This window comes from Haliotis rufescens, unplaced genomic scaffold (assembly GCF_023055435.1).
Source record: "Haliotis rufescens isolate VD_foot unplaced genomic scaffold, xgHalRufe1.0.p SCAF_2, whole genome shotgun sequence".
NCBI lineage: Eukaryota > Metazoa > Mollusca > Gastropoda > Lepetellida > Haliotidae > Haliotis > Haliotis rufescens.
Genome location: NW_025963890.1, coordinates 30,547,319 through 30,691,497, shown reverse-complemented (window position 1 = coordinate 30,691,497; position 144,179 = coordinate 30,547,319). Strand labels below are relative to the sequence as shown.

The 144,179-nt window shown below is 39.7% G+C and overlaps 2 protein-coding genes across 5 annotated transcripts; both read right to left on the bottom strand.

Annotated features, from left to right (window-relative positions):
* Positions 1-25,588: 25,588 nt before the first annotated feature.
* On the bottom strand, positions 25,589-26,479 carry LOC125381917. The gene has a single exon (XM_048399275.1). The coding sequence runs from the start codon at positions 26,477-26,479 to the stop codon at positions 25,589-25,591; it is 891 nt and encodes a 296-aa protein (XP_048255232.1).
* A 16,147-nt stretch (positions 26,480-42,626) lies between these two features.
* LOC124118581 (plasminogen receptor (KT)-like) lies at positions 42,627-137,513 on the bottom strand. Of its 4 annotated transcripts, XM_046480766.2 has the most exons (7): positions 137,382-137,510; positions 121,836-121,927; positions 111,912-112,046; positions 105,002-105,132; positions 55,063-55,172; positions 54,345-54,485; positions 42,627-43,342 (listed from the first exon to the last, which is right to left on the bottom strand). In XM_046480766.2, exons 3-7 carry the CDS (start codon positions 111,990-111,992, stop codon positions 43,221-43,223), a joined length of 585 nt encoding a protein of 194 aa, XP_046336722.1. In that variant the 5' UTR covers positions 111,993-112,046; positions 121,836-121,927; positions 137,382-137,510; the 3' UTR covers positions 42,627-43,220. The 4 variants fall into 4 exon arrangements, with proteins under 4 accessions (XP_046336722.1, XP_046336721.1, XP_046336724.1 ...); XM_046480765.2 differs by lacking the exon at positions 121,836-121,927 and having other exon boundaries at positions 137,382-137,513; XM_046480768.2 differs by lacking the exons at positions 54,345-54,485; positions 121,836-121,927 and having other exon boundaries at positions 137,382-137,513.
* Positions 137,514-144,179: the final 6,666 nt, after the last annotated feature.

The following is a 144,179-nucleotide window of genomic DNA, read 5'->3' as shown; positions in this document are numbered from 1 at the left end:
GACTCTAGGCAAAATATATATTAGCATCAATAATGATATCATATTTCACGATAAACAAGTTTTTAATATGATATTTCTGAGATAGGTTTTCCATGCACAGGGCATGGCATGACCAGCCGATTGATAGAATCCGGCCAATTCTATCACCCGTCTAGGTGAAGTAAGGGTCGAAGTGGTGTGTTGGGCAAAAGGAACACCGGTTCCTGGCTCCATTGCCCTCAACCACCAGAATCCCGTCCTCCACCGACACAGGGGCGCAACCCACGGCAAACAGGTTGCCCAATTCGGTCGCCTCGTACGACCATCAATGGGGTGCTGTGGAATTATTCTGCCCCGGTTCCACACGGGGGAAGAGCGATTAGCATTACCCAGCACTCACCACGAGGAGGTTGCTCTTCACGAGTGCCTTATTACATTTGATGATAAGGCTAGTGCTCCATTAATAATGGTGCAACGTTAGTTAAATTTAGTCATGGTATGGGCCGGAATTCATCACGGTGGTAGGACGCCTCTCGTGCATGTGGCAGGTGCATTGACAGGTGTGCGTTACAGAGACTTGATCCTACAGCCTTACGTTCTTCCTCACGTCATCGTTCATGGCGGACAGTTCCAGCAGGACAACGCTCGACCGCATATTTCACGTGTTTGTCAGGACTTCTTACACCACAACAACATCCAGACATTACCGTGGCCAGCCCGGTCACCAGATTTGTCCCCGATTGAGCATCTGTGGGACGAGTTGGATGGTTAAATCCTATAAGGAAGAATAACAATTACGAGGGGTGTTCATTAAAGATTTCCTCTGACCCACTGCCGATGGACCTAGTGGAATGAAACTTGGCATAGGTATTAGTCTTTCTCCACATAGGAACCACCAAGAGTTACACACTTCTCCCATCGTTTTATGCAACTATGGAGACCTCGCTTGTAAAAGCCCTCATTTTGCGTCTTAAACCAGGACTTGACTTCAGGAATCAGTGTTTCATCATCTGTGAAACGTTTTCCCTTCAAAAATGACTTCATGGTTGGAAAGAGGTGGAAGTCAGATGGTGCAAGGTCAGGAGAGTAAGGAGGATGTGGAATGATTTCATAGCCACAGGACCGCGCTTCTGTCTGGGCAACATGAGAGTTGTGTACTGGAGCATTGTCTTACAGGAGACGGACACCCTTGGTCAGCATGCCACGCCTCTTAAGCTTGATAGCGTCCCGCAATTTCCGCAGCAGTGAAGCATAATAAACTCCTGTAATTGTGGTGCCCTTTGCCAAGAAATCAATCATCACTACTCCGTGCTGGTCCCAAAACACCGTGAGCATGACCTTGCCTGCAGAGGGTTGGACACGTGCCTTCTTTGGGGGTTGTGACTCCACATCGACTGAACTTTAGTCTCAGGATCATAGTGATGGACCCATGTTTCATCCTGTGTGATAAGTCTGTCAAAAATGTTTGCCTGTTTTTTTGGCACATGTCCAAAAGATCCTTTCCTGCTTTTGGAAAGGTGTGAGCAACCTGGGAATCCATCGTGCAGACATCTTATGCATGTTCAAATTGTCATGGGTGATTTTTTCCCACAGACCCTACACTGATCTTGACATCTTGTGCTAACTGGCGAACAGTTATACGTCGGTCTGCCAAAATGGCGGTCTCCACTTGATGGATAGTGTCCTCATCAATGGCTGAATGGGGGCGACCAGGAATGGCAGCTGTTTCCACAGATGTCCGACCACACTTGAACTGTTTTTAACAACGTCATATGATGGGGCATCTTCCCCATAAGTTGCTTTCATTTCATCGAAAGTTTTTTTTGGTGTGCGACCTTTCAAATATAAAAACCTAATCACTGCTCGGTATTCTACCGGCTACATTGTCACACCCTACTCGATCATAACACCTGTAAAAGAGGTAAGATTAATAGTTCGGTGCTGCAAATTCAGACATAACCCATAGATACATGTATCATTACACATGTGAAATTTCAACCAAATATGATAACCCTAAGTGGTTTAGGGGAAATCTTTAATGAACCCCCCCTCGTACTTATGGATCAGAAGTGCACTATTTACAATGCAAGTTGAAATTTTCTTCTTTTATACATAGCAGTAACAACTGCGGCTAGGGGAATAGCTAAACTATCATTCTGCATGACATATATAAATTGGTCTTCTGGGGTTAAACTTCTTAGACAAGTTTGTATTGGAGGAAACAAATGAGAATAGTCATGTCGTAGATCAGAGCTGTATTCACATTCTGTGAGGAAATGTACTTCGTGTTCGACACACTGGCTGTCACATAACCTACATAAACGGAAGTGTAGTGGTGTCTTTGGACGGGAGTACCGACCAACTTCAACCTCCAAAGGGAGAGAACTGCAGCGTAGTTTTGCCAAGGTACTACGTTGCTGTCTGTCTAAAACAGAGCGGACGTAGGTCGACGTATTTAGAGTTTTCTTAAAGAGTCTAAATGTCCTCAACTTATTCCCATGTTCATGACCAGTGTAATTCCATAAATCACGTGACCAACAATCGGCGTCATTACTTCTCAAAGTGCGTGTGATTAGATGGAATTCACTAATAGAGAAATTAAACAAATCCATAGATGGAAGTTGTAGTGTAGGAAACTGTAGTGATATAAACATTGCATTAACTGTCTTATCCCATGATTTGCGGAAGGTAAGAGACCAATTTCGAATCTGTGAAACAAGTCTAGATGGCTGAACAGAGTTTATCTTTCTCCAAAATCGGAAAACTTCTATTTTCTGTTAAGTGAGCTGAGCAAGCCAACCCATCTCGCCCCGAACAGCAATATAACTTGCCGTTGAGGGAGAGCAAACTACATTGGGGGGGAACCTCTCAGAACCATAAATTGAATATTATGTTGGTCTTATCTTCCTGGTTGATTCCTATAACTATAACCCACCATGTAGCCGTGGAGTATATTTACCCACCCCGAGAAAGAAACGGCAAGCTTTTATTTTGAACTGCGTTTATACAACTGAATTCTCGATTGCCAAAAATAACTGAGCCATATGATAAAGTTGGTTGAACAAGATTATTAAATGACGTATTATACGTCATATGACATTCCTCGATATAGTTTAAATTTACTTATAATTACACCAAGAGCTCTACTCGCGGATTTGGCGATTTCTTTGGCTGTAGAATTCAAATTTAAGTCTTCTTCTAGCCATACATCAAGAAATTTGTATGATGAGCATATGTCAATGTTGTCATTGCCACACTGAAACTCAATTGATGTTCGTTTCACCGATGGTGGCCGATAATGGACTACTTTAGTTTTGCTGGTATTAACTTGAATTCGCCATCTCTTACACCATTCAGCAACACAGTGAAGCATTGATTGTAATGAACGTTCAATTGGCGCAATTAATGCTATGTCATCAGAATACAACAAAAGACTGAGGAGACTACCACCAATGTCTACACCGCATTTTAGATTGTTCATATATGATTGTATCTACATGTGTAACTCTTTCTTGTATATGGGCCGGTGGCCTTTTGTACAATAAACTTCTTTGACTTGACTTTATCTCATGGGCTAGGTCATTAATGAATACTGAGAATAGTGATGGAGACAAGACACATCCCTGCCTGACACCGCTCTGTATATCAAACCCTTCAGTAAGCCGATCATTTACCGATACACGGGATACACTGTTGTCATATAAAGACTTTACAGCAGAATAAAATTTACCATTAATTCCTTACTTCATCAGTTTGTACCATAAGCAGTCTCGATTAACACGATCAAAGGCCTTCATGGCATCGATAGAACAGACAAATGTAGAGGACTTTGAAGATTTCCTGTTATTAATTACTGAAAACAAAGTGTATATGTGCTCAATAGTATTACGCTTACTTCGAAATGCATTTTGCTCCTCAGCCAATATGTCATTATCTTCTAGCCAACTTGTGAAACGAGAGTTTAGTATATCTGAACGTATCTTACAGGGAATGGAAAGTAGTGATATACCACGATAACCAAGGGGATCTCTGGGGTCACTACCCGGTTTCTTAATAGGCGTTATTATACTTTCATGCCAAATATCTGGAGAAACCTTATTCTCGAAGCAGTAAGTAAACATCCGGTGCAGAATGTCATTCTTAAGTGCCTCTGCAGGTATAAGGTCACAGCCTACGGCCTTACCACACTTAATGCGGCTAACAGAGCGTACTACCTCATCGCGTGATATAGGGGCCTGCAGACTGTTTACATCTACCTGAGGGAGGTCAACAACCATGTTGCTTAACTCGTCCTTGATCTGATCATAGAAAGATTTATCAAATACACCCACTGGGTCGGCGTTAAACAACGAGCTATACTCACATTTCCATGCATCTAAAACCCGCGACTTATCGGTGACAACCGTGTCTCCCATGGAATGACAGAATCCCGATCGGAAGCTAAGCCAATTAGTTTCCAAAAATCTCTGCTATTACTATCTTTGTATTTATGGGGGCGGTCGGGTAGCCTAGTGGTTAAAGCGTTCGCTCGTCACGCCGAAGACCCGGGTTCGATTCCCGACATGGGTACAATGTGTGAAGCCCATTTCTGTTGTCCCCCGCCGTGATATTGCTGGAATATTGCTAAAAGCGGCGTAAAACCATACTCACTCACTCACTTTGTATTTATGCAACAGTTGCTGCTGACGTTCTAACTGAAAGGAGCGTTTGAATTTTCTATGCAGCTTATCAAAAGATTTACGATAAGAGACAAAGACGTGTTTTAGTGCCCGTTTCTGAGAGACATTCTTACATCTGAACCATAGACGTTCACTATCAACTACTAGGTCCCAGGCAGACTGAAGCTCTGCACACCAATAAGGTTTACGGGGGGATTTCTTGTTAGACGTTTTCGTTTTATTTTCATACGTACCAACTTTACTGTCTCGCTCAGAGTATAAACAAGTTAAGAACTCATATGCAGCATTAACATCTTGTTGTACTGATAAATTAAACTCAATTCTACGGATAGTATCAGAGACAAGTGTTGTACTCGTATCGTCAAAAAGATTGTCATCAATCCCACTTTGTTTATATCTCTTACGGCTATAGTAATCAGGTAAAGGTTCATCACACCGAGGACTACTGACCTCACTAGGAATAGAGGACAGGAGAAGAAAACTGTATCCAGTCAGGCGCGAAGCAGTGCGGTCAGGAGACAAGGCTCGGTTAGTAGTGGACAAGTTGTACATAGAAGACAAATTATACACACTGGGAAAGGCAGTGCCACAGTCCAGGGGTGATGTTCTGAGGAAGCCTCATAATGTTGACGAACTGAGAGCTAAACCGAGCGCAACGACATCGTCGACGGGGAGCTAGGAAGACGCGGAGTGTACGTCAACAGAACCCTCCCCTTTTACAGATCCCTTGTATATGTTGAAAGTTAAATGTGTTATCCCTTAATGTATGTGGACTATTAAACCCTGATTTCATGAACAAAGTATTACAGTATGACATTCTGTGTTTCATCGAGACCAAAACATGCGATGCTGACGATATAAATATACCCGGATTTTCTATCTTTATGAATATGAATAACAGAAAGAATGATTATTACTGTAGGACATCTGGCGGCATCATAGTCGCTGTTCGTCAGTCTATTGAGAAACATGTGCATGTATTAGACAAATCAAACGACATAATAACATGGTGTCTGCTCTCAAAAGACCTACTCCCTGTAGATAATGACGTATATCTTGGATGTGTCTACATACCCCCTGAAAACATACCCCCTGAGAACAGTCGATACGCCTCACCTGACCACTTTGTTACACTTGAGGATGATAAAATCAACTTCTCTACTCATTCTGACTATATTTACGTAGCGGGTGACTTTAATGCAAGAACTAAGAATGTTCATGATTTTGTAAAATCTGAGGAGTTTTTCGTGACGAAAGACAATTTTGACTGATATATTATACTCGAGTATTCAAGTACTTGAAAATAAAAATATCTCACGTGACCGTGCTGCAACGGACAAATCGTCAAACAACTACGGGAGGAAGCTGTTAGACTTATGTAAGAACACTGGAATTTATATCGTTAATGGCCGTCTCGGCTGTGATAAGGAACACGGGAAGTTAACCTGTAAGGACCCCAGTACAGTGGACTATTGTATTGCTTCAGCAAAAACCTTTCACCTTATAGACACGTTTTATATCAGTGATTTTGACCCTATTTTCTCTGATGTACATTGTGGTGTGTCCTTTTCACTAAAATATATCCCCGTCAGCCTTGTAAGTAAAAATAAATGTGTCAGTTCTGTGATGATACCACGTACAACTGTAGATAAATTTGACAATGCTCTATGTGATACATTTGTAAATAATACTGACAAACTTGTTTTAGTTGATCTGTGTAAAAAAACTGAAAATGATGTTGAAAATGCAAATGCTTGTGTAATCTCACTATGTACAGGATTAAGTAACATCCTAGTGAAAGCAGCGGGAAACACCTTTGGAAGTAGAAAAGCCCATTTAAAACCGAGAGGTAATAGTAAGCACAAACCCTGGTTTAATTTAGAGTAGAGCTATGAGACGTAATTATCACAAGTCTAAACGTACTTATGGGCGTAATAAATTCACGAAAATCGATCAAAATTTCTGAAAGCCAGTAAAACGTACAGTAAAACTTTAAAACAATCGTTCAACTCCTTTAGACTGAATTGTGTTGAAAAGTTACGTACTGCACAAGATAAAGATAAAAAATCATTCTGGAATGTACTAAAATCATTTGATAATAGAACTAAAAATGATGAAGTTACTCACTCATGTTAGAGACCTAAATGAGGGACAAGCTGAAAATTACGATAGTCTGTCCTGGGTGACTTGTTACCTAATGATGATTTAGATTGTGCAATTACTCGTGACGAAACCCTTTCTGCGGTCAATAGTCTTTAAACTAACAAAGCTTGTGGATTAGATAACATATGTAATGAGTATATCAAAGCTTCTATTTACCTCATGTTGCCTGTTTATGTAATATTGTTTAACTTAAACTTTGACAGTGGTGTTTTACCTGAAACTTGGCTTGTTGGCATGATTAGGCCCATTTACAAAAACAAGAATGATCCTTGGGATCCAGACAGCTATAGGGGCATATCAATTATAAGTTGCTTGGGTAAAGTTTCACCTCCATTTTCAATAACCGACTACAAGCTTAGTTTGACCACGTTGACCTAATTGGCAAAGCCCAAGCCGGGTTCAGGAAAAACTACTCAACTACTGATAATATATATATATATATTTTAAAAGCACTCGTAGATGTGTAGCAGTTTAGTGAAGGTCTTTTTAGAGCGAACAAACACATGCTACGGGGTTGAGGTCTTTATTGCGATGCGTTGAGTGTGATCAAGGATCTATATATCATACACCCTGAAACACATAATTACACAATAAATACTAAGTAAAACATTATCATTAATGCTAGATACATAGTATAGGCTTATTACAAGTAAGTATTTACATATCTCAGTCATCCATTAGACACAAGATAGACTGAACCTTAAACGATTATACTAGAACATATACAGTAATATACATGATCCACAATACTGACATTCAAGGGAGATAACTCCTTGACTTTCATTTGACTATAATATATACCTAATATAAATGCATAACGCTTACACATTCTGCATCAACATATACAATACTTTAAGACAGAAATTAATGATATGATCTTACATTAAATGTGGTCATCACAATTAGATTACATTGTAAGTCTTAGACAAATATAAAAAACACAATGCATACCCTGTGGGTTATACAAGGGTGTGGGTCCCAACTGCCACACGTATGGCAACACCATAGATTATCTGAATAAACAATACATAGACTAAAACACTATTTAATATATTGAACAAAGTAATACACACATTTTATTTACAATGATTTGCATTGTATCACATCTGAATCTCTACATTACAAAGCTTATTAAAACACTCTTGAAGTAAAACACTTTCACACATATTTCATTGAAGTGATAGAATACATTTTACGGATAAAGTATGGGTGTTTATCTTATCTTATGCAGATTTAAATATTTAGACATAATCAACATTTATGTTAGATTACATACATTTAGTTTACTTCATATGTTACAGCTGGTTTGACGCCAAGATATGACTCCCTGATGGGTTGTGATCGGTTTTTATTCAGATGAATAAACGTTGCAATGACGGAATGGAGAAAGGGAGAAAATGGAGAAAATGGCCCTGAAACAATTACAACAGAATAGAAACGGCCATACATTATATCAGTTATACATTCATATCACAAGTAGCTTATATAAAGAATATATTAATACTATGGTATCTCATAATACATTGTAAATTGTTACAAATTAATCCATTAGTGATGACACATGTTATCACGCCAAGGGAGACAATTTCCCGCCAAATACAACATTTTGCCCACATACTCAAAATTAAAACAATATTTACACATATTTGTGGAATATTTGTGGAATGAGCCATGAACGTGGTGACTCACGTCCGATGACCATAGATTGCCTGTAATTCACAAACACAATCATACAACATTGTGACAATACATTCACCATCACTCAGGGTCTCCGCTTACACAATTCAAACAAAACCATTTTTATATATATACACACAACCAACTGCCAAAAGCAGACGTTTAATAACTACTTTTAACTCTAATCAGAACATTTGTTGCAACTTTCTACACAACCACATGGACTTTAGGTTTGACTTAGTTGACAAAACATCAGATACTTTAGATACATAAATACATTTTTTTAACCTTATCAGTTTTAACAAGATACAAAATGACATTTATTTCTAAGAAACAACATACTTAATGAACATGTAAAAGACATAATAAAACCTGTTGAATCCTACTGCCACCTTGTTGCCTGTGCGGTGCTGTGATTGTGACTTGGTTAGATTGGTGCAAAGAAGACTATCTTAGTTTTTTAAATTAGCCAATGAGAAGTTAAGAATTAGGGTCAGGTGATAAACAACTTTCATCCTGAATCCAGAATGAGGCAATACTCTTGATCCAGCATTATACTTTACATAACTCTGACGTCATAACCATTCAGATGAATGAAATTCATAGGAACTAATGGATAAACAAAATCAAATGTCAATCTAATTGACATTTGCTTAAAACCACAAACATTAGAATACTGCCACCAACCATCAATATTTTTAACAACCTTTTTATGACTTATACATTATTTTTATTCATATTGTACCTTTAAACCATAAAATATAAAACACCATGTTACATCCAATACTTGTAAAATAGATATATACAGAGAAACCTAATTATGACATTAAAATACCCTCAAAATGTCACTGCTACAATATAACACTTTGAACATACTGTATTATTTAAATACAACACAAGATAGAGATTATAACCATTTAACTCACCTGATTTAATATTGTCTCTTTATCCTTTGCTGGTCTGAGCAGTTCTGTCAGTTTATGTGCTGAGAGAGTATGCAGTGTAATCAAAGCATGCAGTTAAACAATAGGTGTTAGCTTGGCCAATCAGCAAATGAAGCTTCTGGCCATGGGGCAGTTAGTAGGTAAGACAGGTCAGATACACTTTGTTATAGCTGACTGTAACGGACAACTAGTTATATATAATAAATATACGTAAAAACCTAAAATGAAATTAAAACAAATATATACAAAAACTACATCGGCCACAGATGTATACTTAAACCATAATAAGAGGCTGTATTGTGTTTTTGTTGATTTTAGTAAGGCCTTCGATACGGTTTGGCGTTGTGGCCTATGGTACAAAATGATTCAAAGTAATATCACTGGTAAATGCTTAATTGTTACCCATATGGGCTCAAATATGCAGTGTAATAACTTTTTGATATTTCCACAGTGTGCAATTAGTGATTCTCGAACCTGATTGGTCAGAGGAACGAAGATCAATTTTCATTGGACAACGGAACTATTTTTTTCTCATCCCATTCATTCACAAATCCACGCCTTTCCCTTCAGATGTTTTACGTGCTACAATCTCACTGATTCGAGACTTTTAAGACAAGACACATAGTTTCTTATTAACGACATGATTTCACATTATCATTTTTTTCATTTATTTCACATGATTTTCATTTTACAGTAAAACCCCAAAATACGTCCCCGTTTGTAAACAAACATGGCTGGCCATTTGAGACCTGTCAGACATGAAAAGTTATTCGTATAATTCAACCTCTGAACACATTTAATGTCTTTGTTGTCAAAACTGCATATGGCCAGATTGAAGTTCCAAGATTCAGATTGTGATGTTGCCAGAAACTGTTTCTAGGGTGCCAAGATCCACTCTCCTACCCAGAGTTCCATGCGGCCGGCAGCCAGCTATCATAGTACCTCTGCCACAGGCCAGCGCCATGTGACGATTCGTCACATCTTTCACAGTCCATTCAAGATATTGTATATGCTTTTCATCCATTTCATGTTTGACAAGTCTACACATTTTCATAAACAAATGTCAAAGAATGGTTAACTTTCATTGAGAAAGTATGCAAATACGTAAAAATCTACTTGTTTTTGCGTAGTTATCCTATGTTTACATTGGTTGTACGGCTCCACGTGCTGTCATCGAAGCCCAACAGAGAGCTAGCGACACGGTCACTTTGATGCATAAATATATATTGTCATGCAACTCACTGTCGCAGTTGTAGTAGCATATATATATAGTTATGCGAAACAATATGTAAAGCGCCCCCAAATACTTGCATTAGTCCGATCTATACTGATTTCTGAAAAAGCACGTTTGTTAACAAACAAGAGAAAAGTCCGGTCACGTGATATGCAAATTAGCCTGTGACAGTGGTGTTATGCTGAGTCACCACTGCGACGGAGTGTGGCCAAGATCATCACCACCAAGTCCTGGTTTGCGTCTGTGTTAGAGGGCTTGCTGTTTGATGAATTTTCGACCACCCGAATCCAAAAACCGGACTTTGTATAGACAGGTTTGCCTTTGAGAACGATGATGACATCGATAACTGCCAAAGAAAATGAAAAAGACTAAACTTGACAAGTAGACATGAAGGTAAGAAAAACACGAAAAATATTACTACTCACACTTTCAACGATGGCATGAGAATAAAAACAAATTCATTTTGCAACAACATTTAGACTTTCCGAAAGACATCATAAAGATACACTATTTCGTACAATTTTGTAACGTTGTGTGAAGAAATAAGAACGTGACACTTTTTAAATACAATGTATACGTTTTTCGTAACAGCGACGTCTGCAAAGGACGGCACTGAGCGGAATGCAGGCTGACTGACGTCCGGGGACCATATGACTATGAGGGTTAATGACACAGGAAAGGTGCAACTAAACATTATTATTTGCAAATTTATCATTTCGACATGCACATCAGACAGTTCAGAATTCGAAATGTCAACTTTGAAGGAGATCAAGGGTAGCATAGAGTGTTACCTTAGCGACATGGTAACCAGCATCTGGTTGCGAAATCGATGCACTTTGCTGAACTCGGAGAGATTTTGAAATCAAAACAAAAATAATTATAAATACAAGGAAAAGAAAACTTACCCCAGCGAGCTGATCCCGTGTCCGATATTGAACTAAATGAACTCCGTGAATGCGGACAGCTTAGCACCAAGTCTCCAGATACCGTGTTTGTCTATCAACAGGTATTCGACCATTATGAATCACATCAAAATATCAACAAACTCCCGTCATCTGACTGTCCACTCCGCGTTTGACAAATCCTCCTGAAATCCGACATGCACATGTTTCCCATCAGTGACACTTGTCTCAAATCACACACGATGTTCATTAAACTTGTTGTCCGGATTAAACTGTAACGCCGATTCTCTTGTCATTCCTGGTTTCGGCTGTCTCATATCTGGGTCAAGTCGGGTCATTCTGGCATTCCGACACTGTGACAGCAATCGTACTTTTCAAAGTTTACCTTCTTTTCGTAACTTTTCTCTAACAAACAAGACTTCTGTACATTCCGTCTATGTTGTTGTTATAGGTTTTGGCATTTTTGCCAAGTGACGCATAAAAAATTTTGACAGGTTTTCCGTGTTTCCTCTTCTCAATGTGAAATGCAATGTATCTGCCGATGCACGACGGGGGCTGTCTGTCAGCGACGAGATCTTGTCAAAACAAGCTTTGATTAAAACACCTGATGAACCTTTTTGGAAACCTGCCTTCTTGATCAATGCTAGATAGTGTACGCTGTGTAAATCGGACAGAAATATAACTGCAATAATGTGATCTTTACAATTTTGTAACAGAACTATATTTTTCACGCGTAACAACATGTTAATTGAGTAATGCGGTTGGAATGAGTGGACTGTGTTTTTTCACACGCGGATTGATACATAACAGCTAATTCTTGATCGGCGACAGTTGATTGTTTTTTTCTTGAAACATGTCTTAATATGAATATGGGTAATAAATAGAATAACCCACTTGGTACGAGTGATAACGGAAAATATGTCACTCGTGAAAATAATGTTTTAAGTTCCGAGCTTAAAGCGAGGAACTTAAAACATTAATTTGACATATTTTCCGTAATCACTTGTACCGAGTTGGTTATTCTATAAATGTTATCAATAACATGTACAAACACATAAAATCATGTGTTTGTCATAATGGTAGTGTCACGGAATTCCTTCCTTGTAACATAGGAGTCAGGCAAGGCGAAAACTTATCGCCATTTCTCTTTGCCCTTTATCTAAATGACCTTGAGTCTTTTTTGTCAGATAACGACGTTATTGGTCTTGAAAAAGTAAATGATTATGTTCTAAAAGGAATTGGAAGTTTTATCAAGCTATTGGTAATTCATTACGCGGATGATACAGTCCTAATGTCCGAGACGCCTTCCGACCTAAAACTATTTTTAAAGGTATTTGCAAATTATTGTAATCACTGGAAACTCAAGGTAAACACTACTAAAACAAAAATTGTAGCTTTTGCTAAACGATCTTTTAAAATTGCCTGTACATTTAGACTTCAAGATACGATTCTCCTTATTGAAAAACAAAATGTCTTTCTGTGCATTTTATTTTCAAGCAACGATCGATTTTGTAAAGCCATTAAACGGTTATCTGACCAATCTTCTAGAGCAATCTTTGCTATTTTTAGAAAGTACCAATTGACTGTCAACTTAAACTGTTTGACTATCTTGTTCAACCTAAACTGGTGTCCAAAAGAAACGATACCACATGTTTGCAACGACATAAAAGAAAAACTAAACAATGCAGAAGTTTAGGATTGGTGTTATGCTTTTGAGAAATCCTTTCACAACATCTGTACAAAAATTTCATTTCAATAAAATCTGTACAACCAATATGACAATCCTTTAAAGATTGGTGGGGTCGAAAAATGAACATTTCGTTAGAGCACTGATCACAGAAACAACGGGAAATGTCACACCACACGTCTCAAAGTCAAGTCAGTAGCGGGTATGTCCACCGTGAGCATCAATACATGCCAGAACACGCCTACGGACTGATGACGTCAAAGGTCTGATGACGTTGGGAGTGATGCGTTGCCATTCCTCGAGGAGACATCGTCCTGGACGTTGACTGGAGGCACACGGCGACGTCGGATTTGCCGATCGAGGTGGTCCCATAAGAGCTCGATGGGATTCATGTCCGGTGAACATGCGGGCCATGGCAAAACCTGTACGTTGGCGTTGGCAAGGAAGTTCTGTGTCAATCTTGCTGTGTGTGGCCTTGCATTGTCATGTTGGAAAAGGAGTCCACGAGGCTGTTGCTGAATAAAGGGCACCACAACAGGCCGTAGGATGTCATCAAGATAACGCTGTGCATTCAGGTTTCCACGAATTACAACAAGCATCGTTTTGACGTCACCACATATGCCACCCCAAACCATTAACCCTCCACCTCCAAACGGCCGGACCTGTTGGATACAGTTAGGCGCCAAACGTTCACCAAATCGTCGGTATACAAGCTGCCGTCCATCGTTTCTGAAGATGAGGAATCTGCTCTCATCAGAGAACATAACACGTGCCCAGTCCCGCCGTTGCCAACGTCGAACTCGCCTGGCCCAGATCAGCCTGTTGTTCCGGTGTCGAGGCGTCAGGAGCGGTCCGCGGTAGGGATGACGTGGCCGGATACCATACCGCCGTAGTCTCCTGTAGACGGTCTGTCGACTGATCCTGTGTCCCAGTGCTGTAGCCGCCGTGGACGTCGCTGTTACGGTGCGGTTCCTCAGGTGTAATACCCGGATGTAACGATCTTCACGGGGCGTGGTTACTCGTGGTCTTCCACTCCTGGGCCTGTCTGACGTAACCGCTGCATCAACCTGGTGATAGTGATGCGTGCGCAGCCCAACCTTCTGGCGACGTCGACGTGTGACGCTCCTTGTTGGACCATTCCAACGGCTCTCTCTCCCTCGATGGCTGTCAAACGTGGCATATCTTGTGTTCTTTTTGTTGCTGTGATATCAACGTGTCTGATCAGCCGTTTTATACAGTTTTTCTGCACGTGCAGAACATGCTAGAGAGGGAAATGTCACTTTCACGAAATTGACGTTTTTCCCGGAAGTGATCACGTGTTCCCGGTATTTTTTATCGACTATGCTGTGTTTGGGATGTGCAATACGAATTGGCATGTTTTCATACTTGACAATTCACTCAGTAAAAAACAATTTTGAAAATAAGTTGGTATCGTTTCTTTTGGACACTAGTTTATATTGTTGTATGGATCCGAAGTTTGGGGCTTAGAAAATACTGTTATACTGGAACGTGTTCACTTAAGATATTGTAAATATATTTTGAAGGTTAAGCAAACTACCCCTGATTTCATGGTGTACGGGGAATTAGGGAGATACCCATTAAATATCCATGTTAAGTTAAGAATGGTATCACATTGGTGCAAATTAGTTCTGCCAGAAACCAAATTATCAGGTATAATCTACAAACGTATGTCCAAACTCCAAATTGCAAACCCAGAGTTTAAGTTCCCACTTGTAAATGAAATACAACGTATTTTACAAAGTACAGGTCTGAATCACATTTGGCTGTCTCAAGAATTTCCCAGTGTACAATGGATAAAGGCTAACGTCAAAACTGTCCTTAAAGATCAATTTTTACAAAGCTGGAGGAGTAGTAAAGTAAATTCCTCAAAAGGACACTATTATAATCTTTATAAAGATATCCTCTCAATAGAAGACTACATAATTTACGCATCTGGTTTACTAAAATCAGAACCACCAACCACCGACTCCCAAATGAAACTGGCCGATGGTATAACCTCAATAGGGAAGATAGGCTTTGATCTTTTTATAAAAATAAAATTGGGGATGAATTCCATTTTATACTAGAATGCCATGAATTGGATCATTTAAGAAATAAATGTCTCCCATTATATTATTGTAAATATCCAAATACTGAAAAAGATGTTTCACATATGACTTGTTCTTATAAACCTCTCCTCTTACGACTAGCCCAGTATGTAAAATATGGACTGCGTATGCTCCACTAACTATTGTCTCATTTCTTTGTATATCTCTCTCTCTTGTCAACTTATTTATGTCACTTAGGTGATTCACGAGAAATAAACATCTTCTTCTTCAAAGATATTTGTGTACCGATTACATAAGTCTTACTGACAGGGTAGGGTGGTAGTTCACGCGAAACCGACGACACTGTGTATATCGGGCGGCGCCTTTGATATCGCCTCACAACATACTTTTAATGAATGAGCCATTAAACGATGATACACATCAGGATCGCGGAGAAAATACAAGATTCGTTCTCGTTGAATATATCAAAGCACCAATTCATCTTTCAAATACCTGTTGTCTTTGTGCTTAATATATCCACAACTTAACGAAAATATGTAATACATGTATCCACAATATATATAAGGTATTTGCCCACAGCAACACCTGTATAACTGTTTATTCACGCTTGGTGTGGCAGATTGTAATTGAACGAGAGCAGGTATTGTAGAATCACCTGTAAATAAGGCCGACAATGTAATTAGATACAACGTACTAATGGAAATATGGGCATTATCATAAGAAGGCTGTTGTTTTCTTTTCCTGAACTGTTCTCATTTCATACCAAAAGTGGCAATGCATTTAAAAGTTGCTTTCGTGTCAAAATTTTCACTCAAGTTTTACACAATCGCCTTTAAAAGTAATTCCCAATGGTCAGTTCGACACAGCATATAACTAAATAATTATTTCGAGATTTCGTTAGAATGAAAGACGAATCGGGTTTTTTTTGCCATTAAAATACACGCACGCGTACCTGTATACCTAATGCCACTTAATTGCCCTGTGTGATGTAACTAAACTTTAATCATGTGGAAAATAACGCCAATGAATTGGAGTACACGCGCATGAATTCGTATGATAAACTATCAAAACGTTTTGAGAGGTAAGGCCTTGTTCATTAAAGATCGCTACAAAAGGTAAAAAAGGTGAAATTTGTAAAACTTCTATAAAGGAAACATCCAACCAAAGGCCCTTTTTAAATAGTAATGTAATGATATAATATAAAGTATATTTCACATAATACAATATACTTTGCACACAATTAGTTAATGCTTTAAAGGGACTGACGAAAACATGGGCGAAATATTTTAATAACGCCACAAATTAGTTGAATTAACTTGAAATGAGTTGAATCATGTGTCATGAATGTAGACTCACCTTTATGTATTTGCGAAACTAAATTATATATATAAAACTGTTGAGCCAAGAAAAATATTCTCGCCCATGGGCCAAACTTTCTTGTCCAGGGGCGAAATATTTCACCTACGCTATAAGATAGTTGAATTAAGTTAAAATAAGTTACATTATGTGACATGAAATTTCTAAGAACACCGTACCGTTATGTATTGGCGACACTAAAATATGAGTTTTGAGCAAAGGAAAATATTCTCGCCCATGGGCCAAACCTTTTCTCGCCCATGGGCGAAATATTTCAGTATCGCTAAAAAATCGTTAAATTAAGTTAAAATGAGTTAAATCGTGTGTCATGATACATGAAAGAAATACATTTATGTATTTGCGAAATAAAAACATAAGTTTTGAGTAAAGGAACATATTCTCGCCCATGGGCCACACTTCGCCCATAGCGACATAGTGTAAATATTGAGTTTTTGAACACTTGTTTTTTCATTTTTTCTTCCTTAGTATGTTTCCATGAAAACAGCATGTTTATTTTTTGTAAATACCTTTGACCAAGACTGGGCAAAGACCGTAGAGTTTCTGGACTATTGGGTTTCCAGAATTAAAATGGGACGTGTTAATTGTTTCTTTCCAATTGTGAAAATGAGTATACAGTCTGGTATGCTAGTAAAATGAACGAAGAACTTAGGAACAATGTTGACTATCACTATATGTCGGAAATAATGGTATGCGTATGAGTAAAAATAACAGAGAATATTTTCATTACAATTTAGCTCAAATGTTTCCTCGATATAGGATGGCTTCTTGAGACATGATGATCCAGGGATAGTCATCACATAATTCACATAAACTGAAAACCCCTATAGGGGTTACAAGCAAAGAATTCTGTGACACTGCCATTATGAGAAACGCTTGATTTTGTGTGTTTGTACATGTTATTGATAACATTAAAGCATTTACCAGTGATATTACTTTGAATCATTTTGTACCATAGGCCATAACGCCAAACCGTATCGAATGCCTTACTAAAATCAACAAAAACACCATACAGCCTCTTATTATGGTCTAAGTATACATCAATGAGTGTTTTTACACTATTTACTTTGTCAGTAGTTGAATAGTTTTTCATGAACCCGGCTTAGGCTTTGCTAATAAGGTCAACATGGTCAGAGTAGGCTTGTAGTCGGTTATTCAAAACGCAGGTGAAAACATATCCCAAGTAACGTATAATTGATATGCCCCTATATCTGTCTGGGTCCGCCGGAATCCTATGTCTTTGTGATTGGGCTTAATCATACCAACAAGCCAGGTTTCAGGTAAAACACCACTGTCAAGGATTATGGTAAACAATGTTACATTCGGTGAATAGGAACTTTGATATTCCACCTCTCCAGCACCAAAGAAATTCAAGTCTTTAAGATCAGTGAAGAATGTTCTGACAATGCCTCTACTCACACCTCTCCACTTGCAAAGACTGCTGTGCAACATTGTGGGTTCGAAGAGCTTCCTCACCCTCCGTACTCGCCAGACCTGGCACCATGTGCTTTTATCATGGTTATATACCATGGCGTGTCAGCTGAATTTGGGAGAAAAGTCCGAAGTGTTGCAGGTCTCAGACATTTACCACTTCGGTGAAATCTACGAGCCCGGGTATGGTGCTGACAAACCCGGGATTCGAACCAAAATCATAGCGTGCCGGAAAGACGCAACTCTGCACAGCAAATCGTGGCGCCTTAGACGACTGGGCCACCCGTGCCCCCTCCTAAACTGAAAGAACACCTTCGTGGAAAACTCTATGACGACAATGATGAGTGAGTTAAAATTTTACATCGCATCGGCAGTATTGAGAACAAGGTAGTTACTATCATTTAAGACCTGTCGACGAAGGACAGTAAAACAGTAAGGTAAATATCACAGTTTAGATATAAAACAAACCTAAGCAATAATAAAACAAAGAATTTTCAGTAGATTAGTTCCTATAAATTAAAACCAGGCTATAGACCACCAGCAACCAAAGCTGGACCAGCTCAATGGGAATCATGGGGACTTACAGTGCTTTTGCTTCCTGCATGATTCCCGGCAGGATTTATGCCAACACTCTGGTCACCAGTGGTTGTGTGTAATACTAACCAATATTAAAAATAGAAGCACAATCAATACATTAGGGAGTGAGTGAGTTAAATTTTTAAGTCACATCGGCAATATTTCAGCCATGTCGTGACTATCAATAGTTAAACATAATACATATATTGAAACTTATATAGAAACCTGTCAACGAAGGACAGTAAAATAACTAGATTTATCACAGAAAAACTAGTACAGAATCATAAAAATTAATAGCACTATACAAAACGATACAAGATAAAAACGGACTATAGATCGCCAGCAACTGAAGGTAGACCACCGTACTGGGGACCATGGGGATTTACAGTACATTTGCTACCTGCATGGACCCCAGCAGGATTTACATCATCCCTTCAGCAAATGGCGATTGTATGGAAAGTTAGCCACAAGTGAAAATACAAAACTTCTACGTTTAAAAGAGTAGTAGGCAGACTTACAATATCCTCTCAGGGGGACAATAATTTTACACTACGTCAACCCAATTTGAAGATACAGCCAGTAAAAAAATTAGATATAATTTCATTCTACCAATTTTAAAAAGTTATTCATTTTATACAAGACATAATTCATTATCAAAATTTATAGTACAATTCTATTTCTTTTAAAAACAAAATAACTAATTGAGAATTAAAATTATAAAAAAGATCCTTAAGAGATGATGATTTGAAATATGTATCCCTTGTGGTGGCAAAATCAATACAGTCAAGCAGGACATGCTTGACCGTGATTCTGTCATCACAAGGGATACAAAATGGAGGATCTTCACCTTTCAATAAATATTCGTGGGTATATCCACTATGGCCAATACGACATCGTTGTAAAATGACCTCTTCAAATCTGGACTGACAACCCAAGTAGGTGTAACCGATATTTGGTTTAATTTCATGTAATTTATTGATACCTACTTGGGTGTCCCACTTCTTTTGCATCAAATCTCGGATGTAACATCTTATTACAGGTTTGATATCGCTGTATGGGATAAGAAGTGGCATCACAGATTTGTTGAGTGCTGCCTTTGCAGCAGCATCAGCCATTGTGTTCCCAGTGATTCCGACATGGCTCGGTAACCAATAGAAAACGATGTCCTATTGGCCAGTGGCAAAATCATTAAACAATTCAATAACTTCTATTAAAAGTGGATGCGTGGAAAACATGTTTTTAATAGCCTGAAGGTAAGGAAGGGAGTCTGAAAAAATGATGAACTCTTTATGTTTAGTTTTGTTATCGATATATTTTAGTGCAGTTAAAATTGCATTTGCTTCTGCTGTGAAAATAGAACACTTATCTGGGAACCGGGATGAGACAGTCCTGGATCCAATGACAGTACTAGTGGCGCTGAGCGTCACCATCCTTGGATCCATCTGTAAATACAGATTTGTAAGTGTCATAAGTGCTTCGTAATTCATTATATTGTTGTTGATAAATTAGTTGATTTGTGTCGGATTTCTTGAGTTTAGTTAATGTAAGGTCTACCTCTGGCTTCACTAACTGCCATGGTGGAGAAGTGGAAAGTCGAGTTGGGGCTATGTTTTCAAGATTGATTTGAGCAGCAGAAACATCTGGTTATATTCTAATTCCAAGTGGTGGAAATAGAGATGTCTTTTTATTGTAGAGCTTTATTCTAGATCGAAAAGGGTAGACACTGCGTGTTGTTTATTTATTATTGCATTTTTAACAAATGATTCTAAGCGAAGCAAATAATTGATGGTACATCTATTTTTCTGGACACCACATTGTATATTTGTCATGAGATTGTTGGTCTCTAAGTACCGAACTAGTCGATTATTAATCATATATTCCATGGTTTTGCAAACGCAGCTTGTCAATGCTATAGGTCGATAATTTGAAGGGTCTGTATGATCTCGCCCAGGTTTGGGTATTGGAATAACTACAGCATCACGCCATGAAGGAGGATATTTCCCAGACGTCCTAATTTGATAAGAAATAGTCAATAATGTTGCTAAAGATGATTCTGGTAAGTGTTTCAGGAGTTGATAATGAATGTTATCAGCTCCGACAGCCGTATCGTGAGCATGTTCAAGGGTTCAAGTTTTCTTTTCTTGCTGTTTTTGAAATTTCGGATCATAGTTAGTTGAGGAAGAATGTTTAGCCAAAGTTTCACCAAGTTTGTTTGCAATATCAGATTTATCATTTAGTAGTACATCCCCATTTTGAAGTTGGTGGATGCTGTATTTGGAACCCTTACCTTTAATTTTCTGAATCATGTTCCAAACTTTAGACATGGGCGTAAATGAATTGATTTTTGAGACATAAGTGTACCATGACTGGCACTTATTTTGCTGACAAGTATGTCATGCTTTAGCATTTAACATTCTAAATTTATTCAAATTATGTACCATAGGATGGCGATGGAAATAGTTTTCAGCCTTTTTCCTTGCCTTGCTTGCTTGCAGTCATTGTGAAACCATGGTTTACGGGTGTGTGGATTTGCAGAGGACTTTGGAATACATTCATCAGCAATTTGTGAAGTTTGAAACAAATTGTGCAGAATATTTTGTTGGGAGTAATCCAGTCTGAATGCTAATGCCATAATGATTTAGCTCACCCACAAAAGCCTTATACAAGGGAACTAACTATAGTTATAGTTACAGTTAGATATTGTGATATTCTCTGGAAACTGGAGGAAGAGTAGATATTATGAAGCTCCGTAAAACAAGGGCAGTAACTCTGTCAAAATTTGTCGAAATGAGTGAGTGAGTGAGTTAATATTTAAAGTCACATCGGCAGTATTTCAGCCATATCGTGAAATGAACAAGTTAGGCATTGATATTATATATTAAAAGCTGTCATCGAAGGACAGTACAACAACCAGCAATATATCACAAATTATAATTTAAAAACTAGTTTTAGAGCAATAAAATAATCAGATACAATTCAAACGATACAATATAAAAACGGGCTGTAGATCGCCAGCAACCAAAGTTAGGCCACCATACTAGGGACCATGGGGACTTACGGTACTTCTGCTACCTACATGGTACCCCAGCAGGATTTACACCATCCCTCTGGGCACTGGCGATTATCAGACAGCCAAAGAGTTAAAATCAACAAAAATACTACGATTAAAATCACAGAGAAAGGAAATGATACCTTGAATGATACTGGACTTACGTACCTTCCCAGGGGGACAATTATTTTACGATACTTCAACCCCCTGTGAAGAGACAGCCACCAACAATCTCAGTTATGATTTCATTCCACCAAATTAAAATTCATTTACCTTATACTACACATATTGTAATCAAAATTTATCTATTAATTCTATTTCTTTTAAAAAACCGATGATTAAATGAGCACTGATTTGATTAAAAAGATCCTTTATGGATGTAATTTTGAAATATTTATCCCTTGTGATGGAAAAATCAATGCAGTCAAGCAGGACATGCTTGACCGTGATTCTTTCATCACAAGGGATGCAAAAAGGAGGATCCTCACCTTTCAATAAATATTCGTGGGTATATCTGCTGTGGCCAATACGACATCGTCGGATAATGACCTCTTCAAATCTGGACTGACAGCCCAAGTAGGTGTAACCGATAGATGGTTTAATTTCATCTAATTTATTGATACCTACTTGGGTGTCCCACTTCTTCTGCATGAGATCCTTGATGTAACATTTAATAACAGGCTTATAATCACTGTAAGGGATAAGAAGTGGTGTCACAGATTTGTTGAGTGCTGCTTTTGCTGCAGCTTCAGCCATTGTGTTGCCTGTTATGCCCACATGACTGGGCAACCAACAAAAGACGATGTCGTATTTGCCAGTTGAAAGATTATTATAAAGTTCTAAAATATCTAAAATAATTGGATGATTAGAAGAGACTTTTTTCAGTGCCTGAAGACAAGACAAAGAATCAGAAAGGATGATAAATTGTTTATATGCAGACTTTCGTTGAATGTATTTTAAGGCTGTAAGAATAGCATTGGCCTCAGCAGTGAAAATAGAGCTAGTGTCTGGTATTCTAGATGAGATATGGTTTGATCCAACGACAGTGGCACATGCCACCTTGCCACCGTCCTTGGATCCATCAGTAAAGATTGAACGGTGGGTGTCATATTTATTTCTTAATTGTACATATTCCTGTTGATAGATAAGTTGATTTGTTTCAGATAAAACGGGTTAGAGAAACGTCTACTTCTGGCCTCACCAGCTGCCAGGGAGGAGTAGACAAGAGACGATATGGTGAGATGATATCTAGATCTATATTTGCAGCAATAATATGTGATTTCATCCGAATTCCAAGTGGTGGAATCAGCTTTGTTTTTTTCTGAAACAGCTCTTCATATACGGGTTGAAACACGGAGTCATAAGCAGGATTAGAAGGATTAGAGTGTAATTTAGTGATGTATTGAAGAGACAATTTAACACGGCGTTGTTTCAAAGAAGGTTCATCAGCCTCGACATAGAGACTGTCAACAGGAGAAGTTCTAAAAGCACCAAGGCACAGTCTGAGTCCTTGGTGGTGGATTGAATCTAGCTTTTTTAAATTACTCTTGCAAGCTCCAGCATAGACAATGGAGCCGTAGTCTAATTTAGAGTGGATTAATGATCTATAAAGGTGAAGGAGGGTTGTCTGATCCCCTCCCCATTTAGAATTCGAGACGACTTTTAACAGATCTAGGGCCTTCAGGCATTTAGTCTTTAAATATTTGATATGTGGTAGAAACGTCAAATGGTGGTCGAAAATTAATCCCAAAAAATTGGCTTCTTTAACAACCTTAATTGGAGTGCCATCTAAAGAGAGTTCTGGATCTTTAAGGGGTTTATATTTCCGACAGAAATGTATACAATTTGTTTTGGTCTGTGAAAACCTAAATCCATTCTCAAGACACCATTTATGAATTTTATTAAGACACAACTGCAACTGTCTTTCAATGGTATGCATATTTTTACCACAACATGAAATATTAAAATCATCCACAAACAATGACCCATCTATTGAGTCATTTAATACTTTAGATAAACTATTTATTTTGATGCTAAACAATGTAACAGACAAAATACTGCCCTGTGGAACCCCCTGATCCTGATTATAATGATCAGACAGGGTTGATCCAACACGAACTTGAAATTGTCTGTCAGTTAAAAACTGTGATACAAATTGAGGCAAGCAGCCTCTTAAACCAAAGTCATGTAAATCTTTTAAAATACCATTCTTCCAAGTGGTATCATAAGCTTTTTCAAGATCGAAAAAGATAGATACAGCATGTTGTTTGTTTATAAAAGCATTTTTAACAAATGATTCTAAACGAACCAAATGATCAATTGTACTTCGGTTTTTACGAAATCCGCACTGGATATCACTGATTAAATTGTTGGTTTCTAAAAACCAAACTAAGCGATTATTCACCATGCGCTCCATGGTTTTACAAACACAGCTAGTTAATGAAATAGGTCGGTAATTGGATGGATCTGTATGATCCCTGCCAGGCTTTGGTATGGGTACAACGATGGCATGTCTCCACGAAGGAGGAAAATGTCCTGTTGTCCAAATATCATCGAAAATATTCAATAGTGTTGTGAGACAAGATTCAGGCAAGTGTTTTAGAAGCTGATAATGGATATCATCAGCACCAGTTGCAGTATCATGAGCTTGTGCTAAAGCAGTGTGTAGCTCATGTAGTGAAAATACTTCGTTATAATCTTCGCCATTGTCAGAAATAAAATTGACTTTTTTCCTTTCTTGTTGTTGTTGATACTTCTGAAACTTTGGATTATAATTTGACGAAGAAGAATGTTTGGCTAAAGTTTCTCCCAGTTTGTTTGCAATATCTGATTTTGCTGTCAATAAATTATTATCATCTTTGAGATGATGAATACTTGATTTGGAACCTTTGCCTTTGATTTTTTGGATCATGTTCCACACCTTTGACATAGGCGTGCGAGAATTTATTTTGGAAACATAATCCTTCCAGGTCTGTCATTTAATGAGTTTAAAAGTTCGTCGAGCCTTGGCATAATTAATTCTTACATTATTCAAATTATGAACGGTAGGATGGCGTCGAAAGTATTTCTCAGCCTTCTTCCTACGCTTCCTAGCTTGTTCACATTCATAAGTAAACCATGGTTTACGAATATGTGGGTTCACAGAGGACTAAGGAATAGTTCCATCAGCTATACCTTTCAGTTGATCGGAAAACAACTGAATCGGGTCAGGAACATCCATAAAAAGGTTGTGTTGCAATTTGTCAGTACATATGTGATTGTGATTGACAGATCTAATGCAGTGTATGTACCTGTTGCAGGATGTAAATATGTGTTCGAGCCGTCGTTGAAGATGCATAGATTATTGTTAGCAATAAAATCTTCAAGGATTTTCCCTTTATTATTTATGTTGGAACTTCCCCATAGAGGGTTATGCCCATTAAAATTACCCATGATGATACAGGGCTTAGGTAGTTGGTCAAAGAAATCCTGAAGGTCAGACTGCTGCACATTTGAGGATGGAGAAATATATAGGGAACAAAGTGTGAAAGTTACTTGTAGAGTAAGACGGACAGCAACAGCCTGAAGGTTACATTTGAGATGAACAGGACTGTGGATGATGCCCTGCCTCACCAAAATGGAAGCACCCCCAGTGGCTTTATCACCTGGAGGTGAAAAAGAATGATAAGAATTGAACTGACGCAATTCAAATTTATCAGTATGCTTAAGATAGGTCTCTTGTAAACTAAAAGCTGATGGTTTATAGTCTTGTGCTAATAATTGGACTTCATTAAAATTATTCCTAAGTCCTCTGCAATTCCACTGAATTATGTTAGGAGATTGAGTTATGGTGGCTCAATCGGTGAACGCTCACGTACACGTGTGGAGGAAGGACTCCTACTACTGCTCTGTGACAATGGGATGACATCCATGTCCAGAGCATCAAAGGAGTTATGGACAACTATCTCTGAAGAAGAGGAGTTCCTGTTTGTCTGTTTTTCATTTAGTTTTTTCCTTTCTTTTCTGGTCAGAGTAACATCGGCAGATCCAGTTGTTGCTGGTTCAACAGTAGCCTCTGGCTCTTTAGTAGCTGATTCAACAGCATCAGGGTAAACAGACAAAGTTTCAGTTTGACTCGAGGATGAATTTGACGTAATCACAGAAGTTATGCTGATAGGTGTATCTGATTTGATCCATGTCAATTCTGTTTGAACAGAAATCGATACCGTTGGAGGAGCAGAAATAGTAGCAGCAGCAGAGTAGGTTCTGGTAAGTGGAGTAGACGGGGACTGACTTTCAATAACCTTCTTAGCCTCGTAAAACGAGATATTTTGTTCATGTTTGAGTTTTATGATTTTTGATTGCTTTTGCCACACTGGACATAATTTAGATGAAGCCAGATGTTTGCCGTTACAGTTTGAACATTTAATGTCAGCTGTACATCCAGTGCTGTCATGGTCGTCACAACAGCGCTGACAGACTACAGAGTGATTACAAGATTTTAATCCATGTCCAAATTTTTGGCACTTGAAACATCGGAGTGGATTGGGGACATACACCTCCACTCCTATGTTTAGATAACCAGCTTTAACAGACTTAGGAAGGGCCGACAGGGCAAATGTAAGCATATAAGTATTTGACGGGATGATGTCACCGTCTCTGGATTTCATGGTGAAACGCTTAACTGCAGTTACCCCTTGACTAGTCAATTCATCTGTAATGTCTTGCTCCGACATGTCGGACAGGCAACGAGCTCTGTCTCGAACAATGCCTCGGCAAGAATTCAAGGTTTTGTGTACGGACACAGCAACCTCAATATTTGCAAATGTAGTTACAGATAGCAAATTGAGAGATTGCTGTCTCCGTGAACACTCAACAAGAAGAGAGCCACTACGAAGACGTGTTACATTTTTAACTTCTCCGCAAATTCCTAAAACTGCTTTTGAGATGGCGAAAGGATTAAGTTTTAGTGGTTGTTTATCAGCTGCCTCGATCACAATAAATCGGGCCCAGGAATCCAATTCACGAGATAAGTTTTCAGTTTGATCAGATACATCTAGATCGACATGTCTGCATTTCGAACGGTTTGAACCAGGGTATTGGAGAGACATGATGAAAGGAAATAATTCAGCACCTCTGCTCCCCACCCACCATGGAGTGCCACAAAGAGCGATGTTTTATTGCACCGGATCTCCAACATGCAAACATCAGGGATACAGAGGTGGTATACTCCAGTAAGAACAACATGAATAGCTATATTTGTCTATCAAATAAAATGCCAGGCTGGTCCGGCCCATGACAAGAAATTGAAGACATACACAACTCAGAGGTCGAAAGTACCAGATTGGCCCATGAGCAACCGCCTTCAATCCAAAATTGAGAATACACACAAATTATGGACGGCCAAGGCCAAAATATACATTAAAATACAACACATGTGTGCATATACAATATTACGCACAGGGCCTGGCATGACCAGCCGATTGATAAGACCGGGCCCATCTTACCACCCATCTAGGCGAAGTTAGGGTCGAAGTAGTGTGTTGGGCAAAGGAACACAGTTCCAGGAACCAGTGCCCTCAACTACCAGACTCCCGTCCTCCGCCGACACAAGGACGCAACCCACGGCAAATGGGCTGCCCATTTTAGTCGCCTCATACGACCAGCAAAGGGAGGCTGTGGAAATATTCTGCCCCGGTTCCACACGGGGGAAGAGCTATTGGCGTTACCCAGCACTCACCACGAGGAGGTTGCTCTTCACGAGTGCCTTGTCGAAATGAAACGGGGCTCCGATATGCGTATCATCAACATGTCGACATCTTGTGTGTAGAGTGTCAGGGATATTCTCTAACAGTTGGAGGAGTTGATTTCACAAGTTTAGTACCTCTCTCACAATTAGGCAAATGAAGCTCCGTAAAACAGGGGCAGTAACTCTGTCAAAATTAGTCGAAATGAAACGGGACTGCGATATGCGTATCATCAACATGTTGACATCTTGTGTGTAGAGTTTCAGGGATATTCTCTGGAAACTGTAGGAGCAGTTGATTTCACAAGCTTAGTACCCTCTGTGGGACGGACAGACGGACGGACGGACTGCGCCACGACATAATCCCCCTTTGGCCATTCTGGCCCGGCGGGAGATAAAAAACAATGTGTGAAGTTATTCGGACAGCAACGGCTTGAAGTGGAGTATCAAGAAGAACAGTACTGTGGATGATACCCTGACTCACCAACACTAGGTAGGTTTCCAGAAGACATAGAGCGGATGGTTTAAAATCTTGTAGTAAAAACTGGAGATCATTATAATTATGTCCGAGTCCTCTGCAGTTCCATTGAACGATGTGACTTCAGCAGCTTATGGCAGATCAACTGGGGATCTTGAGCAGGAGGTACATCCACTCCCATGGACTGGCATGGCTGTGTGGGAGTGACGTCTATCTCCAAAGGTTCAAACGAATTCTGAACCTCTACAGTGGTTGTCACAGGAGAAGGCACCCCCAAGTGTTGGAGTGTTTTGGCCTTTATCCTAATTTGCTTTTTTGCTTTATTTGATAAATGGGCATTGCCCTGACGTATTTCTGTTACAGTTACATTTGGTTTTGAAAGGTGATTTGGTTCGATAGATGGGGTTTGAATGGTCTCAGTTTGGGTGGCAGATGATCAGTGGGAGGTGCTGAGATATCTGAATGGAGTTCTTAAGTGTAATAAGATCATCCTTTAACCAGGAGATAGAATTCTGGCAGTATGTGGATACTGTTGTTACCTTTGTAATTTGCACTGGTGAAAAGACAGCAGCTGAATAACTTTTAGTAGAAGGTGTTTGAGATGGAAGTAGTAACTTTTTAGCTTTAGTGTAGGATACGTTGTAAGTATGTTTGATTCTTAATATTTGGGTTTCCTGATCAAAAGCAGGACAGGAATTTGATGAGGATAAGTGCTCTCCACTGCATTTTGCACCCCTGATCTCATTTGTGCATTCTGAACTCTCGTCAGTTTCACTGCAACGGAAGCACCTTGCCTTGTTACTGCAAGTTTTGGCCCCATGACCGAATTTTTTACACTTGTGACTTCGGAGTGGATTTGCAACTTAAACCTCCACTCCGATGTTAAAGTAACCAGCTTTTATGAACTTTGGAAGAGTTGTCACAGAAAAAGTAAAAAGGTAGGTTTGGGTATTGATAATAGTTCCATCTTGAGTTTTTCTGGTTAACCGCTTAACTGAGCTGACACCTATCTTCTTCTTCTGTCATGTCTGACAGACAGCGACCTCGATCACAAACGATGCCCCTACTTGAGTTCAGTGTCTTGTGCACTGGGACAACAACCTGTGTGGTCACAAACTGCTGAAGACCAAGCAGATTGACAGATTGTTGTCTCCGTGCACATTCCACAAGGATGGATGCACCACGGAGACGTGTAACAGTTTTAACCTCACTACAGGCACTTTGTATGCCCTCTGATATTGCAAACATGTTTTAAAGTTTTAAAGAACTTTCATCAACAGTTGAAATCACTAAGAATCTTGGCCAAGATTCAGGAAATATTTGAGATAATTCTTCATCGGATGATGAAGAAAGGTGCCTTCTTTGTTTGCTTTAGATGAACCAGTAGATGTATTGGTAGCCATATTATTATTATTATTATTATTATTATAATAATAATCAGCACCCCTGCTCCCCACCTGCCATCAAGTGTCAATGAGGATGACGTTGCAATGGAAGCCAGCCTGCAACATCAGGGTTACAGGGATGTTATACTCCAGAAATAGAGACATGGATAGGTGTTGTTAATAATAGGAGAAATGTCATGCTGGTTCGGCCCATGGCATTTTCCTATAATAACACAGAATTCAGAGGTCTGTATCACCAGATTGGCCCATGAGCCACCGCCTTCTGGCATAGGACTCTAGGCAAAATAAACTCGTGTCCAAAAGAAACGATACCACCTGTTTGCAACGACATAAAAGAAAAACTAAACAATGCAGAAGTTTAGGATTGGTGTTATGCTTTTGAGAAATCCTTTCACAACATCTGTACAAAAATTTCATTTCAATAAAATCTGTACAACCAATATGACAAGCCTTTAAAGATGGGTGGGGTCGAAAAATGAACATTTCGTTAGAGCACTGATCACAGAAACAACGGGAAATGTCACACCACACGTCTCAAAGTCAAGTCAGTAGCGGGTATGTCCACCGTGAGCATCAATACATGCCAGAACACGCCTACGGACTGATGACGTCAAACGTCTGATGACGTTGGGAGTGATGCGTTGCCATTCCTCGAGGAGACATCGTTCCAAGTCCTGGACGTTGACTGGAGGCGCACGGCGACGTCGGATTTGCCGATCGAGGTGGTCCCATAAGTGCTCGATGGGATTCATGTCCGGTGAACATGCGGGCCATGGCAAAACCTGTACGTTGGCGTTGGCAAGGAAGTTCTGTGTCAATCTTGCTGTGTGTGGCCTTGCATTGTCATGTTGGAAAAGGAGTCCACGAGGCTGTTGCTGAATAAAGGGCACCACAACAGGCCGTAGGATGTCATCAAGATAACGCTGTGCATTCAGGTTTCCACGAATTACGACAAGCATCGTTTTGACGTCACCACATATGCCACCCCAAACCATTAACCCTCCACCTCCAAACGGCCGGACCTGTTGGATACAGTTAGGCGCCAAACGTTCACCAAATCGTCGGTATACAAGCTGCCGCCCATCGTTTCTGAAGATGAGGAATCTGCTCTCATCAGAGAACATAACACGTGCCCAGTCCCGCCGTTGCCAACGTCGAACTCGCCTGGCCCAAATCAGTCTGTTGTTCCGGTGTCGAGGCGTCAGGAGCGGTCCGCGGTAGGGATGACGTGGCCGGATACCATACTGCCGTAGTCTCCTGTAGACGGTCTGTCGACTGATCCTGTGTCCCAGTGCTGTAGCCGCCGTGGACGTCGCTGTTACGGTGCGGTTCCTCAGGTGTAATACCCGGATGAAACGATCTTCACGGGGCGTGGTTACTCGTGGTCTTCCACTCCTGGGCCTGTCTGACGTCTGACCTGTCTGACCTGTCTGACGTAACCGCTGCATCAACCTGGTGATAGTGATGCGTGCGCAGCCCAACCTTCTGGCGACGTCGACGTGTGACGCTCCTTGTTGGACCATTCCAACGGCTCTCTCTCTCTCGATGGCTGTCAAACGTGGCATATCTTGTGTTCTTTTTGTTGCTGTGATATCAACGTGTCTGATCAGCCGTTTTATATAGTTTTTCTGCACGTGCAGAACATGCTAGAGAGGGAAATGTCACTTTCACGAAATTGACGTTTTTTCCCGGAAGTGATCACGTGTTCCCGGTATTTTTTATCGACTATGCTGTGTTTGGGATGTGCAATACGAATTGGCATGTTTTCATACTTGACAATTCACTCAGTAAAAAACAATTTTGAAAATAAGTTGGTATCGTTTCTTTTGGACACTAGTATATAAATGTACATAATCAAGATCATAATATATCCTGATCAAAAATGGACTGAGATGAATTTTTAAATAATCAAGCATTCCATGCCCAGGGCATTGTGTGACCAGCCGATTGATAGAATCGGGCCAATTCTAACACCTCTCTAGGTGAAGTCAGTTTTGAAGTGGTGTGTTGGCCTCACGGAACACCTGTTCCTGGCTCCAGTGCCCTCAACCACCAGAATCCCTTCCTGCACTGACACAGGGGTGCAACCCACGGCAAACGGGTTGCCCAATTTAGTCACCTCGTACGACCAGCAATGGGATGCTTAGGACACTTTCTACCCCGGGTCCTTTGGACATGGAGGTTACTCCATCACAGGACAGAAGTAGTGTTTCTTCTTCACGTTAACGCGGTAGGTCTCCAATTGAACCACCATAACTTGCTTGATGAATTTGATCCAATGGAATTGCAGAGGACCCAGAAAGAATTTTAATGAGATACACCTATAAGTTCAAGATTATAAACCGTCTGCATTATGTCTCCAAGAGACATATCTTAAACATACAGATACTTTTGACCTGAGGCGGTATAATTGTCATCATTCATTTTCTCCTCCGGGTGACAAAGCGACTGGAGGCTCTACTATTTACTCAGACAGGATGTCATACATAGCGCTGTTCATCTGATCCCCAAACGCTACGTTTATGTGCTTTGCATGTGTTTTCGCGAATTATAGACACATCATCTTTCTGTTTGACTTATTTAGTTACATTTAATGTAATTATTTTAGATATTTGGCAAAAAGTGGTTTTACATCTATGTCAAATTTCTTTTTTTTGAAGAGTATATGTCAAGAACCAATCAAAATATAAACAATTCATTATTTTTTAAGATTCACTCTCGTGCCTTCAGGCTTTTAAGAATATGTCTTGTAAACATCCATTTTTAATTGAAATTCTTGAGTTATTTAATGATCTAGCCACTGGCCAATATGACATTGTCTTTTGTTGGTTACCAAGCCATGTTGGGATTGTTGGTAACACAATGGCTAATGCTGCTGCTAAGGCAGCACTCAACAAATCTGTGACACCACTTCTTATACCCTATAGTGGTTATAAACCTGTTATTATGTTTCATCAGAGATCTAATGCAAAAGCGGGACACCAAAGTGGGTATAAATAAATTACATGCATTAAAAGCAAATTTTGGTTATACCTCCTTGGGTTGTCACTCCAGATTTGAAGAGGTCATTTTAAGACGATGTCCTATTGGCCATTCACGTTATACTCTTGAATATATTTTAAAAGGTAAGGATCCTCCATTCTCCATCCCTTGTGATGAAAGAATCACGGTCAAGCATGTCCTGTTTGAATGTGTGGATTTTTCCATCATAAGTGATACGTATTTCAAAGTTTCAGCTATGAAGGACCTTTTTACACAGGTAAGTACTCATTTTATTCTTGTTTTTTTAAAGGCAATTGAATGAATTAATTAATTTTGATTGCTATATTTTGTGAATAAACAAATAACTTTTATAATTGGTAGTATGAATCAATAACTGAGATTGTTAGTGGCTGTATCCTCGAAGAGGGTTAAAGTAGTGTAAAACTATTGTCCCCCTGAGAGGGTATGTAAGACCACGTCTTTCAAAGTAAGTTAATTTCAGCCACTTTTTTTAATCGTAGAAGGGCTGAAGGGATGATGTAAATCCGGCTGGGGTCCATGCAGATAGCAAAAGTACTGTAAATCCCCTTGGACCCTAGCATGGTGTTCTACCTTCAGCTGCTGGCGATCTGTAGCCCTTTTTGTATATTGTACTGTTTCATTTAGTGATATCATTTTATGGTTTTATGCTACTTTTAAACATTAATCTGTGATATTTTATTAATTTTACTGTCCATCGATGACAGGTTTTATTTAGTTTAAATATATGCATTAAAAATGTATAACTTCTCATCACGATATGGCTGAAATATTGCCGATGTGACGTAAAGCATTAACTCACTCACTTACTTAAAATTGAATAATGTTCTCGCCACTGCCCAATACGACATCGTCTTTTGGTTGCCCAGTCATGTTGGAATTGCTGGTAAACACTATGGCTGATACCGCTGCAAAGGCAGCACTAAACAAATCAGTAACACCACTTCTTTTACCATACAGTGATTACAAGCCAATAATTAGATGCTACATCAAAGATCTAATGCAATTCGAGACATTCGAGACATGACGAAGTTGTTTTACGACGATGTCGTATTGGACACAGCCGATATACTCATACGCTTCTATTAAAAGGTGAGGATCCTCCGTTCTGTGTCTCTTGTGATGAGAGAATCACAGTCAAGCATGTTTTGCTTGACTGTGTGGATTTTTATCTCACAAGGGATAACTATTATCATTCATCATCTTTAAAGGATCTTTTTTATAATGTAAATGCTCATTTAAATCTCGGGTTTTTAAAAGAAATAGTATTATTTGATGAATTTTGAATTGTTTTATAATAGTGGGATATTATTGTCAACTGAGATGAATGAGGGGGTTAAAGCAGTGTAAAATTATTGTCCCCCTGACAATGGCACGTGAGACCATCTATACTCACACGCAAAAGAAACGCAAGTCGAGCATGCAGTATACATGTTATTTATTTTCAACAGTAAAGACAAGAAATACAAATAGGGCAAGATTGACAAAAAGTTGACTGAAGACAGTTTAATGGATTAAAAGGCAGATGACATAATTGTTTGTTTCAAATGTTAAGGGCTTACACAGTTTCGGGTCAATACCCAAAATGTCAGTCAATACCTGGTGTGACCACCATTAGCATTGATCACTGCCACACATCTCCTGTACATTGTGTGGATCAGACGATTTGTGAAGGCCCTAGGGATCCTCCTGCACACACCCAGAGCAGCTATGCGTAGTTCATCGGCAGTTGTAGGGACTGGGCGCACATTGTGCAGAAGCCTTTGAACCTCATCCCACAAGTGTTCGATGGGGTTCAGATTAGGGCCGAGGGCTGGCCACGGTAGAACACGGATGTTGTGTTGTTGCAGAAAGGCCATGGTAGCTCTGGCAACATGGGGACGAGCGTTGCCTGCTGGAAAATGTGTTGTTGATGTAGTTGTTAATGGTTCTGCTTGTTTTGAGTTTTGTGTTGGAAACCTGCAGTTTCAACAAGAGTTTGTGGTTCCAGATTTGGGTACTATGTGTAGTATTCTTGGCATGGATTTCCTGGAGGATTATGATGGTTAGGTATATGTGAGACGAAAGACACTGTCTACATCTAGATGTAGGATCAAATTGTACAAATTGAACACAAGCAATTGTGCACGGGTCAGAATTATTGATAAGGTTATTGTTCCTGAGAATCCTGCGATATTAATCAAATGTTCTGTTGACGGTTCATTTGGTGCTGATTCGGGTTTGGTTGAGCCAAACAATTATTGGAGAAACAAGGGAATTTTTGTGGCTAGGAGTGTAGTCCAACCTGACAAGGATGTAGTAGTCATTTCAGAGCTGAATATGAATAGCAAGCGGGTAACCATAGATAGCTCATTAGTAATGGCCACAGTGGGCATGGTAGAAAAGTTGGTTGCTTGTGAGGATGTTGTTACCGCTAATGCTGAAAGCCAGGGCTTACCAAGTCACTTGCAGTCACTAGTTGATCGCTGTTCAACTGATCTTTCAGAAAGCCAAAAACAGTCTGTTTCTGATTAAGTGGGAGAATGTCAGGATGTTTTCGTCGGTGAAGATGGTTTGTTAAGGCAGGCACGCAAGGACTCATCCATTCCCAGGCATAGTAACGACAGTGCAGAGACGGAACCGCAGGTTACACGACCCAGGAAACTGTCTTCTTCCACGGAGAGACCCTGATTCAGGGACAAGAAGAACCGACCGGGATCAGGCAGCCCAAGCTAGGTCTGCACAGCCTAAACGATTGGCTAATTTCTCCAGCGATTAAGGATTTTCGCATATTGACCATATTGTCAATCCTTTTATTTATTTTTATATACTCTACAGTTGTTTCTATATACTTGTTGATTTACTTAGATTGGTTTTGTTTTTGTATTTTGAAAGGGGCAAAAAGGGTTACTTTTTTACTTAAGGGGGGGGGGGGGGGGTAGAATGTGGTCGACTGGGGGTTATTATGGGTAAATCTATATATATAAGAACGTAGTGGGTGGGTTAGTTTAAGGGCGAGTTGAAGGGCTGACGTAGTACCTATCTTTGTAGTCCTTGTGTAGAAGCTTATGCCTACGCGGGCGTACACTGGACAAAATATCATCCATTCCAAAACTTGGAAATACCACCATTCCAAATGGAAATATGACCATTCCAAAATTTGTCAAGGTCATATTTCCAAGCTTTGATTTGTTTGGATTTGTTTGGATTCGTTTGGATTTTTTTGGAAATGTTTGGATACAACATGTCATAATCATATCTGCTAAACGTTGTACAACTTTTGACCTTATGTGAGATTAGTAATGACATGAAAGTAAATAATTAAGAGTATTTTGGCACTATTTACCACGAAAAGACCAAATCATGAGCAAATTTAACTAAAAGAATTTCTGTCATTTAAAGTGGCTACTCTTTATATTTAATTTCTTATCTTCCTTGTCTATAATCATATGACATTGACTATGAACTTTGAACAATTAAACAAGTATTTTGTTTTCCCATACCGACTTACGGTTGTCGTAGAACAAAGACCGTTTCGAGAATAGAGGGCCTCATTATTATAATTTGAACTAATATACATATGTACATAATAGTACAAGGTATAAATGAATTTTGATAAGTGTTCGTACAAGAATATGAACTTCGAATTATCTCGGAATTATGCGCAACACATAGGGCTGGAAATTTTATAATTGGTCTGGAACTATCTGACGGAAATTCAAAACAGGGAACAAGATTTCGTCAAATGAATCATTGAGCCAGGAATGCAACAATTTAAATGCTGACAAAATGAAAAAACATATCTGGAACAGAGTAGACTGTTCATGCGGACAATTATATGCTACGTCTATTGCCAATGAAGTTTATCACCCCATGTTATAGTATTTGTTTCATATAAAAGATAGAAACCAAATAAATGGGACAATCAGTTGTTATGAATTAGCTTTACCTCTGTGACATATCACGCAACTAAATGTGAATATGTTTATCAAATAATCAATTACAGTAATAAACCTAGTGTCCTTATTTATACACAATTTAATTACGTATTGGGGTACAATATATAATACACATATACACGGAATGATTTCTTATTTTGTCAATTCAATCATAACCCAAATCATACAAATCGAACATGTGAAAGTAGCGACTAACTTTATGATCAAGGGTATAAATACTCAATTGTATCTATTAATCCTAATAGTATAACAATAAACCCTGTGTATTTTATTTTACGTTATCCACGTAAGCCTAAACCTGGGAGAAATAAAGTTCTGTTCTGTTCTGAAGACGCCGTCATGATTAGTTGGCGCCAATCAACGTGAATATACAAACTGTGATGTTACTTGACCAGTTGATGACACCTGTCAAACACAAAGTGCCCCTGGTCCTCCACCCACCATGTGTAATACTTTAGCGTACTTGATTGTTTAATTTTCAGTTATATCACTGTTAGGCTGAGTGATGAGAGAATACATTTTGTTGTTTTTGTTAACGATCGTTTCCATTTTCAACGTGGTAACCTTATAAGTGACTAACTTTTTTATCATGATGAAATGAAACATATTAAATTAATCAGAGGGACTGACGATCACATTTTTCGCATGAATGTCATGCTCGCATTAATTTCATGATTTACTGAAGATAGATTTGAACATTTCTGAGCAACGATCATGTGTGGGTAAGGGAAGTAATCTTGTCTCCGCTTGCAATTGGATTCAATCGGGCGAGCAGTTCCGAGATCGCAGCTTGACTGTTGAAAGGCGGCATCCATGCTGTTCACGCTCCGCTGATCACGGGGCCTCATTTGTCTGTATTCTGCTTATCAGCCGGGATGCGCATGAAACACGGGTGTCAAAACGAATGTATTTACCAATTATTTGTACGGTCAATTAGCCAGTCCAAGAGACAATACCCTGGTTCTACCACCTTTAGGTGTAATTACGTCGCATGCCCCTGGTTCACGGTTCGTCTGATCTCCCGTCATAAAACCACGATGTTTATTTACCTGGAGCCTCCGACAGCGCCAGCTTCCTGTGTACATGTACGTACATGGCAATAAATGGTTTAACAGTTGTTTGACGGAATCAATCAATAATTATTGACACAGTGATGTAATTAAAATTTGTCACTATTCACAACTCCTACTTTGATTTTTCTATTGTTCAGCTCTATTTTCGACCAGTTTTATATGTATCAAGAATCTTCTCTAGTATTTATAAACCAAACCTAAAAACATTATATAAGAAAAATTGTGTTTTTAAACCGTAAGTTTTCTATTAAAACAACCATGCAAGTAAGATTTCAGCCGTAATATTAATTTAGTCACTCCACATATTACACATCTTATATGCTGCAAAAGCAGCGAATGTAATGCTACTACGTCACAGCTGCCTCAGTAATTAAGGGCTGGAATGTATTTGTGAAGGCAGTTAGAGCAGACGAATTCCCCCTCGCTGTATGATGACGGTCGCTAACCATATAAATGTATTTTTCGTGTTTTTGGCTTGATTTGATTGTCCTTTGGTGAAAACAAATGTTCAATTGTGAAAGCAAACCCTTTTCCCCTGAACGTTAAAAGACAGCTGACTTTGTTTTTGTCTGAAATATCAACGTTGAAGTCGTTTATATATTCGGAAATCCATATTATGGTTAATATTTATAATATAATATGGACAATGGTAAAATTCATTATCACAGTTTAAGTGCTATTCACAAATGTATGTATATCTACTTCGTGATGAATGAAGCATGGCAATAAATGTATGCATCTGATTCTTCATTTGTTCTGTATTCTTTGATGAGAATGAGTTTCGTTAATGATGATCACTCACAGATTTTTTGATAAGAGGATAGGACTTTAACTGGATAATAGTTATGAAAAATATATATATAAGTATAGGCGGTCTGTGCACATGTGGTGAAACTGATACCTCATTGATTTGATAATCGGGACTTGGAAATCATAGTCTGTCATTAAATTGATTTTAAAATATATGGTTTTGACTGTAGTACGTCCTGACATCATAATATTATGTTGTAAACAACTTATCTTATGTTAAGTAAAACAATTATTGATAACTTCCTGAATTCCAATTGTTCAATGAACAGAATTATTCACAGCTCTGGCGTGAGAGAACAATAAATTAGATGTTACTAAAGATTGTCCATTTTATGATCTTAGGCACATGTCGGCGTGTGAGCCGTCTAGACGACTGTCTGTTTTGTAATTAAATGGCAGCTGCCATCCAGCCGAATACTTAATCTTGAGACCTATTAGTGTCTTTTCGAGTCAAGTGCGGGTCTCTCTCTCACCTTAGGGAGAATGCGACTGTAAAAGCCTCTCGCTAGACAGACAAGTAGTGAATGTTTGAGATAAATTTAATATTTTTTATATATAGTTTAAACTCAATAAATAATTCATACTCTTTTTATTGTTCAAATTACTAATCAAACATATTTTAACTTGTTCCTTCTAACCATATTTCCAAACAATTCCAAGTCATTCCAAACATTTCCTGTGTTGGAAATATGTTTGGAAATGTTGCCAATCCAATTTTGGATTTTCTGGAAAGATCGATCCTTGCAAGCTTTGGAAAGTTTGGAATGAACGATCTTTCCAAAGCAATCCAACGTTCATTCCAAATTGGAATGGACGCTCCTTGGTCCTGTGGTAGTGGCTGGGAAGACGTGACGATGCCACGCTTCTTGCATGCTCAGCTAGGCGGAAGCCATGATTGGGAGAGCCGAGATGTAAGGAGCGTGTTCATTGGATGTGTCCGTTTTCCTGGTCACATGGTCAGCGTGTTGGCTTTATAAGCCTACGCTAGGTAGGGAATCGTCAATACTTAAAAGCTCCAACGACCTAACTAACGCAGGCAAACAAATAACCTTCTTGTGGATACCCGCCCACGTAGGAATATACGGTAATGAAAACGCCGATAAGGCAGCTAAACTATCCCTCAAAATCCCAGAAATAAGCTTAAACTTACCCATCTCAAAATCAGAAATTAAAAGCGTAAATAAGCAAAAATCACCAAAAATGGCATAAGCTATATCTAAACTCAAATAGCCAAATCAAAAAAGTACTCAGCAAACCACTAACCAAACCAAAAATTCTCCATCCATCAAAAAAAATCGACAGAGTAATCACTTAACTCCAAACAGGACACACCAACCTAAATAACCACCTAAAAAACATAAAAAAAACATACTACAGGTAACTGCCCACACTGCAAACTAGAAACCCCAGAACACGCACTCATCCACTGCACACACTACCTAACACATCGAACCGCATTACAAACCACCCTCAATCTAAACAAGGCTCTCACTCTAGAAGCAATACTAAACCCACAAAATAAACTAGAAAACTTCAAGGCCTTAGGCGTATTCTTAATCAAAACGGAACTAATAAAACGCATCTAAAAACACTATAATCTACCAAATCAAAATTACATAAACACACAAACATCCACCATACCCAGCTCCCCTACCCCATCGGCATCTATTCCAAATCTCAAAATTCCCAAATTCTATATGAGCAACCCCTAAAGCCCCCTCTTGGGTTGCACAGACCACTTTCGCCCCCTTCGGAAACACATTAATTGGCCTGGCCGGGCCCGTGTGCGAAATACGCATCAGTCGGAAAGCGCACGTTAAATCTCCAAAGTAAGTAAGTTAGGGAATCGTCAGTCGTCACTCACCAGTAACTGGTAAGGTGCAGTCGGCTCCCGCGTCCTGTATCAGGATCATTTATTATTTATTATAGGGCTTTCAGGAGATATTAGATTAAGAGGTGTGGGTGGGGGGAAAGTAGAGTAGGTATTGAATAGGTTTGTTTTATAGGCGTTTTACTTTTGGGAGTTAAGTTAGAGGGGTGGTTGAGTCTGTCCAAGATGTTGCACGTCATTTCAACGTTAACATAACCACAATTTACCGTCTCCTGCATCGATACAATGCTACACGGACCACAGATGACCTTCCTCGGAGCGGTTGTCCTAGGGTCACCACACCTCGACAAGATCGGCAGATTACCCGTCAACACCAGCAACATCCGTTCCTAACTGCAAGTGAAAGTGCTCAACAGACCATAGGAACACATAATCGACACATTAGCCGGAACACTGTGATCCGACGTCTACGTTCCAACAACCTCAGATGTTGCCGACCAGCACATCGTATAGTTCTCCAACCACGGCATCGACAAGCACTTCAGTGGGCACAGGGTCATCACAACTGGCGTCATCTTCTCTGAAGGAAGTCGCCTTTGTGTCTCCCATGCATACGTAAGAGTCAGAATTTGGCGGCGTCGAGGTGATCGTTTCGCTGACAGAAACGTTGTGGAAAGGGATCCATGGGGTGGACCTAGCGTCATGATATGGGCAGGGATTGAACTTAATGCAAGACTTGGACCCATGTGCTTTCTAAATGTTGGTCAAGGTCGGGGACACGCCGTCACTGCTCAGCGGTATATCAGACCCCACATTGTTCCATTTTTTGCCCAACATCAACAACATATTTTCCAGCAGGACAACGCTCGTCCCCATGTTGCCAGAGCTACCATGGCCTTTCTGCAACAACACAACATCCGTGTTCTACCGTGGCCAGCCCTCGGCCCTAACCTGAACCCCATCGAACACTTGTGGGATGAGGTTCAAAGGCTTCTGCACAATGTGCGCCCAGTCCCTACAACTGCCGATGATCCCTAGGGCCTTCACAAATCGTCTGATCCACTCAATGTACAGGAGATGTGTGGCAGTGATCAATGCTAATGATGGTCACACCAGGTATTGACTGACATTTTGGGTATTGACCCGAAACTGTGTAAGCCCTTAACATTTGAAAAAAACAATCATGTCATCTGCCTTTTAATCCATTAAACTGTCTACAGTCGAATTTTTTGTCAATCTTGCCCTATTTGTATTTCTTGTCTTCACTGTGGAAAATAAATAACATGTGTGCATGCATACTCGACTTGCGTTTCTTTTGAGTGTGGGTACATGTATTTATGATATTCTACCAACTGTGTAGCTGGTACACTTTCTCTCTTAATTTGTTAAATAATTTAGTTAAATCTAAACCTAAATCTATAATCAAATGTAACTGTTAATCATTGCTTAATTAACATTTAACTTCATGTGTGAATGCAGTGTGTATGTACATTATGACTGAATAGATACCTATGAAAAGGTAATTTTACATCTTAATTGTTTTGGCCATTTCCTGATTCTTATGCGGCCTTATTATTTCAACTTCCTAGAATATGGCAATTAACCTTATGATGCCTGTGATCTGACCATCATACACAAAGTTGCCAGCTCATTGTCACGCCGTGGTAATTTATGTTTATATTTTGTGTAAATTGTGTTTATATCTTGGCAATTTGTAGAGGCAGTAATGTCTCTACACCGTACACCCCAAGTATTTTATGTTGCAATTTGGCTTGAAACCACTAGCGTAACTGTAACTACTGCTCTGCACGTGTGATTCATTAATACATAATATCAAGTATGAATAATATTCATAGTATGCATATCATATTAAATTGGATGAGCCTTGAATCAAAATGAAGTGTATGCATCTGTGTGTTGATAATATGGATATGTTTGTTTCGCCTATTAGATATTTTGTTATGAATATTTGCAGAGTTAGAACCAACAAGCGTATGCCCAATGCACATGTAAATACGACCCAGCTGTCGACTCATCCCAGTGGCCCTGCCCACTACTATATATGTTGTTTTCGTTTCGGGTTTTTTTCAGAGATAGGCGAGAGGGGTGATCTCTGTATAGAAACATCCATCTTTTACATGTAAATACGGTTAATTTTAAAGTCAAGGGTTTCAATGTTGTAACCCTGTAAAAAAAAATATTGAGTAAGTATCGTTTCACTCTTTGAAATCTTGGTAGAAAGTGCATGCTCGTTTGTACCTCAAATGATGTGAAATGTAGACACCAAAGACTGGAGCAAATGGAATCTTGATGACATAAAATGAAAAAAAATTACACTTCACTTTCCTTCACTTAATATTTTGTATGCACAAGTTGCAGTGATGGTTTCCTTTTAACATGATACTCCACAACACAAAAAGAACAAACTCAACTTAAAAGTTATAGGTTCCTACAAACTACAAGTAAAGGTTACCGGGTCTTAAAAAAAACCAGTATTGACACTTATTTCCTTTTACCGTATGTCACAACTGACATCACATTACTGTATCCGACGTATTAAAACAAAGGCTATGAAGACAGTTTCAAATATGCAACATGTATCCGCTTTATACTAATTAACAAGAACACAATCACCATGGAATGTGTGAAACACAAGTGCTATTTTGTCATTCTAAAAAGTAATTCAATTTGTTTTATAAAGAGTTCGTACTTATTGAAAAAATATATTGCAAAGAATTGTTTGATCAGAATAACAATACATGAACTGCAATTCTGAACAAGCATGTGTTATGTAGGCTATTCTTTTAATGAATACTGTTACATGGCAGCAGATATTGTTGGTTTATTTGCATCAATTGTCAACGCTGTTTGGCACAGTAAAAATATTGAAATGTGATATTGACATGTATTTATTTATGTATCAAAAGGGTGACTCTTTTTGAAGATTTTAATAGATTCCTAGAATAATAGAATTACATCTACAAATCTTGTCTTCTATTCTCAAGTTATTTGCAAATTTAAAATAAAGTACCAAGAATGACTTTGTCTCAGTCTCTATGTTGGATCAGTCAGTATTTCTGGTGCATCTCATGTGAGGTCATTGGCTCAGAAACATGTCAAATATAATTCTCATCACTGAAGGCATTCATTACATTACAGAAAAATGTCATGTGACTAAGACAGTCTCTCTTTGTCACACTGGTCCAGGCGAGCTGCTTCAATGCTGGAGTATGTTGGTAGGCCATGCGGCAATGACAACATAATACCTTCTGTGTCCATGATGCGATCAGCCTCCCCTGAAATACATTGAAAGAGTATTCTAGAACTGTAATATGTTAAAGTTCACGCAAATCCTTACCCTCAACATTGGGTAAATGTCAGCTTTGTCAGTCAATCAGTTTCACAGAAGATATTTATGAGCAGGGGATGCAATTTGGGGAGAATTTAGAGGCATGGTCAAATCGAGGTCAAATCCACAGTACACAAGCTTGAAGTATTCTTACAAGGAATCATTGGTCAAGTGACGGTACATCAGAAGTATATGACTATTTTGAGAAAAGAGAGTTTTTTCTGTTTTATACTTCAAGTTTGACATTTTTTTATGCTGACCTACATTTCACCTGATAAAACTCCAAAATATTATCCTGATATAACATTTATACTAAGTTTTCCTAAAAAGAATTTGATCCACATCAAGTGCTTTATGAGTTATCATGGTGTAATATTCATACATCATTTCATATAATTATAGTTTAGCAAGTAATACTTATCATCAGGTATCATCAGTTATAGCTTTTTAGATAGATGCTAGCCTAAGGTAACGAGAACACATCTCCCAGACAAAATATCCAATAAGAGAAAAGATATGTCTACATAGTCTTTTAGATTGCCTTGAACTATTTTATTTACGTAAATCACCTATATTAGAATAACATTCAGCAATTACTTCCATTTAGACTCATTAAGGATTAGCCCCCATACAAGCTCGTCTATAGTGATACCATAATCTCTCTCCAAGCACCCAGTAAATATGTCAACATATGCCATCGCGAATCAACCAGTCGTATTCCTTTTTATTGTTCTAATTTTTGTTAAATACATACAGAAGGAAATGTTAGGCAGAAGGGGTTTGTCGCTCTAACCAAGAAGATCTCTCTCCCACAACCCAGAGGGTTGTACCGACTCTCTGTGGCACCCTCAGCTATATTCTAAGATATTGTAAATTGTTCATTGTTAATTGTTCTGGTAAATAGAATTGTGATTAGTCTCCTGTGACTCCGGCTCTTTGTTGACTAATTCCCCCAAGAAAACCAGCACGCCATTTGGAAGGTTTTGTTCATCCGAACAGAACCGTAATAATACCATAATAATATGATGATGCAGATACAGATGGTATGTCAAAGTAAGAGGATCATTTGGCTGTTCTCTCTGATGACCAGAGAAAGAAATACTTCTCACTGGAGATTTGAATGTACAGACAAAAACTTTTCCAGATTTTATAGCAGAAGGTAATATTGATTTTGTACTGAAAGACATCAAACAATAGTTATCATTGTGTATAATTCTAAGAATACTACCGCTATTACATCATAGCCACAATTCCCATTTTGGCAATAATCACACTATAAAATCTTGAGATTTTTTTTCCAACAGACGTCCTCTTCACTGCCAATTATCCAATAGTTTTGAGGTAAACCCTATCCCTTGTCAAACTGCATTTGCGCATGCGCAAGGCGCGAAAACATCACTTCTTTCCAACAACCCTTCATCGACTAGATGTACATATTGGGGAGAAGGGAGGACTATATCCTGATGTAATAGAGGTAGTATTCTTAGAATTAAACACAATGATAGCTATTGTTTGATAATTCCTGCAAATACTCTACCACTATTACATCATAGCCAGTATTTACAAGAGGGACAGGTGGAATCTGTCATCTAGTACTCCCGGATAATTGGCAGCAGTGAAGTAAGGGAAACATGGGCGAAATGGGGAATAAACCAGTGCCAGACTTTCTTGATTTCACCCTTGGCAAATCTGTAGAAGACGTGGCACTTGTGGCATCCTTCCCGTTTTTATGACTTCATAATTGTTACCTGTTTATGTGATATATGACCATATTTCTGATGTTTCTCTCCGGTTCTGATGACCTTCATGACGCCACTTCTGGTTCAGAGAACATCTATGACGTCACTTCCGGTTAATCATTGTGACGTAGATATATACTTGTTGCTCTATAGCCAACCGCATATATACTTATCTCACCACAGGATTGATATTGACGTACTTTTATGCTGATGACATGTTTCCCTTTATATATTGGTGATAAAACGTTATGTTTACGTCATTTCCGGTTCTGAAGTCTTCCACGACTACACCTCCGGTAGTTATACATGTTTTCTTTTCTTCCTGTGGTTCTGAGTAGCTGAAATATATATAGTATCGCAGAGCTCTGATGGGGCATAAGAGTCTATATGAATGATCCACTGGTTTACTCAAGGATGGGATAGAATATTGTCTATGTCCTAGACGCCCAAACGCTGATGCCTGCTGTTTGGCGATAAATTCTGGTAGTGATCTGAAGGATATTGTGCTCCAGTCTTGTGAATGCGTAACAGATGCGATATTAATTGCGTGGAGCTCAGACACTCTAGCAGCTGTAGCTAACGTAGAGGAAGGCAGTCTTTTTAGAAACTGTTAAAAAGGGTAGCCTCTGCCATTGGTTCATATGGAGCTTACATCAGTGCAGACAGTACGATGGATAAATTCCATTTGGGGAAATATGCGTGGGATTTTTATGTCTTCCAGTGAAAACGATTTCATGAGTCGATTTAAAACTGGTTGTGATTCTATGGATAGACCATCATGTTGAAGAACTGAGGCTAATGCTGATCTATAGCCTTCAATTGTACCATGTTTGAACCCTTTCTCATTTCTCAGGCAGAACTTTCTCCATCTGACGTAAAAGAAGCTGAGGGAGCTGGTCTCCATGAGCTAGCAACCGCTTCTGAAGCTGATTTAGAGAAGCCAGAAACTTGTTGCGATAGTTTCCAGCCGTGAAGGTGAAGATTTGTCAGGTTGACGTTAAAATATGTACGATTTGGGTTGGCGGAGGACATCGTGACATTCTGGCAGTTTGAAAGGCTCTTCTGTGAGAAGTGGAATCAGTCTTGGAAACCATGCTCTGTTGGGCCACACTGGGGCTATCAGAATTACGACGCAATCTGTGTCCTCCATCTTCCTTATTACTCTGTTCAGAAGAGAGACCAAGTTTCATATGTTGGAAATGGAGTTATTACCCTCTTTTACCACTTCAATTAGCCAAGGGTCGTCTGTATTCGACTTCCAGTTTTCGGCGTATAATGACAGACGACCCCCGTTTGGTACCCCATACTTTTGACACGTTAAAAGTCATATTTGTTATAGTCTGACTTATGTGTCAACAAAGTTTGTGATCGAGACCTCGTGAGTCTCGACCATGACCTGTGTGTTCAAATAAAATATTTCATCAAAGCTAGGCCAAGCAAAGCTTCTAAAGTCAGCACAAGACCCACCTCGCGTTACTTTATCAAGAAATGCAGTCAACTGTCCATCATTCAATTTCCAAGAAGCCTGTGCCATACATGGAAATATTATTACAATCTATCAATGAAACAAGCCTGGGTCCCACTGTGGCTGACCTGCCTGACATCGAAGTGTATTAATCCTATTGGTTTACTGTATGCAAATTGGATTGCCATTCTGTTACACTAGCAAAATATTAGCAAATGAAATATCGTAACATGATCACATGATTACATTCTCGTGAAACTTGACCAAGTTCATTTGCATGCTCGACATGGCCTGCCATTGTGATTGGAGAGTTTTGGAATCTCTGATTGAAGAACTGGGGAGCCAATATTGACAGAGACATCAAACCTCGTCTCAGTGGATCTGAGATATTGTGTTTAACCCGTTGAATAAGATGATTTCAGTGAGTAAGCAGGAATTATGTGGACATCCATACCTGTGCAGTTTGAAGATCTTCGTGCATCTTCAGTATGTTATACAGCGCAGTATGTTATACAGCGCACTATGAATGAAACCAACTTGTTCCAAATTCATCTCAACTTTTGTGTCACAAGGTTGGCCAGTAAATTCCTCACAGTTAACAGGGGGGAAGTACATGTCTGATGTCTGCTGCCTGCTGCAAACTAGTTCATATACGTGCTTATGTTTATCATCTGCTTATCAACATTGTCAAATTCTTTGAATGTGTTCATCTCATAGGATACATTCATCCTGGTATTAGGCTGTCTAACCAGATCAAATATTTCATCATCAATGGTAGATGCGGGGAACGGGCAATTGTGAGTTTTATAGCATTGTCTCCCTTTTTGAGGATAAGGCATGCTGAAAGCTCCACTGGTAGCAGCATTTAAAAACCTTCCCTCTTTTCTACAGGATTTTCATAACCAGCCCGTTCAATAAGCACCGGATCCTCTGCCTCATGGCTTGGTGGCGTGACAGATGGGATCAACTGATGGATTCTATAGACAATATCGTTAAATGAGTAGTCGTTTGGTTTGAACGTGAGTGTACTATTAGCATCCTCCTGAGAAGCACCAAGAAAATCCTCTCTGTCGTACTCCGCGGGCTCTTGCCACTGGGGTGAGACGGTATCAGGTGGTATATGGTTATCTCTCTGCTGTGACACCTGGCTCGAGCTGCAGAGGATTGTGCTGTACAACTGTAATAGCTAGGTGATACATAACTGTCCGAGCTATAGACGCGATTCTCACGTGTGACTTTTAGTTTTAGCACGATTTTCCTCAATGAAAATGGTGTAAGGTTGATATGGCCGTCCGAAAGAATGGTATCTATTTTGTGCGATTCTCGTGATACATGTTTCCCTACCTCACCCGGCGGCGAGAAGCACGGGGTGAGGTAGGGCAATAGTGACTACTCTCCCCAGATACAACGTGTCTTTTTGTCCTGTGAACTTTCTGACCTATGACGTGTATGTAAATGACACTTTGGTTTGCTATCTAAATCATGTGATCTAGATCTTGTCCTTCAGATTTGCATGTTGTTTTAGCTTATTTATATCCTGTGATATAACTTGGAAACTCTTGTTTTTCTTTGACTGCGGTCCAAAGACCAGAGCTGTATGCCTTCTCCTTAGTTTTGGGTTGAGTAACGTGATTTTTCCTCAAAAGAGCAGCATACCTGCCAGCCTGTTCGTCCAAGACAGGCAGTTAATGTTCAGGAAATGCACGCTGGATGGTCCTGTGGATTTCTAAACCATATGTGTAATGTATATCAATAAAAAATTACTAAAAAATAATGTAAGCTGTCATGATGATCTGTTGATACAGCTATGCACCTCATTTGTGTCTGAACCAAATTTTACTGCAGCCAAAACTAGCATTTAGAAAAATGCACAAAGCTTTGGCGTTTTCTCCCAATACCCCTTATAATTTGCAGAGAGTTAGCCTGCTAAAATCTGGACTGGCGACTTCCTAACTGGGCAGGTAACTCTTGTGACTTGCCAGTGCGACTGCCTGGCTAGATTTTTTGGGGATTCAACCTACCCATACAGATCAATACATACGCTATGCCTCCAACCATCCACCTCAAGTCAAGAAAGGAATTGTTTCAACCCTAGCAAGACGAGCTCACAACATCTGTTGCAAGACGAGCTCACAAATTCTAAGCAACATATAACTACTGAACTAAGCCACCTCAAACAAGTATTTACACAGTATAACCTCTATCCTGAGCAACTAGTACAACAGACGATACAGAACATCACCAAAAAAATCTCTGCACCCTTTGTGATCAGCCTCTCCTACTTTGGAACAGTTAGCCACAACATCCAGAGACTCTTAAAGATACAGGCCAACATTAATGTAGTTTTCAAGAGAAGTCATACCATTCAGAACACAATTAAAGCCACGGGGAAACCACATCCAGCCATATATAGCTTATATAGCGACGTGCATGCACGTGTATGTGTGTGTGTGTGTGTGTGTGTGTGTGTGTGTGTGTGTGTGTGTGTGGCTGATTGTACTAGTCCGGACTGATGCCGATTTATAGTGCTAGCACACTGAGATACCATGCTGCAGTTTAACATGAATACCCTGCTCAAACACAGTATACTGACTCTGAGCCGACCAGTCCTTGTTTTAGCCCCTTAATGCCGAGCGCCAGACAGGGTAACAACAAGTACCATCTTTTAACCTCTTTTGGAATGACGCGGCTGAGGATCAAACCACGGACTCAGTCTCCAAAGATGACTCTAAAAATAGCTCTATCAAACCACATCCATGACAACCCAAGGCACAGAATTCAGTGGGAGAGAGTCACAGCCCTCACCACCAACCTCAAAGACTTCATGATCAGGAAACTACAAGAAGCCATCAACATCAAAAGATTCCAGCCATCAATCAACCGTGACCAAGGCTGTTACATACCCCCGGCGTACCATCAACTCATCAAAGACCTCAATCAGCCATAATCCCGTTGTTTTATATACTGAACAACAAAAGTTCCTGTGACATTGAATAAGATTTAATGCAAAGTTATGTTTTTTACCAAACCTGAAACAATTTCAGTGTGCAACAGTTAAAAGACTCCTGTAAGTGTTCAAATGGTTTAATTTGTCATACTGACTTCAGAAAATGTGTGATTTCATAAAAAAAAACATGAACATGCCAAAATCAATTTACAAATCAATAGCGTGTGTGTCCACGTCTGGTTGTGATGCAAGCAACGCATCTTCGTCTCATGGAATGGACCAGGTGTCGCACAAAGTCCTGTGGGATATCTGTCCATATCTGCTGGAGCATGTTTTGAAGTTCCTGGAGTGTCTGTGGAACACATGGTTGACGTCGAAGGCACGGATCCATCTCATCCCACATGTTCTCGATTGGTGAGAGATCAGGGTAGCGAGCCGGCCAGGGGATGACATTTCATAGGTGTGTTGTTCGAATCCAACAAATTTCTGAGTGGTTGTTGGCAGCACGATGCTAAACAATGCATATGGAATCCCGTTAACTCACATGTTTTTATACCCATTCTTGGGTAGTGAAATGCCTGGGGCTTGCATAAAACCTTTGCATGGAATGCATGCTTTTCTGTTGCAGATGCGTTTTTGTGACTTGATTCCATACATGTACTACAATATTGAAAACCAAACTTTACTTGTTTGAAAAATACACTAAAATATTGGTGTCACAGGAACTTTTGTTGTTGAGTATATTACTGGCTTCATTCTTTATGTCACTGACTTCCCCAATGATTGTCATCACTACCCTTGTGTATACATAACAGGCTTCTCTACTCCAGTATAACAATATCTACTCTACTGTATAAACATTGCCTCATACTTATATATACTTACCAACCACACTCTGTATACCGTCCGCGAAATGCAATAAATGCGAAGCGGACGTAAAATCATTAAATCAGTCTGACTCTGTATATCACTTGCTTGATAATGGTGTTAGAACCTACACCGAAACGTCGCTCTTAATTGTAATAAATAATAAATGTAATAAATTCTTTTCCCTACTTTGCCTCTGGTAGGTTACATCAGTCTTATTATGATCAAATAGCAACAAGACCACAAGGGTAATGAGTGGCTAGAATAATGGTACTTCAAAAGCTTGACAGAAAAAAAAAAGATACCTTGTTTAGATGCACCTTAAATGTAATAACCCATTCGACACTCCTCAAAGAGGGGATAGCTCGGGTGGCAACAGACATCTCGGAGGTAGACTAACAAAGACAGTCTTCCTGTTGAATTTTGCAATTAATTCCCATCCGAGACCAAGATGCAATATGCATATGTCCTTTCGAGGTTGATCCTCATGAAATAGTGCATGTATTTTGCTGACACCAGCCATGTATTCTTAGCTTCTGCCTATTTCAAGGACACAGTTGCCAAGGGTACATTTGTTGAGGTGTTGCAAACAGCTGGGAAAAGCAAAGTAGCACTGGCCAATCTTTTACTGATGAAGAGAGTTACGCTAATGCAAAGTGATTGAACTGGTTGGGGGAGATCTTTAGCCACTGGTCTGGCTGGAGAAAAAGGCGGTTGTTGGCTTTCACATGAAGGACAGCCACCGGCTTCATACTTCCCTTTGGGCGTGATTCTGTAAGCAATCGCTCAGATACACTTATAGTCTGATCTTCAGGGCGGTTCATGGATAGCAATGACGTCAGCATTGGCAGTTCTGTTAGGGACAGGTGATACCCCTCCTTCAGGATTTAAATAATGTTCATAATGACCATTCTTAGGGGTGGCGTTGGACGGGCTCTGGTGTCTTCTTCTCTTGACATTTCATATCTTCAACATCCATCTCTACTGAACAGATGGCATTGAAAACAGCTGGAGCCGACCAAGGCTGCGTCAAGAACTGCATCGTGTACTCAAGAATCATACTCACTGAGTAAGGTACTTGTGATGAAGTAAAGTGCTGGAGCCAGTAGCAAGTAGTTGTCCCAAAATTTAGACATTGTACATTATGCATCATATTATGCATCATATTATGATCAAGAGCATCAATCTGCGCCTCATTCGCCATCATGAGCATGTGATGAATAGCAGCATCCATGGATATCTTATCTTTGTCATCAGTAATGAACAAGGAATATTCTTGCCCATCTTAGGAGCATTGTCAATGAGCGGTGGAGCCTTCATTAAAAAAGGAAGCTTGTGGACTTCATAAACACGAGTCTTAAGAAGGCATGTGTCATCAGCATATCCTTCATTTTTTTAAGGCCAGCACATACAAGGATGAAATCAGAGGTGCAGGTTGAAGCTGGCGTGTAGACAAGTCTTCACCCTATATAATGAAGGCAAACTAGAGAAGGTCTTGACTTCTGGGGTGATCAAAGGGAAAGTTGGACACAATCCAGCACAAAACAGTGTCTTCAGCAAGGCAACAAATGGATTCAGTATCGCTGAGTTGACACTCACCTTAAGGAGTAAAAGGGTCTTCAACAAACAGAAAGAGAATTGTGTCAGCAAGATGCCTGAAACACTGCCATAGGCGCCAGAGATGTAGATGAATGAGGAGCTCAAGTCACAGTAGCAAGAGAAGTCTGGGGGAGCTCTGGGTTGAGATAACTGAGATGTACTTGGCCGAGGAACCTGCAAGGCTCTGTGGAGGTAGATTGTGCCTGAGGTGATGGATGATAATCTTGACAGTCCCACGGCAGTCTGTAAATAATTGAGTCTGGACCAGACAATCCAGTGAGACATCATATAATTGGGATACGATGACATATATCATCCAAGTCAGCGAGCCTGACCACCCGATTCAGTTAGTCACCTCTTGCGACAAGCATAGTCACCTCTTACGACAAGCATAGTCGCCTCTTAGGACAAGCATGGGTTGCTGAATACCTATTCTAACCCCAATGTTCATGGGTTCCTCTGGCAGGAGGACTTGTCAAACGACTGCAGCGAAGCCTGGTCTACATCCCCTGTCAAAGGCATCACTGCTGTGCAGGAACAGGCATTGCAGTGGTAAACAAGTAGTGATGAGTGATGGATGTCAGAGGCTGTTGCCAGCCGCTGCCGGCAATTGAAATTCTTATGGAATTTCAAGCAGGAAATCCTACAGTGTTCGTACAGGTGTATAAAGTTCTACAAATGGTTGTGTTTGATCACAGTGTTTCCATATGATGTTAGGAGAAATAGAGACTGCAGGCAGGCAGAGACAGGCAGAGACAGGACATATTGAAAATCAGGCATCATCATTGGTGCAAACAATGGCCGAAGTTTCAACAAAATAGGTCTTAGTGGTTTCTGAGGTGATGATGTTTATCTGAGAAAAATGTCTTTTGTGAACAATTAGGATCATGTTCAAAGTGCAGATGTCATATCAAAGTCAAAATTGAAAATATCACTAAAATCAGAAACATGTGTTGAGCCCTACTACAAACTACACATATACCAAATTTCAATACACATTACACAGAAATGTTCCATTTATGAGTAATTTCACACAAGGAGTTTTAGAGGCAAGTTCCCAACATCAGTGAGGAAACACCCTGAGGTGTTTGAATAGTGACATGTAGGTGATCTTGCAGACCAAGCTAACACATTCAATTTCTTCTGATTCAGATACCAATACACAACTCTGGCAACATGTATAACTCCAGGGCTGTTCTGTTGCAAAAACGATAAAATGTTTATTTGCATCTTGGTATCTCGCAGCATTCAAATTGCGAATCACAATCAATGTCAGAATCTTGATAAAACATGACATCTCCTGCCAGAAGGGAAAGAAATTTCTGAGCGGGACAATAAATCCCTTATACCCACCCCACCATGAAGAAAACAGGCTGCACATGGATTTCTGAGCATGACACTCGGATAATAACCCCATTACCTCCAAAGGTAACAGATTCAAGAACACATGGAGTGATGTAACATTCCCCCCAATGTCTTTAGACACGTGTCCTGCCATTGGATCAGTGAAGAAGGAAACATGACTAATCAGTGAAGAAGACCCTGTTGTGGTAATGACATCAAAATGTTTTAGTGTCAAAACTTGTACATAATGCAAATTTGTCTTGTTGGTTTAGAGGGATAAGTCCACATGCATTTTACAGCAGTTTTCATGTAACTGTCAAGCCTCTATTAGTCACCTGGAGGTATTTTGTGAGCAAGTTTCAGAAGGCATTACCACAACAGTGTTGTCATTACCAAAATGATTTTGTCATTTCCACAACATATTTCTGCTTCCACCCTCTCTAATTTGTCTTTATAAAAGCATTATAATGCACCTTAACTTCAAATTCATGTTGATTCTGTTTCTGATTTTGGATGTTATTTGTTTAAAGTTCATTTCGCCTTAAACACATTGTTTAGCTATTTTACATGAAACAAAACACTTTCAAAAACTGTATATTATATCATTTGAGTTTTAAACCTTGGTGTACCATTTGGTATTGAGTATATAATCCAGCTCTTTACTAACAAACTTTAAAAAATCCGACTGCAGCCGACAAGTTATAAGTAAATAAGATATATGGCATTAATAGTAATGTTGTAATGACATTTTATTTTGATTTCTTATATTCTGTAAAATTTTGATAAATTTTTATTGTGCAAATTTTGCAGCTGTTTTAAAATGTATAAACTGCAATTAACAGTGGTTACAATAGTTATGCCAAAACAAATACAGTAGAGATATCACTGTTTATGGTCTTCTGTCAGGATTGGACGTATAGCTAGGTGCTTCACATGCCGTTGATACGCAGATGATTTCAGATCGTCGAAGCAGATACGCCTTTCTTACCAGCTGCAAAGATGGTTTGGGCTTCTGACAGTTGCTGACTGAATCCTGTGCCAAAGATGAGTGGTTCAAATCCATATGTCTTGGCAAGGGATTGTCTTGCGTGGGTGGCCATGAATGGGACATGTCTCTGATGTGGCTGTTCTGTTGATAACATTGCCATATTGTGTTCCTGCTGACACTGAATGGACATGATGCACAATGCCAGATTCAAGCAGTCCTATGGCTGCCCATATGGTATTTCCACTGAGGCATGCCATGGTGAAATCTAATCCAAACGATCAAAAGTGGTGTGTTCTGAACTTGGGAAGACTGCTTAGAGTGGCAAAGATGTGGGGATGGATATCTGACCTTTCATAGTGAACATTTGAAGCAATTTCTCTGTATATTCCTTATTTCTGGTGAAAAACAAAGGTGTTCCATGGTTTAAATCCAAAAATTCAAATAAAGATTTATAAGTAAAAAACATCTACATCACAATAAGTTTTGCCTTTGACCATAATTTTGCAAAATATTCCCTGGCACCAGAGTTGAATGACAATCATAAAGCCTTAAATTTGTTTGATATACTTAAATAGCAATAATCAATCTTGCAAAGTTTCCATGATATAAGCTCATTTGAGTCAGGAGAATGAATGCAAATAAATATCAGAATCTGATACAGCTAGAAACTAACTATAGAAATCAGGTGGTGGGATTCTTTAAATGTAAAAGAGTGTACCCCTCATTCTCTCCATCTTATTGCCATATGCCATATCATACTGGTAGGCCAGCAGGAAAGTCAAAGGCAGTGCCGGGATCAGGACGGTTGGCTTCCGCTGCTTGCTAAACCTGTAGAAAAATAGGCATGCTTTTATTACTCACATTAATTCCCCTGGTCTATTTGAGTAAAGATAGAAATTGAGATACATGCATTCAATTGTGAAATGTTCAAATATATACCACAAATCATGAAATTAATGTGTCATCAAATTAATGAGAATGCCACGCCCCAATCTTATTTAAATCAGAACGACCTTTCATCCGACAAATCAAAGCCTCGCTTACAAAATCATGAAAGTGCCAGTCGGAATGTGTTTTCTCATCATGCAACTTTGAAAATGTTAACACGGGGTATTTCGAATGACAGTTACAGCCCGTACGACTGATTCCATCAAAAATATTGTTTATCCCTTGCTTCTGTGGGATTAACATTTGAATGGAGGAGGCGTTGCACAGTACGTGGGAAGCACTGCCATACAATCTCAACCATATATTAGACATTCCAGAATTTTTGTTTCTACAGTTTTCAAACTTTTAATCGAGAACTGTGCCAACTTATTTTTCAAGCTTAGTCTGAAATGGAAGTTGCCCGGTTGAAACGATTGCTGTAAAGCTCAAGACAGCTGCTATCTAATTGGCTGGTGCCGACTTTTTGTTAGTCATTTCAGTGGTCTATCAAAGTTCATGAAAGGTCGTTCTGACGTGACCCATAATGGGATGTCCTCAGATCTTTGTTTAGCGACAGCGAGAACTTATGTCTGATTTTAATGAGATTGGCCAAGCCCTAGCCTAAAATGTGTCGTGAAATACATTTCAGTAGCACACTGTCGGCATAAAATGCCATGATAAAGATTGGTTTCTTCACACCATAACTTTCCACTTTTGACATGTGGTCAAACATCCATGAAATCACCAGTTATTGAATTCCCTAGATCAGCTGTTGATACACAAATAGATCAGCTGTTGATAAATTAATTACACTTTAAGATAACTTTTCCCATTTCCCATATGAAGAAGACACTTCCAACCATGCTCCATACTAACAATGCATTACAGAGTCAAGTTATATATACTCAACGCAAAAAGAAACATGAACCAGACAAACATATAGAGATGTATGTACGTTAAGAAGAGATCTTTTAAATGTGTACCACTAAATGACAAATCTTACAATCAGTCAAGTCAAAGTAGACACAACTTATAGATAACAATTCTTTAATTACTGTAAAGGCGACGTTTCAGTACAGCTCCTTTTACTGCTGTCTAGCAAGGCTAAAGAATGAACATCGTTCAGAATATATACAGTATGTGGAGGGTAACAAAAATTACGTACATGAGAGAGAATAAAATTAGTATGTTAAATAAAGACAGAAGTATAATACAGTAACAAAAGATGGACAGAGAACACATGATGAGGATGCCAACAAGACTGGAAGCAAAACAGGATAAGCATACAAACGTGGGGTGTATACTTTTTCGGTTTACTTTGCTTCCTGTCTTATTGGCATCCTCATCATGTGTTCTCTGTCCATCTTTTTTTACAGTATAATCCTTCTGTTGTCATTATTTAACCTACTTCATTCTGGTGCATCTCGAGTCATGGGTCTATGATGTCACATGTGATGCGTGACAAAGTGGGGTGGGGTATATAGAAACAGAGTTTGTTCGTCCTTCCCCCCGCTTCTCAAATGGGACAGAGTTTCTCCAAAACTACTTATATCAGAGAAATGAAACTCCATACACTGAAGTTTGTCATGATCTCAAATAAGTTAAAAAATTGGTGTCATAAATTCATTTTTTACAGAGTAATGTAAAAAATCTTCGTTATTACAGTTGCCAAAGGTGCATACATCATTATCAATCAATTTCATCTTAAGTAATTCTTTTTTTGTGTAAATAACTTTGTATATGCATTTATGCTAGAACTCTAACGATTTCACATCTTTTATTGATATTCTAATTGGGTAAATACTTTATTCCACTATTCCAGGAGGATCTCGTGCCTGTATGTGCCGCCCCAGAATATCCCAAATATGTTCAAGGGGGTTCAAATCTGGGCTCATTGCTGGCCAGGGTAGAATCGTTATTGCATTGGCCCTCATGTTATCCACGACTGCTTGCGGACGTTGAGGCCTAGCACTGTCATCCATGTACTGAGGTCGAGTAGCAAGAGGGTGGTTGTCAAAATGAGGAACGACGACTGGCCTTAAAATGTCCCTGATGTACTGAGCCCTTGTAAAGTTGCCGCTTATGGTGACCAAATCCAACCTGCAATCATGAGAGATACACCCCCAAACCATTACCGAGCCCCCGCCGTATACAACAGTCGGTTTAATGTTCCTGGGGGTGTAGGCCGTGTTCCGATGCCTCCAAACTCTTGTTCTTCTATCAGTGATTTCGAGCAGAAAGCGACTTTCGTCTGACCAATGAATCCGCCTCCAAGTTCTCAGATTCCAGTTCTGTCGCGCAATACACCATTACTAAGCTTTGTGGTGATCTCTCAACAAGGGATGCTTTACGACTCGTCTAGCTCTCAGTCCTGCTGCTTTCAGTCGGTTCCTGACGGTTCTGGGGCTGAAATCACAGCTGTTTCAGACGGGTACATATTAAAAAGGGTCCTCAGCAGAGTCAAAGAAGGTCTCTGTCTTCGTGATGTGTCTTCACAGGATGTCTTCCGGATCTTGGACGGTCCTGTACATCATTGGTCTGAGCATGTTTCTCGACTAAACGGCTCACGATGATACCCCAAATTCCGACCAACGGCATTACAAGACATTCCTGCGTTATGCATGCCGATTATTTGCCATCTTGTGGCGTTTGATAATCGCCTTCGTGCCATGGTCACACGTCATTGAATAAGACAGAGCTTAAGAAAGCGATTTTAAAGTTTGGATATGCTGCTTTTAGAGATACTTGAGGGTAGCATGCTGCACCGGCATACCATGCATGGCACGTGAGCTTTTGCCACGCATGACTGATTACATCTCGAGAAAAAATTCTTTCCGTAATTGTATCTTTCATGACTGTTACAAATATTGGGACCAAACAATGATGAAATATATTAGGGTGTGCTTCACTTTTTTCTTTGTGTATATATTTTCCCATTTTCTCAAGATTTTTATCAAATTTATTTATCCCTTGGCAATGGCCTGACAAAAAGTCTTACTACAATTACGTTGAATAGAATGGCAAAATATAATATTCAAATGCTGTTATTTTATATACTTATATGAAGCAATACATGTTTTGGGCGGCACACCAAAAGAAACATCACCATGGATAGATATATGAGAAACATAATTTGTCCAAATGCTGTAAACATACTTTGAGACATATTAAAAAGATGAAACTTGGCAAAACTGATCATCAAGGTTGAAATTAAAGTGTCAAATTTTCTGAAAGTGAAACACAACACTAGTTTCTGAGAAAATGGCATCACAAGTCAGTATCTCGTGTGTCCGCCATGTGCATTGATGACTGCCATGAAATGTCGATACATGGAATGGATGAGGTGGTTGACGAAGGCCATAGGCACTTGAGCCCACAATTTAAGGAACACCTGACGCAGTTCAGCGGAAATTGTTCGCCATGGTTGGATGTCATTCAGCCGTCTTTGAATCTCATCCCACAGGTGCTCAGTGGGATATAAATTGGGACTGAGGGCAGGTCACTGCATGGTTCTGATGCCATTCTGCTGGAGGAAGTCTCTTGCTGCTCTTGCAATGTGGGCACAGGCATTATGGTGTCAGAATGGGTGGGTCGATGCACGGTGTCCGCACTGTGTCGCTTGTGTGTCCCCATGGTCTGTCGAGCAGTTTCCGCAGCAGTAACAAAGCGATCTTGAAGATGCTGTCTCACAATCTGACGATCCTGACGTTGGGTGTTGACCCTTGGTCTTCCACTGCTGTAGTGTTGGTGTTCTGGTACCGTTTCTGGAGCCTGCATATGGTCCTCACATGGACTTGAAATGCATTGGATACTGGCCGGGTGGTTTGTCCAGCTTGCCATCGTCCAAGAGATTGGGGTCGCAATTTTCTTGTCAGTCTTGGCATGTGGTAGCAATTCAATAATGAATGAATGTTATCCGATCCGGGTCGATTTTTATAGGGTAAGGACAGGGGAACGCATGTGCATTTCAATTTGCACGGAACTCACATGTATCGGGTTACCATGGCTGTTGCTGTGATGCGTTTGGGCGATCGGTTTTATTGTCATCTGCTTTGTTTTTTATCATCAAACTTCATTTTTCCGGACAAGGTATTGTTAATTTTTTTAAATTTTGACAAAAATTACCCAGATATTTAAATGACAACTTTTCATGCAATGTTACTTGGGGTGATGTTTCTTTTGTGGTTCAGTATATAGCCGGCAACACCTTATCCCCCTTTGAGAAAAGTTGTCCTCAACATTTAAATGCGCTGAAGCACCCAAACAGAGAAAATGAAACCTTTATGCAACAACTTACACACATAATGAGACCACAATGTTGAAAGTTAACATCACAACTATACAAAAACCTCAAACAATTCTGAGATACCAGGGGCTGCTGAAGTATCCTCAGAAGGGAAAACATCTTTATCAGAAGAAACAAATGGATTGGCAAGAATACTGTAGTCAGTTACCCAATCGCCATTTCGGAGCCAAACCGGAGGAGCTCTGTTACAGGTTGGCCTCTCCATATCCGAGTTCCTTTCTGACTCATGATCAGTGGAGTCTGCAACTACATCCTCGTCACGAGCAGACGTTGCACTGGGCTCCTCTTCAGCTGAAGCAGATGACTGTTCAGGAAGGCTGGAAGTATAGTGTGTTGGAGAAATGTTAGATGATGGTCCAAGAGACGTGTCAGCAGGACTTACTTAGCATTTTCATCTTCTGACTCTATGAGTTCGACAGGATACAGATTTCTTTGTTCCTGCCTTTCTTTCATTGTTTTTCTGATGTCCAAACACTGGTTACACTTGTATTGACACAAGTGGCAGAAGCATGTTCCGATGAAGTGTCTTCTTCTGTCCTTTGGCATCTTCCTATTGCAGTGTGAATACTGGAATGACCTGATTAGGTTGGTCTACAACTTGGAACACATCCCGTCCCCAATAATCAGCAAGCTTGTGTTTCCCTTAAGTCCTACAAGACGATCAAGGACGATCATTTCTTTTCTTATGACGTCGACCAGCTCTATGTGCTTCCCGTGATGCACTTTCATCAGCAAAGTTTAATTTCTTTATCAATTTGTTGATATATTCAGTCGTGGTAGTGAGGTCATCACCAATTTTCATTCCAAGTATCAACAGGCAAGCGTGGATGTCGACCAAACATAAGGAAGAAAGGTGAGTATCCTGTACTCTCATGCTTTGTGGCATTGTAGTCGTGAACCAGTTGTGAGGACATATACTGAACAACAAAAGTTCCTGTGACATTGAATAAGATTTAATGCAAAGTTATGTTTTTAACCAAACCTGAAACAATTTCGGTTTGCAACAGATAAAATACTTCGAATGTTTTAATTTGCCACAGTGACTTCAGAAAATGTGTGATTTCATAAAAAACATGAACATGCCAAAATGTTCGGAAGCCTTTTAGGGACATATTTTTTTTTTCAATACTGTCTTGAAATTTCTATCAAGATAGTATCTTGAAATTTCAACTTAGTATCTTGAAATTTCAAGATAGTATCGAAAAAAAAACAAAAAAAACAAATGGCCCTAAAAGGCTTCTGTAAAAAAGTCAATTTACAAATCATCAGCGTGTGTGTCCATCCCTGGTTGTGAAGCAAGCAACACATCTTCGTCTCATGGAATGGACCAGGTGTCGCACAAAGTCCTGTGGGATATCTGTCCATATCTGCTGGAGCATGTTTCAAAGTTCCTGGAGTGTCCGTGGAACACGTGGTTAACATCGAAGGCGCCGATTCATCTCATCCAAAGTGTGCTCGATTGGTGAGAGATCAGGGGAGCGCGCCAGCCAGGGGATGACATTCACGGTGTTTTGTTGAAGAGAATCACTCAACAAGTCAAGCAAATTGAGCCGGGCGTTGTCATGTTGAAAACGGATTGAGATTTCCCTCTACCACTATCAAACGGGTCCTCTGTCTTGCTGTTATCCCACCCCATACCATAATGCTGCTAACGTTCACCTCGACGTTGGTACACTCGAATCCGTCCATCGCTGTAATCCCACCCCATACCATAATGCTGCTACCCCAGAACCAATCACCTTCCATGACACAATGATTGACGTAACGTTCACCTCGACGTTGGTACACTCGAATCCATCCATCGCTGTGGCGGAGGTGAAAACAAGACTCGTCAATGAATAGAACTTGTCCCCACTGCATGGCTGTCCAGCATAGACGCCGTCTGCACCACCGTAGACGAGCTTGACGGTGGTTTCCTGTCAAAATGGGACATCTGGCGGGTCTTCTGGCGACAATCATCTGAGGTGACGACGTACGGTTTGTGAAGATTTTAGTCGAAGACCAGGGATGCTTCTTGCAGTCACTGTTGCTGGCTGGAATCAATTTCATAGGTGTGCTGTTCGAATCCAGTTGTCTTGTCGATTATTGGTTACTCGTGGCCTGCCACTCCGAGGATGGTCTCTGACTGCATTCGTCTCTTGCCAACGTTACCATAAACACCAAATGATGTTTCATGGACGTTAAATTGTCTTGCAACATCACGTTGACTTGATCCTGCTTCAAGCATACCAATGGCTCACAGACGCTCATTTTTGGACAGGCTTGGCATTTCGTAATGTTGAATAATTGCATAATTTTATTGTTTTTCTGAGTGGTTGTTGTCAGCAAGATGCTAAACAATGCATCTGGAATCCCGTTAACTCACATGTTTTTATACCCATTCTTGGGTAGTGAAATGCATGGGGCTTGCATAAAACCTTTGCATGGAATGCATGCTTTTCTGTTGCAGTTGCTTTTTTGTGACTTGATTCCATACATGTACTACAATATTGAAAACCAAACTTTACTTGTTTGAAAAATACACTAAAATATTGGTGTCACAGGAACTTTTGTTGTTGAGTACATGTCAAGGGGTTACTATCTGTCAAATTTGTTTTTCCATAGAGATATTCACTGCCCACTTGAGTGCCAGGAATTCCAGTTTGTGTGCTGGGTAATTCTTCTTACTCTACTGGCATAGGCTACAACCCTCAAACGTCCTTGTTGCTTCTGATAAAGAACTGCTCCAAGTCCAGCTACGCTTGCATCAGTGTGTACCTCAAAAGGCAGGGAATAATCAGAATAGGCTAGTATCGGCAGTTGAGTTAAATGATTGAGGAGAGTATCAAATGTTGTTTGCTGTTCTTCTGACCAGATCCAATTGTTGTTCTCTTTTGTAGGTCGCCTGTTCTTCTTCTTAGACTGTTCTATGAGCAAATTATTGAGTGGCTTAGCGATCTTGGCAAAATCCTTCACAAATCGCCTCTAGTACCCAGTAAATCCTAGGAATTTGCGAACATCTTCTGTATTCTGTGGTACTTGCCAGGTCTTCAGAGCACGAATCTTCTCTGGATCAGTCTCGATTCCATTCACAGTTACTATGTGACTAAGATACTTCACCCTTTCTCTGAAAAGCTGACATTTAGATGGTTTTAGTTTGAGTCCGTAATCTCTGAGTCTTTGAAATACTGCTTCCAGTCTTTCCAAGTGCTCGTTTAGACATTCTCTAAGATTCCAATCTCCCATGCATTTCTCCATGAGCCTTTGAAATGTTGTTGGAGCGTTGGTTAGACCGAATGGCATTCTATGACATTCATAAAAACCTAATTGTTTGTCCAACTGAAAATGCAGTTTTCTCCTTATCCTTTTCCTCAAGCTCAACTTGCCAGTATCCAGAGCATAAGTCCAACTTGGAGAACCATACAGACATACATACTTGTCCAGACAGACAATCTATGGTTTCATCAATTCTTGGAATTGAGTATGAATCCCGAACTGTTCTTGAATTCAACAATCTCATGTCAAGACAGACTGTTATCCTGTTTGCGGACTAAGACAACATTAGATGAGTAGGGACTGTGATATTCTCTAATTGCTCCACACGCAATTATCTCATGTAAGTATTCCCTTACTTCTTCAAATAATCCAGGAGGGATTCTTCGATGTGGCTGCTTGAAAGGAGTAACATCAGTCAACCTGATTCCATGCTTCACAGTGTTCCAACAATGTAAGTCTTTGATACATGAAGACATGATGCAATCCAAACGCTGTAGCATGTCAGAGACTACTTGCTTCTGTGGATCATCAAGATGGCTGTCTGAGAGATCAATCCTTGACTTGCAGTTCTGAAAAGAAGTATCTGTTGTGTCCTCTGATACATGATTAGTCTTTTTAGCAGATACATCCAGGGGCACTTGTGTAATGACACGAACTTGATGGAGTTGACAGAGTCTAGTCTTGCAGACAGTTTGCAGCATCGAACTGGTATTCTGAGTGAGTGAGTGAGTTGGGTTTAACGCTGCTTTTAACAGTATTCCAGTTATACGCTGTGTTACTTGTATTCTGGATAACTTTCCATGTTTTCCAACTTCAACTAGGCGAGGACAAACAGACAAACCTGTATGAATGTCATATTCAACCTCAAGATGTTCTGTAACAGAAGTGTAACTCCCTGGGCTATGACGAATAACTCCACTGAGGGTGACCATCTGATTTGGCTGAATAAAGATAGGTTTACTATTTGTAGACATGACTGTTCCTAGAATGCCACTGTAACTAATTGAATCCAGAGCCGTAGTCCATTCCTTGGGTAATCCCTTTCTGCTTCCTGATTTCTAAATTTCAATCTCTTGAGAACATTGATGCCAATCACTGCAGGGATGTTCTTGTTGTATTTTGTATCCTTTGTTATTAGTATGGGAATCTGAAATTTGACATCATAGCAAGGAATGTAGATAGATTGACATCAATGTATCCAGAGTAAGGTATGTCAGTGTCTCCAGCTCCAGTTATTTGAAGTTCAAACTCACTTAGGGACCGACATTCAATCTCTGATAATGTAGAGTTGTAAAAGGCTTGACTGACAGTTGTAATCTGGGATCCTGTATCTAAAAGTGCAGAACATTCAACACCAGTGATGACTACTTGAGTTTCATTAGCATCTCTGGTCATTCTGTCATGTAGATCTGTTGGGTTAGGGCTATCTCTTCCATTGTCCTCTACTGGCCCTTCAGCAGTAGGCTATTCTAGTTTAAAGATCCACCACCACGACTCCCACATCAACACGACCTCGGCCTCTAACTGGGATACCTGTATCTGTAGAAGGGTCCTTCTGGGCTTCTAAGACTGAAAGTCTATCAACGATCTGCTTCAGAAGTTTGTCTGTCTGGGGCTGTTGCTTTGGCTGCGCTAGTTCCAGCTTGTCCAGTCTCTTTATAACGTCTGATAGCTGCTGAGATATCTTGAGAGTATTATCTGTATCTGTTGTGGGGTACCCTATCCATGACATGCCGTTGCTGCTGGACCTTGGATCTCATCCTTAGATGTGGCTCTCCTTGCATCTCACGTTCAATTTCTCTTGTGTTTGGCAGAAGATCTTCGAAATCGTGTCCTGTGTAAATTGCAGGTCGGGTAGCATTCTTTAATGTTTCACAAAATAATCCACTCCAGAATTTATTTCTCAGAATAGTGTCTCTCGATGTAGCATCCATGTAGCCTCCTCTATCTGTGGCTCTCTGTAGCTCTCTGTAGTAGGGTTTCCAATCTAATTCCCCATGATGCAACTGATTCAGATTCCTGTTGACGAGTCATGAAGAAACCTTGCATTAGTGATTCCGGATTATCCAGAGTGCCATATAGTCCTACCAGTTTCCTCACGATTGTGTCAACTGTAGCCCTCTCACCTGGTGAATGTAGAATCATTCCATTTCTCACCTCAGGAAGCAATGTTGACAATGAAGTACGGATACAGGACTATCTATTGCCAAAACAACAGAAGCACAATCACCCATGTTCTGATTATCCTCAGGGGTAAACAAGGAATAACAGGAATAACAGGTGAAGTGCCTCACCAACTGAAGCCAATATAAAGAACAAAAATAATACAAACTTGTGTAAACACAAGACCTACTGCCAACTCAGGAAGAGCAAACCAACCAAATACAAACAGTCAACCAGTATCGCCAGATCCACTAAGGATACCATGTAAACCGAAACATCAGTTCATAGCAAAATATTGTAAAGCAGATGACAGAGGAGAGCAAATGAAAAGCAGTCTACAGTGTATAGCAAAGGGAGGTAATACCAATTACAAAGTCAGTAATTGTGTCACCAGTACTTAAAAGAAAACACAGTATGAAACCTACATGATTTTAGGCCTATCCTAATGAACAAACGAAGAAATGCACATCTCAACTATCATAGTATTCACTCGATCCGTGTCTAGGCTGAAACTGACCGTCTCTAGCAATCTATGAATTTACCTTAGTGTCTGTTTGACCCATCTTTATTCACCTTTCAATGATCGGCCAGTTGATGACTAACACATGTAACTGCCACAGGTTCATTAACAACTTCGGAAATCTCTCCCGTCACGTTTATCGTGAAGGTCATTTTGATGTCTTGTACTCGATGTAAATGTATTACGACGCACTGTCATTGTGACTGACTTACTGAGGTAGTTCTTTACAGAACTTTCTCATCTAATGAGGATATGATTTGAACACACGTGCTGCATAAAATGTTTCTGAAGAGCAAGTTGTGCATCCATACGCTCATGTCACCTCTCTTTTTAAGGAACTATTTTACGCTGCAATATAGCTTCTTGTTGTATGGCTGTCAGTGTAAACATGAAGTCACACGTACTAAATAAAATTGTGTTTAGATCTTGGCCTACATCCTTTGAGGTAAGAAATTGTGATAAAAAATTTATAAGAGTTGTGTTCATTGGAGTATGAACCTTCATACTAGGTCGCCGCGATTCGTCTAAGGCGCCGCGATTCGCTGAGCAGGGTTGCGTCCCTTGGGCACGCCAGAAACCTATGATTGTGGGTTCGAATCCCGGTTCGCCACGATTATGTTTCTAGGTTTGTCAGCACCATACCCGTGCTCGTGGGTTTCACCGAAGTGGTAAACGTCTGTGACCTGCATCACTTGGGGCTTTCCTCCCACATTAAGCTGACACGCCGCGATATAACTGGAATACTGTTAAAAGCGGCGTTAAACCCAACTCACTCACTCACTCATACTCCAGTGAACTCACACAAAGTGAAAGTCAATTCTTAACGAAGTTTCAACTAACTAATAATAAAAAAACTGCAGTGTTAGTCAATATTCTTATCATCACATAATAAACACTTGAAGTATCTACTAAGAATATTCTGTAAGAATATATTTCCACAGCATACACATTTTCAGCGTGAAATCAGGAGTGTAATACGCAATCAGTAATGTCAAAATTTCCAGAAGTGTTCGGAGTCTATCGCCATGAGAAGTGTACAACACAAGTACAGGTGGAGATATTACAATGCACACTTGCCTGCATATAATGTCTATCACAGTTGTCCTGGAATATTACGGTCTGAATATAAATTATCACAGCTTGACAATATAGATTTATGATCATAAAATCATTAAAATGTCCAAGTATATACCGTATTGGACGTAATAAGCGCCCAGGGCGCCCTGAAAATTAGAAATTGGGGCTCTTATTAGAATATTATTTTGGTGAGAGAAAAAAACAGAGTTGAAAAATAAATTTCGTGGTTTATGCTGACAGCCTGAAATGTTTATGTACGACAGATATATTTATCAAGAATTTAATTGCCCATAATTAAAGGTGCATATAACACACGAGTGCGTATTATACGCGAATAAATAAGTCTTGTGTACATTGATCAATTGGAAGGGGTGTTAATTGGGATTGTTCCCTAGCCAATATATTAGCAAATATCACCATGGGCGCTTATTAGAGCGGGGCGCTTATTACGTCGAATACGGTACTATAAAATTCTGTGAAGGTGATTCAGGTGATATGGATGTTATGATTGATAACGATGATCACGTAGACGATAATGACTTCGATGATGAAGTTGATGTTGTGATGATGTTGTTTATGATGTTGTGGCTCTACCTCAGTCCCTATTCGGGTGCCATTTTCTCATGGGTTCTGCCAATGATGTTATTGAGGGAACTGAGGCGGTGAAGATGGGTTATAAAAGGATTTACTACCTGTAAAAAGATATAAATGACATCAGCATGAATTGATAAGTCGAGGGAGAAATAATGTCTTCCCTTGGCAATAACATAACAAAAGTCTTAATACAATTACACTGGAAAGAATGGCACAAAATAATATTCAAACGCTGTAACTTAGTCCACTTTAAATGTAGCAATAAATGTCTTTTGCAGCACACCTTAGGTGTGATGTTACAACATTAAAAAGTAATATTGTTATGATCTTTTATGTAATTATAAAATATATATATACATGATAAACAAATGAAACTTAAGCAGATCTTTCACTCACAATCTTACTTACAGGATGGTGCTTTAACATAGTATTTGAATTAGTAATCTTGTGCAACACGATGCCTTTTTACAGAGAATGATATTCACAATTTATTACATTTATGATTAAGTTTCTAAAATCGTGTTACCTATTCTATTGACTAGATTTCCATAAAGAAAGCAGATAGATAAGGAAGGGTACATACCTGTAAAAAGATATAAATGACATCAACATGAATTGATGAGTCAAGGGAGAAAGAATGTCTTCCCTCGGCAATAGCGTGACAAAAAGTTGCATTTGAAAGTGTCCAAGTCACACCCCATGTATGTGCACAAGATACTGCTGGTCAGACAACCAGGTGTAAGATTGAGAGATAAAGCGTCTGTAAAATGAAACAGAGATAATTCTTGGCAACTAACCCTGAATATATCTGGCAACAGATCTGATGAATTTATCACAAAAAATCTGAGATCCTTTTGTACAAAAGAGAAGTGTCATTGCAACTGATTAGGGACAACCATTGTCTGGATGAACATTTATTTCTAAAAGCTAATTAACCTGCAGCTATGACATGTATATGTCTTGAATCAATAATTGTCGTTATTTATATCTTATACAAATTGTTCATCCCAGTTGTATTGTACATTGACTGTCACTGATTAATTACTGTTGTTTATATTTATTACTTAATCCATGTCAGGTGGCCTGGGCTATTATACGCCTTGGTCCTGAGATGAAAATCAGAGACACTAGGTCTTACGCTCAGCCTGGCGGGTTGGGCTAGGTGCTCCTTGTATGTATATATCTATCAAGCAAACTTATATATATTACAAGCCATCGACTCCATGTTGTCACTTCCTACTTTGAACCCCTTGCATATAGGAATATGCAAATAAACATTAATCAACATCACACCAAAACGATGTTAGTTGATTCAAATAAACCATGTTGATACTATTTTTTAACATATAATCTTGATCATTATTTATTTCTCTCCATTGTCTCAGTATATCATTTTAAATATATTGATAATCTAGTATTGTTGCTTTAATGTTAAATCTTCTTTAAAGTTCTTCAAAAGAAAGAAATCCATTATGATGAAAAATAGCACGTATAAAAAGAATTCCTAGATTAAACCAATTTTTAATTATGTATCAACCATGTACTACAGTTATAGTATCCCTTAAGATTGTGTTTCTTAAAGTATTTTCCCCATAGAGAAATAACAGAAAAAGGATTAGTTTGTGTATTTTGCTATATTAGCCCAAAGCAAAAAGATGTCTTGAAATGGCAAGTTGTTGTGAATTTGTCTGTTATTCTGTAAATATCTTTTAAGGCTAGAGAGCTTCAACTCATCATTAAAGATTCAGCATTATAAGTCCCCCCTCATCATATTTTCTAATGATGTTAATTTTTTTCATTTTATTCTTTTGTCATTCAACAGAAAGTTGAAAAAAATTGTGTTGTGTTGGTCTAAGAAACTTCTTTGAGAGTTTGAGAGTGCAGAGAAAATATGGTTGTTCTTTTAAAAAAAATCTCTTCCGCCAGTTTCATAAAATTCTCAGAAACTAGTGAAGGTGCATGAAAATGAAAGTTTGCATGCTTATCTAAGAGATACTTGTCAAGACTGAGTTCGAAAATGGGCGCCATAAATTATACTTTTACAGAGTTACTGCCCTTGATCCATGTTATTTTACTTGGTGCATAGTGTCTGCAATGGGACAAGTTTTCTCAGAAACGACTGAGGTTAGTTATCTAAGAGATCTAAGAGATACTTACTGAGTTATTTTTTCCAGAGAGGGGCCTTTTGTGTGTTTTAAATTAATAATATTTTCTGATGCCATAAAGTGGCCGAAGTGCCTATCTCTTCCTAAGACTTAATGAGATTCTGTTTTTTCAATTCACTACAATATGAACAAACAAAATTCAACAAGGCACTATCAAAGTCAGAGCAAGGTCTGGGTCGATCTGATCTTTCGAAGGACCCTGGGAAGGAGGACAAGTAGTATAGATGATGGGGGTTCTGGCTCACTTCCACTAGAGCCAGGTTTATATACCTATACCACCACTACAGAGGGAATTTTTTATGTCAAAATGATGATGCGATTTAACGATCGTCATGATATCGTATTAAAAGAAACATCAATATTAATTAATAATGAATAAAATTTACTATAGCCCACGAGGATATTGGAAAGGTATAGGAGCAATACAAAAATTAGCCACTGCGGCTAAGGTATCTAAAGATGTGGCCAAGGATTGGTTAAAGAAACAAGCGATGTGGCAAATATACTTACCAGCACCGCGTTATATACCGAGGAAGAAGTTTGATATTTTAATAACGAATGAAGTTTATGAGGCTGACCTCTTGTTTCTTCCCCATGATAAGGTAAGACGTAAAACCTATAAATACGCTTTAACCGTAGTGGATGTGGCTAGTCGATACAAAGAGGCTGAGCCATTAACCTCGAAAGATTCAACAGAAGTAGGTAATGCACTGAGCCACATATATAAACGCGGACCACTAAAATGGCCTAAGCGATTTCAAGTAGATCCTAGTCGCGAGTTTATGGGATCGGCAACTAAACTATTAACAAAGCACGATGCCGAAATCAGGCCTGGTGAAAAAGAGGCCCACCTAGTCAAGCTATTGTTGACAGAAGATTTAACCGGAAATTAGCGGAACGTTTGTTTGGCTATCGGTTTGGGATCGAAATGAAATCGTAACAATTGAGATCAACCGAATGGGTTGCACGATTATCAGCTGTTGTATCAGCGCTGAATAATGAAGTAACGAGATTAATCGGGAAGAAACCATCCGATGCGATTAAAATGAAATCTGTTACTTCCAAATCTTCAACACCGAGGCAAAGAACAAAAACTTTTGGATAGAGTAAGCGTAAGATATTTATACCAGCCCGGTGAACTCGAAGGTGGCCTACGTCACGCAACCGATCCCATTTGGTCCCTTATGATATATAACATAAGTCGATTAGTTATGAAAGAAGGAGAGCCTATTCTTTATTATCTTAAAGATGGACCGGGTAGGGCATTTGTACGAGAAGAGTTGCTCATAGTTCCCAACGATACAGTCTTACCGCGTTAAATAACCATAAGCATAGGTAGTTACACCATCCTTATCAATCCATCTCTTTGTATCTAAGGGGGATAATGATGTCTTGTTCATTCTTAATCCATATATCCTATGACTGTAACTTCTTAAAGAGTTCATCTCGTGTTTGAATGTTCTACCGTTGAATAATGCTTCTTTATACTGTTCGTGTTTGATATGCTTTTTTACCACATACTTCTTAACACCCTTAGCTTTTCTTATCTCTCCATTATCAGACTTCTTTATAGAATACATCTTAGGTCTTAATCCAACATACTCCGCTATAGGAGTCCCAGCACATTCATCCTTCATCTTACCTAACACCTTTTTATTTACTACGCTGTGCAGTGGATTATCTTTTGGGTAATCGCTCGTATCGTACATATCTATTTTTTCTGCTATATCTTTATACACATCCTCGCTTTGTATTTCCATCCACAACGAATCTGTGTCGGTATATAACACCTCGCATCTATCACCGTATTGCTTCTTAAGTTTGTTGTAATAAAAGTCATACATTAAGTGTTTTGACAAGTCAAGAATACTCATACCAACGTACATCGGTCTGTTGAATTTTATATTACTCTTCTGCATATGTAGTGCGGCTGAGTCGTTATCAAATATCTTGCTTCTGTTTAAAGCTGGACAGGCTATACGTTTCCTGAGTCTTTCTTCCTCATTAGATCTGACTAATTTAACATCAACACGCTTCCTTAGATTCTCCATAGTTTAACCAAATACTGAGTTATTCATGAGCTTATATAGATTCTTTTCAAAATCGCTGGTAGCTATCTTTCTTAAATCTGTGTTCAGCCTTATATCATGATATAACATTTATACTAAGTTTTCCTATAATAATTAGATCCACATCAAGTGCTTTTATGAGTTATCATGGTGTAATATTTATACATCATTTCATATAATTATAGTTTAGCAAGTAATACTTAATACTCAGGTAAAATGCATATATAAAATATCAGTAGTTTCAGTTATAGCTTTTTAGATAGATGCTAGCCTAAGGTAATGGGAGCGCATCTCCTAGACATACTATTCAATAACACAAGAGTTATGTCTACATAGTTTAATAGATTTGAAGCTTATAGATAAATGCTAGCCTAAGGTATCAAGATCCCATCTCCCAGACAAAAGATATGTCTACATAGTCTTATAGATTACCTTGAACTATTTTATTTAAGTAAATCTGTCATCACCTATATGAGAATAACATTCAGCAATTATTTCAATTTAGACTCATTAAGGATTAGCCCCCATACAAGCTCGTCTATAGTGCATTAAGGACTCGACCCAATACAAGCTTGTCTATAGTGTCACCATAATCTCTTTCAAAGCACCCAGTAAATATGTCAACAAGATTAGTGCCAGTCCAACAGGATTAACAGGATTAAGTATTCCCCTCTGTCTAGACATTCATTAACCATAAGGCACAGCCCATCGTGTATCAAGCAATCATATTCCATTTTATTGTTCTAATTTTTGTTAAATACATACAGAAACCAAATGTTAAGGCAGAATGTTTGACTCTCATACCAAGCAGACCTCTCTCCCACAGCCCAGAGGGTTGTCCAGACTCTCTGTGGCACCCTCAGCTATTTTCTAAGATATTGTAAATTGTAAAATTGTTCTTGTATATAAAATTGTGATTAGTCTCCTGTGACTCCGGCTCTTTGCTGACTAATTCCCCCAAGAAAACCAGCACGCCATTTGGAAGGTTTTGTTCATCCGAACATATCATAATACTTATATAGGGCTCCATCAAAGGGCTTTGATCAAACTTTAGAACTCTATGTATTTTCTTTAGTTTCATACCTAACGATAGATATAACTGGAGATTTCTGTAGTGAACTAAATATTTTGTCTTATCCATCAAATTTGGTACGAGTTTTTCTACGTTAGCTAACCTAGTATTACCCATCAAGGAGTGTTGATATTCCGACATCCAATCTTTATTAACCATCTTTCTGGAGCTAGTGGATAACTGTTATGGTCTTTATGTAACGAATTTGGATATTCCAAGTCAACTTCTAGTATGTACCCTTTATCGGAATCTGACGGGATATCATTGACTTCGATATCATTCACATCGGCCCACTTAAAACCACTCATGGGTAAAGATTAACTCATAGCCCATACGTACAAATTGTTGGCGTCGAGATATAATATATGCATGTCGGGTTTACTCTGATCATATCCTTCCACTAATTTATTATTAGCCTTAGAATACCTTTTCCCTACCATCGACATACCACCTCTTAATCCTTTCTCAATAAACAAGTGCATATCGTAATCTGTGAGTAGTTTTAGTTCTACACTGTTCTTCTTCACCAATGCATCCCACGATAGTCCGGGACTGGAATAGTACCATGCCGGGTCCAAGCCGTATTGTTTTAAACATGTCTTTCTAAATATCTCGAATATATCGGCGAGTAACAGTACTACGGTTTTTAAGTACAGATCGTGATAATCGCCTAAATTCTTACAACCTAATTTATCCCACACCCTCAGAGCGTGTTCATAATCGGCATCGGTTATTTTAGATTCTGTTAAGTTACTATAGAATGATTCAAGGGGTGGTAATTTAGTTTCGTCAAATCTAGGCCAATCATCCATATATCCGTAAGGATATACACAACAATATATTCTCAACAAATGACGCGTTAACCGATTTGTATATTGATTTGTTATTGCAAAGTCATTGGGATTGTTCGCATTAGCTAAATTGTACAGGGAAGATAACAGAAACTGTACGGAGTCTATGAATCTAAGCCCATTACTTTGCTTTATTCTGGCTTTCCCATCCTTGTCCGTATAATGTATAGTTTTAGTCATCGAGAATGATATGTATTTTTCCATATTATTAGGAATACACGTTAAACCGCCGTCGGTCTTTGAGATAGAGGATATGATTCACATCTCATCATGCAAGCTAAGGTTGTGAAACACAACGGGGATGGGTATTGTTTGAGAATTCATTTTTAGTTTCGAGTTACTCTCGTTATGCGTGGCTCCCGATAATTACCTGTGACGTGGCAATCACAAATCACCCCTCGTCATGGGTTTCTTATGCGATAATTTTACCCTGATTATTCTCTCTTCTTTTTGTAGGTATTCTAGGAACTTTCCCGCTGCATCGGGGCCTCTATAAATCATGGGTGGGTTTGTTTTCCCATCATACCTTACAACTATATATCCAAACTCACAGTGAATATGTTCTTGAGTTTTGTACGTAAAACTACTATCAGTATTGTGTTGGGTATTTTCTATAGGTTTGATAAGTGCTTCGAAGTCGGCGTAAATTACGTATGGTACTGGCATTTGATTACAATAATGTTCAAATTTTAGTATATTTTCTCCCTCTTTAGGCATATCAATCCTGATAGCAGTCTATCCAACACCTCTACAGTCTTCTTTATGCGCTTCTAATAGATCCTGTCTGCTGTACCCATGCAGACATCTTTCGCAGAAATATTTCTTTTCTTTGTGGGTTGTTTGATCGTATAATAGTCTGCTTAAACTCTTTATCCATGCATAATGATATTTACCATCTTTTTGGATTAGAAATGAATTGATTCTGGGAAATTTTTTTCCGGAGTGGAGCTTATCCTGTGTACAACAATTCCTTCAGAAGAATCTCAAAAACATTTATAGCTAAATTATTTGGCTTTTCCACCTTATCAATTTGTGATATTGGTGTAGGTTTGTCTATACCATCAAAGTTGAGTCCATCATTTTGGGAATAGCTAGAAGGTCTATCTGGATTTTTGTCTACGGGGAACAATGCAGATCTTATCCTAATTCTGAAACAGTCATCGCCTTTATTTTTAACATTAATTATGGCTTTTTTCTTCTTATAATACGGGGGTAAATCTATATAAGATCCACCTTTGAAAGGCATATAATTTGCTATATCTAAATATAAACTATCGATTTTATCCACACCCCAACCCGAACCTCTATTAGTCCAGCGTTCTAAAGTTTCTTGTATCCTCTGAATTGATGTATCTAATGATGCGTTTATAGTATCGGATTCGGTTATAACTTCTTGCTTGCCTCAGAAATAAGGTTCAGTATATTCGGTGTCATTTTTACTCAATGACATTTTAACCGTCAGCTGGTATTTTATACTATTTAAATCATCTAACTCCTCGTTAATTTTGCTCGATACGAAGGGCTTAACATCATTAACATCCATGTTGGAATTAATATCCATCTTCCAACCTCTTAGATATTTACCCACACCGTCTGTGGGTACAAATTTTAACTCATCAACTGGTTGATTTTTATCATCATCTGGTTGTTTTTTAATCGATATCATCTGGTTGATTTTTATCTAGTAAAGCGATCAATTCAGCTTTTCTCATTCGAGAATAACCTCTCAGCCCACTTTTTTTCACTCGAGCTTTGAGTTCTCTAACAGTCTTGGGGTTGTTGTATTCCAAACTGAGTAGATCGATCGATTCAGCTTTTCTCATTCGAGAATATCCACGTAGACCACGTTGTTTTGCCAAAGCTTTCAACTCTGACGAAAACCATTGTGGTATATATACAAAATAAGACATTTGTCTAAATGGTTATATTTCCATATATCTTATTCTCCCCAACCTATTCCTCTCGTTGATGTAATCTCTCTTCCTAGCGTAAATAATCTGCTTCCTAACCCTATCAGCGCCGTGTTTCTTACATAAACAATAACGACATCTGACACCTATCCCACATTTCCTTGTCTGATGTAAAAAGCGTGATTACCGCAATATACACCAACGCATGGTTTCTGACATTGAATTGGCTTCACCATGAGTGTATATCTGCACTGATTCATGATTATACACCTATCATATCATCTGTCTAAATGAAAATCACATATCGAGTCTCTCAACCATCCAGCTATATTTATAGCTTGGCCAGTCAGCAGGACATAGCTAGCTGATATAACTCAGTCTGACATGGTGTGTTGAAAGGTCATGGCTTATGCATAATTGTGTAGCTATAAATAGCAAGTGCAGACAACCAAACACTATAAATGCTATCTCACGGTCCTTCTGAGCCTCTGATGGTGTATAAAACTGAGAGAGTGTTGGCCTCGGCATTGGGTCAAGTGTCTTTCCATAAACGAGGAAGTATTCGTGCATGGCAGATTCAACATCCTTAAAAGTTTGAATTGAATGCCCCTCTTTACGCAGTTCATCATTAATAAAATCTAATCTCTCCATTCTGCACCTGGCCCATTGTGACTGGGCTGCTTAAAGTTGTTCTAATGCTTTATTATGTCGTTTACGCTCCTCTTCAACTTCATTAGCGTTTGATTCCCTCAGAGTAGAAAATAAATAATTACTCCCCAAAAAAGCTAGAGCATTAACAATAGCTCCACCGACCATCATCGCAATTGATGCCATGATGTTTTGAACTGTGTACAATAATACTATGTTTATAAAATATTCAAATGTTTAATTACTTCATTATGTCTTCCGGGATAAGCCCTTGTTTGATGAGCATATCCTTTGTTGCCATTGCCAATCCTATATCGAGAATCATCATACCGATATCATAACCATTAAAATCTAGCTTTGGTGGTGTGGCTTTAGTAATCATTTTAGCTATACGGGCATAGCCAATGGCCAAGCCGCTGACCACCGCTGAATGATACGTTGCATTTACCAACATTTTACCATCTGTAACTGGAATAGTCATGCTATTGTAACATTACATGAGGGCTTAACTCTAATTGAACTTCTTGTTGTGATTGTGCAATACCTGGTGACGTTTTCTCTTCTCCGGTCTTATAAAACAACCATACCACCGCTATAGCAACAACCCCTAGCACATAGGGAGCCCAAGTTTTAATCAGGCTATGTTCAGTAATGTAGGCCTTTGCCTTCCTCGCTAGCGTACCCTTCGTACCAGCTGTGACTTTTCGAGGGTTCTTAGTCACTCTGACTTGTGGTGTTTCCACAATAGCTTGTGTTTGTGGTGTTTCCACAATCGCTTGTGTTTGTGTTTCCTCGTTCGCTTGTTGTATCTCCATTATTAATAAGTGGGCATGTATGTTTAAATTGACAATACCTAGCTGTTATTAAAGATGTGGTGAGTGGAGCTAAGAACATTCCGTATCTATGAAAAAACTCACAGCTTACTGCGCTTATAGCGTGTTCGATGAATGGGTCTTTCTCGAGAGATTTGCATAAATACATGAGATGTTCTGCCGGGATAGGAAGAAACGTACTAGCTACGACTGTGTATAGTTGTAACATAGCTGACCCTATTGTTTTAGTCATGGTAGCTCCCAGTCTAGACTCGTAACGCGCGTACAGTTTTTTAATTTCTTCGTCGGTCATGTTATCAATTTTTTCGATGGTATAATTTCCCCCAAAATATTGGGAACATTTTCCACTGGCTACCAAAGCAACGAGTCTTTCTCTATGTTTATCTGTATGTTCTTCTGCATGTTATCTGGTTCTTTGAGCATTTGTTCGATAAGTTCGTCGCATTCCATAATGTTATACCGAAGGAGATATTTAAGTCTAACATAATAAAATATTGCATATCCAATACAACTCGAAATAATAAAATGTTGCGAAAGAATGAGGATTTCAAACCACATTATTACATAATAACCACTAATGTTCAATTTATCGTATTTTTGCCATATTTTGCTATATTTGCTATATTTTTTGTTTAGCAGTTGCTATAATTTTCCTTAGCAGTTGCTATTTTTGCTATAATTTTGCTATTTTTTTGCTAAGCAATTGTATAAGCAGCTGGTTGATCGGTTTTTAATACTAGTTTACAATGCTTCGTGTCTGCTAACAGTTTTCTGACTTTATCTCGTTTGAGCTTGGTATAAAAAATATCATTATCACGTAAACATTCCTCGAATGAATCTCGGTCTTTGCAATGAAACAGTGCCACCCATTTGGTCTGCTCTCTGAGATCTTTCAGGACAGAGTTGCATTTTTGAGTAAGTTCCAAAACGCCATGTTCCATATGCCGACCAGAGAATGCTAAATATGAAAGCATATCTTTCTTTTTAGTAGGTTCTTTACTCGCGCTGCAGTCGTCTATTATGAAAAGGGTTGATTTTACTTTGTATTTTTTGTGACATACTCGTAAACAGTCTTGTAAGCGATCGCCCGGATCAACTCTGTGATCACCCGGATCATTCATTACCCAATCTCTCGATAGGTATGTTTTATTAATGCTTAGATAGTCGGGCACAGAATAATAATATGGTCGAAAACATCCCGATAATGACTTTGTAAAATATCTAGAATAAAAGCTGTTTTTCCACAACCTGTTGGCCCGCAAATGATAGCGCAGTTCGGTTCTTTAGGTAAAAGATTATTAATAGATCGCTTGCACGAATCTTCCATTCTGTATATTAAGTTGCACGTCCATAATAACATACAAATATATATTTAATTTACCATTGGATTCCTGGAGCTTCATTTTCTGCATAGTAACACCCTTGCTGGCATTTTCTATTCTCCGCCCACTACCATGTAGTTGGTCATCGTCTGTGGTTCCGAATGTCGAGCCATAGCGCATACTTCGTGGCGAGGAATTCACCCATGGATACATCCCCGAGAGACAGATCTTTCACGACCGCGTAACTTCTGGGCTTCGCCTAATAGAAGGTAGTTTTTTAATCTTATCCCATTGTTGATACGCTAGCATTCCTTGACTATATAGTTGATTAGGCACGCCCTCGATAGTCAATTCTACTTTGGTAATCCTGGGATTGTAGAACTTCTCGGTATTTCTTTTAAATGCTTCAAAAGGGTCCTCGAACAACATTAAAATGCCATTCAACGATCTCGTGGGGATGTTGAAATTGATATTCCACATCATATCTTTTTTGTTCCTTGTAATCTTTTGGTGTCGCAGCTAAACTGTTACCATATCATACTCCAGTGAGATATTGTCAATGGAATAGCTAGCATCTTCAGCAGCTCTGATTACTCTACCATAGTCATTAAAAGTGAGTTTGTATTCTAACCTATCACCTAGGGATGCTTGATTGAATGGCATGTGACTATCTAGTAATTCAAAGTCGAGCGGAATATAGAATCGGTTACCTAATGCGCCGGCAACAGCTAGATCTTTTACAATGGTATTATCACCATTATCAGCACCCACATGCAGTCTCAATGTATTCCGATTACAAATACCCTGGTACAGTAAGTTTTTCCAGCTCTTTATCCGTTCTCCAGAGACCCATGCAACACAAATATACATCGCTTTCATCAATACTCAAAACCTCATTACCACTAATTTTAATCGCGATTTTCTTAAAAAGCGCACGACCTATGTTTTGAACGAGCTCTCTGTTAGCATCTGTAGAATTCAAACTAATTGTAAATGCTAGTCGGACAGTTCCCGGAACTAACACATCATGAGGACCTAGATTGGGAAAGCGAACCAGAAGCGTTTGAATCTGATCACTGGTACTCGGGTTATTAGTTATAGTTACAGACTGGCGGATTGCTTTGACCCCTAATGGATCCCTAAGTCTACGTTGTGGGTTTAACTTGCGTCCGTATTGCGAAGACATTGTTATATTAAAATAATGTTTACTTATATTAATATATATAAATGGATGATTTCAATCTAGATAGCTTTGATAACCCGAGTACAAATGAAGAGGGTTCTGATGAAACCAGCTTTTTGAATCTTAACGATGAACTTTTGAAATCAGCCGTAAATGATTATTACGATGCCTTAAAAGAAACTCCTTGGTCCTGACTATTCAAAGTTTACGATAGATATTAAAGGAATATTACGGCTGCGTGGCTCTCCGGATATTGACCTTATGAATTCTCGTACTTGTAAGCCCCTAGCCTTGTCTACGATAGCTAGTAAACACGGCATCAACATTGTTCGTGATGAATTATGTTTTGTAGACTACTCACAAGAAAACCTTTCTGCGAAGACTACTAAGGTTCTTCGGACTGTGCGTACTGAACTCGGTAACATAGATAAAGATAATTTGGAAGAAAGCTCGAAGCTGGCCTCGGACAGACTTGGAGAAATCTTGGATACATACTACGATAATTCCATGTTACAGGTACCATCCTCGGAATTCAGTATTAGGGAATTACGAGGCCTTGACAAGGCAATGCGAACAATGTAGGGTGAACTCATCAATAATATAGCCAAGCTATCCGTACTCGACAAGCATATAGCTGAGAAAACAAAACCTGAACAGGCAGGTGATGAATTCAGTAGACGCCGCGTTGCAGAAAGATTGCGTAACTTAGAAGACGAAAGATCGGCCCGCCTCGAAGCGGCTTCCAGTAATAGAAAGGCACTGCGTTCACAAATCAGTTGATTTCGAGAAACTATCGATCAAGTCCTCAACGATGACACTACACAGGCCGATAAAATTAAAACATTGTTCAGAGAACAGGGGATAACCTTTGCCAGTATTTTAACCACATTGGGATTTATTATATCGACTTTGACTCTCGCATTAACCGGTGGTAGAGGTGGTACAGGAGGTGGCACACCCCCTAGTGACAAAAATGGTGTAAAAGAGTGGATAAAAAAGCATTTAAAAGCATTAGGAGAAGCACTGGGAAAGCTTGCTGGGAAAGCCGCGTCTGCACTTCCCGGTATAATAGGGAGTATTGTTTCCTGGCTCTTGAATTTATTAGCTAAGACCACCACTTGGCTTAGTCAAAACTTGTGGGCACTGATCGAAGCAATTGCAGGGCTGTTGTACATATCCGCTAAGAACTATATAACCACATAGACTCCGCCTACTATAAGTGCTGTTTTTTCATCGATATGTTGTTGATTTTTAGCTGCAATATGTGGTGGCACTTGTGGTTGTGCGTCAGTAGATGGTTGTGAAACATGTGGTGACTGTGGCTTGACTATTCCCGTTTCGCCTGTGTTTGTTTGCGTTATTAGTTCTGTGTTAATATCTGAATTTATACCTGGTTTTTGTTGGTCGGTAGCAATAACAATTTTATTATTATAACCGATCACTTGACCGATCTTAAGTTCCATATTACTCGGAGACATGTATAGTCCCGGTGCATAAGCGTAGTCTACTTTGGATTGAGCATGCTGTAATAGATCTTGATAACGTTTTATAGAAGATGGAATATCAACTGGTGAATTAATAGCATCCTCCACGTTTGCGACAAACTGTTTTTGTGCATCGAGCACCGTCCCAGAACCGATGATTCCCGTTCGTGTTTGCGATTGTGCACCAAGAATTGCCCATACATAAGTTCTTATTGATTCATTAACTCTTACAACTCCTGGGCTAGTAAATTTATTTTCTGTTTTATCATTAAGAAATTCATTCCAAGCATTTCCAGATGGTTGCTCAACCTTTTGGACGGTGAAAGCAACACCACCCTTAAAGTTCATACAATCGTCTCTGCACTTGTTTCTTGAGAGAGCAAAGCTCGGAAGAAGCCGACCTCTTTTCAGTAAATCATCACTGACTTCTTTAACAGAGTGTGCACCAGCGTATGGAATACCTAGACCATGGTTAACTCCACTCAGACGCCAATCTTTACTCATAGAAATATTAACTTCCTGACAAATACGTTCGAATGCCCACCTATTGTACGGATTATTTGTGGAATTCCATGCTCGATCCTGTGGTAATGGGGCACTAATTTCTTTAAGTATACGTCTAATCTGATAGTAAACAAGAAATGATAAAACAGACTTACTTAGTTCAAATCCTTGCGCATAAAGAGATACACCACATCCTGTTGTGGCACACCATATGGCAAAGTTTAACTGATTCTGCCAAAATTGCATTGGATTGTGGAACCAATCATGCACCATTTTATCGTTAGTTGCCGTGACCCTGTATTTTTCAAAGATATCAGGGAATTTAACAAAAAAATTAGCACCAGACGCACTTACTAAAATCGACTGATTAGTAATGTAAGTTGATTTCATATTTAAGTTATGATATAGTATCATTGTATATTTAATATGCATGTCACACTCCCGGGAATAACAAATGGTCAGTCTATTCAACTGCTTCATACTATCGATAACTCAGCTGGTCAACTTGAAGTCGCTCTATGCGATGTAACGTATTACCCGCGGTGGACCAATATAAGTGCTGCGAGAGGTAATAATGATATACGACTATATGATAGTGTGACCTCCACTCTCATTGTTATACCTGATGGGTATTACAGCGTATGCTCCTTCAATGATGAAATTTGTAAGCCTAATGGAATTAGTCTCACACAAAATGAGTCGAATGGGATACTGATTATAAGCGCTGGAGAAAGGGCAGTAATTATCTTTTGGAACTTATCAGATACACTTGGATTTGTAAGAGGAGGAGAAGAAAGAGTATCAATAGCAATACAACCCAACCAAACAGTGTATGGAATTAATTTACCCGATTTAGTTCCCTATAAAGAGTTGTGCATCCATCTTGATCAGATAAGCACGACGGATAATATTCAACTCGAAAGTCTTTCTACTCTGTTGAGAGCTATTCCAGTCAAAGATGAAAAATATAATAGCAGTAGAACGGAATCTTTCTCAACATTACAATATAAAAAATTAAAGCGGGATATTATTTCAGATCTCAAAATTTCTGTATTAGATGTAAAACATCAACCTGTACATATAGGATACTTGAGTGTAACACTCCATATTATAAATAATGGTTGATTCATCAGGCCCTGGAACACTCAGACAAAGTAATACAATTGCGCTTTCCGATCTCGGAGACACAGAAGGTTTTGGTAAACCCGGCACCAATGGCAAGTTATACGTTTTATACTTACAAGATAATGTATACAAGCGGAAATCAGTTACATTCACAGGTAATCTAGGAGATTTAAGCGATGTCGACGTTAGTAGACTCAATAAAAACACTTCATACAATCTTACTCGCAACGATGATAATAAATGGACTATGATCGAAGCAAACATCGAGTGGCTACTAATATCGTCGTTACCCCACCGTATAGGATGATAGGTAAGGCACATAATTTAACTAAGATAATAAATAGGGGGATCGTACTCGGGGCTTATATCCCATCAAAACGAAAAAGTGTGTTAGTCTTTCCCCTGCCAGAAAACCCAGGTCATATGTTATTGAGTCGTCCGGCATCAAAAAATGTTAGTTTAAATTTGGTTACTGAATTCAATGATATTAAAGATAACTTGAGTGCAATACCTGATCTTTCTACGCTTATTATGAAGTCTTGTTTGGAGATGCACCAGAAGATGCCTTCGAAATATTACCAGGTCTATCAATTAAATGGCTTAAGAAACACCAACGTCAACGCTGTAGTATTATTTATATGGGAGCATTACCCATTGCAACCCTTGAGGGGGTCCAAATTATTAAAAGTGACAGCATTTCTCTTACTAAGATATTTATGCCGTATAATATACATTTAATAAGGTTGATGTATACTCTCAAAACATTGAAGCAAGACCAATTAAAGACTATTATATGATATAATAATATACACTATGAGTTTATATCCAGCGCTCGATGAGGCATCTGAAAAGATGGATACTGTTGATGGATTTCGATTACATCAAATAAGCGACATAAAACATTGAATAGAGAAGGAGAGGGAGTTTAGACTTGTTTGTATAAAAAGTATCGCAGAGCCGTGAATGCCCTCGACGGAGTTGACACTGCACTTGTAACGTCTAGCATGGGACTCGGTGTAGCCGGTGTTGGTTTATTATCAACTATAATCACTGCACCTATCCTACTTGATGTGGAAATAGTGGCCGGAGTCTCAGGACTGGCAGGAATAGCTATAAAATTTATTTCTCGTAAGTTGCAAAAGAAAGCATTTAAACATAATATTCGGATACTCACCGAAACAAAGTTGAACAGCATTGAGGACCATATTTCAACAGCATTTGCTGATTGTAAGATATCCGAGGATGAGTTTTGTTTAGTGCTGACAGAACTCACCAAATACAACGCAATGAAGCAGGAGATTCAACCCAATTCTCATAAGACCAGTGGTATAAGTGAAGATGAGAAAAAAAATAGTTCATAGAACAAGGGAGACAACAAGCGCGTCAATTATTTCGTACCAAAACCAAAGAACTAGTTGGAGATTAAAAATAGATTGCTTCCTATCGTTGGATCATATTTAAACGAATGCTTACATTAGTAAAAATATTGATGATTCTTTTAATACGATATCATGACGATTGTTAAATCGCATCATCATTTTGACATAAATAATTCCCTCTGTAGTGGTGGTATAGGTATATAAACCTGGCTCTTATGGAAGTGAGCCAGAACCCCCATCATCTATACTACTGGACAGGATGTGGAAAAGCAGACAATTTTAGTCATTCCCAGGGAATGCTGAGGGCATCGACAGTCCAGGGTTAAACATGAGATACGTTGGTCCGGATCTGGGAGTTTTGACTGGTGGCAAACAGGTTGATGTTGGGGTGGCTGAGGTGTCGAAAGACAAGTGGATAATCATTATGGCCTCTGTGGCTAGCAGCGTGTGGATGTTCCAGAGAAGGAGCTGCTGTTGTGTAGGCGTCTGGGTGACAAACATCAGAGGCGGGTTGTCTGTCAGTGTAGGCCGAAACCTGTTGATGTTGAGGCGCAGGATGTTGACTATGTATGGGTCCCCAGGATGTCCCAATTCTTCCCTCTCATTCACCACTCCCACCATGGGAACGGACCCAGATAAGTTTCCGTTCCTATGGCTCTTGCCATGAAAGGCCAAGGTGGCTTGTCTGCTTGACTTGAGGGGTTTACATTGGGGCTGATAATTACCAGATCATGACAGCTTAAAGGATGTGGACAGTGAAACTTGTGCCAGGACTATGACAGCCGTTTCATCCCCGGCAAAGTTGGAGACACAGTAGTTAGTGGTGGAGACTTGGCCATTGAAGAGAGAGTTGGAAGACAGAACACCAGGGGAACTCCCAAAATTTAACCCAGACTTACGACTGTCATACCGCTACGATGGCTTTGTGGTACAGGGCCCTGGGCTGTTGCAAGAGATCACTCTCAGTAAGTGCAAGGTAACTGAGCTGTCAGGTAGTGGTGAGCTCCACAAGTTGGTAAGGCATGACAGTGGTACAGATGATGAGGGTTATCCTCCAAGAGATCCTGAATAATGGCTCAGGAGGGAGATGCCATAGCAGAGAGACGCTTGATACATCTGTTTCGATGTAGGCTAGTCTGGTGTCCGGTACATGGAATAGCGCAATTAGAACTCGTCACGTGGTGAAGATAGTCATTGAGTGCGTGTGCACTGTCAGCTTCATCCAAGGCGTGGATCGGGAAATTGTCTTAGCTGTAATTGGGCACCTTGAAAGTGGGGGTGATTGAGTGATAACTTGGCGAAGTCCCTGCCTATTGCTGTAATCATATCTTTGATCACAGATCAGGAATGGAGGCGGGATCAGACCAGACAGTGTCTTTTTTATCCACATCATGGATACGGAGCAGCAGCAGCAAGGCAATCCGTGAGAGATCCATCATACGCTGGGACAAAGGAGCCTTCAGGTGAGTCAGACTAGTAATCTCTGGAGCCCCAAACTGGAGAGCGTTTTCGTGAATGGAGTTTAGAACAGAATGACCTGCTCCCACTATGCCTTGATGAAGAGCCAGGAGAGGCACTGCAGAGGTGCCAACAAAATCCACAGGGAACACTGTCTGAAGTGAGAGAGTGTCAATGAGACTGCATTGTAGGGGCTGAAGGAGCCTGAAACTGAAGCATCGCCTGCAGGATCATCATCTGCATGAGATGAATCAAGGATGGTTACATATAAGGTGCCATGAACATCTGGGGAGGTCCAGATGAAAGGCCGAGTGTCCGAACCCTGTAAGCGCCATAGACAGCTGGTATGTCTGAGCGAGGGTCATCGTAAAGGAGGAGGCGGTGGAGTATATCAACACTGAGGGTATTGATGTCGTATTGATCGGCATCAGTGTCTTATTAACGATGGAAGACAGCTGCCAGGTGAAAAGGTGGTAAAAGGAATCTCAGATGTGGATGTATGCAGAGTAGTGGTCACTGGAGGGTTCCTGTCCGGAGGAGATGGCCATGACTGGTGGTGGTGGTGGAAGAGTAGGCTAGGATGACTTGGACAGCAAGGATTTTCCTTCCACAAATTGTCTCACATTGCATTGGAGGTTAGAAAATTTCCTGACCTCCATGTGTTGATGTTAAGGCCCTTTACACAGAAAATCATGTTTCTATGTAACTGCTCCAGCAGTTGTTCAGCGTCTGCAACCACAATGAAACACTGTAAGTGCAATCCCTCTATTTATAGGCAGGTTGAGGAGGCACTACAGGTAGATCAAAGGAGGCAGAAAAGAGGCAGAAGCATTGCCAGGGTGTCTCAAGGGTTGCCATGGTCGCCGAATGGAGGCACAGCGGTCGCCAGTCATCGTTCAATGCACACTGTTAGTCACCCAAAGGAGGCACAAAGGAAGCAGAAACATCACCCAGATTGAAGGAAAATATTTCAGCAGAATGCATCTATGACCTGGTGACCATTGGGTGACCACTGTGCCTTCATTCTGCAACAATGGCAATGCTTGTGCCTCCCTTCTGCCTCCTTTGAGCCACCTTTGAGCAACCAACATCCTTGGTGACCTTTGTCCGACTGTTTTGAAAATGTTAAAAAATTCATGGTGACCATGGCGTCTATGGCGATGTCTGAACCTCCTGTGTACCACGTTGGAACGACCTAGGAAACCATTCTGCCTCCTTTGAGCCTCCAATGATGACCCGACAAATTTTATGGTCGCACACGAGAGGTACAAAAGTCGCCATCCTATGTAAAGGCCCTATTAGTCGCACAATCAGTGAATCAGAGACCATGTATCCGTATATTACCTCTATTGAAACCTAGTAATCAGTACAATGACAAACAAATGATCAGGATGTTTTCATCACTTATCCCCACAACTTAGAGTACATGAAACACTGATGATAAAACCAGTAGTTTTTACAGTAACCATCTAGTAGAACCATAATGTTTGTATAAATTTAAGGGGCAGAAGTGAACATTCGCGTTTCGTGTGATAACTTTCCTTTTCCTCTATTACTCTGAATGGACACAATTACACGATTTTTGATATCAAGAATGTGCCTGGCTATTTGGCATATAATGACAACATGAACATGAAGTATCCACGGTCATTTAGATTTTTGAGCCTCTGTCCTTAATAACCAATTTAGTTTGTCTTAATCATTGATAATTACGACCTTCACATCAACAACATTGAATCAGCTTGTGTTGACGAAAACCTTTATTATATCATGCTACTATTGTCAGACCCAAATACATAAACTGAGATTGAGTGTTCAAATCCTGTAAACACTAATTACTTGAACAGGAAAAATGATACAAATAACTTTCACACAAATGTGCGAATGCATTTTGTTTTCCTAATAGCTCAACAGACTATACTGACATCTCAGGCACAGACTGCAATATTTGCACTTAGTACCCACTACTAAATGGCTTTATTGTGCATATCCAAACCAATGGCTAATTGTGGCTATACTGTGGTGTGGAGTAGCACTTTGGTGCTTTGTGGCATGGTTCTTACAGGTTAGCCTGCTAGTAACAAATTACTACTTGCATTTAAGGCTATCTGCTTTTCAGCGGGAATCTTTCCAGGGTTACCTACTTTGCAGTGGGAACCTTGTCTTTCCCGACCTTTCAGTCACACCTAATTGCCACATATATTGGTCTGACGGTGGTAGTTGAGATTTGGGCTGGCAGTGGCAGCTGCCACAATGGTTTTACTAAATGTCAATATAGTTATTTAGTAGTTTATGCAACAATAACATTCCTACTGCATCTATACTTTCGTATTTGCCATATTATCTTTCTTACTTTCAACCACATGTGTCACATAGAGTTACGTCCCTTCTTTACCCCATTCCGTCGGGTACTAAACTTACTTGTTTGTTTATACATTGCAGCTAGAGTTTCTTTTTTTATTTACCTTCATGCCACATGCATCATGTACATTACAATTCACTATGGCCTAATATTTCTTGTATTCCTGTCTCTATTAAGAAATACTTACACTGGAACATTGTCCCATAATGCACTGCATTTCCACCCAGCCTCGTCTTCACATTCCATTGTTGTTTCACATCGCCATCTTGTCTATACGTACGCTGCTAACACTTGAAAAAACGTGACACATGACGGAAAATTTTCTCGGTGATCGTTATCAGGCCATCAATCTAACTGCCCCACAGCTGACGCAAGCTGTCGGAAGTACCAGCTAGTGCATTCCGGCTACGAGCGAATTCTGCTTAGCCTGCATGACCTCGTTAATAGGTCACCATGGAAGGGTTGTCAGGTCGGAGAGGCAAAACCTGCTCAACACGAAACCGCAGACAGAGGAATGCGCCTACACATCAAGACTGACCAGTCGACGTTTGGGATACCGACCGACCAGAAAACTGGACAGCTGCCCAGTTGAAGGATAAATTGAAAGAACTTAGAGTATGTGTTCCTGACAACATGACAAAAAAGTTACTGTTACAAATGTATGTGCTCAACCAGCCAAATCCAAGTGATAGCCAAACACGAACCCCTCCACAACAACAAACCCCTCAACGTGTAAGCAGACGACAACCAACAGCTACCATTTCCAGAGCAGAATCTGATAACCAACAGGGGCAAAGAGGCGTGACTCCACAACGCATATCAGGAGATACTCAGCATGCTCTCTCTATGTGGTACACTCCACGCCAACGCCTGGGACTTCTTCCAACATTACCCCGCCTAACAGCCTACATGATGGCCCTAATTACACGATCAGTGAGGTAGTCAACGAGATGAGACAACTCAGACAGATGGTACAGAGCCTACAACCTTCTCCACCAGGTAATAATATACCCGCATCGTCTAGCAATCCACCTGATTTCTACAGAAACTCGAATGCTCCGATACAGGGCCAGCCTGTAGCATCAGACACTTTACCCCACATCGACAGTGTCAGCCCAGCCCTACGACGTCAAATTGTGGAAGGTAAAGCCATTAACCTAGCCTTGCTCCTGCGACCATCGGCCGAAACAGGAGAATATCAAACGACACAAATTGCAAGTGCAACAGGCGAGGACGACAGTGTGTCTATTAGAGACGAACTACGACACAGGAGTCTATCCTTAGGTGAATTTATTAAGGCTTTTGGAATTTATAAAGCAAACTTCTGTGAAGCCTATCCTCAACGCAGAGAAGAAATGGACAGGTATGAGAGATTACTAGTCGACATGGCATCACACTATGGAGGAACTCTCTTCTACGAGTATCATAGAATGTTCGCAGCTAGATCAGCAGCCTATGTGTGCAAAGGTACTATCATCGACTGGAGTATCTTGGACACCCGAATTTACACCACTGTTACTTCAGGGCGTCGCACAAGGGCATGTGGTATATGCCATAGTTTGTCTCATTCTACTGACACTTGCTTCATGGCCGTTTCTCGTCCAGCAGAACGTGGACAAAGGTACACTCCTTACCAATCAGATCGTCCTAGATACCATAGAGATCCGAACACCGATTCCCATGGCAGAAATAGAGTGGTTTTCAACGGTATCGAGGTCTGCAACAATTACAACGACCGAAGCTGTAGCCGAGACCCGTGCCATTTCGCCCACCAGTGTATCATCTGTCACCAAAGAGGACATGGCAAACAAGAGTGTCCCAGAGACAAGGAGAGCCGGAAAAAACGTGACACATGACTATCACCATCCACACCCATTGACACCTGTAGATTGGCAACAGACCTAACAGGCCATCAGGACAAACAGTTTGTTCACTCTCTTAATCACCGGACTGACAGAGGGGTTCAATCCTCTAATCGACCCTGTACCTCGCACCTCATTCGAATGTGTTAACAATTTAAGTGCCAGAAAACAACCGGACATCGTCACAGAGCTAATCGCAAAAGAGGTGGATAAGGGGTATGTTACCCGGCCATGGTCAAAACCACCCTTTTCCTTGTTTAGAGTCAGCCCCCTTGGTGTAGCTGAGGGGAAATAAAGCAAGAAGCAAAGACTTATTTTGGATTTGTCAGCTCCACATAATGCAGAACAGCCTAGCATCAACCAATTAATAGACAAAGATTCATCTTCTTTAACATATGTGACTATTGACCACGCCATAAATATCATCAAGAAATGTGGACAAGGTGCATGGTTATGCAAAGTAGACATTTCCGTTTGCCTTCAAACAAATCCCAATCAATCAAGACTTTTGGAAGTTTTTCGGCTTCAAATGGCAGGAAAAATACTACTTTTACACAAGATTAGCATTCGGTTGTAGGTCCAGTCCTTGCCTATTTGATATGTTATCTACAGCTTTAGCTTGGATAGCTTAACACAAATATGGCATCAAACACATACTGTGGCTGTTGGATGATTTCTTAACCACAGACCCTGTGGACTTTGAGGCAGAGCGTACCATGGCACTATTGTCACTTCTGTTCAACAGTCTGAAGGTACCACTGGGTACGCACAAAACGGTCGGCCCTGTCCAAGAACTGGAGTTTCTCGGCATCATTTTGGATACGGTGAGAATGGAGGCTCGATTACCCGTCAACAAAATACACCGCATATGTGAATTTATCACAGGATTCTTGCAAAAATCTGCTTGCAAAAAACGAGAACTGCTTTCGTTATTGGGACACCTAAATTTTGCATGCAAAGTGATAGTGCCAGGACGCTCTTTCGTGGCTTTCTTGATTCAACAATCAAAGAAAGCATCTGAGCTACATCACTATGTGACCATTGGCAAAGAGTGCATCAAAGACCTACAAATGTGGTTAAGATTCCTATCTGGTTGGAATGGAGTTTCCTTCTTCCTTGACAGTCACACAACAAGTCAAGTCAAATTGCAATTATTCACGGATTCTTCTTCTGTAGGATTCGGCGGAATTTATGGATCCCGATGGTTTGCAGACACCTGGCCGGTCGACTTGCCACTGAAGAAAAAAACAGGACTTGCTATGTCATTCCAAGAATTATACCCTATCGTCGTAGCTGCAGTACTGTGGGGTCATGAATGGCAATCCAAGCGTATTCTTTTTTTGTGCGACAACAGTGCGACAGTTGACATTATCAGGAAAGGCAGGTCTAAATGTACTAACATCATGCAACTCATGCGTAGACTTACCTGGTGTGCCGCTAATCATAACTTCATTATACTAGCCACACATGTACCTGGTGCCTCAAACAATATAGCTGACTCTCTCTCTCGATTGCAGATGGCCAGATTCAGGCGGCTGGCACCACTAGCAGACATCACCCCCCACCAGTGCCCACCAACTCAGCAAGTACTTTGGAATTAGATACCACACTACAGACACTCTGGGACGCAGCAGTAAGTCGTCGAACAAGAGATACCTATGCCGTAGGATATCAGTGCTTTGTGAGATTCCTCATCATGTGCCAGCTACTGAGATATTCCAGAAAAAATCTTCCGGATCTGAGTGAGAACGTACTTATCCAATTCGTAGCCTACTGTTTCAAAACACTCCAGTTAAAATATGCAACTGTCAAAACTTATTTGGCAGGGATCAAGTACGAGTATATGGTTCATGGTGTGCATTGTGTGTTTGACAAAGCTAGCTTTGGAGCTATCAGTAGACTTCAGACTGTCCTCAAGGGATACAAAAAATTGAATTCAGCTCCTACACTACGACGTCTCCCTATCACTTATGAAATCCTTTGTGATATGGTCGACACACTACCATGTGTACAATTGCTTTCTTTGGCTTCATGCGCTTTAGTGAGTTTACTTGTACCTCTGACTTCGACCCGGCAGTAAACATGTGCATCAGTGATGTCAGCTTTGATCATTCAGTGAAATGTGCCAAAGTATTCCTGAAAGCATCAAAAGCTGACCCATTTCGGAAAGGTGTCTTCATTACCTTATGCCATACAGGCAAACGTGTGTGTCCATATACAGTCCTCTACAAATGTGTCAGTGTAAGACTAGCTAGCAATGCTATACAAACCGATCCTTTGTTCATTAATTCAGATGGTCAAACGATTAACAGAGCTAAGTTCCTGCAATCGCTCAGAAGCTTACTTCGAAGGATCCGTACAGATTGTGATCTATACAATACGCATTCCTTTCGGATAGGAGCTGCATCCTCCGCAAGTCACACAAGACCAAATAGCGTCCATTCCAATTTGGAATGAACGTTGGAATGCTTTGGAAAGATCGCTCATTCCAAACTTTCCAAAGCTTGGAAAGATCGATCTTTCCAAAAAATCCAAAATTGGAATGGCAACATTTCCAAAAATATTTCCAACACTGGAAATGTTTGGAATGGTTTGGAATGGTTTGGAAATATGGTTAGAAGGAACAAGTTAAAATATGTTTTATCAGTAATTTGAACAATAAAAAGACTATGAATTAGGGGCTTTAGGGGTTGCTTATATAGTAATTTTGAAATTTTGAGATTTGGAAAGAATGCCAAGAGTGGGTGGGGGACGAACTAAGGGAGCTGTGTGTGTTGGGTGGTTGTTAGATAATGTAGTTTTGGTTTTATTATTTTATTTGGGGTTTAAATGCGACTAATTAGTCCTGTTTTAATTAGGTATAAACCTAAGGCTTTGAATTTTTCTAATTTATTTTATGGATTTAGGATTGATTCTAGTGTAAGTCCGGTTTTAAGATTTAGGGTGGTCTGTAGTGTTGTTCGGTGTGTTTGGTAGTGTGTGCAGTGAATAAGTACGTGTTCTGGTGTTTCTTGTTGTTTGCAATGTGGGCAGTTTCCTGTTGTGTGTAGATTAGCTATTTTACGGTGATTATTTAGTTTGGTGCGGCCTGTTTGTAGTTTAGTAATTATTCTGTCGATTTTTTGGGATGGGTGTAGTATATTTGGTTTATTTAGTTGTTTTTTTAGTACTTTCCTGATTTGGCTATTTAAGTTTTGGTATATATTTTGCCATTTTTTGTTGATTTTTTGTTTAGTGAGACTTTTGATTTCTGATTTTGAGCTGGGTAAGTTTAAGCTTATTTCTGGGAGTTAAAGGGATAATTTTGCTGCTTTATCTGCCTTTTCATTTCCAAAGATTCCTACGTGGGCGGGGGTCCAAATGAACTCTATTTGTTTACCTGCCCTAGTTAAGTTGTTTGAGCTATTGAGTATTTGATTTATTAGTTTGGGGTGGTTTTTAGTGTTTTTATTTTTGAGGGCTTGTAGTCCACTGAGGGAGTCGGTTAGGATGAGGATTTTTGTTTTGTTTTTTAGATTGCTGATTGTGTAGTGCTGAGACAACTACTGACTGATATAGAAGATGTAACGTGCGCTTTCCGACTGCAGCGTATTTCGCACACGGGCCTGGCCAGACCATTTAGTGTATTCCGAAAAGGGTGAAAGTGGTGTGTGCAACCCAAGAGGGGGCTTTTAGGGGTTGCTTATATTGAGTTTTTGAGATTTTTAAATTTGGAATAAATGCCGAGGTGGGTGGAGGAGGGAACTAAGGGAGCCGGGTGAGGTGGGTGTTTGTATGTTTATTGGATTTTGGATTGGTAGATTAATTAGTTTTTAGATGCGCTTAATTAGGTCTGTTTTGATTAGGAATACGCCTAGGGCCTTGAAGTTTTCTAGTTTATTTTGAGGGTTTAGTATTTCATCTAGAACTAAAGGAACCTTATTTAGATTGAGGGTGGTTTGTAGAGTGGTTCTGTGTGTTTGGTAGTAGGTGCAGTGAACAGTGCGTGTTCTGTGGTTTCGGGTTGTTTGCAGTGGGGGCAGTTGCCTGTGGTGTGTCTTTTAAGTTGTTTTAGGTGGTTATTTATGTTCGTGTGTCCTGTTTGGAGTTTTGTAATTAATCTGTCAATTTTTGTAGAGGGGTGTAGGATTTTAGGTTTGGCTAGTGGTTTTCTGAGCACTTTTTTTATTTGGTTATTTGAGTTTTGATATTGATTATGCCATTTTTTGGTTATTTTTTGTTTGTTTACACTTTTAATTTCTGATTTTGAGATGGGTAGGTTTAGGCTTATTTCTGGTATTTTAATAGATAATTTAGCTGCTTTATCGGCACTTTCGTTGCCGTAAATTCCTACGTGGGCGGGGATCTACAAGAAGGTTATTGTTAGGTCGTTGGAGCTTTTAAGTATTTGGTTTATTAATTTAGGTCGTTTTTTGGTATTTTTGTTTTTGAGGGCTTGTAGTCCACTAAGGGAGTTGGTGAGAATTGAATTTTATTGTTGTTCTTAGATTGTTGGGTATGCAGGGCTGAGGCCATGCCCATAAGTTCGGCCGTGAATATAGATTGGTTGTTAGGGAGTCGGTAAGATTGTGTGGATATAACTGGTTGTGTGGTATGGACTCCGAAGCCTGTGTGGTTGGAGATCGGGTCTGAAGATCCGTCAGTGTATATGTGACACCCATTGGGCCAATTTTCGGGTATGTATTCAAGTGTGGTGGTTTTAGCTATGTTTGGGTCGGTTTGTTTATTTATTTGGTTAGCTAGCGTTGTGTCTATTTTGGGTATTTTGAGTTTAGGGGTGAAGATATTTGATTTTTTGCTGTTTTGTTTAAGATTTTGAGTTTGGTGTTCATCGAGGTAGTTAGTTATTCTTTGGGATATTTGGGTGAGTAAGGGGTGTTTGCGAGCTAGAGTTTGGTTTCTTGGGCTTATCTTTCGGTTAATTATGAGACAACTAATAGGTCTCAAGATTAAGTATTCGGCTGGATGGCAGCTGCCATTTAATTACAAAACAGACAGTCGTCTAGACGGCTCACATGTAAGTGCGCCGACATGTGCCTAAGATCATAAAATGGACAATCTTTGGTAACATCTAATTTATTGTTGTCTCACGCCAGAGCTGTGAATAATTCTGTTGGTTACATCCCATTAGTAAGACATCCCATTAGTGAGACATACATTGTAAGCCAGTGGAGTAGGTGGGATTAATTAAACAAACACAGCCAGTCTACCCACTTAACAATGGTCACAGCCCATGATTAGCAGATTAATTAATAAGAGTAGGCCAGTAATTCTGTTTGAATATTCTCAGAAAATAAATGAGTTAGGAGCTAGTAGGAGCTTACTCAAAAAGTTGAGATGCATGTTTTGTTAAAACTTATTTATTACACATAGAAATTCCCCCTAGTCTGAACATTTCATGCACAATCATGGCAGGTTTGCAGCAGGTTGAGTTCATTACCAGTCAAAGAGGTACTCTCCAGGTCCCCTGGTTAACATGTGCAACCAGGTATGACATTGTTGTTTTAAGGTGTCTCACAACTGGGCTGTCTTACTAATGGGAGGAGACCATTCTGTTCATTGAACAATTGGAATTCAGGAAGTTATCAATAATTGTTTTACTTAACATGAGATAAGATAAGTTGTTTACAACATAATATTATGATGTCAGGACGTACTACAGTCAAAACCATATATTTTAAAATCAATTTAATGACAGACTATGATTTCCAAGTCCCGATTAGCAAATCAATGAGGTATCAGTTTCACCACATGTGCACAGACCGCCTATATTTTTCATAACTATTCTCCAGTTAAAGTCCTATCCTCTTATCAAAAAATCTGTGAGAGTGATCATCATTAACGAAACTCATTCTCGTCAAAGAATACAGAACAAATGAAGAATCAGATGCATACATTTATTGCCATGCTTCATTCATCACGAAGTAGATTTACATACATTTGTGAATAGCACTTAAACTGTGATAATGAATTTTACCATTGTCCATATTATATTATAAATATTAACCATAATATGGATTTCCGAATATATAAACGACTCCAAACGTTGATATTTCAGACAAAAACAAAGTCAGCTGTCTTTTAACGTTCAGGGGAAAAGGGTTTGCTTTCACAATTGAACATTTGTTTTCACCAAAGGACAATCAAATCAAGCCAAAAACAGTAAAAATGCACATATATGGTTAGCGACCGCCTTTATACAGCGAGGGGGGAAATTCGTCTGCTCTAACTGCCTTCACAAAAACATTCCAGCCCTTAATTACTGAGGCAGCTGTGACGTAGTAGCATTACATTCGCTGCGTTTGCAGCATATAAGATGTGTAATCTGTGGAGTGACTAAAGTAATATTACGGCTGAAATCTTACTTGCATGGTTGTTTTAATAGAAAACTTACGGTTTAAAAACACAATTGTTCTTATATAATGTTTTTAGGTTTGGTTTATAAATACAAGAGAAGATTTTTTATACATATAAAACTGGTCGAAAATACAGCTGAACAATAGAAAACTAAAAAAAGGAGTTGTGAATAGTGACAAATTTTAATTACATCACCGTGTCAATAATTATTGATTGATTCCGTCAAACAACTGTCAAACCATTTATTGCCATGTACGTACATGTACACAGGAAGCTGGCGCTGTCGGAGGCTCCAGGTAAATAAACATCGTGGTTTTATGACGGGAGATCAGACGAACCGTGAACCAGGGGCATGCGACGTAATTACACCTAAAGGTGGTAGAACCAGGGTATTGTCTCTTGGACTGGCTAATTGACCGTACAAATAATTGGTAAATATATTCGTTTTGACACCCGTGTTTCATGTGCATCCCGGCTCATAAGCAGAATACAGACAAATGAGGCCCCGTGATCAGCGGAGCGTGAACAGCATGGATGCCGCCTTTCAACAGTCAAGCTGCGATCTCGGAACTGCTCGCCCGATTGAATCCAATTGCAAGCGGAGACAAGATTACTTCCCTTACCCAAACATGATCGTTGCTCAGAAATGTTCAAATCTATCTTCAGTAAATCATGAAATTAATGCGAGCATGACATTTATGCGAAAAATGTGATCGTCAGTCCCTCTGATTATTCATTTCATCATGATAAAAAAAGTTAGTCACTTATAAAGTTACCACGTTGAAATTGGAAACGATCGTTAACAAAAACAACAAAATGTATTATCTCATCACTCAGCCTAACAGTGATATAACTGCAAATTACACAGTCAAGTACGCTAAAGTATTACACATGGTGGGTGGAGGACCAGGGGAACTTTGAGTTTGACAGGTGACATCAACTGGTCAAGTAACACCACGGTTTGTATATTCACGTTGATTGGACAGTCTAGACTGGCGCCAACTAATCATGACGGCATCTTCAGAACAGAACAGAACTTTATTTCTCCCAGGTTTAGGCTTACGTGGATAACGGAAAATTTTGTTTAAGTGATAGCACATTTGTAATTCAATCTAATATACTTTCCTTGATTGATTATATGGCTGCGGTCGTAGATCCGGATGTATCTAAATATGCTCAGTATATACACAGGGTTTATTGTTATACTATTAGGATTAATAGATACAATTGAGTATTTATACCCTTGATCATAAAGTTAGTCACTACTTTCACATGTTCGATTTGTATGATTTGGGTTATGATTAAATTGACAAAATAAGAAATCATTCCGTGTATATGTGTATTATATATTGTACCCCAATACGTAATTAAATTGTGTATAAATAAGGACACTAGGTTAATTACTGTAATTGATTATTTGATAAACATATTCACATTTAGTTGTGTGATATGTCACAGAGGTAAAGCTAATTCATAACAACTAATTGTCCCATTTATTTGGTTTCTATCTTTTATATGAAACAAATGCTATAACATGGGGTGATAAACTTCATTGGCAATAGACGTAGCATATAATTGTCCACATGAACAGTCTACTCTGTTCCAGATATGTTTATTCATTTTGTCAGCATTTAAATCGTTGCATTCCTGGCTAGATGATTCATTTGACGAAATCTTGTTCCCTGTTTTGAATTACCGTCAGATAGTTCCAGAACAATTATAAAATTTTCAGCCCTATGTGTTGTGCATAATTCCGAGATAATTCGAAGTTCATATTCTTGTACGAACACTTATCAAAATTCATTTATACCTAGTACTATTATGTTCATATGTATATTAGTTCAAATTATAATAATGATGCCCTTTATATTTTCGAAGCGGTCTTTGTTCTACGACAACCGTAAGTCGGTATGGGAAAACAAAATATTTGTTTAATTGTTCAAAGTTCAAAGTCAATGTCATATGATTATAGACAAGGAAGATAAGAAATTAAATATAAAGAGTAGCCACTTTAAATGACAGAATTTCTTTTAGTTAAATTTGCTCATGATTTGGTCTTTTCGTGGTACATAGTGCCAAAATACTCTTAATTATTTACTTTCATGTCATTACTAATCTCACATAAGGTCAAAAGTTGTACAACCTTTAACAGATATGATTATGACATGTTGTATCCAAACATTTCCAAACAAATCAAACAAATCCAAGCTTGGAAATATGACCTTTCCAAATATTGGAATGGTCATATTTCCAATTGGAAAGGTGGTATTTCCAAGTTTTGGATTTTTTGGAATGGATGATATTTTGTCCATTGTCAGGCCCGTTTAGAGGGCCATCTGATTCAAACGCTTGGACGCTGGAAATCGGAATGCTACACGAGATACATTTACGTATCTCATTCTACAATACAGTCTGCACAACAAGCCATGTGCGTGTACTCGCACCAGTAGACTTTGCTTGAATGCATGCCAGCAAACAAACTGTATATCTATTATCATACCTACAAATGATGCAAGAGCTCATCTGTATATTTCCATGCATATTTTGGGGGGCATTCATTACATTCAATTTCCATCAATTTCATTCATTCTCCTGGGCCTCAAAACATTCTCCCCTGGAGAAACTGTTTTGGCCCCCCAAAAATTCACAAGTACCCGGCGCGCTACAGGGTAACCCTAGGACACAGTCCGGCGCGTTACCACTTGGCCCCAGGGTACCATCTCACTTTTCCTGCATACAGCCCCCCATGTATGCCAAACTTGTATATATGTACATCTTAATAAATCATAATTTATTTTACATCTGTTGTGTTATTGTTGCATAAATTGGGCCAGGCAGCGGAAGTTACTTTTACCTGGCAACGGTAGTTTGTCAACTATGCTATCGGGGGTCTGGCAACAGTAGCTGCTTTTGGCAGTTTGGTAGTTGCCAATTAATGGTAGTCTGTCTTATAATTAAATATGCTACTAAGCTTATTGCAATTGGCAACGACAAGCTGCTTAGTAGCCCACTAGCATTTGCACACCATCGGCCATTTAATCCAATCTCATCTCGTGTTGTTATTATAGGCACAGGCATCCAGTTTGGTAGGCCGTGCCTCAACATTGGCAGATCATACAACAACCTTACAATACACAGGGTGTAGAGAGATAATTGTTGTTTGCATGAGTACAGTGGCACTAAGGCCTTATGACAGCAGACATTTTTTCTAATTAAATTTGTGAAAGTGTTTCGCAAAGAACGTCTATGAAAAGGATTGCCCTCCTATATTTGTTCCTGTTAAGAGAATCTAAGTGTTGCTATGTCACGCACATTCAAGTGAGACACAAGTACTGTAACGCCTCTTCTGCAAAATGAACAGGCAACTTTACCTTTCACTGAACATACTTTTATTGTCGTTAACTAAAAACGAAGGCCTTAATAATTTATGAAGGTTATATTACAAGAAAAACATTCACATGAATGTAATCTAGGAATACATTTGAGTTGTTTATCAAAGTAAGCATACACTTTAATTTTCGCATTTAATTGCATTGAACACACAACGTTTCTGTCGTAATATTTCTTCGTCTTACGGTCCTCTATGATAATGTTACAAACAAGTCATGGCCACATCCAATAAAACAGTCCTTCCTAATGAACTGAACATTATTTGTCCAACCTGACAAGCTGTGACCCTTGATACCTTGTGCCCGCAGGTGGAAGAAGTTGGATGTCCCTATAACTGAACCGCAAAAGAAATGTCACCATGGATAGATATATGAGAAACCTTATTTGTCCAAACACTGCAAACATACTTTGAGACATATTAAAAAGATGAAACTTGGCAAAACTGTTCAAGGTTGAAATTAAAGTGTCAAATGTTCTTAACATGGAAACACAACACTAGTTTCTGACAAAATGGCATCACAAGTCAGTACCTCGTCTGTCCGCCATGTGCTTTGATGACTGCCGTGCAACGTCAATACATGGAATGGATGAGGCTATTGATGAAGGCCACAGGCACTTGAGTCCACACACTGAGGAACGCCAGACGCAGTTCAGCTGCAGTTGTCGGCCTTGGTTGGACGTCATTCAGCCATCTTTGAATCTCGTCCCACAGGTGCTCAATGGGATTAAATCGGGACTGAGGGCAGGCCACACTGTACGGTTCTGATGCCATTCTGCTGGAGGAAGTCACTTGTTAATCTCGCAGTGTGGGCGCTGGCATTATCATGCTGAAACACATAGTTGCAGCAACGTTCCAAATGAGGTATGGCATGTGGTCTCAAGACTTGATCAACGTACTGAGCAGCTGCGATACCATTGCCTCTCCTTGGACCGATGTTCTGGAAGACAACAGGGCCAACCCTCTGTGCAAGACCAATTCCACCCCACACCATGATGCTCAGACCACCCCATGAATCTCAACAACACAAGCATCCGAATAATGTTTCCCACGGCCTTGCCAGACTCTCTCTGCCATCTGCTGTTCAGATACAGTAACGGCTCTCATCTGAGAAGAGGACTCTTCTCCACTGCTGGTGCCGCACTAATGTGTCGCTGGTGTGTCCCCATGGTCTGTCGAGCAGTTTCTGCAGCAGTAACAAAGCGATCTTGAAGATGCTCTCTCACAATCTGACGATCCTGATGTCAGGTGATAACCCTTGGTTTTCCACTACGTGGTCGGTCATCTGTAGTGTTGGTGGTCTGGTACCATTGCTGGAGCCTGTACTTGACAGGCAGTTTGTCCAGCTTGCAATTGTCCAAGAGCTTGGTGTCACTGATTTCTTGTCTATCTTGGCATGCAGTAGCAATTCAATAACAAATGAATGTTATCCCATCTGGGTGGATTTTTATAGGGCAAGAAATGCGGGAATGCATGTGCACTTCAATTTGCACGGAACTCACATGCATCGGGTTACCATGGCCGTTGCCATAATGCGTTTGGGCGATCGGTTTTATTGTCATCTGCTATGTTTTTTTATCATCAAATTACATTTTCCCGGACAAGGTAATGTTAAATTTTAGAAACTTTGACAAAAATTACCCAGATATTTAAATGACAACTTTTCATGCAATGTTACTTGAGGTGATGTTTCTTTTGCGGTTCAGTATATTTCCAATGTACAGTCAATTCTCGTTAATCTGACACCAGTTTATCTGACAAAAATATTGGGAACCGATTTAATCAGTGATGTTTAGACCCGTTTATCCGAAAGTCTCGCACTCTGACTCCGACACACCTAATTTGCAACGAATTGCAGAAATCACTCAGTAATCAGTCCCGTTAATCCGACACAGTGATCAGCGTACTCCGTGGTCATCTGCCCGCGAGTACACAGTCCCGTGTTTTGATGCAAGACGAGTCGGCGAGTTGGCAACTTGCTTAACAATAAACAATTACTGCTTTAAATAAACAAAACAGCATTAATCACATGCCTAGATTGCCTCAATCTTATTAAAATTGGATACAAGTTCTCGCTACCGCTGAGGACAACCTTTGTGAACTTTGACTGACCAATGACATTACTAACAGGAAGTCGACATTAGCCACTAAAAATGCAGCTGCACATATTCCGCTAACCATATTACACTACAATATGAATATTTCTTCTTTCCTTGGTTTATTACGTGTTCGTATCATTATCTATCATTTAGTTGTCCAATTTTCCATCACGAACGTTGATACCACCTAATTTCGTTTATCAGACATACTCGTTAATCGGACATAATCATATGAAACCAACAATGTCGAATTAACGGGACTTGACTGTATTTCATGAGGTTTCCTTGAGCATTGATGCCTGTATATGGTCATGAAAGGATACAAAATGACGCACAACTCTTTGCCTCACCTTGGTTTTTTTCTGTGTGTTCCAAACATATAGGTCCAAGTTGTATTTTAATATGATAAACATTCGCAAAACATTTGAAATTGTAAAATTTCCTAATGATTGCTGTACCTGGAAATTTAAGGGGAATATTCTATTTCTAACCAGAACATTTGAGATATGGTTGGAAACAGTAAACTGTCCAAATTATTGCAAAAAGTATGAGCACACATGAAAATGACATTAATTTGGTTTAGTGTCACTACCTCCTGGCATATATGACACAACATACATGCCGGAATAATTGACGGATAGGTGACAAACATTCCCAAACTAGGCATACATGTAAATATAGTCAAATGATTTGAAATACTTGGTAATGTTTGCATTTACATTAATTACATCATAGCCATAAATCCTGTATTTTGGCTGCAGCCACACTATAACTAAACCTTCAAATTTTCAACAGAAGTCATCTGCACACAACTAGTTGTTCCCCTAATAGCACATGTAGCTCTTCAGCTCTTCTGTGCAAAAAGGCGTGAAAAATGTAAACTTCTTTCCAAAACATCTAACCACTGGAGGCATATGAATTTGCGAGGTGGGTGGGAGTACTTCCTGATGTAATAGAGGTAGTATTCTTAGAATTATTAACAATGACAACTATTGTTTGATAATTCCTGCGAATCCTCTACCTCTATTACATCATAGCCAGGACCCACCAGATGGATAAGGAGGGATCTGCCTCTAGTAACTCCCTGTATAGTTGACAGCAATCCAATACTGTTGTATGAGTTCTTGTATATTACCAGATCAAAACCCTCTCGAGAGGTAATTACTCTAGAATCTTAGAGGACTTGAAATCGGGTATTATGATTATATCAGTCAATATGAGATACCTTCACCTGAAGTACTTTATTATTTGCTGATAATCTTTAGTTCTATTCTAACTCATCATTTATCTCAGATTTTGAGAGTGATCTAAATGATGTCACTTCCTGTTTTTTAGTGGTTCTTATGTCATTTCTAGAACCTTTGACATCATTTATGACATCACTTACGGTCTATATTCCTTCCGATTGTGACGTCACTTCCGGTAGATCTGTTTATCAGCTGTTCTAATACAGATAGCCCTTGAATTTCTTATGTACCTTACCAGTAAATAAATTACTCACCTTTTGTAGCTGCCGATGTCAGATCCTCGTCCCCTCCCCCTTTTTGTCCCTCATAGAAAGGAGGAAAAACTAAGGACGTATAATCGCTTGGGCCGCAACAATAGGTCCAAGGAATGAATCCCCGTCAAGTCTGGCTGGATGTCTTGTAAATAAAAACTAGTGAAGGTATTGTCTGACCCTCATTGGCTTCCTGCTACGACTTGTTCGATGGACACAGATGACCAGGATGCCAGACTTGTTGCCAAAGCTCGGATTTTGTGGGCAGAGCTAGAACCCATAGTAGGAGGAGTATCCTTTGCTGCTGATAACTTGTTGCTATGGTAGTCTTTAGCCATCCAGGTGCTTTAGTGATGTCTTCATCCGAGTTTGTCTTGCACGAGATGAATAGACGTAGTTTCCTGACTGATTCCATCTGAAATCTTTGAGGCGGGACCAAGTACTTCATGTTGAGAGTTTGTTGGTATCCCGCAATCTCCAAATGGCCCGTTTGGTGAGAAGGGTCTTGATGGCAAGGTCGGCTGCGTCCAATTTGGCACCCTTCAGGTGAAACCTGCGTCCCAGGGGGCGGGATACAAGCTGAGGGCACTTGAGAAAATGTAGCTTGTATCGTAATACGTAGACAAAGCCCGGCCGATAGGATCTGCGATGCTTGGAGGGGGGAGAAACAAATCATCATCATCAGGAGTTGTTGACGTTGAAGCCATAGGAGCTGGGAGGCACTCCAGACCTGTGTAGATAACATGTCCTCCTGCATGCGGACGATCGCATCCAGCAGACTGTAGATGAGTCCAAATGGTCCGTTTGGATGGACATTGGTGTTTCTGCCGGGACATCATCAAAGGACGTTGATAGAGGTGGCATCGTGTTCAGTTTCCTAAACTTGTCATCCAGTGCCTGTGTCACCGCGAACAGTGATGCATGAGTCTGATACAATTTCTTCCTCATAGTCAGGAGGGGAAGCCGGTCATCGTGACACAGCTTCATTCATTTGGTCAAGGATCCTGCTGGTATAGCTTGGCAACGGTAGAGATGTCGAGGACGGAGTATGGCATCCACCATATTCGGGCATTTCCGGAGGAGGTGACTGTTCCGTCCGTGGCTGTGTAGTCGGCATGATATATGGCATCCATCATACACACGTAGGATAACACTGGTCCATATTCCCACGGAGGTGATGTGGCCATTTAATCAGGGGCCTCTCTGTCCGACTCCGGTGCCATGGTTCCATGGGCTCATATACAAGTGTGTCATCGTCCAATTTTGGTCTAACAGGATCCGGGTATCTTTGGCGGCTCGGCAGGTCGAGTGGGTAAGGTGTGCTTGCCACTACCCTTGTGATCGTCAGGAAGTCGTGATCTGGGTGTTGACTGCTTAACCCTGTGTGGCCTCTTGGCCAGGGAAGACTTCTGAGCCTGCAACTTCTTCAGTTTATCGACTTCTGATGGCTGCTAGACGTGTGTTTATCAACTCTTCCATGGGGGCCTGCTCTACGGCGAATGAATTCTCAAGAGTGCTGATATGGAACCCCAAGGCTGGATCTGAATGGAATAGAGATAGTCTCCTTGATGGCAGATAAGATCGAGTCCACCTTCTTCTTAGCAGCCTCCTTGCATTTCGCCTTGACTGTGGAGGCATCTAGCTTCATGAAGGACATGGAGGGGGGAGAGCACAGGTGGCAGGTGAAGCTTCTCAAAAACAAGCGTCGTATAGTCATGGGATCATGACATTTTAGTTAGGACTTGTATTGTCATGAAAAAATGTTACATCTATTTGGGTTGTTGTGTCAGCAAAATATGATACAATCTTAAAACCATTCTCGCCTCCCTTAATACACTACCAGTCCCTTATACAACAAAACTTTACAAAGGTCTGCAAGTTCGATGCCAATCACTTACCATTGCCACTAAAATCAAAGAGTTTGTATTTGTTTTGGCACTGTGTCAAGGTAGAATAGAGATAAACCTGTGTGTTTCCAATTTAAAGGTTTCAAACTGTTATGATACCTGACACTAAGGTTAAACTGTTTTTGTTATAGGTGTAAAAGCATTCTAAAAGCCAGCTTCCATGATTATAGTTGGACAAAACTTTTGTAAAATGGCAATAAATACGTAAAAACAAACAGTTTCAAATGAAATTTACAGGTGACAAATCAAAGTTTGAAAACTCTAAAAAAGGAAACACACAAAGTTTATCTACTAATGAGACCACCGAATAAACAATTAGTGCGTCTTTTTTATACAAACCCTGCAATCATTCCGAGAGAGGCCAGTGTGTAGAAGGAACCAAACCACACAAAAATGTCCCGTGTTCTTGCGATCTGCATGGCCATCATCCGCTCTCGCATTTGGTTCTGCATCTGTATTTGGCGCTCCATCTACAGCAGATTAATGAAGGGACTGGTAAAATATGATACATGAGATGGGTTGAAGAGGCATGGAGAAACCAAAGGCATGGAGAAAACAGATCACATCACTGAACTTTCCTGAATGCACCAATAAATGTACCATGCAAAACTTTTTGAACTTAGATACACAGTAACCCCTGTATGTATTATCAACCATTTGAAATTGGTGACAATTTGACTGGACTAACCAGTCTATGCATAGTCCAATCAAAATCACTTAAGGCCAGCATGCGGGTATAAAAGAGGGAGGAGAGGTGTCGTCCCAGTATGGCACCAACTGTCTTTGGACGAAGAGCAGAACAACATTCAACATGTTCAAATACAATTTGTGGAACTATTACAAACCTAATAGGTACCTAATATTTCATGATAATAATTTTCTGGTCCCTGCACAAGGGTCATAGGAATGCATACTGTCTAAAAGAATGGTACAGATAGTGGAATAAGTCTGCATTTAGATACAATTCTAAAATTTGCAATCCAAATTTGAATGTCTCTCCCGTCAGTCAGATAGCCATATGGCGGCGAGTTTCCAAAACAACTTGTCTGTGGATGGAAGGGACAGTCTCATTCATGGTTTCACATGACATTCTCCCTGTAGATGACAGAAAGTCACTGTTCTTTATTTAGCGGTATGCGGTTGAATGGCTTGGCTTGGACAGGGGTGGTAACTGCGGGTGGATGGTATGAGATGGGCAAAGCATAAACCTCCACCATAGAGGCCAATACAACCGTGTCAGAGCTCTCCAAAAATAGGTATTTTTGCTTAACTACTTAAATGACCTTGACACCGTGACCTTGGTGACCTTGACCTTGGGAAAGGTTTTTGGTCTCGCTACCCGTTCCAGGGGTCAAAACGGCTAAAATGCCTATTATTAGGGCTCCAGCCTGAAGGCTGTAGAGCCCTATTGTAATCGTTATGTTTATTATTATTCCGCCGTTTTTTGTACCAGACCTACAAATACAACTAGTGGCCAGAATGGCTCCAAAAATGACAGCAACATCGGCACAAACGTGACGCAGATACCAGCAAAAACCCAAGGCCATAGGCCCAATGGCTAAGGGTAGATAACTCATCAAAGTTTCAACTTCAGCAGCAATAATCTTCGAAACTAATTGCCCAATGACTTCATGATTTGCCATGTGGCAGCGCAATCAGATGCCCATCATTTTGTACTGCAGGACCATGGTAGCTACAACACACCGTTTGGCAGCCATATTGGATTTAAAGGTTTTGGCACCTTTTTTTACCATTTTTCTCAGTACTTGTCTCTCAAAATCTGCTCAGCTCAAACTACCAGCTCAAAAACTTCCAAACTTTCCATACTTTGTGTCCAAGTACCATACTACCAACTTCCGAGAAAACATACTTATGTCAAAAGTGTTTTCCTGATACCTTATGTCCTGGCAAATCCAGACCACCAAACCGTTTGACTGTAGCTCAATGGACAACAAACCTAGAGCGTGTTAAAAAGGGAACTTGTCATATGGCAGAACTCTAAACATTAATATCTCGGCCAATACTGGGCCCATTTCGCCCAAATTTCGTGTGTGTATGTAGACTGGGCTTGTCCATCGCATTGAAGGCTACGAAGAGAAAAATGAAACAGTATTCATCTATAACAACATATTTCAACCTATTGTACCTCACCAGATCATCGAATAACTGTCTGACTATGCACTCTTTAGTATTGAAATATGCAGTTCGATATTGAAATGCATTCACAAAATCCCAAGTCCAACATACACCAAACTGTGATCTGACTCTGCAAATATCATTTTGTGGGGGAAACAATGATATTTTATGACACTTCAAACTTGTTCAGTAAAGACACTGAAAGAAGCTTGCTTTCTCTTGACGCTATACGCTATAGTATTGTCAGTAAACCTGTAGTATAGGTTTGTGGATTTCATAAACAACTATGTAGGCTTTGTGTATAATTTGCAGTGAACCGCGATTGTGTTTATCCGCTGTTGAGTACCGGGATCAGTTGTCAGTGTTAGTGAGATACAGTGTACATACTGCTGGTGAAGAACGCAAGAAGAAACGGACTATAGAAATCTATTTTAGAAGCAGTGAAAGAAGCTGCAGTAAGATTTCGGAATAAGCCCTGTTTATAGCATTTCAATCTACTCATAACACTGACTAAGAACGGCTTTCTCCAATAGGCATATTTTTTTCTTGAATTAGTCCCGACCCGGTGATGTCTGTGGTGTGATGTTGTGAAAGTCAGAAAGTTGTATTCTCGCCAGTAATGCAAGGTTGTGCACTGACTGACCCCATTGGCCAATACACACCTAGAAGATATAATGTATCTGCTTCCCTAATATCAATGGGGATGTGTAAATTGGGCCCACTGGTGCGTGAGTCACGGTAACCGTATAACGAGACGGCGATAGGCTTCAGCGCGGCAACTGGCACTGCATTGTTTCCCAGGTCGAGTCTGGTGGACAACGCAAGCAGAAACGGACTATAGAAATATATTTTCGGTGAAGCTCGTATCTTCAATGGTTCTGCATGGAAAACATTGCAACTTGTATTACTAATCAACATCATATTTGTGTTCTCGGATGCATGTGGAAGCTGAAGCAGCTTGGCAGTTCTATTTAATCCTAGCTATAGAAACATGCGCATGCATCGTGGAGAAACGGACTATAGAAATCATGGGCGCGCATTTTGTCATTTGTGACCAACTCGAGTTATTCGAATGGCATTCTGTTTGATGTGGCTATCTTGGAACGTGGTATTCTCAACAAGGCGACAAGGTGATTTTCTCGCGCGCGAGTGATGTAGCTTGATGATGTGATGTCATATCTGCGTTACAGTAATTGGCGAGAATTCACAATACACAATGTCAATAGTGAAGCACCATGAAATAAACCAAGAATTGCATATGCATGTGTCAATTTGTGTCAGTTTGCCTTTGACCTATGTGGATAGGTCAGTCCAGTGCATATTGGAGCTTGAGCCACGGTAAGGGTATAGTGAGACAGCGGAAGCGCTATAGCGGGTTAATGAAGTTGCTGGTAGCGGTTTCATCGGAAAGCCACGTGTGGGGTCCTACAGTCAAAACATGACCCTACATCACGCCTCCATAGAACACCTCCTTCATAAATCATTGAGGTGAGTTTGTGACTGAAAGTTTCATATCGCTGTACTCTCCGAATATTTTCCTATCTTTTCACGTACGTGTCATAACTTCAGGTAATGTGTTCACTTCATGTTTCCACGGAAGTGATTTCTATAGACTGTTTCTTTATGGATTTTCCAGTTGTGTGTAAAACGCATAACAGAACCAGAGAGACAGCATTAATGTTTTCGGCTGGATCTAATGCAGTATTTCCATGTATAAATAGTTTACCCATTTCAACAATACACAGATCACCAATGTCGGATGTGTTTATGAATCTCATAGAGATCCTTTCTAAAACTAAAACAATGTCCATCCCATTTTATAATGATTGCAGCATCTAATTCTGAATGAAGTATTTAGTGATAAGCTGATTAGGTCCAAAAGCTGTATTACCTTTTAAGTTTATTTGTGGCCCCTTGGATGATTCAGTTTTGTAAGATAGTATATGCTTTAATATGTTAGCTTTGGCTTTACAAGTAGTGAACATAATAAGGTCAAGATAGTAATAGCTGTCAATATTTTCGAGACAGTGTGGACCTTGAGTTTAACGAGAAGACAAAGTCATCAATAGCCCCGCCATTTTCAATATATGCATAAAATCACAACAAAGTATATATACTCAACAACAAACGTTCCTGTGACAGCAATATTTTAGTGTATTTTTCAAACAAGTAAAGTTTGTTTTTCAATGTTGTGTATATTCACTACTATATGAACAAAGTTCTAATGTGCCCAGTGGCGGGGGATAGTGATAACTGTTTTCATTTGATTTATCTTTTTTATTTGGAACTAAAAACTATCTCATTATTTCCCTCCAAACAAAATGTAAATATACGCAACAACAAAAGTTCCTGTGACACCAATATTTTAGTGTATTTTCAAACAAGCAAAGTTTGGTTTTCAATATTGTAGTACATGTATGGAATCAAGTCACAAAAACGCAACTGCTACAGAAAAGCATCCATTCCATGCAAAAGTTTACTTTTATGCAAGCCCCATGCATTTCACTACCAAAGAATGGGTATAAAAACATGTGCGTTAACGGGATTCCAGATGCATTGTTTAGCATCGTCCTGACAACAACCACTCAGAAAAATAACAAAATTACCCAACATTACGAAATGCCATGCCTGTCCGAAAATGAGCGTCTGCGAGCCATTGTTATGCTTGAATCAGGATCGAGTCAATGTGATGTTGCAAGACAATTTAACATCCACAGAAACACCATTTGGTGTTTATGGCAACGCTGGCAACAAAAGAATGCAGTCAGAGACCATCCTCGGGGTGGCAGGCCACGCTTAACCAATAATCAACAAGACAACTGGATTCGAACAACACATCTACGAAATCGATTCCAGCCAGCAACAGTGACTGCAAGAAGCATCCCTGGCCTTTGATGAATATCTTCACAAACCGTACATCGTTGCCTCAGATGTGCAGGGATTGTCGCCAGAAGACCCGCCAGACCTTCCATTTGGACAGGAAACCACCGTCAAGCACACTTTCAGTGGTGAATGTTATCCCCTGGCCAGCTCGCTCCCCTGATCCTTCACCAATCGAGTACATGTGGGATAAGATCGATCGGCGACTTCGACGTCAACCACGTGTTCCACAGACACTCCAGGAACTTCAAAACATGCTCGAGCAGATATGGACAGATATCCCACAGGACTATGTGCGATGCCCGGTCCATTCCATGAGATGAAGATGTGTTGCTTGCATCACACCCAGAGGTGGACACACATGCTATTGATTTGTAAATTGACATTTTGGCATGTTCATGTTTTTTTTATGAAATCACGCATTTTCCGAAGTCAGTATGGAAAATTAAACCATTTGAATACTTACAGGAGTCTTTTACCTGTTGCAAACCAAAATTGTTTCAGATTTGGTAAAAAACATAACTTTGCATTAAATCTTATTCAATGTCACGGAAACTTTTGTTGTTCAGTATATATAAACAACCAACAAACAAAAATCCAATGACGCGGGTTTGAAATGTACTTTTCAATACATTTATTTGCATTTGATAGCAATGTTACATATAATATTTGCAAAATCCTCCATTCTTATTCCATGACAAAATATAATATATAAACAGTGCCTGAACTTATATATGTGGCTTTGTTTGCTCATCATGACTGTATAGTAAAATTTACAAACAAACCCTGTTTGTTGTTTGAAAATGCTATCATCTCAAAAAGGCATATTTATTTCTTTACATAATACATGACAACGTGACGTCTGTTCTGTGATTCTGTGTCCTATTCCCTGGTGAACTGGTGCTTTACCAATTTCACTAGCGGCAGAGAGACATACTTATCTATAGAAAGCATGTTCATACAATATGTCAACATGCTGATTTGGCTATGTCCGAAGGTGCATCGATGGTATGGCCCCATGGACAAATAAACTTTGAACATATTGTGTATAACCACCCCAACCCTGCTTCACCCGGCACTGACAAGGACCAGCCAGCCACTGTAACACTATAGCCAGACAGCAGTAACGCTATATCGCGGTGATTGACCTACTTGTACCAGTCAATGCATTCAGTAAACTGCATTGTTCATCAGGTCTTTTGTTTGCGTTTGACCCCATCGCCTTTCTCGGTTAATACAAACTGTGAACACATGATCCATAACCACCTAAATACTAATTGCTTCAATGGGCACTCAGGATAGATGATATGTATAAGAGTGTACAGTAGTGCATATATCCTTCCCGATACCGGAAGTGACTTATGAGTCAACTGGGATAATTGTCTTAAAAGTAATCACCTTGAGCCATTAAAAACTCATTTTCATTGGTTTAGTTCTCTGTATAACCAAAGTGAGATAATGTGAAATGCACTTCCATGAATGTAAACAAGCAACAGCAATTATATTTGATATCTTTTGGAGCCCGCATCGTTGCTTGCAACTATATTTTCCACTTGATTTTCATCGTTTCCATACCGCGAAGCTTGCTCGTTTTGGTTCAAAAGCATATGGTTTTGCGATTTCTTGAAGGGTCAAGGGAACTTCTTCGGACCAGGCAATGTATCGGATGCCATGTTGTCTCACAATAAACTGGTACTTGATATCTTTTGCGTTGTGACAAGATAGGGACCCAGTCAAATTGGCACCAATTACGGCATAATCTAAGGGGGATAACTCAGGCCTGTTAAGCTCGGAAAGGCAGGCCTCAAAACGGCATAACATTTTCACATTGACTGTGAGCTTCCTACTTTCAAGGTGAGAAAAATGAGTGTATATTTTCAAACACTGATACTAACTAATTCTAAAATTGTGTTTTGTTTAAAATAAGAAAGAAAGTGATTTTTTTCGTGTACACTTCCCCTTTAAGGAGTAATGCAGGATAAGTTAAAAAATTTGGTTATTTGGAAAGTTCACCCGACAACGACCTACCATGAAGGTGTCCTCAGATCTTAACGCAGAGGTATTGTATTGGTATAAAAGATTACATTTGAATGAGATCGGTCCATGACAAGGATAAAATATAGTAGACAGCACCATGCCCCTGGATCAGCAATGACTACTGACATCACCTGAATCAATGATGATTTCAACACATACATATGCTATATCTTGATATTTTCAACACTGACATCACCTGAATCACTGATGTTTTCAACATAAACTCCTGCTGCTTCTTGAGATTCTCGTCCATAGTTTTCCCCAGCAAAATGCCCATCTTGTCTAATTGCTGCCTGTGAAGTCTTGACTCAAATTAATTTATATCTTCAATCTGGAAAGAAAACATTTGCAATAATCAAAATCTTTTTTGGTTAATTTGCAAATAAAAAGCAATATAATCATAGAAATTCTGTCACTGCTACTATGAGGGACAACTGTTAGATGTTTTGTTATGATGATGATGATAATTATAATGTAATTAATAATTTTTATATTTCATTGGTCCGTTTTGGCGAAATTGGTGGGTGCCGGAGCATCCTTGGGTGTTCATAACTTATTTCTGTGCTCTTTCATATTCGAATCCTGAAATGGTTTGCTTGTACCAATACCATAAAAATTAAGGAATTGCTTGCAGCATACCACCGTACTGAAATGGGGTGTGTAGGAGTGTCCCAGGATGTTCTAAACCCATTTCAGACCTCGACCATTTTCAAATCCTCAAATGGTTTGCTTGTACCTACGTCATCAAAGATTTAGCACTGGTTGTGACATATCACTGCTACGACATTGGCATGTTTTGGAGCATCCCAGGGTATTCTGAGCACATTTCTGACCTCAACCATGTTTAAATCCTAACATGGTTTACTTTTACCAAAGCCGTCAAAAGATAGAACAGCCAAAATAGCCAAAATTTTAACATTTTGACCAGTTATCACTGTGGGCCCTTATTGTGTATTTAAACAGTAATGGCCACGAATTGTCTTCAGATAACACCCGTTTTTGTGCAGGTGAATCGATCAAAATCCTGTGCACAGCACTATTGTGGCAAAAGTGTTTTTTCACGTGCAACTGTTCACGTGGCCATAATACAGCACGTTTTCAGCCACTTGTTAGCAGTCATTAGCAAAAAAAGAAAAACACAAGAAAACAAAAGTCTTTACGGCCATTTGTCATGCCACGCCTTTCAAATGTGCAACGTGAACGTGCCATCGGCATGTTGCAGACGGGAACGTCTGTAGCTGAAGTTGCAAGGACGATGGGTTGTAGTCGACGGACTGTTTATGATTTACAGACATGTCTACAGCAAACTGGTACCACCACTGATCGCTCTAGGCCAGGTCGACCACGTGTGACATCACATGCAGAGGATCGTCAGATTGTCTTACGTCACCTCCGTAACCGATTTTTGACGGCTACATCAACCAGAAATGAACTGTTTAGGGGTAGACTGAGTGCGCAAACAGTCTGAGAACTGCTCACCTTCAAGCACAACGGCCATACTGCGGGCCAATTCTGACTCAATTACACAGACGTCAACGTCAATTGTGGGCACAGCGACACTTACGATGGACCCAGAGGAATTGGAATCAAGTCGTCTTCAGTGATGAATCCCGATTTAATCTTCGATTTGCTGATGGTAGGGCGAGGGTGTGGAGTGAGTATGGTTTTATGCCGCTTTTAGCAGTATTCCAGCAATATCACGGCGGGGGTCACCAGAAATGGGCTTCACACATTGTACCCATGTCGGGAATCAACCCAGGTCTTCGGCGTGATGAGCGAACGCTTTAACCACTAGGCTACCCGACCGCCCGCGAGGGTGTGGAGGCGCCGTCATGAACGTTACGCCCAGAGTTGTGTACAGGAAGTTGACAGATTTCAAGTCGGAAGTGTCATGGTGTGGGGTGCTTTCTGTGGCAATGCACGTTCCAGGCTTCTTGTCATCCGTGGCAACCTCAACGCTGCTGCTTACTGCGACAAGGTACTGGCACCAGAACATCTGCCTTTTATGGCAGCACATGGACCCGGTTTGATCTTCCAACACGATAATGCCAGACCCCACACAGCAATTTTGACATGGAATTTCCTTCAGAATGCGGGAGTCAACATCATGGACTGGCCGTCAAGGTCTCCCGACCTCAATCCCATCGAACACATCTGGGATGCTCTTGGCAGAAGTCTGCGCACTCTCCAGAACCAACCACAGAATTTGCAAGATCTTGGCACCATTTTGCAGCAACAATGGCGTCGTCTTCCCAATCATGTGTTCATAAGCATCACAAGGTCCATGCGGAGGCGTTGTGTGGCAGTTGTCAACGCACATGGTGGCCATACACGCTACTGAACCTGTGTGCCATCTGATTCTCTTGCTTGGGACTTATGATTTAAACTGTTGATGTTATTACCGAATACCGTAGGTGCTTGGAACAAATTATGGTTACCACCGTTATTAAAATCCTTCTTTGGACATTAATGATTAAAGATTACCTTCTCTGATACATTTGTCCGTTGTATATCATATATGGGATTACTTTTAAAAATGTGAAGTTTTTAATTAGACTCAGTATACATGGCGGAAGCAGACAGCCGGAGGTTCCCAGAAATCCCTGCTAAGGGAGCAGTTATTATGCTTAAGTGGAAATCGCGGGGAGTGGCTTATTGTTTTAAACTGTTACTCTATGACACAAATGGACAATATAATTACAATAATAATCTAGACGATCCCACTCTGCATACACACACAAAATGTGGTCGAAATCGGACCAGTAGTTTCCGAGATACAAGTGTTCAGAGGTCTGCTGTATGGCAATTTCGTGGCTGGGGTCAAATAGTCTGGGAGAAAAATAAGCGTAGCTCCCATGTCCATTGAGCTACACTCAAATGGATTAGCGTTCTGAGGGAGATAATCTTACCTAGAACTTCATTCTCAGAATTTTGAAATCAAATATTACCACTAAGCGGTGTTACTTTTAGCATGCTACCAAGAACAAAAAACGAGGTACATATGTGAAACTAACTTCATGCAAACTTTCAATAGTTTCTTTAAAGAACCTTACAAGATACACATAATTTGGTCGAAATCGGACCAGTAGTTTCTGAGATACAAGTGTTCAGAGGTCTGATGTATTGCAGTTTGTGGCAGGATGTCAAATAGTCTGGGAGAAAAAAGAGTGTAGCTCCCTTGTCCATTGAGCTACAGTCAAACGGATTAGTGTTCTGACTTCGCCAGGACTCCGGGTTATTGTTGCATTGCTTAGACAAAGTGCTGAACCTGTTTCCATGAACCTGAACCATGTTCGAATCCCCAAATGGTTTGGTTGTACCGACGCCATCAAAAGTAAGGAAACGCTTGCGAAACATCGCCCCTACGACACTGACGTGTCCCAGAACGTCCCGGGATGTTCTACACCCATTTCACACGCCGTCCATGTTCGAAGCCGCATATGGTTGGCTTGTACCAATGCCATCAAAAGTAAGAAACCGCAAGTCAGGGAGCCTGACCACCCAATCCCGATAATCGCCTCTCAAGACAAGCATGGGTTGCTAAAGACCAATTCTAACCCTCATCTTCAAGGGTAGTCGACAGTCAAAGGGAGATAATCCTAACTACCTAGATTTACGAGTGCTTCATTCAGCATTTGCACTCAAATCTGTTTTTAAATATTACAACCAAGCATTGTTACTTTTAGCATACAGCCAAGCACAAAAAATGAGGTTCATATGACTAAGTAACTTAATGTAAAGTCTCAGTTGTTTCTGTGAAGAACCTAACAAGATATGATCTTTAAAGTAAAATGTCTGTGAAAAAAATGATCAAAATCAAAATCCAATATGACCTCAACTAAAAAAGATATAAAAAAACAGCTATTTAAGTTTTGATTTGTTGTGTATGGAGACAATTCTCAGAAAGTTTGGAAGCATTTCATGTGGTGGATTCAGAGTCATATGCTTTTGAAGACATTTACCTGAAAAAAAACGTGAAAACATTGAATTCAATATGGCTGCCAAACCACGTGACCAAAGGCCAAAGTTAAAGAACAAAAAATGTCAAGCACCTAAAGCAGCAGACACATGACAGTTTTGAAAGTAATCGGACAAGCGGTTGGGGAGGAATAGGGCACCATACATCTTAAAAAAAATTATTTGTTTTTTGGTTATCTGCCCTTGGTCTTTGGGCCTACGGCCTTGGGATTTTTTAGGTATCTGCTTCAGGACATTGGGAATCTTGGTGCCAATTTTGAAGAGATTCTGAGCTGTACTTCTTGAGTTATGATTGGAACAAAAAACGCCAGAATAATAATAAATAATAGATATAGCTACGGGCAGCGATGTCAGGCTCTATGATTTTTAGAAGCACTGAGTCATTCAGTTTTAGCCTACTTGAATCCACTTTATAATACAGTGAATAAGAGTATTGTATAATGTAATTTAATAATTTGATATTTCACAGACTTCTTTGATAGGCATTTAGAAGTTGGAGTACTAAGTAAGGATAAGAATTTATGGATGAACAACTTCTTTATTACAATTAAGAGTGATGTTTCGGTGTAGGTTCTAACACCGTTATCAAGCAAGTGATATACAGAGTGTGGTTGACAAGTATCTATAGAAGTAGGAGGCAATGTTTATACAGAAGAGTAGATATTGTTATACTGGAGTAGTGAAGCCTGTTATGTACACACAAGGGTAGTGATGACAATCGTCGATGAAGTCAGTGGCATAAACAAAGGATGATGCCAGTAATATAAACAACGGGATTATGGCTGATTGGGGTCTTTGATGAGTTGATGGTACACCGGGGGGTATCAAAATCAAAATTAAATATGGCCCAAACTAATTACTATCCCATCAAATACATCAATGTTTGATGTGTTATGTACGGAGACAAATCTCAGAAAGTTTGGTAGCATTTCATGTGGTGGATTCAGAGTCGTATGCTTTTGAAGACCTGTGTATCCAAAACACACTATGAAAACCCTGAATCCAATATGGCTGCCAAAGCACGTGGCCAATGGCCAAAGTTAAAGAACAAAAGATGTCAAGCACCTAAAGCAGGCACATGTAGTGTGTGAAAGTAATCGGACTAGCAGTTTCCGAGTAACAGGGCAAAATACATCTCATGCCAATAAGTCATTTAGTTCCAGTCAACTTGAATCCACTTTATAAATGCAGTGCACATGAGTATCCTATAGTGTAATTTATTACTTAATATGTCCTTAGACCCTTTTGACAAAATTGGCGGGAGCCAGAGCATTCTTTGGTCTTCTGAACCCATTCCAGTCCTTGTCAGGGGTTGAAAAATTATTAAAAATGTTACTTGACCAAGGGCAAGTATGACCAACATTCTCACTTGCCCTATTTTAAAATGTACTAGCCCAAAATCAAACTAATAAATTCAGTAAAATGTTACTGCTGCAGAACTGAGAATAAGAGATACACCTGTCCTCCTTGGATTTCTGTAATAAAAGATTAAAACTAACCCTTTTGTCTCATTTATTTACCATGTTTACTCTACATCTCATGTACACAGTCAGTGACAGTCTAATCAACACATTTGCTGCTGCATGGACCAAGCATTGGTACAGGCTCAGGTTTAGCCTCTTTCACTAAAGACAAGATATGCCTTGATCTTGGTGTGTTGTGAAGCCATTCCATAATGGCAGGTCTTGGATCAAAATCGGAAAGTTTCTTTGAACCATGTGTCATAATTGTCAGTGTATGACAAAGTGTCTTTTGGTTTAGAGCTGTTCTGTGGTGAGTTTTAACTAGGTTCATGCTTGAAAACATTCTCTCACAAATACACGTTCCTGGACTAACCACAAGCATGAGTTCAACAAGTTTACAGATATGTAAGAACTTGTCAGGTGTATTTTCAAGCAGCCGCTGGTATGTATCAAGAACTGGTCTGGTGCAGCCTTTCAGGTGCCCTTTTAGGTCAATAAATTCTTTTGACATTTGTTTTCTTTCCTCTCCTGAGAACAGTGCAGAGAAATGTTCCATCAGCTCAGACAGGTCGGTGCTACCATACACAGACAGGGGCTCTCTTTGAGTTGGCCATTCTGTGAAGTCAAACACAGAGAAGTGCTTGAGAGGCTTCTGTTTGAAGCATGAAAATCTCTTATCTAAGTAGGTGATGATGCCATCAACAAGTGATATGAGGAATGTATCATCTTTAAAGATGACACCATTTAGCTTCACACCATCAAAAGAGGATTTCTCATGGTTGTACATTTTTTAAAAGTATTCCATACTCTCCCCTGCTCCAACAGGATCAATTTTACAGTTAAGGAGCTTCATGACAAGACCTTCAATTGCTGAAGGGACTTCAATAATGAGAAGGCCTACCTTCTGGAAGACAAGAGATACCTCTGTGAGGATAGGAAGCTTAAGGATATCACAAAAGGATGCACATAGTCTTCACAAATGAAACTGTCTGCATTTTCCTCAGCCATCCCTGACAGCGGCCACACTTTCAAAGTGATTGAGTTTTGAGTGAAAGCTTATCTTCAGTGCTCTAACAGCTCGGATTTTGCTCGCAAGCCATCTCACCGGTTTCACATCAGACAGATTGGCAAGATCAGTATTGAATATGTCAGACACCAACTTGAGTTCCCTTCTCATTTTTGTACTATAATGGTAGAACTTGAAAACTTGTTTCAAGACATCTTCAAAATTTGACAGACTAGGAAGATGTTTGACAGCATCCAATACGGCCAGTTCAAGCTTATGTGCTACGTAATGCACTGGTACAACATGTTTTGCTTGTTTGCATATTTTTGCTGCTACACCACCTTTGCTGCCAAGCATGACTGAAGCACCATCAAAATTCACGGATACTAAAGTAGGACCACTTGCTTCTGTAGTACTCAACAGATCATCAAAACAAATGTCAACTGATTCAACAGCTTTTCTAATTCCACCAAGCACACCATCAGCATGACATTGTTCAGAGGTACTGTTCCTGCATGGAAGGATACTGGTTGGCCATAGCTTACATATCTCATAAAGACAGTTTCTTGTTCCAAACTTCTATCACTTAAAATTGTCACAAATCTGGCTTTCTTCAGTTCGGGAATAAAATTCCTTCTGGAGAGAACATGCAATGGCTTTGATAAACTCGCCTGCACCTGCAATGTTCCTATACTTGTTCCCAATGTCAACACCAACACAGTCAAGTAGGTCCAAATTAAACTCAAAATCACTGAGCGGTTTCCCCCGGTAAGCAACATGGAATGCAGTAATGAATAATTTTTCCAACTTCTGCATTGTCTGTTTGTCACTGTTTTGTAAGGCTTTCACAATAGGACTCACATTGTCAGTGCTACATGTGGGCCCAGACAAGGGCGTGGTCACATTGCAGCTGCCGCTGGTACTTGCTGTACTTCGACTTTGAGCGTCTCTCTCATATGACATACCCTCCAAATGTACATCTGATGTATCGTGACTTTTCAAATACTCAATTCTGAAATTTGATCATCCATGAATAAAAGTTCTCTTACGATTGCGAGTGTGTATGTTTGGGTACTTGGAACAAATGGAGCACTTCATGACTTTGGCTGTCATCATACGCAACCCAAGGAAACTGGTCTTTCCACCCAGTGATGAATGTTCGTTTTCGTTTACATTCGTCATACTTCTTATTCTTGGCCGATATACAACTTTCAGAATTTCCCTCTGCCTTCCTTTTAAGTTCGTCCCCACCGCCAAAGAAATTTAAAATAGACCGCTGAGACATGATCAGCCATGTGCGGTACTGGCAATAAAAAATTGTTATTGCAGATACCCCTCTGGGTGCTAATGAGGCAAAAGGAGGCTACTCTTTCCTTTACTAGCTTACTCATTTGAAACAAAAGACTGCAGGTTTACTTAGTGATCCCTCACTATTGCACTCTTCAATATAGCGCTAACTCGGTTATTGTGTGCGCTAACACATGGTTCCCAAAACTTATATACACTTTTAGTAAACTCAAGTCACTGACACAATGTCATTTTCCCATCGCAAAAACATTACCACCTGCACGCAACACCGGAAATACCAATCAACAAATTCCGCAATTAAATCCTATTATTACACTATCTGGTTATAAAAAAAAAACATGTTTGTTGTGTACCTTGACATATCTTTGTCGCATATTTTATTAATTTTATTCAAAATTTCATTCAATACAGTTTAGATCAATTTTGGCGAAACCATGCGTAAAGGGGTCGATAGATCGTACAACTCGCCGTTATTTACAGCAACCACGGTCAGGTTATCGCTATTGACGCCTGGAAATGAACTTTAGTTGACAACGAAAAGAAACATATATTAAATAAATGCAATACTTTCACTCGTTAAAAGTCACATTTGTTGTAAATTATATTTCATCAAAGCTAGGCCTAATGAAGCTTCTAAAGTCGGAAAATGTTTCAACCTCGTGTTACAATTTCCAAGAAATGTCAACTGTCTGTCATTCCATTTCCAAGAAGCATGTGCCATATATGGAAGTGTTACTACGATTTAACAATGAAACAAGCCTGGTTCTCGTTGACCTGCCTGACATCGAAATGTATTAATCCCATTGGTTGACTGTCGTAGCTGTATGCAAATTACATTGTCAGTCTGGGACACTAACAAAATATAAGCCAATCAAATACCGTAACATGACAACATGATTACATTTGCGTGAAACTTGACCCAGTTCATTTTGTGTGCTCTACTTCTAAATCTAAACCGACATCTAAACCTTACTTGGCACGGGCGTCGGGCAATGGTATTTTTCAACCCCTGCCTTGTTCATATTCGAATCCTCAAATGGTTTCTTTGTACCAATGCCATCAAAAGTAAGACGCTGCTACGTAATTGGAGTGTGCAGGGGTGTCCCAGGGCATAGAGCCCTAATAATAAATCGAACAATTACAATATGATAATATGATTATAATAACAATCTAGACGATCCAACTCTACATACACACACATAATTTGGTCGAAATCGGACCAGTAGTTTCCGAGATACAAGTGTTCAGAGGTCTGATGTATTGCAATTTGTGGCAGGATATCAAATAGTCCGGGAGAAAAAAGAGTGTAGCTCCCTTGTCCATTGAGCTACAGTCAAACGGATTAGTGTTCTGACTTCGCCAGGACTCTGGGTTATTGTTGCATTGCTTAGACAAAGTGCTGAACCTGTTTCCATGAACCTGAACCATGTTCGAATCCCCAAATGGTTTGGTTGTACCGACGCCATCAAAAGTAAGGAAACGCTTGCGAAACATCGCCCCTACGACACTGACGTGTCCCAGAACGTCCCGGGATGTTCTACACCCATTTCACACGCCATCCATGTTCGAAGCCGCATATGGTTGGCTTGTACCAATGCCGTCAAAAGTAAGAAACCGCAAGTCAGGGAGCAAGACCAACGTGCCAAAGCTAGTGGAATGTATAAACAAGTAATTTGATGAACTTGCCATGATTATGGACAAATACGGTTTCCATTCAAGACCAGAAGCAATTTATAACGTAGATGAGAAAGGAATCAACTAGTCCCATGTCAGACCAAAAATCCCTTTTCGTCAGATATGATTGATAACTCTATTTCAAACCAGATGCATTTATCCACGGATCACACAGAGAAGACAAGCAAGTACCAGCTACTGAACACGAACACAGCCCACGATCCAACTCTAATGTTGAGAAGGAAAATCTTGACACTAACTTTGACCAAACCCAATTCTTTGTTGACCAGCTTCCAATCATTGTGAAGAAACAAAGAAAACCACGCAGATCTATCCACAAGATTGTTAGCAGCAAAGCCATAATTGAACCAGAGATTGAAATTCAAGTTAAAACCTATGTTAAAAGTTCAACTTCTAAACAGTCCAACCAAGAAACGACCAGCAAAGTCACAAACATCAGCTAAAACATCTCAAAAGAAACCTAAAAGTACCACCAAGCTAGCAGCGGGACCATCCAGTGCTGTTAATCTATTTTACAAAAGTGACAGTGACGATTTGCTAATATCCAATGATGAAACATGTTGCATGTGTCATCACTTTCTGCCAACTGAACTGGTCCAATGCACATCACTGTTTATCATACAGTGGGGGCAGTTCATGTATCATAACTGTAACCACTAGGTACACTTACAGTATTTTTGTCCAGTGTGCATGCTTCAGACACATGACACATTTTATTGCCCTTGCAATGATCTGCCATGCAAACCATCGGAAAAGTAGGAACTGAAAGAGAACACAAATTACCTGAAAATAGCATACATACATGTACTTTATTAACAAGATTGTTTGGGAGTTCTCGAAATAGTGTATTGAATAACTATCCTTTATCTACCGACACATAAATGTTGGTAGGTAGAGAAAAAAATTATTATTACACACTACCGGAATTTGGATATGGTACATAGCGATACAATAATCTACTATGTAATCCACGAAATCAAGGTGAAGTCACATTTTGTGTGCACATGAATGGATGATGAATGCAAATGGCTTCAGTAAACAAACTTTTCAGTCACAAGTGGAATCTTTATAATTTTATTGGCGTTGAATAGATGAATTAAATGATCAGTGGGTATTCAAAATGAAATCTGACATTTAAATCATGAATTTGAGTGAACTTTCCTTACATCCAAGAATCAATGTTACGCGAGGCTATATATTCCTATTTCACTGAAACATGCTGCAACACAGATCACATGAATAATAAACAATCATAGTTCAGTCTTGATCATCGAGTTTGAAAGGAAGCACATACATGTACACAAAATCTGTTCCACTGTTGTGCATACTCAATCTCAGTTAAATGCATGAAATTCCTTAACACAACCAATAAATCTCTCAATATGGATATTTGATTGAGCAATATGAAGAGATCTATGCACTTCAGATGCACTCAAAACCTATAAATGCTGGAATTACAACTTCAGCTCCCAATTCTTTGACTTCAGTTTCAATATCAAACCCAGTTTCAATATCAAACCCCCTGTCAACCATAACCTCCCTCACTAAGCTCCTGAAAAATATCGGAGTCCTGTGTGATAAGTTTACCAAAAGCCCTCCCACCCCATGCCAAGAGATAAACTCATGCAACCATGAGGTGTCCTGCCCATCAGGAACTTTATGGTGTTGTTAGTCTTGTAGAAGCTGAAGTGTTCTCTTTAGCATTAACACTTGATTGAGTCTCAATGAATTCCTCAGTGCAGTCTGAAATTGTATGTGGAAGGTGCTTAAAACAATCTGAAATAGTACTATACTGAACAACAAAAGTTCCTGTGACATTGAATAAGATTTAATGCAAAGTTAGGTTTTTTACCAAATCTGAAACAATTTCGTTTTGCAACAGATAAAAGACTCCTGTAAGTGTTTAAATGGTTTAATTTGCCATACTGACTTCGGAAAATATATGATTTCATTAAAAACATAAACATGCCAAAAAATCAATTTACAAATCCATAGTGTGTGTGTCCACCCTCTGTTGCGATGCAAGCAACACATCTTCGTCTCATGGAATGGACCAGGCTTCACACAAAGTCCTGTGGGATATCTGTCCATATCTGCTGGAGCATGTTTCGAAGTTCCTGGAGTGTCTGTGGAACATGTGGTTGACGTCGAGGCGCCGATCCATCTCATCCCACATGTGCTCGATTGGTGAGAGATCAGGGGAGCGAGCCGGCCAGGGGATGACATTCACGTTGTTTTGGTGAAGAGAATCCTTAACAAGTCGAGCAATAAGAGGCCGGGCGTTGTCATGTTGAAAGGTAATGCCTGGGCCATGAAGACGCAAAGACGGTAGAACAACAGGGCCGATGATCTCGTCGCGGTAGCGCTGTCCATTGATATTTCTGCATCTGGAATCCTGTTGATGCACGTTTTTATACCCATTCTTGGGTAGTGAAATGCATGGGGCTTGCATAAAAGTAAACTTTTGCATGGAATGCATGCTTTTTTGTAGCAGTTGCATTTTTGTAACTTGATTCCATACATGTACTACAATATTGAAAACCAAACTTTGCTTGGTTGAAAATACACTAAAATATTGGTGTCACAGGAACTTTTGTTGTTGAGTATATTTACATTTTGTTTGGAGGGAAATAATGAGATAGTTTTTAGTTCCAAATAAAAAAGATAAACCAAATGAAAACAGTTATCACTATCCCCCGCCACTGGGCACATTAGAACTTTGTTCATATAGTAGTGAATATACACTATAAAATAAAGAGTCAAAAATGTCTTAAAAAGAGATAGGCACTAGGGTCACTTTGTCATCAGAAAAAAAGAAATTAATGTGAAATTGGTACACACTAACGGCCCCTATCTCTGGAAAAAATGACTTATGACACCAATTCTCAAACTCACTCTTGATTTAAGCATCTCTTAGATAAGCTAGCTTCAGTAGTTTCTGAGGAAACTGATCCCCATTGCAGACATTATGCACTTTGTAAAATAACATGGATCAAGGGTGGTAACTGTGTATGCTCAAAATCTGAAAAACATGTAGCAAGGGACGTAACTCTGGAAAAATAATTTTTGAATAGAGTTTTGACAAGTATCTCAAAGATAAGCATGCAAAGCTTCATTCATGTAGCGTCATTAGTTTCTGAGAAAAGTTGTCCCCATTGCAGACACTACACAGTAAGTTGAAAAGCATGGAGCAAGGGCCATAACTCTAGAAAAATTAATTTACGGCACCAATTTTCAAACTCAATTTTGACAAGTATCTCTAAGATAAGCTTGCAAAGTTTCATTCACTCTTAAAATGCTTTACATGTGTCATTCACCTACCTCATTAAATGGTTGTTAGGTGGATAATAATGCATCTTTATTCATTTTCCAACTGCTGTAGACTGCATGTTAGTTAATTCAAGGCTGTGATGGGTAAATGGACGTCAGATGTAGTCACGTGGCTACACAATATTTCCCTCCAAACAGACATACTCTCCAGTAAAAATGTGGGTACCATCTATCTCAAATTTTGGGTGGACTCACTTTACTATTCTTACCACTCATTGGTCACCAGGGCACATGACGAGGTTATGAAAGAGGCAGAGTAAGCAATATATTGGCAGTTTTAGCCAATTATTGACACCTCCAAAATGGCAACAGATGGGAACAGCCAGACTCCATATTTAGCCCCCATAATATAAATAATTCTAACACAAACAACATACAATTCGATAAACTGATCCACTGTTGACACTGGGATTGTAACACTAATTGTTTTTACTCATGGTCATTAAACAATCTGTATGGCAGGATTTCTGACCCAGGGGGTTAAAAGCAGCATGTTGGGTTTGTCTCTTCTAAACACTGGTTCCTTTTATCTCAGACAGTAACAATAACATTGATCGTGCTAACGGTAATTACATTTTCCAGATATTTCCCTATTAGCTACTGATAGATACATATTTCTAAATGTAATAGATTATTTCTTTCAATTAGATAGTAAACGTTTGTAAACCAGAAGTTGATATCTGTTTTGATCCCATAACAACATCTCGCACTCTGATTGGTAAAAAATGTTGTCTGCTTAACGTGTTTGTTAAAACTGTTTAGAGTTGTACATACTTCTTGCTTTTTGGCTTGAGCATGACATAGTTCTTTGCATCAGTGATTATATTTTCTGTTTTCAGTACTTGTACTTGTATGAGTCATCTTGTTCATATTAGGGAAGGACACTTTACCCCTTTTGATTTGTTTGACGAATGTTTACAGCGATTAGAAGCCTTTGGAATACTGTTACCATCTTCAAATTTTGTGCCACCTTTATCAAATGCTTCTTTCTGGGTATACTCGGATTTATAATGCAGTTAAGAAATGTGCCACCCTGATATTTTGTTCTGTTATCGTATTTTTGACAGTAATTGAGCTCCTCTGAGTGTTTTCTCTTTGCCAAAATTGGATGCATCCTGCTCCAAGAAACCAGTCTTGCTGAAACCAAACCTACTGATCAAAGATTTGACCACTACCACTAAAGATACATTTTCAAAAAGGAAAATCTTGAAAACAATGATAATTGCCCCTCTCCAAATAACAAATCTAAGAAATGTTAGATTGTATTCCGTGTGGCCTTTGTCAAGTCACGTGCAACTTGGAAAGTTGGTGAATCTAATTATCATGAAAGAGTCAACTCTTTCATTCAAACGAAAGATCTGTTTTGGTCGTTCTTTTCAGTAAATGGTAAAGACATCCATCTTAGTTCTGTCAGTTGCTTGTGTCGGTCTTGTTACGGTGATGCCAATAAAAATGCTGCAAGTCCATGTTGTAAAGGTTAGTGAAAGTGACAGTCAAGAGGAAATCATCACTGTCCCTGGGGTCATTAAAACACTGGGGATGATGAAGGCACATTAGCATTGTTTTGTCCATGTCACAATGCATCAAATGTCTGGATGCAGGTATGAACTGTCAAAATATGGATATATGGCTAAAAGCCTAGCAAGACCTAATTTTTTATCACATTGTATCAAAGAATCAACCTAATTTGGCAAGAAACATTCTTCAGTGAGTTAATATTTAACGTCACATCGGCAGTATTTCAGCCATATCGTTATACATTAATAGATATATTTAGACTAAATAAAAAGCTGTCAACGATGGACAGTACAATAACTAGAATATCACAGATTCAATTTAAAACTAGTTGAGAATATTTAAAAGCAGAAAGAATAATTTAACAACACAATCTAAAAATGGGCTAGAGATTGTCAGTAACTAAATGGAGATCACCAGACTAGGGACCATGGGGACTTAATTACTCCTGCTTCCTGCATCGACCCCGGCAGGATTTATATCATCCCTCCATCACTGGCCATAGTATACCAGTTTAGCCTAATATTAAAATGCTGCAAATACTACATTTAAAAATACTTTGAATGATGTGGGACTTACATACCCTCTTAGTTGGACAATAATTTTACGTTACTTCAACCCCCCTCGAGGGTACAGCCACTTACAATCTGAGTAATTACTTAGCACTACCAATTTATACAATAATACATTAAGTACATCAAAATTTATTAATGAGTTCGATTTCTTTTAAAAAGCATAACATTAAATGAGAATTAACATCATTAAAAAGGTTATTGACTGTTTTGACAGGACATGCCTGACTGATTCTTTCATCACAAGGGATACAAAATGGAGGATCCTTACCTTTTAATGAGTCTGCTGTGGCCAATACAACATCATCACATAATGACATCTTCAAATCTAGACTGACAGCCCAAGTTCGTGTAACTGATATTTGGTATAATTTCATGTTATTTATTGAAACCTACCTGGGTGTCCCACTTCTTTTGCATCAGATCTAATTACAGGTTTATAAACAGTGTATGGGATAAGAAGTATTGGAGAAAACACGCTTACGAGGTTTTGGTAGACAGAGCATGCCCTGGGGAGAGGGAAAAACCAAGGGGTGAAGCCCCCGCGGTTTTTCCCGACCCCCAGGGCATGCTCTGTCTACTAAAACCAAGGGAAAGTGTTTTTCCATACTTATAAACCGTCTTAATTGATTAAATGTTATAACGAACATCTATAATTGAGGCGCTTCATTATAACGCTTCCTTGAAGACGTGATATCATAACTTGCACGTGAAATTCGCTGACTTGCCAGGCGTCCAAGAGCACTTGGATGTGTCAACAACAAAACACAACTAAAATACTTACTTTTAAATGGAAGTGAAATCTTCGGTTTCTACATGTTTGTGTTGCAATATTCCACTTCTTTTAAACTTTTCAAAATGAAAAATTCGCAAATTTTAAAGGTGTTTTTTGCTTTACAAGATTTTCGACTTTAAACAATCCAACTGTTACATAGAGGTAGTTGTGACGTAACGGCTAGCAGTTACTGCACATGCAAATTGTGCAGCATTGATAAGCACTTGTTTAAAAGCACGTGTTTTGAAACCTCGCTGTCCTTTCACCAGAGACTCTGAAGTGATGTCGCTTTTAAATGTCCACGCGGAACTGTACACCTGACATACAATTTTAATTGAATTAAAATTTTGAATTGCTACTTGTCATTTTTTCAATTACTTGGTTAAACCTGGGATTTGAGGTTTTACATTCAAAGTAAAACCTGCCAAACGAAAATAAAAACATCATAATAGGTTTTACTTTGAAAGTAAAACCTCTTAATGGGTTTTACTTTGAAAGTAAAACCTCACAATAGGTTTTAATGCCTATAGAAAGAACTCTCTTACTTAATAGAGATCCCAATGAATAGGTTTATAAGTGGAGACACAGATTTGTTGAGTGCTGCTTTTGCAGCAGCATCAGCCATTGTGTTACCAATGATACCAACATGGCTTGGTAACCAAGAAAAGACGATGTCATATTGGCCAATAGCAAGATCATTAATTCGAGAATTTGGATTAAAAGTGGATGTTTGCAAGACATATTTTTAATCGCCTGAAGGCACGAAAGAGATTCTGAAAAAATAATGAATTGTTTATGTTTAAATTGGTTACTGCTATATTTTAGTGTTGTAAAAATGACCTTTGCTTCTGCTGTGAATATGGAACTGTTATCAGGTATTCGTGAAGATATTGTTTTGGATCCAATGATAGAATAGAATATAGATTCATGAGTGTGTAGCCGGGTGTGGTGTGATGTGCCCAGCCACTGGGCTGCTAGTCAAAACATGAGGCAGTTCTTGGATGATGATGATATTTATTTCTTTGTAGAAGATGGTGGGAGGGAAGCTCTAAAGAAGAGTCCTCCCTCCTTATAGAGTTCAAGCAGAATTGTTATAATTTAATTTAAGCCAAAAAGGAAACAGATTAATTTATAAGGATACGTTGGGTAGCACATGGTTGAAGCACATGGTTGAAGACCATGTGCTCAATTAATGTAACACAAAATGGGTGAACTGGCAAATATTTAGATATAACAAATTAAATATTAATGCAATTAAATTTATTTTACTTTAATGAAAAGCTGTGATACCCTTTCTATGAATATATTTGTTTCCAAAGCAGGATGGAAAGAGATAAGAATATTGAAATGTTTCTCACCTGTAAAGAAGAGTCCTCCCTCCATAAAGAGTTCATGCAGAATGCATGAGGAGGGCAGGTGAGAAAGGAAGTTTAATGAAGTGGACCAAAGGGCCAATCAGAAGAAAGGTAGCATTCGACAGGTATTAAAGGAAGTCAAGATGCTTCAGTCACATGAAGTGGTGGACATATCTAAAAATAGATAGGGGGAAGTCCAGGTGAAGCTGGAGAAATTACAGAGGCTGCAAAAGGGTATCAGGGTTGGTGTTAGTTGGCTGACATTCAACTGCAGACAAGGACAACATATAATGAACACAGAATGAAGTGATGGTGATAATAGATGAACATGTATATATGTATATATGTATAGAATGAATACTAGGGGGTTATAAGTGGGTGGTACTTATGTGGCTATAACTCATTCAGAGTTAGCACCACCACCCGGCTACATACACCCCCACTTTGGGAAATGGCGACCTCGCCATTAAATAGTGGCAGTGTATAATTACATCCTCACACCCAGACACTTTGTTTTACAACAAACTGCCCATCTGTCATCCACTTTGGCTTTGTTCGGGTTCGTCCAACACGCCGAGGTTGTGGCTGTGGAGTTGATGGTCCTGAGCCAGGGATAGAACTGGTTGGTGCAGTTGGTGCTGGTGTGGATGGTGAAACTACTGGTGACACACTTGCAAATGGCGGGCTGATGGTGGCAGTGCTGACACTGGGGATGATACCGACACTGGAGAAGGAGAACTCTCAATATCCATGTTGGTTGTTGAGATCTCCAGTGTTGTGTCAGTACTTGTGTCCTTAAGCTCGCCAGAAGATGGTGTTGAAACAGAAGAAGTAGTAGTAGTAGTAGTCGTCGTCGTCGTCGATGGTGTGCGCCGTGGCCTGGGTATGGGCTGACCATTCGTACCAATGGGAAGGAGTAGATTACGGTGGAGTACACGACATTCTCTGGTTCCTTCCTTATGAACTTTAAACACAGGAATGTCGGCATGAGGTTGAGAATCAACCACGTAATACTCCTCTTCGCACCGGTTAGCCAGTTTTTGCTTTCCACGTATGTTGACATTACGCACCAATACAACGTCACCAACCTTGATTGTGGCTCAGCGTGCCTTAAGATTATAGGCTTTGCGTTGTTTAGCCCGAGCCCTTTCAAGGTTTGCAGCTGCAAGCTCATATGCAGTGTGTAATTTGCGCTCGAGATCAGCAGCAAACTGCGTATAAGCTGGTGATGAAATATTGGCCAGTGATGTACCAAAAGCAGCATCAACAGGCTGCCTAGGTTGTCTGCCAAACATGAGGAAGTAGGGAGTGAACCCCGTTGACTCATGGAGGGAACAGTTATAGGCATGAACTAAGTGAGAAAGGGGATCTTTCCACTTTGCCTTTTCTGCTCCTCCAGAGTGCCGAGCATCCCTAAGAGCGTCCGATTAAACCGCTCACATAAACCATTACCCATTGGATGATACGGAGTGGTCCGCGTTTTGAGAATACCCAATATGCTGCACAGCTGTTTGATGATATCACTCTCAAAGTTCCGGCCTTGATCAGAGTGCATCTTCTCTGGAATGCCATAGTGAACAATGAAGTGATCAAACATTACTTTGGCTGTAGTACGTGCCGTTTGGTTGCGAGTGGGAATGGCAACAGCATTTTTGGTGAAATGGTCCGTAATGACCAGGATATTCTCATAACCACCAGAGGAGGGCTCCAAGCTGAGATAGTCCATGCACACCAACTCCATAGGTTGAGTGGTTTGGATACTAACTAATGGTGCACGCTCAGGAGCTTTACGAAGTTTACACCTCTGGCAGCAGCAAATCCTTTTCTCCACATCCGTGATCATTCCCGGCCAGTAAAACCGTGTCCGGAGAAGAGCCACGGTCCTGTCCCTACCAAGATGTCCCATGCCGTCATGTAGATGGGTAATGACCTCATCTCTTTTAGACTGAGGAACAATCAATTGATAGTAGGGTGCTACACCATCTGCATGTTGTTGCCTGTGGAGAAGGCCATCTTTGACAGTGAGTGAGTCCCACTGCCTGAGAATGGATGCAGTGTCCCGGGCCATGGATTTATGAGCCCCCTGGGTTGGACGAGTATCATTACGGATGAGGTCCAAAATCGAACAGATTGAGGAATCAGCTTGCTGATATGTTCTCATCCGTTGCCTAGCGACAACGTCAGAAGGTTCCATACCATCGACTGCCAACATACAATTCATCACCTCCTGATTGAGGGAGAGTGTCTCCACGGCACATGATGAGATGAGTTGCCCATTACAGAGAGCAGACACACTTTGAATGTCCATGGACTCACGCAGCAACCTGGACAAAGCATCTGCATCAACATTCCTTGCACCCGGAACATACTCAAGGGAGAAGTCAAAATTAGCAAGTTCTGCGAGCCAGCGATGCCCAGTTGCATCCAACTTAGCAGAAGTTAGGACATACGTGAGGGGATTATTGTCAGTCTTTACGGTGAATGAGTTGCCATACAAGTAATCATGAAACTTCTTGGTGACAGCCCATTTTAGAGCCAAAAACTCTAACTTATGAGCAGGGTAATTGCGCTCGGCTTTGCTGAGACTGCGACTTGCATAGGCAATTACTCGCCTTTGATTGTCTCAGGATTGGTACAGTACTGCACCCAAGCCATCCCCACTTGCATCGATTAAAAGTGGATGTTTGCATGACTGATTTTTAATTGCCTGAAGACATGATCATGATGATAGAGAGTCGGAAAATATAATGAACTTTTTATGTTTGATTGTTTATTTACATATTCTAGTGCTGTGAACATTGCCTTTGATTCGGACGTAAATATGGAACAGTTAGCTGGTAATCTTGATGTTATTGTCATGGATCCAATGACAGTGGCGCTGGAAACTGCGTCACCATCCTCGGATCCATCTGTAAATAAAGTATCATAATTGTGACTTAATTGATTATATTCTTTTTGAAAAATAAGTTGATTGTCTCAGATTTCTTAAGTTTAGTTAATGACAGGTCAACCTCTGGCTGTACCAATTGCAATGGGGGAGAAGACAAAAGCTGAGTTGGAGCTATTTTGAAGATTGATATAGGAAGCAGAAATGGTTTGATTTTTTTATTCCAAGTTGCGGAATAAGGGATGACTTTTTATGATACATGTCCTAATACATCTTCCCGTGGCAAGAGAGTTAACTTTAAAACTCCAGTTTCCACCCTTGCCGAACTAGGCTGGAATTCCTGGGCTCGATCGTAGCGCCACCAGTGGCTATTACGAGTTATGTCCCTTCTATGCCTCTAGTATGGACTAATCAGAATCCACCCTTCATACCACTTGCATTTGATTTAAGAAAATGGCGGCACCCAGTCAGGACGATCTGATCGGCAATCAGGTACTATATTGTGATAAAACGGGTCTTACATCGCGAAGTGCATCAAATCATGTGAGCACCTTGATTAAATACATGAAAAGATTTGGAAAATATCCGTTGACATCGAGTTGGCGGTGCACATGCTTTGCAAATCCTGCAATTGACCGAACTCTGCATAAGAGTTTATGAACCGGATTTCAGTTTCATTGCACGATTTTGATTGGTCTATGCATAGACTCGTTAGTCCAGCCAAAATCGAAATATGCATAGACTTGTTAGCACATTCAGTTCGCTTGCCTGATGGTCAGTCAGTATTCACGGCTGAATTGGAGGCAATTCATCATGCACTCAAACTCATACCAGAACTTCCGGAAGCAAAGGCAGTCGTCCTATCAGACTCGCTAAGTGCACTTCAAGCCATCAGTGGCAGAAACTCAAACTCCAGTCCAAACACAGTCAACAATATTCTATACGAATATACAAAACTATCAGACCAAGGGCAACAGGTGGAGCTGTGTTGAATCCCCTCTCACATAGATATTCATGGAAATGAAAAAGCAGACTCTAGACAAAGCGGATATACAGCCTATTCCCTTTAGTAAACTAGAGATAAAAAGCAAAATCAAAGCCTCCATAGCAGAAAGATGGCAAGCCCAATGGGATGCAAGTAAGACCGGCAGATGGCTATACAAAATTCAATCCAAGGTCCAACAAAAGCCAAACTCATACTCAAATGAAAGGAAAATTGAAATTGCTATCTAACGCCTCAGACTCGGTCACAAAAAGCACTATGACAAGGTATGTTCATCTTGCAATCAGGCTGAAACCATTGACCACGTGTTACTAGAATGTCAAGACCATGCCCCAGCCCGGGCTCGGTTAAAATAAGAATTGCAGTTAGATCCGCTATCTGTCATAGATCTCCTAAAGCCAAGAGATGCAATAGGGAAGGCCAAACTAATTCTATTTCTGAGAGATGGACAGCTACGCAAACGTATATAAACAGAGCAGCCAAGGATATAAATGAAATCATATCAATATAAGAAAATAGAAATCATATCAATACAAAAACAGAATTTATGTGAATACCAAACTCACAATAGATATGTGTACCCTACTCACACACAGGAGTCCCAAAGAGGGACAGGTCAGCCGAAATTGCTTAGGCAGAAGGCGACCTCTTAAACACTTAATGCAACAACAACAACATGAGAAAATTTAGTCGAAATGCTTATAACGAACTATGGTTATCATGGTTATAACAAACTAAAATTAGTGGTCCCTTTGAGTTTGTTATAACCATACAACGAAACTTGGTTGGTCTCAAGTGTCTTTGTAACATTCCATAATAATTAAAAAAAGACTTTTTGAATGAATCAATTAGGGTAATTTCTGTTTACAGCAAAATATAATTCTGCAAAAAGTAAAATTCACTTGCTGTATACAAAAGAGCAGACAATTCTATACATATATGGTACATGAAGTTTGGTAGTTGGTTTTATCCAATTTGCATGTACAAAATGGAAATACCTCTTAGTCTATTTCCAATGTCCTCCCGACTCTATCCAAGTCTCTCATCATACTCAACTGGCAAATTGACCAGTGGCAGCTCATGACCCTTGGTGCACAATATCAGCAGGATAGAAGCCGACTGCTCATATAACTACATATACATGCACTCAATGAGGATTTCTGAATCACACAAAATGTTCTTTTTATACCGTAACACTATTGTTGTCTCATTTCACATTATTGAATTTCAGAATCATATGAACAATTGAAGCATAAAGTAGTATCTGTAAAACAAAACATGGCCATTTTCAATGTTTCTATTGGTTGTTTTATTTTGGCAATTTTGACTTATATTTCCATGGCCATACCGGATTGCTTATGATATAGTCAATAGTTTCAAAGAAGGCAGTGCTGATGTAAAAATGGAAATAGGCCCACTTTGACAGTGCATGTACTAAACAGATCCTATGTCATGGTATCTCTAGGACATGGCTGGGCATGGAAACCATGTAAATATTGTTTTGTAGTGCATAGGTGGAACTGCCACAAATAATTTAAATTTACATTTATTTTATTTCAGTTTAACTCTTCCCAGCTGCGGTAACCTTATTTCTGAGCTGCTCCCTATAAACTGTGATATTGACTGTCGCCACAAGTCAGAGATACGATTACCGCAGCTGATCTGTTCCAAGATCAGATGAAGCACAGGACCATGTAACTAATAAATATAACAGTTTATATAGTTTGTGTATATGGGCGCCAAGCCGAAAGGCTGTAGAGCCCTATTGTAATCATTCGATTTATTATTATTAAGGCTCCAAGCCGAAAGGCTGTAGAGCCCTATTGTAGTCGTTCGATTTATTATTATTATTATTAGGGCTCCAAGCCAAAAGGCCACAGAGCCCTATTGTAATCGTTCGATTTATTATTATTTATTATTCCGCCGACTTTTGTACCAGACCTAGCAAAATAACCACTGGCTCCCGCCAAAAACCCAAGGCCCAAAGGGCAAGGGCAGATAACTGAAAAACAAGTATTTTTAGACGATATATTTTGCCCTGCTGCTACAAATGTTCGTCAGTTTACTTTCAAACCTTGCATGTATCTGCTGCTTCAGTTCCTTAATATGTTTTGTTCTTTGACTTTGGTCATTGATCACGCCCAACGGCCAAGGGCAGATAACTAAAAAACAAGTATTTTTAGACAATATATTTTGCCCTGCTGCTCCACAACTGTTCGTCAGTTTACTTTCAAACCTTGCATGTATCTGCTGCTTCAGTTCCTTGACATTTTTTGTTCTTTGACTTTGGTCATTGATCACGTGGTTTGGCAGCCATATTGGATTCAAGGTTTTCACAGGGTTTTTTGGGTACCTGTCTTCAAATACTATCTCCTCTGAATCCACTGCATGAAATGATTTCAAACTTTCTGAGAATTGTCTCCTTACATAACACATCAAACTCTGTTAGCTGTTTTTGGATATCTTTCTTAGTGACGGCCCTATTGGATTTTGATTTTGATGACTTTTTTCACCGAAATTTTACTTTATATAAAGATCATATCTTGTAAGGTTCTCCACAGAAACTATTGAAAGTTAGTCGGACATATGTACCTCATCTTTTGTTCTTGGTTGCATGCTAAATGTAACACTGCTTGGTGTGTATATTGTCAAAATACCAAATAAATCACTCAGAAAACCTAGGATTATCTCCCTTTCACTGTCAAGTGTCTTTTACAGTGTGTATACTAGCCTTGAAGATAAGGGTTAGAATTGGTCTTCAGCAGCCCATGCTTGTCTTAAGAGGCGATTATCGGGATTCGAACATTGTCTGGGTGGTAAATGGGTTTAGAACACTCTGGTTAACTCTGGCACACGCTAATTTCGTAGCGGTGATGTCCTGCAAACGGTGACTATCTTTTGACGGGGTTGGTACAAGCAAACCCTTTGAGGATTCGAACATGAGGATTCGAGGTCGGAAATGGGTTAAGAACTCACTGGGACACATGTGGTGATGTCTCGCAAGCGGTTCCTTCCGTTTGACGTCGTTGGTACAAGCAAACCATACGGATTCGAACATGGACGGCGTGAGAAATGGGTGCAGAACATCCCGGGACGTTCTGGGACACGTCAATGGCGTAGCTGCGATGTCTCTCAAGTGTTTCCTTGCTTTAAACAGAGTCGGTACAAACAAACCATTTGGGGATTCGAACATGGACAAGGTTGGAAACAGGTTCGGCACTTTATCTCAGCAATGCGACAGAAACCCGGGGTCCTGACGAACTCACAACGCTAATCCATTTGATTGATGCTCAAATGACAAAGAAGTGACAGCCTGTTAAAGAGTAAACAAGCCGTAAGGCTGAAGAGCCCTCATTATTGTTGATTTAATATTATTATTATTCCGCCGATTTTTGTACCAGAGCTAGCAAAATAACCACTGGCTTGATTTTGTTCAAATTTTGTGTGTGTATGTAGAGGGTTGGGTACTAGTGCCCGCCAAAAACCCAAGGCCGTAGGCCCAAAGGGCAAGGGCAGATAACTGAAAAACAAGTATTTTTAGATTATATATTTTGCCCTGCTGCTCCACAACTGTTTGTTCGTTTACTTTCAAACCTTGCATGTATCTACTGCTTCAAATGCTTGATAATTTTTGTTTTTTGACTTTGGTCATTGATCACTTGGTTTGGCAGCCATATTGGATTCAAGGTTTTCACAGGGATTTTGGGTTACCTGTCTTCAAATACCATCTCCTCTGATTCCACTGCATGAAATTGGATATCAAGGTTTTCACAAGGATTTCGGGTTACCTGTCTTCAAATACTATCTCCTCTGATTCCACTGCATGAAATGAATTCAAACTTTCTGAGAATTGTCTCAATACAGAACACAACAAATTGTCATAGCCGTTTTTGGATATTCTTTTTAGTTTTGTTTTTGACGGAGTTGGTAAAAGCAAACTCTTTGGGGATTCGAACATGTTCGAGGTTGGAAATGGGTTTAGAACAGACTTGGACACTCTGGCACAAGACAATTTCGTAGCGGCAATACCCTGCAAGTGGTGTCTATATTTGACAGATTTGGTACAAGGAAAGCCTTTGAGGATTCGAACATGGACGTTTGTGCACAGTGTAACTTGGAGTCCACCATTGCTGCTTTGCAGCTTTATTTATTATTATTATTTACATGTCATTTTCACCCATGTATTGTCAAGCTGAAATGGATTCTTTGAAACAATCACAGCAATGTGACAAATGTGCTTTACCAGGCCCACTTTTCAGATTTCTCTTAGTAGAGGATCAAACTCACATTGCCCGCTTGAAACTAACCTAGGATACATAGTTAATGTAATTAGCCAACAATTTACCATGGCAGTCTGTGCCAAAACCTTTTGAGTCAACTAGCCCTCGCCGGAATTTGTCTCTTAGCATCATCATTTACAGTAGAATTTACTGTTATCATATGGCATTTATAAGCTGTTCTTAATAGATTAAACAGAATTTTACTAAACTTGGGCTTCGGACGAGTGTCTAAAGTCGCAGACAGACACAGGACCATGGGTGCTAATACAAATAATCAGTGCTCAAGTTATCAGCACCCGATTGTTTACCTTACCTTATGGGTACGGGGTGCGAAAGGATCGAAAATGGGTATTTGATTGGCAAGGTGCCCAACCTTATTTGCCAGATGAATTTACGAATTGTTTCAATACACAACGATCAGTTCGTTGTGAGTTCAGCTCCATGCATGGTTTTGGCCCACAGTGGGAGCTGTCACTGATGACAGCGATAGAATACATACCTTTGATCTAAGCTAGTTCCCAGTCTTAGTATATATACTACAAATTTTAGAAGCCGCGACACGAAGCGGGGAACTAGTTGTCAGTCCGAATGCACACCAAGCAGGTTCCCGGGTCCCTCTGCGCGGAGTCAGCTTGCGCCAAGCTGGACGTAAGCTCCTCACAGCGATATCCCGTTCGCGGAGCTCTATTATACTATCGCTACCACTAGTCAATCAAGTGATGTCAGGCGGCGACCAAAATTAGTGTACACAAACAAAACAAACCTATTTAATGTTTACTCTATTTTTCCCCCACCCACACCTCCTAATCAAACATCCCATAGAAAGCCGTAAAATAAATGGTCCCGATTCAGGGCGCGGGAGCCGACTGTACCTCAGCAGATTCTGGTGAGCGATGACTGACGGTTCCTTCCTTCCTTCCTTACTTACTTACCTATATTGGAGATTTAACGTGCGCTTTCCGACTGCAAGCGTATGTCGCACACGGGCCCGGCCAGGCCATTTAATGTGTTTCCGAAAAGGGGAAAAGTGAGTTTGTGCTACCCAGGAGGGGGGCTTTAGGGGCTGCTTATATAGTAATTTTGAAATTTTGAGATTTTGAATGAAAGCCAAGAGTGGGTGGAGGGCGAACTAAGGGAGCTGTGTGTGTAGGGTGGTTCTTAGATTAGGTAGTTTTGGTTTTAATATTTTATTTGGGGTTTAAATGCGACTAATTAGTCCTGTTTTAATTAGGAGTATGCCTAAGGCTTTGAATTTTTCTAATTTATTTTGTGGATTTAGGATTGATTCTAGTGTAAGTGCGGTTTTAAGATTTAGTGTGGTCTGTAGTGTTGTTCGGTGTGTTTGGTAGTGTGTGCAGTGAATGAGTACCTGTTCTGGTGTTCCTTGTTGTTTGCAATGTGAGCAGTTTCCTTTTTCCTGCTTTTTTACGGTGATTATTTAGTTTGGTGTGGCCTGTTTGTAGTTTAGTAATTATTCTGTCGATTTTTTGGGATGGGTGTAGTATTTTTGGTTTAGTTCGGTTTTTTTCTTTAGTACTTTCCTGATTTGGCTATTTGGGTTTGGGTATATATTTTGCCATTTTTTGTTGATTTTTTGTTTAGTGCCACTTTTGATTTCTGATTTTGAGCTGGGTAAGTTTAAACTTTTTTCTTGAAGTTTAAGGGATAATTTTGGAACTACGGGAGCCGTGTTGGGTTTATGGTTGTTTGTTTATGTGGTTTTGAGTGTATTAGTGAGTTGGATGGTTTTTAGATGCGGTTTAATAGATCTGTTTTAAGTAGGTATAGCCTAGGGCTTTGAAATGCATTAATGGGTTTAGGATTTTATCTAGAGTTAGTCCTTGCTCTAGGTTAAGTGTGGTTTGTAGAGTTGTTCTATGTGTCTGGTAACGAGTGCAGTGTATAAAAGCGTGTTCTGTGGTTTCTTGTTGGGTGCAGTGTAGGCAGGTTCCTGTTGCGTGTCGTTTAATTTGTTTAAGGTGGTTATTTAGTTTTGTGTGGCCTGTCTGGAGAAGCTTTGTTTTGACCCTGTCTATTTTGTTGGAGGGGTGTAGTACTTTTGGTTTGTTTAAGGTTTTTTTAATACTTTTCTAATTTGACAATCTGAGTTTAGGAAGTTAGTTTGCCATTTTTTGAGATTTTTTGTTTGAGGATACTTTTGATTTCAGATTTAGAGATTGGTAGGTTAAGGCTTTTATTTGGGATTTTAAGGGATTGTTTAGCTGCTTCGTCTGCTTTTTCGTTGCCAAAAATGCCTACATGGGCAGGGGTCCAAAGAAATTGTATGCTTTTCCCAGCTTTAGTTAGGTCGCTTGTGCTTTTAAGTATTTGGTTAATTAATTTTGGGCGGTTTTTAATGTTTTTATTTTGGAGTGCCTGGAGACCGCTGAGGGAGTCTGTTAGGATAAGGATGTTTTGATGGTTTTTAGTTTGTTGGCTGTGGAGGGCTGTGGCCATGCCCATAAGTTCGGCTGTAAATATGGACTGGTTGTTTGGGAGTTGGTATGATTTGGTTTGCTTGTTTGGTTGTGAGGCGTGTACTCCGAAACCTGTTTGTTTTGGAGATCGGATCTGAAGATCCGTCTGTGTAGATGTGGCACCAATTTGGCCAAGTCTCGCGAATGTATGCGAGTGAGATGGTTTTGGCTATGTTGGGGTCTGTTTTTTTGTTTAGGATGTTGGATAGTGATGTATCTATCTTTGGTATTTGGAGTTTAGGGGTGAAGGCGTTTGGGGGTTTGGTGTTTTGTTTATGATTATTGAGTTGGTGCTCTTTTAGATAGTGAGTAATTTTTTGTGAGATTGGGGTGAGGAGGGGGTATTTTTTGCTAATGTTTGGTTTTTAGGGCTGATGTTTCTTTTAAGGATTTTTACGATTAGAGGGTTTGATTGGGACGCTGCCCAGAAGTTTAGGGTAAGTTGCTCCCTACGTAATTCAAGTGGGGTTTCTCCTGTTAGAGCCTGGAGTGATGTGAGAGAGGTACCTTGTTGCGTTCGGGTGATGAGTTTTAGAGCTTGATATTGGATGGAATTTAGTTTTTTATTTAGTCAGTTGTTTAGGGTGTTGTAAATGGCGCAGCCGTAGTCTATTTTTGATCAAATTAGAAATATGTATAGTGAGAGCAGATTTGGTTTAGCGGCTCCCCAGTTGGAGCCCGTGAGACATCTTAGAGTATTTAGGTCTTTACTGCACTTAGTTACCAGTTCTTTGATGTGAGCATCCCAGGTGAGATGCTCATAAAAGATATATCCTAGGAATTTAATTTGCCTTTGAAATTTGATTGGGTTGTTGTTTAGGAGGAGTTTAGGGAAGGCAGGTTTCATATTTTTATGTTTAAATACTATTCCAGTAGTTTTTTCCGGGTTTAGGGAGAAGTCCCATTTGTCAGACCATAGTTGGATTTTATTTAGGGATTTTTGTAGTAGGTCTTGGGTGGTTTTTATACTTTTGGTGCGGATCCAGAGGGCTCCGTCATCCACGAATTTAGATGTGTTAACTTTGGGGGATAGGCCCTCGAATAGATCATTTATCATTATATTGAAGAGTGTGAGGCTGAGGATACTGCCCTGGCGAGTGCCATTTTCTAGGGGGCATTGATCCGATAGCGTTTGGTCTATACCCACGGTTATTTTACGATTGTTTTGGAAGTCCTGGATGTAATTAATTATTTGACCTTTGAGTCCTATTTTTTTTATATATATGAGATTGTATAGTTTAAGTAGTGCCTGGAGTAGTTTGGGGGAGGGGTGTGTGGGGGTTGGGTTATTATTTGATAGGAGGTTAGGTCCAATCCTGGGGCTGTGCCCTTTTTCCTGTTTTGGATGACGTAGAGAAGCGAAACAATTGCTAGGAAATATGGAATTGACATAACACCAAGAAAATATAGTAGGTATATCAATGCTATTAGGAAGGCAATACGGCAGAACATGTTTAGTTTCCAAAACGCGGGTCCTATAGAAAATGAACCACATCCTGAAGTTAAAGGAATCAGACTTGCTGACACACCTTGTAAAAGTAAATTTTGGCATAAAACAATCTATAACGTGTTCCAAGTTGCTAATGAAGATGTTTTTAAATGGAAAATTTTAAAACACATGAGAATTTGAAACAAGTATAAGCAACTGCAATTCAAAATTCTACACTCAATCATTCCTTGTAGTCAGTATTTAAATAGAATTAACAATAAAGAAAGTAATGTATGTGAACATTGAGGTAGTATAGATACTGTTAGACATTACATGTTTTACTGTTCAAATGTATTACCCTTTTGGATAGAATTCTTTAAGTTGGCGAAGGTTAATGTACTTAATCAGATTTATGATAATTACAGAGATATTGTATTGTATGGTATAGAAGGAGGCACAGAGGAGTGTACTTTGATGTATTATTTACTACTGCTAGCAAAGTATATTGTGTACAGATGCAAAGTAACTGAAACCGACTGCCTTTTTAGAATATTTAAAAGAGAACTAGAAATACAATACAAAGTACTACAGTATAACAATGTTAATCTTGCAGAAAAAATTAAATGTGTACTGAATAATTAGATGAGTATTATTGCTTTAAGCAACTCAAACCCAAATATAAACCCTGGTATGCCAGTCCACGTGGCAATGTACAGGGCCATGTAAAATCGTGGACAATTAACATGAATAAATGAAAAAAGAAGAAAAAAAGAAGAAGCTCCTCTAATGTGTATGGGAGGTTTATTTCTAGGTTATCATTATATGGTTCTTTGGTGATTTTATTTTCTGTTTTAAGTTTATCTTGAAATTTTAGGCTAAAGTTGCTGTTGCTGCTAACGGCCGAAAAGTGGTTTGCGAGGTTATTTGCCTTTTCGGCTGGGTTTGTTGAGTTATTTATATCAGTTGGTTTTTTTATGACGTTTTATGCCTCTAATGGCGTGGATTTTGCGCCAGACCGTTCTGGCGTCTGTACGGTTATTTATTTCTTCACAGAATTTTTTCCAGTCTCTAGTTTTAGCTGTTTTGATTAGACTTTGAACTTGGTGGTTTAGTTCGTGATCTATTTTTAGATGTTTATAGTCGCGTTTGGCTTTATTGAATGCGGATTTACGTTTTCGTCTAGTTTGTTCTATTTCTTCGTTCCACCATGGTACAGAAGGTTTGCCTGTTTTAGTTGTTTTGAATGGGATTGAGGTTTAAGCTGCGTTTATTATATAGTATGTCAGGTTTTGGCAGTAGGATCATTATTTTCTAGTTCGTTTAGATTAGCCTGATTGCAGATTTCTTGAAATTGGTCCCAGTTTGTTTGGTTATCATGAAATTTAGGTTCCTGATTTTGTATTTGGATTGGTACGTTTGTATCTCCTATAGTTATATTAATGGGGAAGTGATCACTAGTTCGTGGGACATCATGTACTTCCCATTGGCTATATCTGCGGTGCAAATAGTTAGGTCGATAGCCGACATTTATTGTTTTTTTTTATCGTATCTCGTGGGTTGGTTACTATTTAGAAGTACTAAGTCGTTTTTTCTATCCATTCGAAAATTAGTTTGCCATGATTGTATGTTTTGTCATCTATGCTCCAGGTAGGGTGGTGAGCGTTGAAGTCTCCTAGAAATATCGTGGATTTGTTGCTTATTTGGAGTAGCTTATATAGGTCTTCAGGTTGGACTTTTTGTTCTACCCAGTGGTATATATTTATGATGTTTATCTTTTTTGTTGTTTATTGTGATTCGGCTGCCGTTAGTGTCTAGGTTTGGCGTGTTTATCTTGATTTCCTCGTTAGTTAATATCTGATGTATATTATTAGGCCTCCTGCGGCCCTACCTGTTTTGGTTTTGGTTCGGTGTGTTCTGACTGAGTTTTAGTTTGATAGTGTGAATTTGGATTTTTTGGCGAATTTAGTTTCCTGGATGCAGGCAATATGATGGCCTTTATCTTGTTTAAATTTAGTTTTTAGTTCATGGCCGTTTGAGGTTAGTTCGTTGGCGTTCCACTGAAAAATATTTAGACCTTCCATTATTGAGGGCTTAGTGGTTGGTTGTTTGGTTTTGGGTTTATAGGGTTTAGTTTATTGCCGTTGCTGCTCTTAGGCTAAGGCTGAAGGTTTCGTATGTGTGTGTTGTTAATTCTTACTTAAAGGCCAGTAGTTGGTGGCGTCACTTCAGGACCAGTCACGGGTCTGCGCATGCGCGAAGGCAAGTTCCGGGTCCGGTGGTGTGCGCATCCATGATGACATCACCTCCGGTTCCGATGACGCGTGCGCATCCAAGACGGCGGCATATCCGTTCCCGGTGGCGCGCGAATCCAAGATGGCGGCATGTCCGTTTCCGGGAGGCCTGCGCACCTCCAAGAGGGCGGCTCATCCGTTTCCAGGGAGGAGGCGACCATAAGAAGCGCTCTTACAATATGAAAATATCAAAATTGAAAGAAAAACGCATGTAAAATCCTTTATGTTCATTTTTTTCTTTTTTTGTGGTAGTGGTAGGTTCTTTGTTTTGGTTTGAGGGTCGTCAAAGACATGGATGAAAGCGTTCTTTCGGGAGAGATGGATGGCCCTGAAAAGGGCCGTTTGAAAACAAACTGGAAACTGGAAACGGGAGGAAACTGTAGGAACACTGGAACACTGGGAACACTGGAAAAACTGGAAACTGGAAACGATTGGAAACTGGAAAAACAGTGGAGCAGCATGTCCCACGCGGTAGTCACTTTGCTCAGATGATCTATCTTCTTCCTCCTCTTCCTCGGACTGATGACGTCGTCGGCGCTTTGAAGTGTGTTTTCTTGAGGGGCTTCTGTCCCTAGACGTGGTGTGATGCCCTTTTAGGGCACGGACACCGATATGCATGGCTTCTATGAGATGAAGCACTTGTGTCACTGGTGTCACTGGTGTCGACATGGACGGCGCTGCTGAAGTTTTCTTTCGACTGGGTTCTGGGCAATGTGCAGCGAAATGACCCACGACTTGGCAGTTGTAACATGAGCCCTGGGGAGTCTTCTTTCGACTGGGTTCTGGACAACTGCAGCGAAATGACCCACGACTTGACAGTTGTAACATGGGCCCTGAGTCTTCTGCTTATCTTCGGACAGACATAGTGGCGGTGACCGTGAGTGTGGCACTCGGTACATGTCACTTCCGGGCAGTACAGGTAACTGTGACTGTCGGTCTGACACTTGATGCAGCTGTATCGAGATGACATGGTTGATTTCATAGAATGCAGTGTGTGTGTCTGACTGACTGACTGATATAGGAGATTTAACGTGCGCTTTCCGACTGTAGCGTATTTCGCACACGCGCCTGGCCGGGCCATTTAGTGTATTTCGAAAAGG

What these genes read in the sequence shown, in the direction of transcription:
- LOC125381917 (XM_048399275.1), bottom strand. Translation starts at nt 26,479, where the DNA reads ATGTCGGAGCAAGACATTACAGATGAATTGACTAGTCAAGGGGTAACT.
- LOC124118581 (XM_046480765.2), bottom strand. Translation starts at nt 111,992, where the DNA reads ATGGGCATTTTGCTGGGGAAAACTATGGACGAGAATCTCAAGAAGCAG. An exon ending in TGAAAACATCAGTGATTCAG is followed by an intron (nt 105,133 to 111,911) that starts GTGATGTCAGTG and finishes AATCTGCTGTAG; the next exon opens with ATGGAGCGCCAAATACAGAT. An exon ending in TAAGATGGAGAGAATGAGGG is followed by an intron (nt 54,486 to 55,062) that starts GTACACTCTTTT and finishes TGTTATCAACAG; the next exon opens with AACAGCCACATCAGAGACAT.